Raw genomic sequence first — 111449 nt, 5'->3', positions numbered from 1 at the left:
AGTGTTTGTATAATACACAAGGAAAATATATAGACTTCACTTTCTTTTTTAAGGACACAGGTCTGATTCAAGCTGAAATGTTTGTAATGAAAAACTGACAGTTTGAAAAATTCTGTTTTGGCTGCTTCGATCTGTGCAGCTCCCATCAGCCACCGCAGGACAGATGGCTGAGCTATTTAAAACAAACTCTAACCTTTCCGAGGCAGCTCGTACTATTGGAAACCAGATGCACGCATTGAGAATCTTAATAGCGCCAGGGAGTGATAGTGAAAATCATCTGAAGAGCTGGAAAGGATTTTACTCTGAGCTGGCTGCCCAGGCTGACAGGACAAAAGCTGTAAATGTAAGTGATGGGAGATGACCGCCGGGCACCAAGTATTCCAGAAAGCACCAAAATTAGCACTTAAAACACCCATGTAGCCCTTCCTGTTAGAAAGGAGGAGCGTTGTCATGTTGTAAGGTGATTTTTAACAAGGACAGCAGTTTTTTTAAGGTCAGGCTTTTGGCGTGTGAGGGCTCTTGGCACATGGAGGGGTCGTGGTGTCCCTGTCCCTCGCTGTCCCCCTGCAGCTGTTGCAGGACATGCATCCACAGCGTTCTTGCTGCTGGGATTGGGCTTTGCTTCTTAAATTTTCACGTCTGGGGATAACCTGCTGAGCTGGAAAATGCAGTGTGGCCTGGAGAAAGGGTGTGTGTGTGCACCTGTGTGAGTGTTCCTTTCCAAAACCAGGGCTTGTAACAACAAATAAGGCAGGTCTGACTGACGCAGGGGGAAAGTGAGAGTTGCAGAACAGAGTGGAGCCCTTTTTTTTTTCACGTTCAAGTAGGAGACATAAAATCCTCCTCCTGATTAAATGTGTGTGGGTGTGGCTGGCTTCAATGAGGCCAGGATTTCTGCCAGGCTATGGAGGGTCTGCCCCACCTGGACCAGCTTGGAAAGACCCACACTGGACAGTACCCCTGGACTGAGGGTGATGCTGCTGGCTGCACAAGAAATCCTAAAATCCCATGAAAATCAACCCAAGTTTAATTACTCTTCTGCACAAGTAGTTTGTTGTTGCTGTGCTTATTCCAGAGGTGAGCAATTCCCTTGGACACCACTTTGACACTAACCTGTGTTAGCCAGTTCTGTTTTTCCAGTTCTCAGCTCTTGACTGAACAGGTATTTTTGAAGGGTGATTTCTCAAATACAAATAATGGCTCCAGTCTCAACCCAACCTTCTAGCCTTAATCTGGGAAAGGGGGAAAAAAAAGTACTTTTTTTTTTTTCAAATTCAAGAGGTTTTGAATTTTGAGTGGGTTTTTTCAGCCTCCGATCTGGATTTAATGAAATGAGTTGGAATTCTTCCTACACCTTCTCCCTAAGATTAGATTTAAGGATGAGGCTTTGCACCCACATGAAATAAATCTCTGCAAACAGGTGCTGTCAAGGTCTTCCACAGCTCTAAAGGGCTCTTGCCCCTTACGCATAAGTTTGTATGTGCCACTCTCAGAATGCTGAACATTGCTGTGGGGCCTGAAAAAGAAACAGCCGTGTTTCTGGCTGTCATTGTTTCCTTTTTAATCTGTCTCCTTGGTCCTTCTCTCTCAGGTTATTATCTCCTGGGCAGGCAGAGAGTAACACTGAGCTCTGGAGGGGACAGACGTGCCAAGAAGCTTCTGCCAGTGTAAAATGTGAGGAGCTGGACGATGGCTCTGGGGAATGCCTTGCTGGGATAGCTGGGCATTTGTTGTGAATTGCCCCAGAGGAGGGTCTGTAGCCGCCAGGTTTCCAAACCGTGAATCTTAGTGGCCATAAGGAAAAGCCATGAGCAATTACCCTCCAGTCTGAGTGAATGCAGCTTTTCCGTGCTGAGAGCTGGCTGGGGCTGGCTTGTGTCAGCTGAACTGTCTGGAGGAGGTGCAGCTCTGGGATGTGCGGGATTCCTGCCAGCATCCAGTGCCGTGGCCCAGCCCAGCCCACCTGGGGCTGGAGTAGGGTGTGTGCTGGCTGCAGAGACCTGATCCAGATCCTGACTTAATGACTTTGCCTTCTGTTCAGAGAGCAAGAAATGGATCATTTGTGAAAGTTCAGGGGTGACAGCTGCATCTTCTACTGGGTAGCTTCATTTCCCTAAAATCCTGTGTCAGAAGTGTGTGTGACACTCGTTGGGAATGAGCCCCAGTTACAGCAGGGCATCCCCTGCCCAGTGGTAGAGCAAAAAAGAGACTTTCAGCACCTGGATAGGTCCCATTTCTCCATGAGCTGTGGCAGTTTAGCGCAAATAGCGTTCCTGTGATAAGAATGCAGCAGGAATGTGGCATGGCTGTATTTCCTCACTTGTAGCCTTGCATATCAGATGGATTTTTTCTTGAGTAACTGCACATGAGCTCTCCTTGTCACACAAGAAGTGCATTGTGACCAGACAGAAAATCATCTATCCAAACTGTTTGGTTAGTGAGAACCTGCTGTGTCACGAACAGGGAGCGCTGACTGAATGGGTAGTTTTTCCTTGAAAAATTCTGTATCACTCTAAGAAGGGCCTACCAAAAGATGCTGGGTTTTGTATTACCACTGTTAGACCATGGCTCTTTAATTAATAGCCCTGACTGCTGAAGTGTTGGAAAAAGGCTGCTATTACAGTAAAGAGCATAATTAAAAGGTTGTTTTGGAAAAACAGGAACATCTACTTCTCCGTGCTGCCTTCCTGGGCAGCTCAGGCTCCTGTTGAGAATGAGCTGGCATCGTTTGAACCTCAGCATCAGGGAAACTGAGAATGATGGGTCAGCCCTGTGCTGTGCTTGGAGCTCTGGCCAGCACTGGCTGTAGTACGGCTTATTGTAGTTCTCATAAATCGTTCAAGGAATTTGCTAGAATGCTGCTTGCAGAGGATGGAAATGCCTTTTTTTTTTTTTTCCCCCTACAGAAGTGCTATAAGCACTAAGGCAGGGAGTAAATCCAGCTGCAGGGTGGTTTGCTGGGGGGCACTGGGTATAGCGGTAAATTAAAAAAAAAATAATAAAAGGGGAGGGAACGAAATGAAAGGGTAAAAGGGAGAGAAGAAAAAAGGGGGGGAAATGAGGAAAAAAGGAAAAGAGGGAATAGAAATAAATAATGGAAAAAAGACTAAAAAGAGGGGGAAACGAGGAAAAATAGGGGAAGGGAAAAAAGGGGAAAAGGAATAAAGAGGAAAAAAAGGGGGGGAGGAAGAGGAAAAGGGGGGGAGCATCACGGGGAGAGAGGGGAAAAAAAAGGTGGGGAAAAAAGGAAACAAACAAACAAACCAACCAGGAAGGAAAAAGCGTGGGAAGGGGCGAGAAAAAAAAGGGAAAGAAAGGCCCGCGGCCCCGGGGCCGGGGCGGGGCGGGGGGCGGGCGGAGGCGGCGGCCCCGCCCCGGCGGGCCCGGGGCGCGGAGCGGGCGCTGCCGGCGGGGAGCGCTGCCCGCGGCATGGCCCTGGCCCCGGCCCCGGCCCCGGCCCCAGCCCCGGCCCCGGCCGGGCCCTCGCCGGGGGCCACCTCGGCGGGGGACATGGAGCGCTACTACCGCCTGCTCCGCGCCGCCGCGCTGCTGGAGGCCGCCGCCGGTGAGTGCGGGCGGCCGGGCCGGCGGGGCTCGCAGGTGGCCGGGCGGGGGGACAGCGGCTTTCCCCGGACACCCCCGTGGGGGCAGCGGCACCGCTCCGTCCCCGGCGGGGCCGCACGGGTGTCCCCGCAGGTGCCCCATCCCTCGCCGCCCCATCCCTCCCCGGTGCCGAGCGCGGGCGGGCGCGTTATGGGCGCGTTATGGGCGCGTTATGCGCGCTCGGGACCCGCTGTCCGGGGAAGCCTCGGGAGGGTTCGCCGCACGCGGGTGGCTGAGGATTCGAGGTGCTGTTTTGTCATGTATTCAGTGGACGGCACGATGGGTGCGGAACGGCCCCGGTGTTGAGGAGAAGCCGCGTCCCCCGCGCCGCTGACATCCCCCGACATGTCACCGGAATGCGTGGCTCAAAGTGCGGGCTGAAGGCAGGAGGTGCTGCCGGTGACAGGGGCATGTTCGCCAGTGCAAGCCCTCTGCGCGGGTTCCCGTGGCCAGAAGTAAAGAACTCTTCTCTGGGAACTTGTGTCTCAGCCTGCTGGCAGTGACCGCCCGTTCCCAGCGCCTGAAGTAGGGAAGCAGATGTGTCTAAGGTGTGCGTCTCTCTAAGACACCTCGTCATTCCTCCCGTGTCCCCTGGTCCTCAAACACCTCTGAATGCCGGGTTGTGCCGGGAATGCAGCATTGTACTGATGTGGCTGTGGTTCTGTGGCTGCACACCCTGAATGTGAGAAGCAAATGCAATCTGATTCCTTATCTCAGGCCATAGCTCCCTCAGCGATGTTTCCTTTGATGGACAGTGATCTGCTCACAAGTTGCGTGGAGCCCGCACTTTTTCATTATTTTCCTGTTTTCCCGTGGGGAGTTACAGGAAATATAGTTACTGTATTTTTGCGGTGACGTCTTTCCTAAACCAGGAAGGCTGGTGGCACCTTGGGTGACTCCAGCCTCACTAGGGGATGCACACCTTGTCAGGAGTCAAAAGCAGGCTTGTCAGGAGTCAAAAGCAGGCAAAGGCATCGCTCCGTGTCTGTTTGCAGCTGGCAGAGCGCTTGGAGCTGTGCCAGGCACAAAAAAGACACAGTGACCCAAAAAAAGCCTCCTGTCTAAGTCCAGCTTTCTTGACCTCTTTGAAAAGCACAATTGGGGGTGCAGGAAGAATTTGTCGGGGGTAGGTCACAGGTGAGGGCTCTACCAATGTGTCACCTTCTTCCCAGGAGCTGCTTGTGTCCATGCCCTTCTGAGATGGTGCCAACAGCACCTTCTGCTCTGGCTGTCCTGCCCACCTGGCCCTGTTCGTTTCCCTGCACCCTGAAAATGGAGTAGATGAATGTAGGCAGGGGTGGTCATGGTCAATTAGCAGAGGATGCTGCTTGAATGGATGTGATTAAATCCTCCTTGTGCTGTTGTCGGCATGGAACACCCACGCTGCTGGAGCAGGAGCTGGGGACATGGGGATGGGGACACAGATGGTGAGCGTTTGCTGTGAGCCATGTAATAGGAACCAGGTGAAAGCAGGTACTGCGTTTCTTCTGAGCATGAGCCCTCTCTCCTAACCAGCTTTTGGCAGATGACCTTTGTGTAGTGGTCATACAGAGTCAAAATATCCCCACAATGGCACACTTGTGTGGTTGTAGCTGCAGGATCCAGACCCATGATTTGGCATCTATGTAGGTTCTTAAAATAAAGCATTGAAAAAGAGACAAAGTTGAGTAAGGTTCTCCAAATCACAAGATTAAAAATAAATCAGAAGCTTTTTTCCCTTATTGCTGATTTCTGAGCATTCAGCCTGATCTGGGACCATGTTTTAACCATTTCCCTACATGTAGCAGTACTGGAAACTTGCTGTTTTTTTCCAGTAGAAGGTGATCTGCCCATATCTGCCTTAGACTGAGATAAAAGCCTGTAAAAATCCCAAGCCTTTTATGGCCATTCTGATCTCTAAAATGGCTTGGGCTCCCTCAGAGCGTGGCAGAACCACAGCAGCCTCTGTGCTTCTATCAGCCCAGACCCTCTGGGTGGGCCACAGAGCAGTAGTAGTCTGGGAGCAGTCAGTAGTATGTGGGATGTGCTTTCTCTCCCTACATCACATTTGCTACAACCACAGTTTAATGGTTTATCATTCATGTACCAGGACAAAAGTGAAGTGACAGCAGGGCTGCGTGGGAGGGAACAACCAAAGTGTAAAACATGGTGGGGGAAAGAAAGAGTTTTCCCAAGTGCTCTCTTCACCACTGAGCTAGAGGATGCTTGGGGACACAGCTTCCCCCATGTGCATGGAGATGGGGAGTTCAGAGCTCGGACATTGCCCCTGGTTGTGCTGTCGTGGTTGGCGTTGGTTTTGGCAGGTGGGACTTGCAGGGAAATCCTGGAGCCACAAGCCAGGCGGGTGCCCTCAGCCTTGTCCTGTGGACAGCCACGTGTGGCTGTGACAGTGGTTGTTTTGGCATGTGCTGGGCACAGTGCAGGTCCTTCCTCAGCCTGCTCTGCTGCCACAGCCTCGCCCAACTCATCTGTCAGCTTCCCTAACACAAGGAAATTTAAGGCTATTGGAAAATCGGCGGGCAGAGGAGCTGGAGTGTGAGGAGTGGTGGTGGAAGTGACTGGGTGGGGCTGCCTTGTTTTCTGAATCCCTTTTTCCTCCCAGGCAACTCTGCACTTAGTTTTAGAGCAGAGATGAGTCAGGATCTCCTGGGGCAGAGCTGTTCCCTGGGACCCAGCACACAGCACAGTTATCCTGCTGCTCCGGGGATGTTTGTCCAAGGGCTGGGTGGTGAGACACCCAGCAATATCCTCCCCTCTCACTTTCTGTTCCACAGGCCTGCTGCAGGAACACGGTTTGCTGGATTTGGAAATGTGCTTTTGCTCAATGGGGAATGCCAGAATCGGGCATTTCCACTTCCAGTTTGGGAAAAATTGTGTTTGTTTTCCCTTGCTTTACAGCAGTTTCCAGGTGATGCTGCTGGGGGAACCTGGCTGCGTAGTTTAGTTTCCTGGCTATAACACCTGTGAAAGAAATTGTCCCAGTGACCTCAGTGAACTTCATTCCAGGTTCCCCAGGCAGTTAGTGGGGCCCAAGGATTTACTGCTGATATATCTCCCAAGAGTTACTTTGTGCACAAAGCTGGAATTCCTCTTTGAAAAAACAGTGTTTGCATGGTAGTGAATGATGATGGGAAAGTTACTGATGTCTGTATATTTTTATTGGGTTTTGGAAGTCTTTTGTGCTGAATGGGCTCTGGTTTAGGGGGTGATGGTTTGGGCTGGGAAAATGGATACTGGTGGCAGATGCTAAATGTGCCTTTTCCTGCACAGCTGGCAAATGTGCCCTGGTGCTGATGTGCAAACACCTGTACTGCTCTCTTTGGTAAGGGAAGAGTGGCTGAAACTGGAAAAAGAGGAAACCAAAAGTACATTGAAGCTGCTATATATTAGAAATGCAAGAAACTAGATTTTCTCAGCTCCCACACTGTGGTTCAATCCAAAAGAGTGGGTGTTGAGAATCTTTTATTACATTTCTTGCAATAGACGTGAATTCACGTATAGTGGAGCTGGCTTTTATGTTTCCCAATTTTTGCTTAGTTTGGTGTGATATGAGAATAGAGTTTTTCTGGTTGGGCATGAAAACATCAGAGCATAACAGGAGGTAACAAGTAAGCCTTGTCGCTGCTTAGTTTGCTTTTGCTTCACCTTTTCTTAGCAAAGCTTCCACAGTTTCCCAGTTGCTAAATATAAATTGGAAGAGATTTTCCCCCTGGCCCCAAAACTCTGTGGTCTCCAGCACACTGGGACACCCCGGATCTTTTAACCTCCCCTGAACATCCTCCTCCTCCTCGCTGGCTGTGTGACTCAGCCGCTTGCTCCTGCAGACCCTCCTGCTCACTCCAGCTCCCAGAATTGTACCGAAGGATGACATTTCCATGAACGTGGGATCCTTGGCTGGCTGCACCTTGTCCTGCTGGCAGCAATGGCCTGTGGTCAGCAGGAATGAGGTTTTGCTGGTTTGTGTGTTGGTGAGTGGCTGCAGTTGTGCCATACCAGTGCCCGAGGTGCTCCTGCTCAGCCACAGCCGGCGTTTCCCCACTGCAGTTGCTGGAGGGATGCCTGGCAGTGGGATGCTCCTGCCCTGGGGCTTGCAGCTTGGCTGTGGGGCCAGATCCCAGGTGGCTGCCTGGATGTGGTGGTGTCCCACCCCTCTGGCCACACTGTTGGAAGGTGGTGATTCGGATGGGGCTGGTCCCGTGAGGACGTTCCTCTGTGGGTCAGTCACGCTGCCTGGATGGCAGTCCTCAAACCTGAATTGCACAAAGTTAACATTTTCTATTTCTTATCTTCTTTTCCTTTCACAGCATGTTCTTTTGCCTTTTTCCTCTTATCCTCAGTGTATCTAAATCTAAGCCTCTTGAAAAGGTCATTCTAGTTTTTCAGAAGCTTTCCTTTTTTCTGCTGTATGGGTTTCTCAGCTGAGCACACCCCCAGGTGTGGGTGCTGGGGATGTGTGTCTGCACTGAAGCACTGACTGCACATAAGCCCCAGCAGGCCTCGGAGGAGAAGCACAGCCCCTGGGTCAGAAGAGAGGACCATCTGGTGCTGCATCCTGCTTCCTACGCTGTGTTGGAGCAGGTGCTTGGGGAGACGTAAAAGAAGGAGCTTGAAAATAGAGTGAGCCTTTCCTTAAGAATCTTCCCCAGTCTGAGAAAAGATAATTAAAGGCATCCTTGAACCTGGTGAGGTGACCAAGCCGTCACTCCTAGTGATGGACTAATCCTGGTGGGACTTTCATGCCATGTGCAGGACATGCAGGTCTTGCAGGAGCCCAGTCCCTTTGTTGGCATTGTGGGTGCTGCTGGCATCTGTCTTGCCTGGCTCCAAAGGGGGTGTTTGCTGCTGACCTGCCTCCATGTGAGGGCCACCCAGTCCTGGCTGCTCCTGGGATGGCCCCACTGCCACCTGTGGCCTGGGGACCAGGGTGTGCCGCCAGCACTGCACCAGCCTGTCCATCCACAGCTCTCACCATGTTCCAGGGGTGCAGCTCTGCTCGTGGCTCTGCCATCCCTTATTCCCTGTACTGTGCTGATACTCGTCCAAGGAGATGTTAGAGGTGGCAGTTCAGCCACCCTCTAGCAGTGGGTTTTGCAAGCCTCGGCCAGCTCAAGAATTTACCAGAGATTTGTGAGATTTATGTGCAGGTGGAGGTTTGCCATGAGGATATTGACAGAACTGGCCCAGGAGCCCCATCATCTTCCTCAGGATCAATACATCATATCTTCCAGAAAAATAGGCATGATAAACCTAATCTAGTTGCTAATCTTTCCCTCAAGATGAAAGCCTGGTTTTGACTGGCTGTAGATGGGCAGCAGGTGCCTGCAGGCTGAGCCCAGGGCTCGAGGACTGCAGATGCTCCCGTGAGCCCCCGGCTGCAGAGAGGTGCGAGCTGTCCCTGTGGGCTGTGGGGACAAAGGGTCTTGCAGCAGTCGCTGGTATTGAAGCTTTCTGCCATAAATATTTGAATGTGTCTTTTGTGTCACTCACTTGGCGTGGGGAATAGCTGCACCACCTGGAATTACCAACTGCTGGTTGTGCCAGGTGTTGGTGCAGCAGCAGCAGCACTTGTTGTTCGCACACTGGGATGGCTAAAGGAGAATTTGGTCTGCGTGGCTGCCCTGAGCAGCAGCAGTGCCTTGTCTTTGCTGCAGGTACAGCTGGTGCCAAGGGTCTGTGTGATGGTTGTGCAGGATGCACAAACGGCTGAAGGTGGTTTTGGTGCATACGAGGGTGTGTGCAGCTCAGCAGTGCTCTTGGAAGTGACTAATGATGACATATGGAGCTTCTGCAGCATACCTGAGGTCACGTTCAAATGCAGGACAGTCCCACAGCAGCTTATGCACTTTACACGACAAAGTCTCCATGTTTCTTTAGCAGCTGAACTTCTCAAGTATGGAGAGAAGGACACTGATGCAAGGTATGCTTTACTGCAGGGTATTTCTCACATGGGGAGAAGGTCCTCCCAGGTCAAAACCTGTGGTCAGGCTGTTTCCTCAGCTATAGAGGTGTAATTGCAGTGTCAGGTTATTAACCCCCATGTGCTCTGTGTGGGTGACTTTGGTGGAACAGAGTGGAAAAGTCTCTTATTATTAGCAGCCCCCTCTGCTCTTCTGCCCTATGAATCTTTGTAAGTGCTGGGGGGGGGACGTGCGAGCCCCTGTGAGCCAGCGCGCTGCAAACTCACTTGTAGGGAGAAATGATCCCTGAGCCTGAGGTCTCTGGGGAGGAAGCCACCAAGTCCTGTCTTTTGGACTTCATGGCTGATCCCAAGACCTTCCATTCTTTGTTGTGTCCCGAAACCAGTGCCGTGGTTTACCCAGCTGTCCAGGTTGGTCCAACACCACCCAACAGTTGGTTCAGCAGGGTGTTTAACACTCGCCCTTTGGTGCCAGCTCTCACACAGCCGTGCAGACATGGACACCTGCTTCAGCCTGGTGGGTGGGGGCTGCAGGGGTCTCTCCTGCTCCTGTCATCAAACATGCTCATGGCCCTTTGCTAACACCAAACCCTGCTGGCACTTGTGCCTGTTCTGTTTCCAGATGAGGACCTGAAGCCCCTGGAGACATGATTTGCTCTCAGCTACCAAAGAGTTCACTCTCAGATCCAGGAAGCAGCCTCAGGACCTTGGCTGTCCGTTCTCTGCTCAGACCAGGTCCTATAAATAACTTTTTGGTGAATAGAGCAGGCCTTGTTGAGGAGCACAATGTGGTGTTCTGTGCCACACGTTCTGCAGTGCACGTGACATGGGGTATCTCCATCAGCCTCGTGCCCCCTGGCCGGCTGCCAGCCCCTCCTGGCTCCAGTTCCTACAAATGCTGTGTAAACATCTGCTCTGCCTGTACCCAGCAGTATATCCTGTTCCTGGGCAGGACAGAGACACAGGAGCTGGGTCTGGTCACGTGGATATTAGGATCCTAGTCCAGGTGTAAGCTTGCTGGGGAAGCACACAGGTGGGTCAGGTCCCCTGGAAGGTACTGGTTGAAGCAGTGTGTGGGCAGTAAGGGCAGCTGCCTGGATGCCTCCATCCTCCTGCCCTCTCCTTCTCTGCAGCCAGGGACAGGCACTTTGTCACTTGGCACAGGCTTTGTGTAGACGATGGACAAGTGTGCTGTTTGCAGTAGGGCAGGTTGCAGACAGTGTAAAGTAGTATTTTTTTCCCCTATTAGCTCTCTCTGTCGTGCTTTCTGGACATAGTGTGTGGAGAGGGAGAGTGATGGGCTGCAGGGTCACTCGGCTAGGGTGTGTGGAGTGGGTATGGCAATCCGGGCTGGGCTGGGGACGGATTGCAGGTGGTGCATTGCTCTTTCTCCTCAGATGCAGGGCTGTATTTCTGTTCTTTGCCCCAGTGAATATTTAATTTTGCAAAGTGGAGTGGCATCAGCAGGAGAAGCTGGAAGGGCCACTCTCCACACTGTGCTGGGTTCATGGTAGGAGCGCTCTGCTCCAAGGGAGTTTGGTTCCCATTCCTGCACAAAGCAAAATGGGAATGACTTAATCCTTGCACCCGCCCCAGTTTGTTCTCCATGGGCTGTTTGGGGGGGCTTGCACTGACACTGGCCTCAGACAGGGGTGCCTGTGGCAGCTGGAGAAAGCCCAGCTCATTGAAAGTCCCTGAGCACCAGAGCTTCCTGCAAACACTGCTGGTGTGTGTAGGGCTGTGTTACGGGTGGTGTCAGCCCCAAAGGACCTGCTGGGGCAGGTGAGCCTTCTGTGCTGGGACAGTCCAAGACAGATGCTGGCTGGTTACCCCAGTTAGCCCAGAAAGTCACCAGGAGAGTGGAAATCAGTTGCAAATGTGCTGATTTGAAGGTTCCCTCAGTACCAAATAAATGCTGCTTTGCTGGGTGTCCAAAGGGACGAGCAGCTGAGAACAGGCAGATCATGGAGAAGCTCAGTATGATCCTTTACACTTTTCATTTGATTTACTTCAGTTTTGTTCCCTAGACTACAGCAGCAACCCCCACATGAAAAGCTGCTATTCTTCATTCACAGCAGAGCCGTCTCAAATGGATTTCCCAGCAGCAGACAGTATTTGGTCAGTGTGGTGAGCGTGAGGCGCTGTTACAGCAGCTTGGCAGATGTGTTACACAGCTGTGCCTGCACATGCTGCGGGCCTGCGAAGTTTGGTGAAGGAAAGAAAACAATAGTTGCTAAGAGCAAAGCACTTCAGAGTGTGAGTGTTACGAGAGGGATTTGGACTGGGACAGGAGCTGTCCCCTCTCTGGATGTCACTGCAGACCTCCCTGCATGCTCGCATCTCCTCAAAAGGGGTGCTCACTGACGATGGGCATCATTCTCACCACTGCAGTCTGTGCACTGGCCTCGAGGTACACTCCTCTGGAGGGGGCCCTGTGAGATGTTCTGGGCTGTGGAAACCAGGAGATGGGGACCGGACAGATTCGGCAGGGCTCCTTGCTGAGCCACACCGGCTTTCCTCAGTGGGGTACAGAGCTCTGAATTCCCCCTTTGTCTTTTCCCTGCTTGGCCTCACGCAGCCTCCAAAACTCTGTATCATGGCAACAATCTCCCCCCTACAGAGGATTCTCTGAATGTAATAACTGCAGCATTTTATGAATGCCCATTTTAGAACCTATATAAAAATGGCACTACACTGTTACGACAATTTACCATCCAGACACTGCTGTTTTAATAAGACCCTCAGACCTGAGGTCGTGCCAGCTCTGTGGGGACAGCAGTTTGTAAAATGCTCTGAGATGCTGTAGCGTGGGGAGTTCAGGCTTGATTTTATAACAGGTGATGATCACAAAGCCTCTTTTTGGCTTTGAAAGAAATGAGTGGACATTCTTGAAGCCTTGACTTCCTCCACCCTGTGCCAAGCGAGATGCAGGCTGGCTGTGCTGTCCATGGCCGGTGCTAGGCAGTACCCCGGGGTCTTTTCTGTACTGTCCCAAGAGTGTCCTTTAAATAACAAATCCCCAGTTTGCTAAAGAACATCAGCTGAAGCCTTGTTTGAGAGGCTGATGTCTTTGGTGCCTCACTGCCTTTCACTGCTCTTTCTCAGGGATTAATATCTGAGGACAAAGGTCCTGCTTCTGTACAGGATTTATTGCAGCATCCAAATGATGTGCCCCAGGCACAGCAACATGCTTCTGGATTTGATGCCAGCCTTTGATTTTCCCTAATATTTGCCCAGGAGGTTGAGTTCAGTGGCCAACACAGAGCGAGTGCCAGGGATGAGTTGGCTGAGGAGCAGCTCTAATCAGACCACAGTCAGGCTGTTGTTGTGCCCTGACCTTGCCAGAGGGCAGCCACTCTGCTCCTCTGTTGCTGCTGGGTTATCCTGCTCCCCAGAGGATGGGTACAAACTCCCCCTGCCTCCCTGCAGATTGTTAGGTGGTTCTCAGTGAGAAAATGTCCTGTGAAACTTTTAAATTTAGTGATTTAGTGATAACCACACAAAGGTTAGCCTCCTTTCTCCAGCCTGTTTCCTGATCAGCCTCAATTAGCTGGCACATCCCTCTCTTATTGGTGCAGAACCAAAGCAAAAGCTGCATTTACTGTCAACCTGGAGCTGTGTTTGCTGTTGCTGCTGAGCACCTGAGTCACTGGGGATGTTACAGCACATGGCAAGATGTGCCTGGCTTGGCTGGTGCTGCATTTTGGGGAAAGCCAGGGGTAGGCAGGGTGAGCTTTGGGGACAGGCTTTACCCTGCTTGTGGACACAGACAGGCTGCTGAGCAGCCCCACATTTGTGACAAATATGTGTGCACAGGACAGGCTTTTGTCTTGTATTTTCAATGACACACACGTTTAATATCATCTACTTCATGTGTTGGAGCTCATTAAGTTATTAAATGTGAATTTTATCAGTATGAAACCATTGACCTGGTGAAAAAAATCAACAAATAGAGAAGAAATCTCTTGCTGCTGCTTGTCCTCAAGTTGGGTGAAGCAGTTGAACGAGAGACAAATATTTGAAATATCTTTGCAAGATAAACTTCTTTCTCACCAAGACCAATTCTAGGGCCTGTTAAAATCAAGAATGTTTCTGTAGATGCCAGTGGGACTGAGGCTCGATCCTCAACAAACAAAAATCACATTTTTATCTACAAGAGGGAAAACTAGCAGTGTGTGCATAGAAGGGCAGAGAGCAGCCCGTGGCTGGTGGGGGCTGTGGGAGGATGAGTACCCCCCACCTCCTGCACATCTGGGCTGCTGTGCTGCAGCACTGTACAGGCCTGAAAAATCTTTAGATAAAGTAGAAGTGACCAGAAAGCTTTTGGAAAAAGGGAAATAGAATAAATATTGATTATGCTGAAGTGTGCTGAAGTATGCAGCTTGTCTGATTTAAAAGAGCCAGAAGATTATTCCCTAGGACCAGCTCTGCGAAATAATCAGTGTTTAAAATTTGATTATCAAAAAGCCCAAGGACTTTAATCTGTATAGATGTGCTTCAAAACATTTATTTGCAGGAACAAGGATGTTTAATTTTTAGTTGTCATTCCATTTATAGATAATCCAGAAAAATGTCTGCCAGCTTTAAGCTCCTCTTGTGTTTAGTCAGTCTGGTCTTTGTTTCCTTCTCCCAGGGAAAGGTAAAGTTGTGTGTGTTGTTCCGATGCGCTTCATTGCCACTGAAATGATCGTGGTGCTAAATACAGCATTAAAACAGCCTCTCCCATTATTTAATTAAGAAGAAATCTAATAACTGAACACAAGGACAACAGCCTCTCCAACGTCTATGGCCCCATGCCAGGTGAAAACATGATTTCAGAAGCTTATTTGTTCAAAATTAAAGACTGTAACAGTCTGAAAGCCCAACCTTGTTCCCAGTGCAGCAGCCTTGGATGCTGCTGCTCCTAGCAGAAACCTCAGCCCATTGCATTGCCGAGGTGGGAAGCACTGGGAGACTCTGTAAAACAGGGAGTAGAATGACCAACTCCAAAATATAAAAGTTTACATTGATATGGCCTGTTGAGGGAGGGCACTCAAGCTAAGGGGCAGTGTTCCCTTGGTACATTTAGTGGAATACATTTGTTGCTGACTTGTGGCTTTCACCCTGTTAGAGTCATTGGAAACATTAGAAATAACATCTCTAAGATCCATATATGCTTTGTTACAAAATTTCAGGCATAGTTTAGGGAAGCTGCACTTGGTTCAAATTCCACCTTTGGATTAACACTTTGATAAATATGTGTGCTTTGGATTGTGCTTCATTTTGATTGCTGCTTTTCCCTTTCTCCAGAAACTGCAATACCCATCTATGCAAAGGACATCAGTGATGATCTGATGAAAGAGTTTGCTTTTCTGTCTGGTGAGTACGAGAACTTCTTCAGGGCCTCTCTCTCACTCTGTGGCAATTAAATACTCCAGATAAACTTCCTTGCTATTTGTCAGAATGACACTCCACACAGGATATTACCCATCAGGTAGTATCCTGTGCCACTAGAAATGTTGTTAATAAAACATTGAGGCAGTTTGAAAGAGCAGATTAGGTTTCTGTCTCATGCCAAACTGTAAAATATTCTTACCTGCCGATGCTCAATGCATTAAGAGGCACTTTGCTTGTATTTTTGTAAGTTCCAGACCAGTGTGTTCATTTGCCCTTGTATTTCTGATTTCTTTTGCTGTCCTGTGTAAAGTACACTCAGTAAATAAAGGAAGTATCTGGTACTCAATACATTTGTTTTTAGAACCTGCACTTGTGTGTTGTGCTTGGACTCAGAGGCAGGATTTGGCTTTGTTTTGCTATTCTGGTGAAGTGAAAAACCTCTCTGCCAATGACAGCGTGTTCTGACCTGACTGGTGCACCTGGGCTTTGCTGCTGGCCCTCCTCACAAGCATGGCCAGGGAAGCATCCGTGTCTTTTTTCCAGGTGGAAGAGGAAAGGACAAGGCCTGGATTATCACCCTCCCCGACAACGCTCGCTTCAACGAGGTGCCTGAGGAGAATGTATCGAAAGTCTTAACGTACCTAACGTCAGTCCCAAGGTATGAGGCTCCCTTTTAGCTCTTGCCTGTGGTGGGCAGAGGTGTGGGTCCTGCCTGGGTTAGGCAGGGATCTTCAGGGTGATACAGTGTGTGGGGTGAGGGGCTTCTTCAGCAATCAGAGCACCACAGAGGGACGCACGCCCTTACAGGTCCAGGTGTGGTATTTAATGTGCCAGGAACTGCAGAGTAAGAAGTGGACATCATCCCTGTGACCTGTCAGCTGGAATGTATCACACATTTAGCTTATTAAGTTTCTGATTAACAACAGGCTTTCCCCAAGCTTTGGCATGTGTCACCACGTAAGTATGCCGTGCCACTGCAAAATAATATTTTGACGTGTACAAGTGGAGAGTCATTACTGTGGAAAAAGAGAAATGAAACCAGAGGAAGAGACTAATTACAGGAACAAAGAGTTTGGGGTCCCCGTGACAGGTGATGGCTCAGCAGTGAGCAGCAGCTCCCATTACCTGCCTGTGTGTCAGGGTTAAGCTGCTGACAGTCTGCCTGTGTCTCATACAGGGCTGTATGCTTAGATTAATGGCCCTCCTATTTCTTGCTGCTGAGCCTGGTGACTCAGTTACCTGGAATGCTTAATTTTCTTGAATAATGCCTGTTTTGGCAAATTTCTTCCTGCAGGGAGAGCAGGCTGACAGCAGCTAGATGGGAGCTTTCCATTAGCAGCTGCTTTGGAGGAAGTGTGGAGTGTTTGGGCACCTCTGTTCAAAAAAAAAAAGGAGCCTCTGGTTCCTCTGTCCCTTTTTGATGGACTCTGACGTTTCAAGGGCTCCTGGCCCACAGAGCACTGGCCCAGCAGGAACAGGACTATGCCAAGTTGGTGTTGGCCAGAGGGGTTTCTCTTTGGTCCTGTGCAGACAGCCCTGGTCTGTGCATCTGCACTTCCTGGCTCTGTCTGGTTTCTCCAAGGCTTCTTGTTCCATCTGACTGTAAACACCCTGGTATTAGCATGACAAGCAGTCTTGCTGTCCCTCTAATAGGTCAAGCTCAATCAAGGAACTAATGAGAGCTGCAAGCTTGCTGGTGATTCAAACATGTTCTGCATGTTTTTAGTAAAACCACTTTAATTGTCCTGCTCTGCTCCTCCTACCACCATAACAGCCTGCCCAATATCTGATCACCTTAAAAATGTGTGCTCCCTAACACTGTGGAGCTGAAAGGCCCAGGTGACCAGGCAGAGCATCACCTAGGTGAGGGTGGCAGGTCTGTGTCAGCTCTGGTGCCCCTGTGTCCTCATTCCTCCGCAGCATCACACTGTGGGATTAGAGCTCAGACTTTGGCCCAGAAAGTCCTTAAAAGAGGTAAATATTTACCTGCCAGAGGTATTTTATTTCCTCAAGTATCAGAGTTAGGTGTGGGAGCACCAACACCTCCTTGCCTGTGGATGTGCAGGGGCAAACCCCGTGCCTTTCCTGTGCAAAGGAACTGCCTGGTGTCCTACCCAGACCAGTCTGAGAAAACCTCATGGATGTCAGATTTGTAGTATTTGGGGAAGCTGAAAGGTTTGAAGTATTTGGGGAAGCTGAATTTCATGAGGCATTTTTCTCCTGGAAATAATTGTTAGATAAAGGAGATGGATGCTGAAAGCTACTCCTGAGTCCTCGAGGCAAGTGCATTGATAACAGAGCCAGGAGGAAGGTGAGTCCTGTAGGCAAGTTAATTTTTAGTATTCCTGGGAACTGTGCTGCAGGCAGGAGGCAGCTGCAGAAAGTGCTTGTGTGGATGAGCTGTAAAGGAAAATAAGTAGTAGGTCCCCACTTTCTATTCCATGCACATCCAACTCGAAATGCTGCCCTGCCTGCCTTCAGGCTGGCTGTGCTGAGCAGCACCTGCAATGGTGTGCTTGAAGCAGAGGCACAGGTGAGTGTGGCAGATCCTGGTATGTGCAGAAAAGAGACCCAAGGAGTGATAAAGCAGCACTTTATCCAGGCTTGGATTGAGGACTGTGACAGTGTGGTCTTTACAACAAATACAGATCTTTTCTGTAGCCCGAACGACTTTATCTCTTCCAAGTTAAGCCAGAATTCCAGTAGAAGCTTAAATGAAAAAATAAAAATCAATTGAAGTCAGTTATAATATCTGTAAGATTGTTATTACAAAAAACTGTCCTAATTAGTATTAAAGTAAAATTTGAAAACTAAAAAGATCCCTCTGTATATAGCACTGGTGTGGCATCACCTTGAGTACTGGGTGCTGTTTTGGGTGCCACGTTTAAAAAGGATGTGAAGGTCCTTCAGTGTGTCCAGAGGGCAGCAAGTCTGGTGGAAGGGCTTGAAGGAATGTCCTGTGAGGAGCAGCTCTGGGCTCTGGGCTTGTCTGGTGTGGAGAGAAGGCTGCGGGGGGATCCCATTGCTCTCTGCAGCTTCCTGAGGATGGCATGTGGAGAGGAAGGTGCTGAGCTCTTCTCCCTGGGATCCAGTGATAGGACGTGTGGGAATGGTTCAAAGCTGTGCCTGGGGAGGTTCAGGCTGGATATTAGGAAGCATTTATTTGCTGAGGGGGTGTCAAACACTGAAAGAGTTTCCCTGGAGATGTCATTGATTCCCCAAGCTGTCGGTGTTTAGGGGGCATTTGGACAATGCCCTTAACAACATCTAACTTTTGGTCAGCCTGAAATGGTCGGGCAGTTGGACAGATTTTCTCTGTAGGTCCCTTTCTACTGAAATATTCTCTTCTCTTCTCTTCTCTTCTCTTCTCTTCTCTTCTCTTCTCTTCTCTTCTCTTCACTAGCCAGCTTTTTGGTATTTAGACAAACTTTGCCTATTTCATTTAGACTGAGAGGTGAGGTACAAAGTGGTTTAGAGCTGTGACTGATAACACAGAGTAGTGGCACAGAGCAGGCTGCTGTTGGCTATAAATACCTCTGAATTTCAATATTGGGCAGGTCGTGACGGCGTGCTCTGATCCCACCAGCGGCAAGGAGTCTGTCAGGCCTGTGCTAAATCTCACAACTGCAGACTCCAGGATCTGATTTCAAGTCCTGCAAAACATCCCAGGTCTTTATTTTTAGTCTGGTGCATCCTGCAACACATACAAAGTTAAGGATAAGGGAAAAAAAAGTAATAAGAAACACCCAGAGAGAAATAATCCTTGCCCTGGTTATCTGTCTCCATCTTTCTGCTGCTGGATGCAAACAAACAGCCCTCAGAGCCTTGCGAGAAAGCATTGATTTAATTTTATTGTCAGTCTAAAAGGTACATCACAGGCCTGGAAATCTGATAAACCTGCAAGGCCTGGGTTGCAAATAGTCACAGACTTTCTCCACTGGCCCTAGAATAAATGACAAATTTCCCACAGTAGATGTCAAGGCTGTCAGACTGCTGGGAACTTTCTTCTTTGTTTCTGCAAGGGAACTGATAAACGTAAATTAGCATGCTCAGAGGCTGCTCTCTGAGTATAACCTTCTCCTGAGTTCATGGCTTGCTCTGACTTTTCTTAACTGGCAGTGCACTACAGTCTGGCTGCCTTTTCTAAATTACTTGGATTCTGGGGTTTTTCTTCAGGTTTTATTATGATTACAGCAGTTCTGTGTAAACACAATTTAGCTTTTTCAATTGCAGACTCTTGGGAAACACCATGAGAAGTTCGGGAATTATTTCTTATAGCTCAGAAACATACCTTCTAATTAGAGTGTGCTGAAAAACCAACGGGTTTTCTTTTTGCCTCAAACTGAAGGATCCTTTGGCCTGTTCCCACCCACCTGGGTCACATAGCTCATGGTGGGAGTGAGCAGAGCTAAGAGAAACCTGCAGAAGTGTCTCATGTTGCCTAAACTATTCTAAGCAAAAAAAGGTTTTGGCTGAAAAGTCACACTCACCATGCTCACAACCTCAGACTTTATTACATGTAGAAGTTCTGTGTATGACCCATATGTAAAATTTTATATTCCTTTCCTCTACTCTTTTCTTCTACACCTCAAAGCCACTGAATAAATTTAAATAAAACCTTTGCACTTTGGGTGTGATGTTGCAGATCCATAAGATCTGTCATAGGATAGCTTGGGACTTGGGTGCCTCTACATATCTGCAGTCAATTGTTGCTATGGTCAAAGGGAGTTTTATTTTTTATCCCTCCAAGCACCGCTGCTAATTCCTTTTAAATATATTTGTCAGAGTTGTAGCTGCCACAGACCAGAGCAGCAAGATGTGCACTCAATGAAAGCTCCTGCACTGGCTTCAAGTGTCGTCTTTTTTTTTTTCCTGTGATGAAGTTGCCAAGTGTTGTCTGCCGTGTGATACTTCTGAGTGATCCACCATGTGTTTGCCCTGCCAAACACAGGAATTAGCAGAGATGATGCTGGCAAGAGGCTGCTTGTACAAGGCTGTGCCTGGTGCAGACACCTGAGCCACCTCTGGGGAGCCAGCACGTGTACTGGCAGCCTCTCCCCAGCACGGAGGTGCCCGGGTAGGGTGGTGTGGGACAGGGCTATCCTGTTTCAGCATCCACAAAATAAATATTGCAAATATGACCTAAGTGTCCTGTAAATACACTCACGTTGGAGGACTCGGTTACAAGCTGGCCCAGCTGTAGCTGTGTGCACACATGATTGCAGTGTGTAGCTCAGGCTGCCTGGGAGGAGGGTGGCTGTCACAGCTGGAGCCTGGCCGGGCTGTTCCCAGCCAGCCTGGAAAGGAATGTTTGAATTACAGACAGGGCAGCCGGGCGTTAGGGCCCCTGCCAGACCTGCACCCCGGTCAGACTGGGCATTCCAAAGCAACTCAAAGGATTTGCTGTTAAAAGGGATGTCAGGAAGCCTGTGCTTGCCAAGTGAACCGGAGTGTTGGAAAACGCCTTGGAGCAATCGCTGATTCCCCAGCAGGACGTGCTGGGGAAGCCACCACAGCCTGTTTGAGCACCAGCTCCCCCTTTCCCTCTGCCAGGCTGGCATTGCTCTGCCCTGGCTTGGTGTCATCTCTGCTGTCTCCTGCCAAAACAAGCCAGGAGTCATCGCTTGGCTGCTGTAACCTGAGCTCAGCAGGAAGATCTGGGCAGTGAAGGCAGGGGGGTCTGGGGCATCAGCTGGGGGAGGCTGCTGGGCACCCTGGAGCTCCTGGGCAGGGCACAGCTCCTCTGGCCTCTGCAGGCCCCTTCTCAAGACCAGTTTGGGTTTCAAGAGCAATCAGGTCTCCAGCAATCGGCTGTCACCACCTTGCACACAAATCAGAGGTGGTGCTTAACCCTGGGCTACCACAATCACAGAATCACAGAAAGATTGGGGTGGGAAGGAGCTGTGGAGTTCACAGAATCAGGGAATGGCTTGGGTTGACAGGAGTCTTAGAGATCATCTAGTCCAACCCCCCAGCCAGAGCAGCTTCACCTGGAGCAGGTTGCGCTGGAATATCTGGAGATATTAAAAGCCCCAGGTGGCTTTTTAAAATACCCAGAGAAGGAGATTTCACAATCTCTCCTCGCAGCCTGTTCCAGTGTGCTGTCACCCTCAGGAGAAAGACATTTTTCCTCATATTCAGATGGAATCCCCTGTGTTTCAGTTTGTGCCTGTTGCCCCTTGTCCTGTTGCTAAGCACCACTGGAAAGAGTCTGGGTGCTCAGGAAAATTTTTTCAAAGGGAATTTCAGGATCAGTAAAAATACTGAAATGTGATTTGCATTCTGTGTTCTTGGGTTTGGGGTTTTTTGGGAACAGAGTCACATTTCCTCAATACCAGAATGTGTTTTGCATTCAGTGTTCTTGGGTTTGGGGTTTTTTTGTGAACAGAGTCACTTTTCTCAAAACATTATCTGGATATTGGTATTTTCTTATCTCACAGTCAACACGAGTCTGACACTAAATTTATCCTAATCCTGGATAGAAGATTGGACACATGGACATCAGTCAAAACGACTCTCCAAAAAATAGCAGTAAGTCCTCTTTAATGTTAATTGCATTTAATGTACTAAGTCACCATGCCCACTCTGTATCTCCTTCAGGAAGCACTGGGAACCAGGAGCAGTGATGCTCCTGCTTTCTCTCTAGGTAGTAGTTTGGTTTATGGCCCTGTAATTAATTTGAGTGCATAAATGGGCTGTTTGTGTACTAACTTGCTTGTTTGATCCATTTGCTGGGTTTTATACTCTTTTGCAGTGGTTCAAATGTGTTTTGTGCCATGTTCTGTGCTTTGGACGGGTGGAAAATTTGGCTTCATATATGTTCTTTCTAGACACTGGTTATTAGTGAGACCGTGTTTTACCTAATTGTTGGTGACTGAAAGTTTTAGGTTCTTTAAACAGGCTTCACAAGCCACAAGCATTTGTATGTGGGTATGGGTGGAAAAATCTATTTTAAAAGTGTATGTATGCATTCATGTGTTTTAAATGATCTAGCACACGTTTATGTGCTACACATCGTTAGCACGTATCTGATCTGAACATAGCTCACAAGTGAGGTTTTGCAATTCTGCATTGCATTGTCTTGGAATCAGCTTGGTTTTACAGTAGAGCATGCAGCTGTAGAAAAGTCATGTTTGGGGGTGCATGGGGAGGTAGGAGCTAACAGACAAATCGTTTCCCAACCACACCATGCCATGTGGGTAACTCAATGGAAATATTCTGAGTGTATTATTATTGTTTGTTTCTGCATATAATCATTGAATGGTTAAAGACATTGGTCCATCTGAGAAAGAATGAAGTCAAGGGTGTGTACTGAGACAGGAAACCTGGTTCTGATAAAGCTACGTCTTACAGTACTTTAAATTGTTAATACTGGTACAGCTGAACTTGGTGTTCAGTACCTGGCTTTGATGGCATTTTGCTGGTCAGCATCCCACAGGCAGAAGAGAGGGTTCCCTTTTTGCAGTGTGAATGAGGTACCACTAAGAGTATTTTTGGTTCTGATTTTTCTGAATGTCACAGACTGAACTAGCAAGTGTGGTTACCATACCACGGGAGAAGAAGCAGCATTTAGAAAGTAGTTCTTTAAAGTGATCATCAAAATTCAGTTCTGCTGCCAGCATTTGAACAGGTGCTAGTACCAAGAGTATCCCTTAAGGATAATGTACTTGGTTTGCATAGTCTGGAAGTTTCAAATGGGGAAAAATCCTGCCCTAATCTGTAGCTTCTACAGAAGTGTCATTCATTTTGTGCTTAATAAGAAAATGTAATGGTTTGAGTATACACCCTGTTTGTGTACCTGTATGTGCCATGTGTCCATGTGGGGAGGTGACTTTGCCTGCAGTATCAGGGCTGTCCATGCAAAGAATGGGGAGGTGCTCTGTGCAAAGAGGGATGAGAAGCAGGAAACCTGTGTCCACTAAATCTTAAGACTTGAGAATATTGCCTTAAAAACAGAGTCTGGTCCTAAAGGGCTGTCTCTGTGTCCAGAAGGTGTTAAGGACAAAAAATTAAATCTTGATTTCCTGTCAATCACACATCATAAGCTTTGATGCAATAAAAAAACCCCGTCTTTTTCTGATCTTTGTACAATTTTGGAATAAAGGAGTGCCATGAAGCTGAATTTAAAATACAGAGTGTGTCCTATTTTTTCCAGCATATGTATATGCAATTGCAGCTCTGCGGTTGTGCATCTGATCTTGAAAATTTTTCTATCACACTGTACAGATTTTTGTTTTAACTCTTTGTGTATGTCTCTAATTGCCTGGGCAAATCAGGCTAGCGCTGGCTTCGGGAAGCGATGCACTACTGCCGGGGTCCAGCCTCGGGTTTTGGCCGGAGCATCTTTCCTTACTTTGTCCCCGAAACACTAAACAGCCCGAAAAGGCACCTTGGAGATAACGGCAGGGGGGAAGGGTGAAAGCTCCGAGCTGAGAGCCCAATTCTCGCAGGAAGGAGCGTCTGCAGGATGATTTTTGGCATTCCACCTTAAAAGCAAAGCCGGCGCTGGGGAGGAGAGCGGGGCTGCCAGCCGGGAGCCGGGTGCCGGCAGGGCTGCCTGCCCGCCCGAGCCGCCGCCTGCCCGGCCCTGGCAGCGGGGCAGCCGGGGCAGCGCCCGCTGCCATCCGCAGCATCCCCAGCCCATCCCATCCCATCCCATCCCAGCCCATCCCAGCCCGGCCCGGCCCGGCCCGGCCCGGCCCAGCGCTGCCGGCGGCGATGGCGGAGGCGGGCCCGCGGCGGGGCGGGCGGGCCGCCCGGGATGCGGTAAGGCTCCGGGCCCGCCGTGCTGCGGCGTGCGGGGACGGGAGAGCGCCCGGAGCGGCGGCGGCGGCGGCGCGGGGGGTTGGCGGCATCCTCCGTGCGGGAGCAGCCGGGCACCGCCGGGCACCGCCGGGGACACCGGGCACCGCCGGGGACACCGGGCACCGCCGGGCACCGCCGGGCACCGCCGGGCACCGCCAGGGACCGCCGGGTACCGCTGCCCCGCAGTGCTGCTCCCGGCGCCTCCAACCGCAGGAACGGCTCTGTCATTGCGCCTGCAGGAAAGGAAAGGAAGGGAAAGCCGCTGGCAGGGAGGGGGCCCTGCACAGATCTGTGCCCCAGTGATGCTGACAGCATCTTTGGGGGGTTAATTATGCAGCCGGCTGAAATAAAGGTAGCAGAGCGCTTGGGAGTTTCATTCTGGTTCTGGGGGAAGTTAAAGGCTCAAATTAGCGGTGGCTGGCATTTTATTGCGTGACTTTTCCTTTAAGGGGCAGCAGAAAGTCATTAACTTAGCACCTGTATAAGGACTCCTGGCCGCAGTCTGCAGTGCTCAGAAACAAACTTACTGGCAGATACTACTTTTTTTTTTTCTTTTTTTTTTTTTTTTTTATTGATCACCAACCTCATGGATGCCCCGGTGAACTGCAGGAAAGAATATTCTCTGAAAACCGAGTTCCTAAAATTGGGGGTAAAAAAAATCACACTAAATGTGTCAGAATGAGATATTCAGTAAGGAGGCAGTAACTGTGATGCTTTCAGTGCTTGTCCTTGTACTTTATTAGCCCAGTTCATCTGTATTGATTAAATCAGGGCTCTCTGTGTGGTTATAGTTAAATGTGCATTTAAAAAGTTGCTGAACTGGCCTTAAGGTATCCATGTCTGTGACCTCGGAAGGGGAGGGACGTTGTGAGCACGGGCTGTGGTCGGTGAGACAGTTAACAGTAGTGAAATGTTGCCAAATGCCTGATTTAGTGGAATTGTGCTGGTAGCTTTCTGCCTTTCCTGGTGTGCTGCAGAGGGCAAAGGCTTTAGAGGGTTCTTCAGGTGTTTTGTTACATAACCTCAGGTTTATCAAGTGCACAAGATTCTTTTTAGTCTTAAAAATGATAAGATAAAGCATAAGGCAAGATTAAGGACCCTTTTGTCTTTGCTTTCGTTAATATATTGTGGGAGAGGTTTTTTTGCAGCAGTACCTTCAGTATCATTAGAGTTCAGTTTTTGGGAAGCTTATCTACACTTCAGCCCTGAGAAAAACTGAAATTGTAACAATGATTTAAAAAGATGCAGTCCCTACAGGAATGTTATGTTGAGGAATTATTGGTCTATGTAGGGTTTTTTCTAACATTTCATCCCTTCCCTTAAGTCTCTAAGAGGGCACAGGACATGGCTTGGTTGGTGTCTGTCTTTCTGCAAGCTTATTTCTTGGCTTGTTCATTTTTTTCCATGCTTGGAATATATTAGGGATCATTTGCAAAGCTGCATTTCTTGTTTTGTAGCTACTCATAAGTGCTGACCTTGATCCTATAAGATCAGCTGAAAAATCCCCAAATGCTTTCTAAACTGAATGAAAATCAAATCACCTGCCCTGGAAACTCAGCTATTTTGAGGTGAAATATCAAGGAGCACAAAGGGTGCAGTTGTGTGTATATGGCCATAAGGTTGTCCCCGTGGCAGAAGGGTGTGAGTGCTGTGGTCTCTTCTTGTGTGTTGTGTGGAACGTGTTGGAATCCTGAAACCAGGTGTGTCCAAGGGCCTCTCAGCTCTCAGACGGGCATTTCACACATTGTCACTGTGCAGTGAAGTCTTGGCAGGCAGCTCTGCTTGCCTCCTGGTTGCTGGTCCCTCTTCCTGGAGCTGTGGGTTTCCTGCCCAAGGGCTCATAAGAGAAGACATTCAAAGTCTACACGTGGGGGAATATGGTTTGGAGACCTAGACTCTTCCTCCAGGGAATTTGCTCTGCACTCAAAGGGTGCTTGTTAAAAAGGACTTGAAGGAGTAAGAGAGGCCAAAGCTCGAAATGCCAAACAGGGTTAAAGGGGACAGGGGATGAAGGGGAATAGTGATATCCGACCAAGGGAGGATGAATTTTTGGCTGGTTGTTCTCAAAGATATTCCTGATGCATTTTTCAGGAGAGAGTCAAGGTAGGAGCCTGAAGGTCACAGAGGAGGCATTGTGTGCTGCCCAGGTCCTGGAGCAGGAGCACAGCCCCCGGGGCCTGGAGCCAGCACCAGTGTCTCTGTTGTTTAATGGTTTGCTGTTGTTTCCAATGCCAAATCTTTGTCCCTGGCACTGCTCTTGTTGGCTTCCAAAGGGTATGAATTTGTCATTTCATTCACAATCTTTTTTTTTTCTGCTCCTACTTGAAATAACAGATCAATATATTGGATTTATGTAGCTTATATGATCCTAGAAGTCACTGTCCATTTCTAAGTGAAGTTGTGGGCAGTGGAAGACACAACCTGCCCCTTTCTACCCAAGAAAACAGAGCGAATGAGTGACAGTGCAGTTCACAGATGTCAGATCCCAAGTGTAAATCAGGCCTGTTTTAAACAACACTAATGCATGTTTGTGGGAGTGATCTTTGTTTTGAAGGCACAGATGAAGTGCCCTGCAGTGCAAAGTACGTAAACATGTTCATTACCCTCACCCTTGGTATAGATGTTATTGTCATGTTTCACAGGGGAGGATATTATAAGGAGGAATATATGGAGAAATGTAACCTGGCCTGGCAGGATCTGAGAGTAAATCATGTCCTAATTAACCCAAGTCTTTGCACCATGCGCTTATCCGTAATTTAATGATGCAACTCCTACTTTCTTAAAAATTCTTTTTCATTCTCAAACACCCTTTTCACAGATCTATTTAAAAATGCACCTGCCAACCATATGCTTGAGAAAAGGCTCCAGCAGTGTAGACAGGAAATTCCAAATTCTTGCCACGAATTAAATGTTGCCTGGTAATTACCAAGGACAAGACGAGTGTGCTTGATGCAGTTATGGGATGATTAGCAAGTTTGGCAATATATTTTGCTTCCTCAATCTGTCATTCCTCTCAGCGTTCCAGCCCTCTGTTCCCTGCTAAGTCGTAATTTCACTCCCCAAGTTATAATGATGAACAGTATATGTATTATTAAAGTTTATAATAAGTGTGCCTGCAAGGTGCATGGCTGAACTCCTGCCTGCTCCAAGGGGAAGTGGGGCTGGACAACCCCTCTGCAGTTACATCCCGCATCTCTAAACCACTCCCAGCGTCTCCCTCCTGTTTTAAAAATAAGAAAAGGCTGTCAGGAGCAATCAGAAAAAAACCCCTGAAATTGAATGATGCCCCCTCTTTTCAGTGCATTTGGAAGCTGTTGTTGGACCTGCCATGTGCCCAGGGTGGATGCTGTCTCTGTTTCCTTGCAGGCCTCCTTCCCGGGGAATCTGCACTTGGTGATGGTTCTGCGTCCCACGGGCTTTTTCCAGCGCACCTTCACTGACATTGGCTTTCGGTTCAGCCAGGAGGATTTTCTGCTCAAGTTACCGGTACGAGGGTGCAGAGCTGTTTGTGTGATCAGGGGCTGCCCGTGCACCTCGGCTCGGGGGTGACACTGTCCCACTCTGCTGCTGCCCCCAGGAGAAGCAGGACATGGATCCACTGGAGCACGTCCAGAGGACGCTCAGAGGGCTCAGCCCCTCTGCTCTGGAGACAGGCTGGGAGAGCTGGGGCTGCTCAGTCTGGAGAAGAGAGGGCTTCAGGGAGACCTCAGAGCCCTTCCAGTGTCTAAAGAGGCTCTAAGAGAGCTGGGGAGGGACTTGGGACAAGGGCCAGGTGGGACAGGACACAGGGAATGGCTTCCCACTAAAAATGGGTAGGTACAGATTGGATATTAGGAAGAAATTCTTTCCTGTGAGGGTGGGCAGGCCCTGGCACAGGGTGCCCAGAGCAGCTGTGGCTGCCCCTGGATCCCTGGAGTGTCCAGGGCCAGGTTGGACAGGGCTTGGAGCACCCTGGGATAATGGAAGGTGTCCCTGCCCATAGGAGAGGGGCTGGAAATTTCATGATCCATAAGGTGCCTTCCTACCCAAACCATTCTATGTGAAGAGTAGCCAGGAATTTGTCTGAAAAGTCAAAAGACGTCTAGGGGAGCTTTTGTTATGAATTTCACCCATATTCATCTAAGACTCCATACCAACATCATGCTGGTATTTGTTCCTAAAATAGCAACTGAAATGAGTTTATATTCTCAATTCAAAATTTCCAGACTTTTAAAACCACCTTGATTATAGGACATAATGAGAATAATTAAGAGAAGAAAAGTAAATTTATAGAATCTCAGGTTGATGCTATTACAAACATAGGAAACAAATTAATGCTTTCCTTTAGGAAATAGCATGATTTTCACAAACTTTACATTTTTCACTCTAAAATTGCTGTTCTTTGCACAATTTTGAACATTCTTGACATATCCCATGGCAGATCAAGACACACGAAAAATCATGAGTATATATTTATGTGAAATTGGTCCATGCTTCATAACCTATTAAAATGTATATGTTCTTTCCGGTTTATTGGTCATCCCTTACTTAAACCTGCATCACTTTGCTTTGAGCCCTGTTTGGCAGCATCTCACTGGGCTTTGCATTTAGGGAAGAAGGCATCTGGGAGGTGAGGGGTGGCTCAGGAATGGTCAGATACACCAGATAAAAGCTGCTTTAACCCATAAGTGTAAGAAGAAAGCCCTGCTCCAAAACAATATGTAGAGCAAAGTCAAGTTTTAGGTCCATAAAAGTTCTGTGTGCCTGGTGTGTGTCTGCTGGGTGGGAACGGTGATCCCCAGCTGACAGCAGTGCCCTGTGTGCAGGTGGTTATGCTGAGCTCGGTGAGCGACCTGCTGACGTACATCGATGAGCAGCAGCTGACCCCGGAGCTCGGGGGCACCCTGGAGTACTGCCACAGCGAGTGGGTCATCTTCAGGACGGTGAGTGCGGCTGGGCACGGGCTCTCGGCCGGCTGGGGCTCTCTGAGGAGGGTTTGCAGGCAGGCAGTGAGCAGTGGGTGGCTGAAAGTAGCCCCCAAAGCCACTGCACCTCCTGGATCAGATGTGCAAAGGAGCCAAGGGGCGTTAGGCTTTGATGGGTTTGCAGGGGAAGTGGATGATTGACTCCCTCAGGCTCCTTTTGAAACGGCTCCCGGAAGATGTGTCTTTATAAATCTTTATTAAAATTCCCTTAATGGGAGATACAAAATAGGCTTCTTTTTAATAATGGTCTCTTAATGTGATTAATATCAGAGCTGTGTTTGGGAACCAGAGCAGTGAGACTCCCTACTGCATACTGACCAAATGGAGAGAGTTCAGAAAATTTCCTTTTAGGTTTGTTTCTTTCCCTTTGCAAGAATTTTCCTTTAATGCTGCCAGGAATCAGGCATTTAATTCCCTGAGTTGTGCCTTGCCATATGTTTATATGCTTCCTGTACACTCTCAGTTTTCCCTGGGATGTTGTCTCCCAAATGAATGGCAGGTTGGATTGCCAGTGGGATGTTCTCTCTGTCTGCCGTGGACGTGGCACCCACCTCTCTCAGAGCAAGCTGGTGGGCTCCCCTTGCACACCTCAGCCCTGGCTCGTCGTGCACTCTTAATGAGCTGTAGGAATATCGTGAATCCCGAGCTAATGGCAATCACTGTGTCCCACCAGGCCATAGAGAGCTTTGCACTAACTGTGAAGGAAATTGCCCAGATGTTGCAGTGCTTTGGCACGGAGCTGGCAGAGACGGAGCTGCCGGAGGACATGTACTCGATCGAGCGCATCCTGGCCCTGCGCACCGAGAGGTACTGCCAGCTCAAGGTACGGCTCAGCAGAGCTCCGAGGTGTGCACAGCCTCGTGGGGCTTCTGGTGGTTCATGGCCTCTTTGTTTGGTGCCCACTCCTCCTTCCCTGCCATGCACGTGTACGCGTTGTCAGACAGCAGGACACAGCGTGCCTGTTTCTGTGCGTTCCCTGTGCGTTTGCCGCGCACTGAGCAGCTCTCCCTGCCTGAGCCAGCAAACTGCCTGAGCTGCCAGCTCCCTGCTGCCTGCAGCAGCCGCTGTCTGCAGCCTCTCCTCCCGTGGGCTTTGCACGTCTGGCTGCCAGGAGGGCCGTGGGAGGCTCTGTCACCTGTGTGTTCGTGATCCCCTCTGCCTCACCCCCTTGTCTGCAGAAAGCTGCATGCAAAGCTCAGCAGCAGGTCTGGAGGGGTGGTTTGTCCCCTGGTCCCTCTGCCTGGTGGATCTTCCCAGGGGGACTTAAGGGAACTGTGCTGGGGAGTATCCAAGGTGAAGATTTCTATATGAGCACACAGCACAGAGCATTCATGACGTGATCCCTGTCTTCATGTGAGCCTTCAGGTTTTGTCTTAAACAACACTTGTTTCTTGAATATTTAAATTTTTTTTCTACTCTTTGTGATTGTAATTAATATTGTTACAGGAGTCAACGGAAGCTTTGGTGCAGCCGGCTGCTGCTTTATCAGGCTGTTGTCTTTGGTGCTCCTGCATCTTTGAGGGAGCAGCACAGGCCTGGCCCCAAACCCTGACTTCAGAAGCAGTCACTGTGTTAATAGTTGTTCTGTGTGGCTGAAGAATGAGCTCCTTTGCTTTGTGACAGGTTTCATTTACCTAAGTCAAAGAATTGTATATCTATTTTAATTTATAATCATTTGTCATTGATGAGTTCCCAGAAAGCTGCCTCTAAGAAATACTGAGAATGTCATCCAAACTGTGCTGTGTGTAGGCATAAACGCGTGTGTGCATGTTTAGAAAGTATCATTATAGATACTGCCAGTGGGCCTCTATCTGTTCTTTGAAAATGAGGAGAGGGATATAAAATAGCAGCTACATCTATTGCAACATGACTCAGTGACTTCAGCTTCGTTCTCAGGACTGTGGCCACAGTGTAGGGGGCAAATATCAACTACACAGAGTAGTTCTGTGGATAAACCAGTCAGCAATGCCCACTTTTCTCTGTGGAGAAATAAAACACGTCACGTGCTTTCATTTGCGTAGAAAGCACAGCAGCACTCAGTACAAGCCATCTGTTGCTTTTAATTTCTCACCTATTAATTTCAAATATCAAAACCACTCATTGGCTTTTGACTGAAATGAGGTCTGTTGGCTTTTTTCTTTTGTTCCTCCTAAGACCATGAAACACAAAAGCAGATGAGAAACTGCACAGTTTGTGGTGACAGCAAGACATGGGATCCTTGTCTCTCTCATGACAACCCCAAGATTGGTACAGTTGACTCCTGAATTCAGATAATTAGTCAATCAGAATAATTTATGTAGCTGTGATGCTGAACAGAAACTGGCTGCAAGCACAATGAAAAAATGACAGAAATTAATTAAATAGAGTAACTAAGAAATTAACCCCATTGATATACTGAACAGAAAAAGTCAAGTTAACACCCGTTTGACAGGCGGGCTGCTTTGCTGTATGGATAATGAATGGCTTTGAATCAAAAGAGGAACATGGGTCTCTGGAGAGTGAGGTGTAAGAGGATGAAATAACAGCCACCCGCAGTCTAAAGGATGCTGCATAATTCCTCCTCCCTTCTGAGTCTCCTGCATGTGGCAGTATCAAAAGGAGATGGGGTTTTTGCCTTGTGGTTGTTCCTGCAGCCATGTCCTGCTCCTGGGCTGCTGTCCTGAAGCTGATGTTATGTTGAGGTTGCTGGGAGCTATCTGGGGCAGGCAGACATTTAAGCAAGTCTGGGCTTTCTGAATCTTCTCCCTGAGGAGGTTTTGGCATTGTTTCTCTTGCAATAATAACCTGGCCATCTGCCAGGATGGGCTCTCACTCCTCCAATACCTGGCTCTGCAGTGGAGCCATACACAGGTCATTCCTTCAGGGCCTCTTCCATCTCAGTTTATCAGCTACATGTGTTCCCTCCCTCCCTCCCTCTCTCCCTCCCTCCCTCCCTCCCTCTCTCCCTCCCTCCCTCTCTCCCTCCCTCTCTCCCTCCCTCTCTCCCTCCCTCTCATTTCTGCGTTTGGCCTCTTTTTCGTGAAAATAGTTGTCTAAATGCACCTGTTTGCTTTGGGGCTGAGCCCAGCCAGCACAAAGCACCTCAGCTGATGCTAATGAACCCACCAAGGGTTAAAATTTTCCCTAAGCAGAGGTTGTATTGGAGGTGTTGACTTTATATGTAGAGGTTGTAGTGAGTGGTGCTGTGTGGGCTCAGTCCTGGCTTTGTCCCCCCAGGAGATGCTCTTCTTACAGCCTCCTCTCCTGACCTTGATGGAGAAGCACAGCCTCAAGCTGTGGAAAATCTTGCTCGAAGACATGAACTTGTGGACAGATGTCTCATACCACCACCTGCTCATCAGGAGAGAGCTGGGGCCGTGCTGGCCTCCTGCCTCTTGAATCATTTTGTGGCCTGATGTTTTCATGTGTGCTAGTTTCCACCCAGTGACCAGTCCATGGCTCAGCCTCACGCAGCTCCAGGGCTAACTCCATGTTAAGAGGACTAAAACATCTGCTGGGAGTCCTTCGGTCTGTTGGATTTTGGTGCTTCTTTTCACACAGGGAAACTAAGGCAGGAGAAACACGAAATTACTTACCCTCACCTCACAATAAATAGCCTGAATCAGAAATGTTTTGTGTTGTACAGGAAGATATTACAGCAGTCACAAAAGAGGGAAACTTGCTTTTGAGCAGTTTTGAAGAGCCTGACTCTGGGGAGTGCAGTCAGGACCAGCAGCAGGAGAGGCCTGGGGACTGGGAGACTGTGAATCGGTGAGTGCACTATGTCCCTAATTTCCCTGATTTTTTAGTGGAAACACTCCAATTATTTAGGTGTAGATGTGTTATTTAGGTCACCTATCAAAGACAAAGATATACCAGAATTTTGCTGCAGTCCATCAAATTGCTGGGCAACTTGTCTCATGATTTTGACTTGCTCTGATTTTTATCCCCACTGTTATGATGGGGCTGTGGAGCAGATGCAGGGTTCTCCCATGCCAGGCTCCCAGGTTTTACCTGGATAAACGGAGATAGCAACAAATGCTTCACACAGGTGCTGTCACCTGCAGTGAGGGTTTCATTAAAACTCTCTCTGACTCATCTCAAGTCGTGTTGACTTCTTCTGAGACCTTGGGTCCAGAAGGCCTGTATAAGTGATCTCTAGCTCCTGTCCATCTCTGCTTGTCCTCTGTTTGCAAATTGTTCCAATCCTGTCCTTTGTCTGTGCCCAAGGTTACTTGGTCAGCTGCGTGAGATGGAGACTGCTTTTGATGGCTTCTGGGAAAAACACCAGTTAAAAATGGAACAATATTTACAACTCTGGAAGTTTGAGCAAAGTTTTCAAGAGGTAGGATCAGATACGCTTCCAATGGCAGAAGGGAGAGTTGGAGACCTAATGGAGAGAAGTTTTTATGCTTTTTATTTTGAGAGCATTTAATTTACGCTGCTGTTCCTTGACTGTGGCAGAGCTAGCTAGCCTGGGGAGAGCGCTGTGCTTCCTCATTCAGAGCTAATTGAGGTATCACTGCCCTGCAGCTGCGTGGATTTTGCTGATGGACACATCTTTGAATTTAGAAATTAGTTCTTGGACGCTAGTTGTATTATTGGATTTAGCAGTCTTAGCTCAAGTGTGATTAATTTTGGTCTCAGAATGATTTCCTGGCTGTGCTTTGTATCCTTTTGCAGCAGTCGTCTTCTTTGTGTCTAGGTCAAGAATGCCATTGAATTTTTAATGGGTCAGCAAGTGGAGCTGCCCGACACTGGTGACAGTGTCCCCCAAGTGAAACAGAGGCTCAAGGACTTGGATCATTTCGATGGTATGGCTCAGGTGAGATAATCTTACACAGAAAGAGCACTAATGAAACCCTAACAAGCCACATTCTGTATTTGTGGTAGGAGGTGCTTTGTGCAATTACCTGGTTCTGGTGTAATTTGTTGGTAAGTGCTGCACGAAAGGATCGATTTCATGTCTCTGCTCTGCGCAGCAACACTGTGATCACTCTGAAAGCCAGGGTATTTAATTATCATAGTTAAAATAAATTGCTGAGCCACCGTGAAAATCCGGAACAGATAAATGTCTGAACATGGAGGAGGCGTGGGATTTAATGAGCTGGAAGAAGAATTATTTATATTTTAAGTGCTTTAGCTGTGCTAATAGGCAGAAACTTGTTACCAGGCACATGGAGTTGCAAAAAAAAAATTGTATCCTGACGTGTCTGTTACTTGAACATAACATATGGGTGAAGACTAAGAGATGTAGGGGAAAGAAGAGTGAAGAGAGATGATTCACAGGAGCCCAACTGAAGATGTGACCTTTGCAAGGGGATGTGCTGGACACATGGGCCAGGGTCAGCAGAGAAATCCTGGGGGATCTGGACACAGAAGATAAGAATTCTAGAGAAAGGTCTGAGGCTGCCTGGCCATTTGGAAGAAATGTTATGGAGAGAGGGAGGAGGATCAAAAGGCCGGGCAGGCAGGGTGCAGCAGGAAAGACATCCCAGTGTGGAAAGCCAGCCCTGGAGAAACCATTAGGATTGCACTGACTGAGGTGTGCAGAAAAGATAGTGTGTTCTTGGCATGGCACCTTAACTACCCCAGTTGCCTTTGGTGCTTGGGAGCATAGTGGACCTAAACTGGACATCAGCCGCAGTTTATTCAGGGTGCAGCTCCTGGAGAGGGCAGTGATGCACTGCCAGCAGGCACTCACAGCATTGCTAGTTTGGTGAAATACTGTTTTCTTCTTCATCCTCTTTATGGATAGCAAAAGTTTTTCTTCCCAGATGGTGGGTACCATTTTATCCTGCATAAGGCACCCATTCTGGCTACTCCTAATGGTATGGTCATCTCCATGTGTGCCTGAACTCTGGTAAGATGAGAAAGTGCATGCTGGTATATGTGGATGTGTTGGCACTATTTCTGTAAGTGTGCAATGCATTCTCTCCCTCTCACTGAAGGATCTGATAGGGAAGGCTCAGGTGGTGATACTGCACGGACACCAGCTCGCAGCAAACCATCACTACGCCCTCAACCTGATCTGCCAGCAGTGCAACGAGCTGCGGCACCATTCCGACCTCCTGTCTGATGAGATTAAACGGAAGCAGATGCGCCTGCAGAAGACCTTGGACCTTCATACCCGCCTTCAGCAGGTAGAGTTCAGAGACACGTTGCTCTGAGGAGACAGTTATCTTCTCCATGGGGCTAGCCTCTCCACTTCTTAGCTAGAAGCATCTGAAATTTGCAGCTTTTCTTCAGCAGTTAATGGTAAGAAGGTGTTCCCCAGAGGCTGGAGGAGTCCCACACCCCTCACTTAGCTGAGGAAGTCAGCAAACAGGTATCTGCTGGTGCTGTGAGGTCAGCAGAAAAGATGTGGGCATCTCAAAGGGCAATTCAGAACACCAAATTCAGCTGCTGCTCTTGGTCATGCTTTCATGCTACATCCATGTATTAATTGACTTTGGAGGAGGTTTTCATGCCCAGTGTGACAGAGGTAATGCTTTCACACAAACTACAGCTCTTTTTTCTGAGTGATTTATTAAGAGTGAACATAGCTGAGTGTAAAATAAGGTGACAGATTGGTAGATAGGCACAGCTGCTGTATGCTAGCATGGAAGTGGAGTCATGTGGCTCACACGCTCTTTGATATCTTAATCAGCATCAAATACTCATTTAGGGAAATTCACGCTAATTAGGCCAGAAGGCACATGGCTGTAATAGGCTTGAGGCCAATTGAGAGGAACAGGGAAGTTTGACCCTGTTCCATTTCCCTGGTTTGGGGAACTGGGGAGCCCGTTTTTTCTCTGTGCACTCCACTTCAGCATTCTGCTGCTCTGTGGGGACAGACGGTTCCTTGGCAGCCTCTCAGCTGCAGGACAGGGGCTTCTCCTGGGCTCTTTGCAGTCCTGGTTGGTGCCCATGGTCTGTCCTGGGGCTGTGCTGGAGCACAGCATGGTCCTGCTCTCCATGTCTCCCTTCCTGTTCACAGCACTGGAGATTCTCTGTTGTTCTTGGCTGGAGCATCGTCTCACTCCTGTGCACACCACGGTGTGTGAGTGCCAATGAGCCCCAGTTCAGGTCTGCACTGAGCCTCAAGAAACCTGCCAGTCTCACTGTAAGCTCCATAGGGCCCACTTCAGCTTTCCCATCTGGAGAAATAAACATCTGCTTATCCCTTGGGTCAACTCTGCATTAGTACTTCTATGTCATGTACACCACTAATTTTAGCCAGGTACAGGTAGGAACAGCTTGGCTGGATATGTTGAGGACTGCAGTCACCTTACAGAAAAAATGTGGCCTTTCTACTTTCTGATCAAAACACAGTAAGTGCTGTTTAGCTCCATACAGATCCAATAAGTGATATTCCTCGTGAGAACCTCGTTGCAGTGGAGGTAGCACTGAGGGTCTCGTTGCCTGTGCTGTCCCCAGGCTCTGCAGTGCTGTGATGAAGGTGCCTACCTGCTCGCCAACCAGCAAATGGATAAGTGCCAGTCTAAAGAAGGCGCTCAGAAAGCACTCCAGGACATAGAAAGCTTTCTTGAAAGCTCTTCAGCCTACTTAAACTATGATCCCCAAGCCCTACACTATGATTTTGAATCAGTCTTAACATCTGAGTTGAAGGTAAGCAACACCTCCAGTTCCTTACTACCCAAGTGAAAAGCAAGGTTGGACCGTGTGGCAGTGCTGTCACCTTTGTAGTCCTCTGCTTTGGGTCAAAGTGCAAGTTAGTGGTGATGATGTGAGTCTTTGTTCACTCTCTGCAGTGCCAGATCCAGTCAGTGCAGGTCAAGCTGGAAAACGTTCGCAGCATGTTTGAGAACCGGCAGTCCTGCTTCAAGAAGCTGTTGGACAAACACGTGCGGCCCGTCCAGTTAGTAGCTCCTCGGCCAGAAAATCCACCGAGATCAAAATCACCCTTGTTCTCTCCTAAACATGGTAAAATATTGTGGAATTGTGGTATTTTCAGCTGATAATTTTGCTTTGAGGCAGGAAGAGTAAGGCTTAGGATGGTTCTGAGAAACTACCTAAATGTTGCTGGCAGATACAGTTATTGGATAGTGTTAATTATTTATCAGGTTATTTATTATCTTTCCAATTTTTGTGTGAATCTTCCCATACCTGTGTGAAGGATGAAGCTGGTTGCTTGTTATTTATTTCCACTTCATACTTAATGAAAAAAGAGCTGTAAGTAGTGCACACCTCCAGTTCTGCTTTCCTGGCATCCTGCTGGGCTGGAAACTGCTGAATTAATATTACAGGGTAAAAAAGGGAAAGGTTTATAAATTTATTATCTTGCCTATTCTCTGTGGCTGTCTTGAGCTGGAACTGACATAAAGTTAGACTGATGTTTGCAAAGGAGCTTGGAGAAATGAGGAGCTCAAATCTCATGAACAGAAATGAGCTGGATGCTTAACTCCTTTTGATTCCTTCAGGGTGTCCTCCTGAAATCCCAACTGTGGAATAATTAATGCCCATAAAGGTACAAATTCTCATTGAACTGAGGTCACTGAATGTTCTGCCCTAATTTTGGTAATGGGATGTGGCACCATGTTAGCTTTAAATGATAACATTAAAACTTTCATCCTTGGCAGCCCTGAGTGTATCAGGCAGAATTAAAAGAGATTTCAAAGTAGTGTCCATGTATTTTCAACCAGGGACTTGCTAAATTATGTCAGAATATTAAATTCAGCGATATGACTACATAAAAGCAATTAAACATTTGTGTTTTAACACTAGGTTTTTATGATGAATTAGCAAATATTGGTTATGGTGGGTTATAGCAGGTGTTACACAGCAGCAAAAGCAGCTTCAGTTCAGGGAATGAGAAATATAAGTAGCCGAGTGGTGGGGTGGGAATGAAGCTAGATGGAATGAGGGAAATGAAGCTACTCAAGATGCAGGCCAGTGCAGCAAATAAATCCCATATTTCCTCTTCCCAGGCTGATGCCATCCTCTCTAAAGCACATTACCTTCTGAAGCCCTTTCCTCAATCAGTAAAAAAGCTCTGAGTCTTTAAACTAGAGCATTTCTCATTTTACCTAGCACAGCTTTTCCAGCTTTCTAGAAAGAGGAAAGGGTTAAAGACAAATTATTGACTTAAAGAGCAGGGTAAATGTGTGGCCACTTCTGTGGGATGTCACGAGATCATCGTCACTCAGCTGGGCTTATTTCATGCTTTTCTGGGATGCAACTTTTTCTAGCAGAGGCACTCGGTCACTTGCAAAGCACAGGTATCCTCCATTAATCCCCTTCCTGAAAGCAATGATCAAGTGAGGGAAAGACAAAAGGTCCTCTTTGGATAGATCATGACAAGAGAGCTTTTTAATAAGGCCTGTTTGATACCAAACATCAAACCACTGCAGGCCTGCTGGTGTGATGTGCAGTGTCAAAGACACATGCTGAGCTCTGCTGGGAGTGCTTTGAGATGGATGGGTTTTATGGTGTGGATTGAAACCAAACCAACTCTGAGCACATCACTTTCGTCCTCTATTCTTTTCTTTCTTATATTTCTATGCCCCTTTCCCCCCCTTCTTTCTCTGTCTGAGGACAGATGCTTCCTCTTTTATCTTTGCCCTGGATTTGAAGCCTGTCTGAGAAATGTGGTTCTAATTTTTAAACCTTTTTTTTGGAGGAGCTGGGGAAAGAGCTCCCTGAGCCCTAAAGTGTAGTGAGATGTGCAGAAGTGGCACTGCAGGCTGTAGCAGAGCCAAGTGCTGGAGTAGAGTCACTCTTGCAACAGAAGCTGGTGCCCATCTCCCAGCCAGCTTCATATCCATGTTCCCTTCCTCCCCGTGGCAGTCTCTGAGCAGGACCACTGGCAAGTCCTCAGCTCTTTTGAGTCTTCCCATGTGTGATGGGTCATGCCCTATGCACACCTCTGCTCTGTGTCCAGCATCCAGAGCTCTCTGTTTATACCTGAAGGTCCAAGGCCTGGGTGTGATAAGGTGGAGCAGCTGGATCTCACAGCTGCCCCAGCTGAAGATGGGCTGACTGCTCTCCACACCACTTTGCCCTCAGAGCATCTCCATGGCCTTCTCTGGACTCTCTCCAGCATGTCCATGTTCTTATGAAGTATTTGAATGATGTCATATAACTCCTTGGAGAGACTGATGCTTTATTTTTAAGCTTCCAGTTTACCTCTGTGGCTTAATTACAACTTGTAATAGTTTACTGACAGTATCAATACATGTGTGCAAGATGGAGAGACAATTCATTACAGCTGAGCATCTTGCCCTGCATTCATAAAAGGACTTTAAAACAGTGTCCTAGTAGGGGATGTTCTTTTCTGTAGTTTATTTGCTTTTATTGTTTTTGCTGTTACCATATGCTCAGGCTGCAGAGACTTTTGTTAGGTTTTAATTACTGTGTTCCCTTAGTGGGCATTTTGTTTTTTCTAAATATTTTTACTTTATGGCCTTTATGCCTGTGTGACACACTATGTGGCATTAGGATTGTTTGGGATAAATACCCTTTATTTGGACAGTTTGCTATTAGTATTAGCTGACTAATTATTTAATCTTAAAGTGTGTCCCATTTTTCCTTCTGACTTATTAGTTTCTGTCAGAAGAATCTCCTTCACTATAGATGTACATTATGTAATTCTGCTTTTTTCTACCCAAGGTGTGGATTTTAATTCCAGTTTGAAATTTTCATTTGATCTCTCTCTCCCTGGGAAGAAAACTTCAAGAAAAACTCCAAGTTCTCGCAAGGTAAAAATTATTCATGAAATCTGAGTGAGTTTTATACACTGAAAAACTGAAACTGCTCTAAAGATTGATTGTACTTTGGATTTGATCTCTTTATTTCCTTTTCTTTTTTTCTTTAAAAAAAATCAAGCAAACCCAAACCCTCTTACATCCATATGCTTTAGTTGGATTAGTCCAGCACCTGAGCTCTATCTTGGACTGATTTTCCAATATCCAGATACCTATTTCCTGTGTGTTATTCCCTGAACTTATTTTTCACATAACAGAGGTGTGTATTAGAAAATATCCCTATCCACAGATATTACCCCTGTGGAAGCTGTTCTCTGACCTCTGCACTACTGGATTATATCACCAGTATTTTCCAATTTTATGTAGCAGAGTAATTTCTGGGAATACTTGGCTACCCATTACATGTTATTCCCTTGTAAGGTTTACTGCACAAGGGTTCTTATAATGAAACATATTTCATCCTTCCCCAAAGGGTTTCCTTGCTGGCCCCAGGGGCTGGGCTCCTCCTGCCCCTGCAGTGCCCTTCCTGCAGCTCCTTCCAGTGCATCCCATTTCTCTTCCAGATTGAAGTCATGCACGACTATCAGGAGAAGCGGAATTCCTTGCAGTATTTTATCTCAGACAGTGATGACAGCTTAGATATACTGAAAGGGTAAGCACTCACCCCATTTACAGCACCTAAAATGATGTTTATTTCTGGCCAATCCTTGCCCCATCCCTGTGTTCCTCCAGCCTGACCCAGCTGTCATCTCTTGTGCTTTTACCTCTTGGTTATTAATGAGATCACACAATGTTTTGGGCTCCTTGAACTGCACTGATCACCTGTGGGGCTTTTTACAGACATGCAAATAATATACTTCTATTTTTTTTTTTTTTATTTTAGCCATGTCATAAATGAGCTTATAGAAACAGAGAGAGTGTATGTGGAGGAACTCTTCACTGTTTTGACGGTGAGTGACTCCTCCAGGTTGCTCATTACTGTTCCCTGGTGACTTGTACAAAAGGGCACCTGCCACTCTGTCAGACCAAGCGAAGATGTGACAGGGCAGGTTTCCACCAGACTGTCAGATCCCAAGCTAGGCATAAATGCTCAAGTTTCTCCTTAAGTTTTCTTTGTTAGAAGCATCTGCAGGAACAGTTGGTGTCAGGATGAGCTTTTCATCTACAGTGGAGGAGAAGCCTTCTGTTTGTACACAAAAGCAGTGGTAATTAGTCTTAGCAGTGCCTGTAAAATACACAAAAAGCTGTTTCTTTTTACTGTTCCCTAATTCCCTTTACCTTTAGGAGACAAAAGAAAGAGGCTTGTGTTTTATCCTTGGGAGAATTCCATCTCAATACTGTGAAGTTCATGGCTGTGCGAAGCACATTACTTTAGAAAGCAGATTATGATTTCTCATACTGCCATTTTAGACACTTCTACTTTATTCCAAAATAACTCTTGCTGATGGCTAAAACAAGTTGGCTGTTAAATAGCTCTCCCCCTCACATTTCTCTCACCCAGGAGCAAGCAGGATATAAATCTGTTGGACTGCAGGTAGTTACACGTAATTTCCCTGCACTGATTGGGTTTTTGTTAAACCACACTGTCTGTGATGAAGCAGTTGGCAGGTACACAGATTTATTGCTGTGCACATCAAGTGTAGATAGAGAAAAATGGACAGATAGACTTCAGTTTTCTGAAAATAGTATTTCCTTTAAAGAGGAATGCCTACTTGTTGGCCTTAAATAAAAATGACTGATTTTCCAGATACTTATCATCTATTGCATCCTTAATCAACTACAGAATGCCTGCTTAGTATAAGGAATATTGATTCCAACCACAGTGAGTGTGAGAGATTAGTTTGGAAAGCCAAAGGAGATGTGCTGTACATATTGAACACGTTTTTGCTGCTCATGTAGGAAGGGCCTCAGTTCTGTGCAGTCCTTGGGGACCAGCTTGAGCTGTGGCTAATGGCAGTCTTGGGGGCCCCTTTGCCCTGATGGTCCTGAGCTCTGGCTGTGCCTTCTCCCTGCACTGCAGTTAGGAAATTTGCCCTATCTGGTGCAGCTGTGCAGTGATGGGATGTTACTTTGGGGAGCTTTACATTATTTCCTAGTTCCACCCAACAATTTGTATTTCAGTGTTCTCCATTCCAGCTCCTCCCCAATTTGGGAGCCTGTGATTTCAAGGGGCAAGTGGAGCCACAGAGCCCAGAATTCCTGAAGCATTGAGGAGAGCAAGACCCTGGTGCTCAGCATGTCTTGTACCCGAGCAAAAAGCCCATTGATTTTGGTATTTGATCCCAAGCTGTCTCTGGTTGGTAGCTCACTGCCTCCTGCAGTGGTTCTGGTGGGGCTGTGTGTAACTGCTCACTCTGCACACACACACTGCCACTCCTGAGTCCCGTGGGCACAGAGGAGATGTGATCGGTATTCCTGTGGGTCCTCTCCTGCAGCCAGGCTGATTTGCCTTTGGAGAATTGGGAGCATCTCTGCAGTGCTGCCGGCCCCACAGGGGCTGCCCCAAGCCATTCCCTCCTGGACCACAACCCCATGTGCCCAGGGACTGAAAGACAGGGATTTAGAGACCGAAAAACAGGGAATAAAAGGGATATTGCACTTAGAAACAAAGAGATTGTCTTGAAAGTCTGTTCATGTCCCCTTTTTATCTGCCTTTGAGGAGATGGCAGCTGAGTGATGAGCCCTTTTTGCATCTGGCAGGGCTACAGAGCAGAGATGGATAATCCAGCCATGCTCATCCTCCTGCCCCCCGTGCTGAGGAACAGGAAGGACGTCCTCTTCGGAAACATGCCCGAGATCTATGACTTCCACAACAAGTACGGTGTTGCTCTGTTCCCTTTTTATCAGACTGAGCCCTTGCAACGATGAAATACGCAAACCTTACCTTGCTCACTGCTGCGTTTTTGTCCCTTCTCCCATCTCTTGCAGAATTTTCCTGCACAGTTTGGAAAACTGCCTGGGAGCACCCGAGAGAGTGGGATGTTGTTTTCTAGACAGGGTGGGTGACTCATTTTCACGTATAAAGCAGACTCGAAGGCCAATGTTTCTCCTGGTTTGTCACACTCTGCAACACCTCAGTTATGTCGGTTGAGTGAGAAGCTCCTGACCCTCAGGACCAGCAGCCAGGCCAGCAGGGGCAGAGCCTGGCCAGCAGGGATGGGGCAGAGCAGCCATTGGGACCACACCGGGGCCTGCTGGGATCCCCAGCAGTGCTTTTTTCACCCAAACTCTGTCACTTTGAGATAGTAAAGTTGGCAGCAGAGATAAAAGCACGCACAGTTTGGGCATTGGCCTCATTTGCTGCCCAGCAGGATTGGGTCCCTGAGGGTGACTTGCCTTTCGGCTTCCCTTGCAGCGGGAGGATTTCCAGATGTATGAGAAGTACTGCCAGAACAAGCCCCGCTCCGAGTCCCTGTGGAGGCAGTGCTCCGAAAGCTCCTTCTTCCAGGTGAGCTGCCTCTTCTAGCCAGGCTGGCATCGCTGTGGGACACTCCCTTGTCCTAAACACCCTCCTCGACAGCCCACAATTCTCCTGCATTTTGTTTGGTGTCGTGTGAAAAGTGCGCACAAAAGACTCGCAGAAAGAGATGTTGGAGTTTCTTGTAGACCAGGAGCACAAGGCAGATCCACTCACTGTGTTATTTTGCATGTTGCTGTAATATTTCTTTAGTTGTAGGCACCATTCAATGCTTTGACATGAAATCTTGAGAGCCATCAAGCCCCACGGTCGTGCTGTTGGAATAGCTACTTATAGATGCTGCAAAACTTACTTAGCCTGAATTCTATGTTCCAGGAATGCCAAAGAAAATTAGAACACAAGCTCGGGCTGGATTCCTATTTGCTCAAACCAGTGCAGCGCCTGACAAAATACCAGTTACTTCTGAAGGTATCTCATGTTCTGCTTTGAAAGGGCATCAGCAGATAGATTAGACTTGTTTTCCAGTTTGCTTTATTTTTCAATTAAAGGTTACCTGTAAATCAGCAGGGAGCTTTGGATGACATATTGCTTATCTTGGCCCTCTGAAGCGACTTTCAGTGAAGATGAATGCTCACATACCTGAAAAGGGAACAATGCTTTTAACAAGCCATTTTTTAAGGAGAGAGAGACTGTTTGAATCCGTTCAGAGATGCAAAATTACAGAAGCACCTATAAGAAAACTGAGCCAGAGATAATCTTGAGAATCTGATGAATGAAATACGTTGTTGCATCTCTTCTCCTCAGGTGTTGATAGTGCCTGTAATCTTTAATGCCTTTATTCTTGTGTCCCCCATCTGAGGCAGGGCAGTGCTGTTATTCTCACTTTGTAAGGCAGGGTTAACACTTGGGTAGTAGCTTCTGACTTCACCCTCTAGACTCTTGAATGAGTATACATGCAGCTGTAAGTGGGCACAGGAGATTTGAAATAAACTGATTTTATCTCAGTGGTAAAATTCTGTCTTCCATTTACTGACTTGGAACAGAATTTATAAAATCCAGAGCCTTCTTGTGTCTGCCAGTCTGAAGACAATCATCTACTGCAAGCCCGTTTGAGGGCATGTGTGGCATACTGGCAGCTAATGAAGGACCTGAGCCTTATTTCCCATACCTTACCAAGCAGGAAAACAATGCAAAGGAATCAGATGAATGTGGTGCTGCTCTATACTGACACCATCCTTAGGGAAACACATTAAAAATAGGCCATCCTTCAGTGACCTGTTCCACACTCATACTGACTCTGCTTTAGAGGGAGTCTTTTTCCAGTGACATGAAAAACGAAACTCAGTGTAGGTCACTTCTGGCCATTGCAAACTTTGGGCAAGGTGGAAAAATCTGCTTTGTTCAAGTGCAAACACGTGCTCTCCTATTTCTATTTTCAGGAGCTGCTAAAGTACAGCACGAGCTGTGATGGAGTTCAGGAACTTCAGGAAGCTCTGGTTGCAATGTTGGATTTGCTGAAGTCAGTCAACGACTCTATGCATCAGATTTCAATAACAGGATATGATGTGAGTAGGTTTGAGCAATGAGAGCCCCTGCACAAGGCCGGGTGATGCACTGAGAATGGATGGTGTCCAGAATGTGCGAGCTGAGAACTATCCCAGAACAGCTACAAAGTGAATGGGATCAGGGAGCCCTCAGAGGTGACAGTCTTCCATCTGATTTCAGGGGTTTGGGACATACCCAGAGCTGCACAGTGCCCATACTTGCCACCTTGTGGTTTTCCAGAGTATTTTTCCAGTGTGCACCTTTGTGTTCTCATGGCTGACCTAACAGTTCACCATCTTCATAGCATTTCACATTCAGCATTTAACAAACTGCTCTCTGAGGCTGATTCTGAACCTCTCCCATTGGAGTGGTTGTCTTTGCTGTGCTTCAGGGAAGGGTGAGGCTTTCAAAGCTGCTGATCCCAGTTGTGGCCTCCTTGAGAATTCCGACTTCCAACACCTCAGTTCAGGCTCAAATCTCATCTGCCCTGCCTCACTGAAGTAGCCCAGAGCCCTGAGCTCTTCCATAGGAGCTGGATGGTTTTCCTTTCTTTTGAGTTCTTCCAGTTTCTGACTTTCTAGACTAGCTGCAGCCCTGCATGAGACCTCTCCTTCCCCCCTGGGACCAGGTCATCGCTCCCAAAAGATCCTCTGATCCTTCCAGGAAGACTTATTCTTAAGGGGACGTGCCTTGGAACAGAGCTGGCCCTGTGTCCAGTCACTGTTTGGAGAGTCCTCTTGCATCTTAATTGATGTCTTTTTCTTTCTTTTTTTATTTGTCATGCTCTCCTCAGGGTGACCTGAGCGAACTGGGGAAAGTATTGATGCAGGGATCTTTCAGTGTTTGGACAGGACACCGAAAAGGGCCAACAAAAATGAAGGATCTTGCCAGGTTCAAGCCCATGCAGAGGCACCTGTTTCTGTATGAGAAAGCCTTGGTCTTCTGCAAGAAGCGAGAGGAGCACGGAGATGGATATGACAAAACCTCATCTTACAGCTTTAAGCACTTTCTGAAAGTAAGGAGTTTTTGTTTTTATTTATGAAGGTTTGGGTGTTTTACACAGCTGTGTGTATTGCAGACCAGTGATCCTGCAGAGCCAAAGGGCATTTCTTCTGTGACCCAGTGGCTTGTTCTCTGCTGCTGAGGGCTGTGATGCCTCACAGGGATGTGCCATATCCACGGAGGGCTGTTGGTTGAATGAACTCTGAGGACCCCAGAGCTGAGGCAGCAGCCGGGAGATCCCATGGACCCGGAGCCATGGATGGGACTCTGCCAGGGAAATGGAGCTGTGCCAATTCCAGGGGTACAACTGTGCCTGGCCCCTGCTCTAGTCCGTGTTCCAGGAGTGGGTGAGGGCATGGAAGGGCGTTATGTGTCTTTTTCAGCCCACGTGGGAGATCGAGGAGGCTCCTCGTGCCCCAGGGAGGCCCCTAGGGCAGGCTCTGCCTGGCTGCTCCTGAGCCCTATTTCCCACCCTGCAGGAGGAGGCAGGGATAACTCTTCTTCCTCCCAATTGCCTTTATCCTTTGCAGGCTCCAACTGCAGCTAAAGGACAATTATCAGATGACAAGAGTAGCCTATGGCAAAATATGAGGGATGTAAACAACAGTTCCAACCCTATAAATGCTAACTATTGCCAGTAAAATTCCCCAAGCACTGCTCTAGAAGAGACCTTCTGGCATACTGCGTGTGATGAGCAGTTCTAATATCAGCATTTGTTCCTCAGTGCTCTGCCTTGTTTTTCTTGAAAAATAAAAACCCAGTAGGGGTATATATTAGATTGGAAAAAAAAGAGAATTGGAGGCAGAGCAGACCCTGCTGCAGGTCCCTGCTCTCAGTGGGGTCTGGGGAGGGAGATGCCATGAGCAGTCAGAAAACAAGGTAACAGTAGGTAAGTCTGTTCAGCTCTGGTGCACGTTACAAATGATGTAATAAAAGCAAATCTCAGGCCATATGTTTTGGTACCTAATGTTTTCCCCAAACAGCATCATTTTCTTTCTGGAGAGCTTGTTTTCCCTGCAGTACTTGTTTTACCATACATGCTTTTGAAAGAACTGAAGAGGTGGCAGGGGGAAATCCAGCTCAGAGGAGAAAATCCTGTGCTCAGGAGTCCAGGCAATGTGTCCATTTGCCTCGGGAGGGCTCATTCTCCAGCTGACCCACAGAGAGGTTGGAGTTAGGGAATCCATGGATGTGACAGGATTACATCTGCACACATATGTTTTGAGAATTGCTGTTCTGTGGGCAAAATCCTGTTTCTGGAGCTCAACATTTATTTGATTCATGATCAAATAAATTGAATCATTGATATTGCAAAAGACCTCTAAGATGATCGAGTCCAACTGTTAACCCAGTAGTGCCAAATCCTCTTCTTAACCGTGTCTCTTAAGTATCAGGAAATTATTTTTCTTTGCAGGAATGTTTTTTTTTGGGATTCAGGGTTGCAATGAGCTGTTGGGTAGAAGCTGTGTAACAGATCATCCGTGAAACAAACAAAAGAAACCCTCAGGATAATATTCTGCATGCTGTAAAATGTGCAGTGGTCAATACCTCTTCAGCTGAGAGTCAGAAACTTAGAGGATGCAGGTTGCTGCAGTGCCAGGTAAATCTTCCTGGTGCCACGTGGAAGCTGATGCAGATAAACACCATCCCAGAGCTTTGCACTAACCCAGCCTGGTCGGCACTGCAGTGATCCAACTGCTGACAGTAAATCCTGGGCAGGGGGAGGAAACAGAATTTTAAAATCCACTAACCTGAATGAACAGACCTTAAATCTGTCTCTTCCTGGTGCTTTTTCTTTGCATCATCATAGTAGATCATCTAAAATTTCTAATTTCTTGATGCCTGGGCAGTTTTGTAGGAGCCTCTGTAAATTGCCAAGGTAAAGAAGATGCACAGAACTGGGAATTGCAGCGACTGGGTGAGGCGCTCTCTAGGCTGCCCTTCCAACAGCTTTCATAAATTTTAAGTTTTTATAAAATCAGAATGGAGCCTCATTCGGCTTTCTAAGGCATCTTGACAGGACAAGGGGAAATGGCCTCAAGTTGCACCAGTGGGTTCAGGTTCGATATGAGGAGTGGTCAGGCACTGTCACAGCTGCCCAGGGCAGTGGGGGAGTCCCCATCCTTTGAGGGATTTAAAAGATGTGTGGATGTGGCACTTGGGGCCATGGGTTAGTGGTGGCCTTGGCAGTGCTGGGGGAATGGTTGGACTCGATGGTCGTAGAGGTCTTTCCCAGCCTAAATGCTTCTGTGATGTCAAGAGCAACTTGGTTGCTCCTCCCTGAGGCTGTTTGTCACTGAAAAGGAGCACCAACATTTGAAAAAGCTGGAACAGAGCATTTGTCCATGGGACCTCTTCTGTAAGTCATCAACGTCTTTCCGACCAAAAGCTCTGGGCACGCGCGTACGGCCAAGGAGGAACAGCAGTGCTGAACAGATGTCATTTCTAAGGTTTTGTTTGTTTATAATGGATTTGTCTAATGCAGTCTGTGTGAATAATTTATGATAGATGATACCTTTGTTATTACATCTGCTCCAAAACATGCAGGTGGGATACCTGAGCTATTTTTGACCATCCCTTAATTGCCAGCAAACTCTGCTTTGAGGGAGAGGATGGTTTATGTGATATCAGGTATTACAGCATTTTTCAGCTTCATGGCCTGTTCAGGAGGGAGGTCAGAGGTCTCCTGTTGTTGAAGTGTTTCTTGTCTCTAATCATGGTTTTAAGCTTGGTTCAGGTGGGTCACATTTGCAGATCCTGAAGGATTTGGGCCTTTGGTATTTTCATCCAGACTACCAAAAGTGGTTGGTGATAATGAGTAAAGCAGTATTCAGCTTCAAGCCTGGGTGCATCCTGAAAGCTCAGGCTTGGGGCAGCTCAGGCTGTGTATCCAAAAACTAACCCTGCTTTTGGAAACCTTAGAGTTTTTCCCATCACCACTACAGGAATGGTCAGGGGCCGAAGGGCATTGAACTCAAACCTCTAAAGGAGCTAAGGGCTTCCCAAATGGGTTTTAAAGGTCACTGAAAGAGGGAAACAAAGAATTTAGTGAGTAAATAAAGAATAATATGGCAGAAATAATGTATGTAGATAAATAACATGTCACATGTTTATAAATCTTCATATGCCAAATCTGAGAAATTCTGTGCTGAAAGAGGCAACTGCGATGATGCTTCAGTCAGTTCCACTCATTCCCAAATGAAAATTGCCTGAAGGTCCATTGATTGGTTTTGAAAAGCTTATCCAGAATGCAGCAAGCTGATAGAAACTCAGGAGGGATGAGACAGATAATGACTTTCGGTTGCTACTTGAATTAAAATTGATAAAACGTGTTAAATTCAGTGAAAACAAGTTTAACTTGCTGTCAAAAGTCTGGATTCCTGGGGAAGAGGGAGCTTTGTATTATGTTTAAATTTGTTGTTTGGATTTGCAGATGAATGCAGTTGGAATAACTGAGAATGTGAAAGGAGATCATCGGAAATTTGAGATCTGGTACAGTGGGAGAGAAGAAGTGTATGTGGTGCAGGTTTGTAGCTTCAGAAATCTGGGTATTTGCACACCCTCAGAGCAGTGAGAAGAAGATGTGTCTCATTGGTCTTTATGGTTGTAGTGATAGCTCTACAATTTCCACCGTGCCTTGCCTGGATGTAATGGGAATCATCAATTTGAAAAGATCAAGACTGTTTAAAATTTATTGGTAGCTTTGGGAAAAAAAGGGGATTTCAGTTAATTACAGCAGAGAAAAGTTAAGATTTTATTCCTACATTATAATGATGACTCCTAATTCAAAATTCAGACAATTTTCTCTTCTTCCAGGCCCAAACAGTAGATCTGAAGATGGCATGGTTGAATGAAATAAGAAAAATTTTGTTCAAGCAGCAAGAGCTTATAAAAGGTACATTTGGCCAATTTCTCTGCGGCTTTCATTCTGCAGCAGAAGCTTTCCTATTGCCACACTGCTGATCTTCAAGTCCACTAATTTTCACTGGAATTGATTTTTAGAAGCCTGGTAGCAAAATGCTGGAGTGAGGCCTTACATCACAGGGAAATAACATAACTTGGAGCAGTAAAAGCTGGGTGCTCATGTGAAAATGAATTACAGAAGTACATTTTTTTGGTTGTCATTACCTTGGGGATTATTTCACATTTGTTATCATAGGTTTAATTCAACGAGATACATAACAGACACCTGATTTTAAGCATATTTTGGTCCTCAGTAGCATGCTGGGTATTGGATTTGTGCTACATGCCACCTTGATCATAATTAAGTCTGTGCTTTGCAAGAGTCCATAGGTCTGTTTTTCTCTGAACAGAAATCAATAGGGTTGTACAAAAGGTCCAATTTTAAAAGTAATGCTTCAAGTGTGACAGTTGCTAATAAAAAACTGGATTTTAAGCTGTGTTTGCCCTCCCAGCAGTGGAGAAGCAGCAGCCTGGCTCGTGCTCGGAGCAGCTCCCGCTCTCCTCCCAGCTGAGTGATGGGTGAGTTCCAGGAGCTGGCCGGGGTCCCTGGGGTGCCCTCCCATCAGTGGGCACCCAGCTGCTGCTGGCTGGGTCCTGCTGGCTCTGTGCTGGCCCCGTTTCTGTCTCTGGGGAGGGGACAGGAGGGACGTGCTGCTGCTCATCACCCTTTGGTGGCAGTGGCTGGGGACAGGGTCTACGAGGGCCACCCTTGAGCCTGGCAGCTCAGCCTGAGCTGCAGCTGCTCTGCAGATGGAGACAGACCAAAGACAGGGCTCTAATTCAGGGGTAGAGACACTGCAGCAACTTCATTTCCCCTCCCAGAAAGGTTAGGAACCGGGCATTAAATCCTCAATCTTTATAGAAACATGCAGTAAGAGGTACCAGTATTAGTTTTGATGCTATTTTACAAAACCTCATGGAGTTTGCGTTCATTCGTGAAGTAAAACTAAGATTGATTTCTCTATTTTTTTAACGATTCAGGAAGCAGCAGAGAGCCTCCATCAGCTCCGAAGAGAACGACTCGGAGCGCACCAGCCCGGTGATGCTGGACAGCGGGCTCGTGTCCCCCCAGAACAAGCCCCACAGAAGTATGGCCCCTTCCCCTCCCTTCAGGGCATTTCTGTGCGTGCTGGGCTACCCCAGCCTGAGCCCCACACTGTCTTCCAGGCTGGCCAGGAATGTCCCAGTCCCTGGAGATCTGCGAGGGGCTGGAGGAGTGGTCAGGTCACCAGTACCTCTCCAACTGCTCGGACACTGAAGAGGAGGATGGGAACCAGCTGGTAGGTGGAGGTGCAATAGTGTCAGAGCTTGGGGGGCTGCCATGGTCAGTCATCTTGCCTTGCTTTCCTTGGGTAATGGATGTATCTTGTCCATGCCTCTCAGAATTTCTGTATCTCAGTTTGGGGAATGAGAAGATGTCTCAGCCACAGTTTCTTGAAGTAATTTTAATTAAGGTAGCTGATAGGGCTCTGTCACATTCCCTGCAGCAGTCAGGAATCACAGTTGTGTGATGTGAAATGCAGCTAAATAAGATAAGTTTTTCTTTCTTCCACAGTCTCCAGGAAAATACACAGCCCTTGCAGACTGCAAGAGGAGAGGATCAGAGGACCTGCTGGTGAAAAACGGGGATGAAATTCAGCTCTTGCATGAAGATGGTGAGGGACAGTGGTAGGTATTTTAGGATTTCTTTGCCTTATCTTTAAGAGCCTGCAAGGCAGTCCCTTGAAATGTGGCTTGCCCTGTGATACACTCACTGCATCTCCTGACTGAGCTTTAGACTATTCCAGAAAGCTGGAGAATTCATTCCCTTGCCAAGACAGGATGCCATCTGCACTGGCTTGGCCTGGGGAAACAAGTCAGGACTTCCCGTGCCATGGGTGTCTGGGTGAGCTGGGTTTTACCAACACCTTCACAGCCCCTCTTGCCATACTCTTCCCACCTCAGATGGTGCTTCCCTTTGCCCGTGCCAGCTCAGCTCCAGGCTTTGTTCCTCTGGGCTTATTAACAGCCATAGTGAGTAATTGCAAGGCATTTTCCTCCCTCAGACAGCTGTAGGAATGTCAACTGGGGGATGGCTGCAGACCCTGTTTCTCTTCTATGTAAAGCTCACAAGATAACCCCTCTCAGCTGGTTCTCTCCTGGTGGCTGGGAGCATCAGGCCTGCTGCCTCTTGAGCCATTGGTGTCCTTGTCTGGAAGGGCAGCGTGCCCCCTCCTAAGATTTACAGCAGTTTGGCTGAGGTTTCTGGCTCTTTCCTTTCCAGGATGATTCTGCCCAGCTCTCATCAGCCAGCGTGGGCTCTCAGCAGGAGGGAGCCCAGTGTGCCAATGCCTTGTTTGGGGTGTGGGAAGGGTGATGTTAGCAGGAACCTGGATCAGATTTGTGCAGGCACCAGCCTGTAAATGCACAGATGTCAATGCCCCGTGGAGGATTCCTGGCTGACAGCTACAGCCCTTGCACTTAAGGGAAATTAGAATAGGATAAAATAGAATATTTCAGTTGCAAGGGATCTGCAAGGATCATCTAGTCCCACTGCATTTTGAAAAATTCTATTTGTTGTTAGCAAAAGCAAGATGCAAAGCACCTCAGGTTTGCTGAAAGTTCACCTCTCCCTGGGGGCTTCAGCCCATGCCAGTCAAAGATTTCTCACTCCAAGCTTTATTGTTAGCACCAGTTTCACTGCATGAGTGAGACACGGGGTTGTCACTTATGAGCATGAGTATTTCCAGCTGCCTAAATCTTGGCTTGAATTTACTTACAGTATCCTGACTAAAATCATCCTACCAGTCTAAACAGTAGAGGAGTCAGGAAAATAATTGCCCTTGGCTCCATCAGAAGCCAGTTTTCCTCTGCTGGCATCTCTGGAGGTCTTGGGCAGGATGACTTGAGAGGGAGTCCTGTTCCTCTCCATTGTCTAGAGAGGTGCAGGCTTTTTAATTAGGTTCCTAAATTTAGGTGGGAGGAGTACTTTAAGTGCATGCTCAGGTCCTGTTAAAATGCTGCCCTGGTTTGAACAAACTGTTGCTTGCACCAACCACCAGCTGTGTAGAGTGTGCCCTCACCAAAGGGCTCCTGGGTGTTGGTTGGCTTCTGTTACTAATGCTGTTGTCATTCAAAGGTTGGTGAAAAACCTAAACAGAAGAAAAGAAGGCTGGATTCCTGTCCACAGTCTGCAGATTGTAGTCGGTGACTGCAGATTTCGGAATGCCAAAGTTGCAGGTATTTGATAGCACGCCTAGCAGAAATATTTCATATCTCAAATCAGGTCTTTTAAGCCATTTGCTTTACACTTGATGTACTAAATCTGGCTGCATATGCCTCTGCCGGAAAAATAGAAAAGCAAGCAGCTATTCCAAAAAGCCTGCAAAAGTAGTAAATTAAGCTTTTGTTTGTTTGTTTGTTTAACACATTAAGACATTTCTGAGACTTTAGGCACTAGTAAATTAAAACCAGGCATTTAAAAACATAGATTTCTTTGCAAGAGCACTGGGTAGAAGATCGGGGAGAAGAGACGGAGTCTGACCAGGGATTCCCGTGACTGTTTTGCCTCCTCACTGCAGTAGCTCAAACCCCGTGTGAACAGGAGGTACCTAAGCAAAATCTCCTCCTGCTGCAAAAGACATCGTGGCCTGACCCCAGCACTCTAAAGGCAATACTTCCTCCCTGCTGCCTCACTCCTGCCCTCACTGCTGCCTGCTGGTTAATCCATCCTTAGATAAAGTTTATAATAAACAGGTTACCAGGTTTCGGCCAAAGGCTTCGAGTCTCCAAACCCATATTTCTCATTTTCTAGCTGTAAATGTACATAGAAATAGATAGGGAAGCATAAGAGATGACACAAGAAAATGCCTTAAGAGCAGCCTGTTGCCCTTGCCATGTACACAGCATCACCTCCATGTGTTGCCTCATCACCATGCTATCCACTGGAAATGGGAGACCAGGGTTTGAGATGGAACAGCTCAGGAAACCCACATAGACTTAGTCCATTAAAAAAACCCAAAAAACTAGTTATGACTATATGAAGCAAATTTTGCAAGGAGATTTCTCTTTAAATACTTCTTTCTGTCAGAATCTATTATTCTGATGAACGTGAAGGAAGCCATCTGAAAGGCTTAAAATTCCAGTCAGCTCTTGCTGGTTTTTCAGTATATTTCAGTGACATCTGTCCTATACAGGAGGGTATTTTTTATCCCCTTTGTTGCAGGGCAGTCAAATTTCACAGGTTGAAGGTTTTCTGATTTTATGTAAGGGGTAGTTTGCTAACCAATGTTCAGAGTTTACTGGCGCCCTGTTTTCAAGGTGCAGTTATGGCTCCCTTGATCATCTCTCCATGTGTAGCTACCCCATCTCACCAGGTCCTATGCAGAAGGGTTTTCCAGCTGTGACTGCATCTCAAAAAAAGGGTGCTGGCAAACTTTGAACCCTGGTTTGCATTGTCAGTGGTCATATCCCCAAAAACCTAGAGACTGTCAGCTCCAGACTGGTTTACAAAGTTGCTGAGTACAAACTAAGGAGAATTTCATGAGGTGAAACCACAGAAAATGCCTCCTGTGAATCCCAGGTTCTCCAGTCATGTCCTGGGGTCTGAGAGCACTGAGGCTCTGTGTTCCCTGCTAAGGTAACTGTTCTCTTCTGCTGTTGCTGAGCGTGGCTGGAGTCTCGAGGCATGATTCTAGTTTTACATGCACTCCAGGAAATATTGGGGGAAATGATGTAGGATGTTTTCTTGCAATTTCGTACAGCTATTCCTAGAGGTTTACAGCGATGTGTCCTTAAGCCATAAGCAACTTGCACTCTGAAAATTGATTTTCATACAGTACTTTTGCATTCAGCAATTCCCTTTACTCTGTGGGCTGGTCGCTTCACACTGCAGGTGACACTGTACCACTGACTCCTTGGGAATGGTCTGGATCGGGCTCTTTCCTGCTTCTTCAGAAGATGGAGCTCTTGCTCCAGTATAGCAGAGGGAGACTTAGGCAGCCAAGTTCGTGGAGCAAAGTGGGGGCAGGAGGGAGCATCAGAACCCTCACAGATGATGAGCTGCTTGTGCTGAAATACTGGTTTGCCTGTTAGCATTAAGCTTGACTAACGTGGGGTCCCCAAGAGCTTAGAGAGTGTTGGAGTCACCTCAGTGCTGGGAGAGAGGCAGTTCTGGTATTCTGTGGGGGCAGTGCCTGTCTTACTGCTCAGCCCTGGATCCCCCTAATTAAACTTTATGTCCAGTCACAGTCATAGCAACATTCATACAAATCTGTGGGTTGGGATTTTTTTCAGGGCAAAGCCTTTAGCTGAATAGATTAAATGGTTCCCTTACCTTCACATTTCCTCTTAGATTTATACTGTGGCCCTAACAAAACCTCCCACCACAGGACAACTGATACCTGCATGCCTACAAGCTGTTCCTCTCCCGTCCTGCTAATTATTCCAGTGTTGAGCCAGTACAAATCATAATGAAGTTACTGGGAACTTTTTGCTGTCCATTTTAAGTTAGCAGAGCGGCACTTGGTAAATGCTTCACTCCCCAACCATTTCCAGCTTTGCAAATCCACGGTCCTCTTGTAAATCTTGGCCTGGATAGAAGCCATGAGGCTATCTGGGAGGAAGGTGGCTGGCTTGGAGATCATTTTGAAAATGAATTTTCCTTCTGGTGAGCCTCTAGCTATAAATTCTGAGATTAGTCTTTGCTGCTTTCTTCCAAATAGATTTATTCTCTCTGCTGTGCAAACCCATGGTGGATTTTTTTATGTGCATGATGAAAGAATAGTTTTGTATTGCAGGTGGTAACATGCAGAGCTCAAATGAAAAATATTTGGAGAGAACTGTGCTCAGAAAGAGCAATATTCAGAATGTAGCTACTGTTGAGGCTCAGCCATGGGTTGCTGGTTTCAGCTGCCTTGCAAGTGGTCAGGCATTGCCTGATCAACTGACTCAGCTTTTCCATGAATTCACACAGAGATGCAAGATTATCTCCTCATTCAGGGAAGGTGGGGGCTCCAGCATTACAATTCCAACTCCTCCTCTGCATTGGAGCAGGAGACAAAACATTTCTGCATGTCCCTTGGTGGCCAGTGTGCCAAAGATCACACTTTGCAGCACTGGCAGGTCTGTGTCGCTGAAGAAAAGGGCATCTCACCTCTCAGCTGCACTGCAGCACCCACAGCAAGGGCTTGGAACCAGATTTTCTCTGAAGTCTCTTCTTACCCAATCCATGCTGTGATTTAAGGTGGGCACAGGCTCCTGTCCTACATGCCAAATCCTCTCCTAGTTTGTTTTAACATCCCATTTGCCAAATTCTCTTTTCCAAGCCCTAAGGGGATCCCCTGTGTGTGCTCTTCATGCCATAAAGCCGAGCAAAGGTTTCCCCCCGCTGGTAGTGCCCGAAGGACCAAGCTTGCATGTCCATGCCCCTGCTGGACAGGGCACTGGGGATTGTCCCTCAGCCAGGGGAGCTCGAGGCAGCCCTTTTGTGGCTCCCATCTGCCTGATCAGGGTATTTACTGTCTGTGGCTTGAGCTTTTGCAGGCATGTTGGCTGAAATGTGCAAGCTTTGTCCAAGTTTGGTTAAAATGCCACTTGTGGTTTGCAGCTGCAGCACAGCAGTTTGCACTGCCCCTCACACACTTTAATGACTGCAGCCACAGGCTTTTGTGTCTATACAGGGTCCCTTAGAGGCAATGCTGATTTCTTTTTGGCCTTTGGAACATAAAGCAGGGTCTCCTCCTATGATCTGAGATGCCAGCCAGCTTCACTGAACAGCTATTTAGTAACGCCCTAGAAAACCACTTCAAGCCTGACAAAATAAGGAGCCTAGAGAAGGTATCAGCCGGCCTTGCTGTGATAATGAAGTGATAGATGATGGAAATGAGTCAAACCCTGCGGTCCTGCCTTAGTCAAGGCTCTCACTGAAGCCAGTGGGAGTTCAGCTTTTAGGGAGAAATGCAGGAGTGCATTTATTTTTTTTATGTTATACAAATGTTACATGATTATAGGGAACAATGTATTTCTTGGAATAAGATGCTTTAATATTAACATCATTCTCCATTACTTTATAGATGCTGCCCTGTGTAACACGAGAAAGTTTAGTTCCCCTTGAATTAAGGGTGAACTAGTAGCATCCTATTTTTGATGCTCTTTGGAAGCTTTCAACTAAGTGTTACAGAGAAATAGCACAATAGTTGGAGTTGTCCTGTACTATTCATCACATTCACAGACCTCCACAGCTTCATCTGCACTGAATGGGACTGGGGTCCTAAGCAGCTTCTCATGCTCATAAAGGAAGCCATTCTCTGCTCTTTGGTTTTTTTCGCCTGTGGAAAGTATGATATTTTATTAATTTTTCCTACTGTTTTTCCATGACATACATCATGTTTCATCAGAGAAGTACACTACAGTTTCCTGACACTTTGTTTAGATGCTTGAAATTTCCTCTACAGGTTGAAGTAGGTTTTGCCTACTTGTTAGCTGACAACTGTTGAAGTTGCAAACAAGAGTCGAGTTTTGGTAAACCAAAAGAAAAAAAAACCAAACCAAGAAGCTGTATGTCCCACTTAATTGATTTTAGGGGTGGATTTTTCTTAAATATCTGCTTCAGCTATGTGAATGTAATGTTCTGTAAGAGCATCATCTGGCTGACTCACATGTGAGGATGCAATAACACTAAAGATCCTCTTTTTGCACTTAGGGTCTGAGTCCAGCCCATTGCAATCAGCCTCCTTGATTTCAGTGGGGTTTGGATCAGGTCAAACTGACAACTCAGGGTTGTCGCCAATCACTTAGGGTCCCAAAGCGTCCCAAGGCTGAAACCTGTATCTAGCAAGTGTTGAAGTTTACATTAATGTATGTACTTTTGGAACACGTGCCATAAATCCAAGCTAAATGTCCACGTTTGCACTAAGGATGTTCTTGTGATAAGACTTTTTCAGCATCTTTAACAATAATGTATCTATTGAATTTTTGAGAAAGGAAGAAGAATGTTGAAGACTCATAATTTAATTTTGTGTTTCTTTGTCTAGTTTTGCTTTTGTAGAACATAGGTAGGTACAGGTGGTTTGAACTTTTAAGCAGATGTGTGCAAAGAGCACCTGAGTGTGTGGAGAGCAGGGCTAATAGTGTGCATGCAGTAGTGAATTTGCTCTGTCCCAGTCAAATGCAATGTTTATACCATGGACTAAAGGGGGACCTTTATGATCTGACTTTTATTTGTGAACCAGTCCTTAGACACAGTCCCAAGTTGAGTTAAACATACTGGGGTTTGTTTTGTGACCATTTTTGTGTGGAGGCACTGTTGAGCTACTCGATGGCTGTGGTTGGCTGGGGGTTCCCCATCACTCAGTGACATCTCTCCACTGTGGGTCTCCAGTATTGGGGGTGACCTTTGTGTACCCTCAGAAACGTGACCAGCTGAGTCTGAACTGAGCAACACCACAGACCTAGAACAATCCCGGTATCCTTCAGCCACTGGCAATCACAGTGCAGAGGTTTTAAGCCACTGAAGGTTTTTTTCATCCACTTTAAAATCAATCACAATGCACTAATTGGGTGGGAAAGTAGGAGTGTCTTAAGCTACTGTTGGGGCTGTTTATAGTGGTAACAATTCTTGTGGTAACAATACACATTTTGAGGTACAACTGTAAATATTTGTCTGAAACATAGCACACATTGCATATTAAATGATTTTAATCTTTTTTGTCTTCCATGGTTTTAAATCTAAGCTTTTATTAATTTATGAAGTTGATAAGTTCTGCAAATCTGAATGTACAGTCTGAGGTTTTTAACATTTGAAACTTTGCACACGACATGGTATGTTCCCCTGAGTATGCTGTTGAACTAGGCTCTTCATGTATATGTATAAATTACAGTAGAGAATTTTCTCTGACTGCAAGTTTAAATGAACTATATTGTATATGTACCTGTAAAAAATGTGTTAAATCTATATTTAAAGATTAAAAACTTGTTAAATAAATCCATCTGAGAATATGCAGTTCTGTTCAAAGACGCATCTGCTGTAATTCTAGATAAAAAACTCCTCACAGTGTTGGTTTTATTTCATTTGCTTGGAACAACTTAAAACCTTCTTAAAATCAAAATGCATATAAGGTAAGCAGTGGCAGATGATCCAGTTAGTTTCTTGCTGGATGCAGTGGCACTGAAACTGGGAGAGGCACCTTAGTGCTCATACTGACGTCTGAACGAGCAGCTGCTGAAACCCTGCCCTGGCTCAGGCTCTCCCCAGCCTGCCCCTCATCCATCCCAGCACGGCTCAGGGTGGCCCCAGCCCCAGCCTCCCTTTCCTTCCAGCACCGTGCAGCACTGCCAGGAGCCACCTCTGGGCTGAGGAGCACAGGCTGTGCTCACGGGTGGGCCCATAGGGGCCATGTGGGCATCAGCAGTGGTGGCCTTGGGGGCAGGGAGAACACCCCTGGCAGTGGGTTCTGCCCCTGGGGCCATGCTGGGGTCCCTGCAGGCTGGTGAAGCCTGCCCATGCCAGGCAGCCCAGTGCAGGTCCTGGAAGCCCCCATTTCCTTGTGCACCCCTGGAGGTTTCCATGGAAGGAGAGACAAGCTGAATGAGCCCTGGTCAGAGATAAACCTCCCTTCCTCTGGGATTATTCCCTTCCCTTGAAGTTGTGAACTCAAACACACCTGAATCAAGCAAAGGACCCCTGCCCAGCACTGCCTTTCCCTGGGATGCCACCTCCCTTCCCTTGCCTCTGTGTCAGTGCCAGCCTGGACACAGGGCCGGGGTCTCCTGGGGATGTGTCTGCCTCAGGGTGCCCCAGACTGTCTGCACTCAAGGGACATCCATGAGCTCGTTTGGGGAGGGCAACACATCACCTCCATCACTGCCAGCAGTGCCCATTGCTGCAGTCCCTAATTCAGCTGATTAACAGGGAGACCAGGACGGGTACGGAGCACTGAGCCGTTCTCTTTACAACCCTAACAAGGCCCAGCAGAAATCATTAGCTTAAAGCCTGCCACTACCTTTAGATGAGTTTTATACAGATTTTAGGTGATTTTTACAGTCAGTTTTATGCTGTCCCAAAGCAGGAGGAGCATTTTCTGCTGCCCATGATCTACCTCAGCCTGATTCATGTGAAAACATCTGTTTGGGAGCACTGTGGGTGCCCTGCTGAGGGCGTTCACCTCCCTCATGGGCTCCTGCTACTGGGATGCTGCTGAGGCACCAGTGCCTGCTGGGCTTCCCCTGCCCACACTGCTGTGTGCCAGCTGTAGGCAATGCTGGTGGCACACTGGCCTGGCACATGTGTGAGCCATTCCCCAGCTGATCCACCAACCTCTGCATTCGGGATCTGGGGACTTACACCACCACAGTAGTGCCAGTGCATTCAGAAATGGAGCCATGAGTCATTAAAAGGGCTTTTTATTTCCTTATTACCACATTTTCATTGCATTCTCTCAACTTTCTGCCTTCCAAGAGCAAAAGTTATTTCATTTAGAAATGTTTATTAAAATGCAATGATATCTCAATACCACAGAGCTTGCTGTGGTCCCTCTTCAGCTACCCAGTCCATCCTCCAGCACAGTGCAGCCTCCCCAGCACGGCATCGTGCTCCCCTGGGTTAGGTGAGCCTCGTGGTTTGCTTTATCCACTTCACATACTTTGAGACCCTGGTGTAGATGCCGTATTTGCCTGGCAGGGCACATTCCTCTCCCCAGCTGGTGATCCCCGTGAGGAACCAGGTGCCCTCGATCTCCGTGGTGTAGGGACCCCCGCTGTCCCCCTCGCAGGTGTCCCTGCCCCCGGACGGGAAGCCTGCACAGAACATGTTCTGCAGGATGGTGGTGGAGGTGCTCTTGAGGCAGGTGGTCCGGTCAACAAAGGGCACCCTGAGGACCTGCAGGGTGGTGGCCTTGCGGCCGCGGAAGAGCTGTTTGCCCCAGCCACTGACCGTGCCGATGCCTTGTTTCAGCAGAGTGTTGGTGAACTCGCGGCTGCCCAGGCAGATGGGGGTGACGTAGCTGTTGAAGGTGAGGGGCTGGTCCAGCTCCAGGAGGGCAATGTCGTTGTGGTACTCGTTGATGGTGGCGTTGTACGTGGGGTGGGGAAGCAGTCTCACCACCTTACGCCACTGCTCTGTGTGGTCATTGCTCTCCACATTGTGTTCACCTGCAGAGACAAATGTGACTCGGACTGGGTCCCTCCACAACAGGACCACTGACCATGCCCTGGTGGTGCCATCCCGATGTGATTCCAGCCCAGCCCAGTGGCTGCAAAGGGCTGAGCCCTCAGATTGCTCTGAGACTGTTCCTGGCCAGGCTGCTGGCTCCTTGTCACAGGGAGCTGCAGGTTCCCTCACATCTCAGGTCCCCGGCACAACCCAGGTTTGACACTGGGCACACATCATCCTATCAAGCGCCAAAGATGCAGATGCTTTTGCCAGAGTTAGCAGCAATGTGGCTGTTTTGGGGATTTAGCACCCTCACAGAGATGTAAGGGGATGTTGCCCTTGCAGCTACGGGGGCAAAACTCGCTGATGAAAAATCTTGGTTTAGAATAAATAATTTATTAGTGAGAAGAAAGCTTACCTCCGCTTTCTAAAACCACGGAGCCACGGGGCAGGATGGGGCGCAGGAGGGTACCAGCGGCATCCCTGATGCTCACAGGTGCCCCGAGCCCGTGCCGCCCGCCCGAGGCGCAGCTGCTCGCAGTCGCTGCCGGCAGCCGCAGGTGGCTGTGACTGAGCTGCCGGCAGCCTGCTACCTCCCCCCGCTTGTGTAACAGGCAGAGGGAAGGGAGAATGCTCCGTGCTCTCGGGTCGGTGGAGGGGCAGCACCTGGGGCCGCCCGCCCGCCGCCTGCGCTGAAGGCTGGGAAGCAGGATGGCTTTTCCCGGCCGCTTTCCCGCAGCCCGGGGTGCGTTCAGCCCCTGCTGCGGGGCTCCTGCTCGCTCCGCCGCGCTCCCCAGGACGCAGCATCGCCTCTGAGCAGCTCCTGCGGAGCCGGCCACAGGTGAGCGGGTCCTGCGGGCTCGGCGAGGGCTTTGGTTGGGCAGAGGGGGAATGTCAACTCCCTCCCGGGCTGTTTCTACAGTGTAAACGCAAGACAAACGTGGGGGAGACTTTCAGGTGGCTTTTCTTACGTTAGAGGTGCTTGCTACTGCTGGGGACCTGAAAATGTGATTCAGGGATGAAAGTGGAGAAGCAAAGAAGCGTAGGGGAGGGGAATGTTTCTTCCACACCCTGCTACAGATTTATTTTGCTTCTTAGGATGTTATATACAAAGCCAAATATTTAACGTGAATGGATGTGAAGGACTCAGATGTTGCCATGCAGGGAACATGGTGCAGACACAAATTCAATAGTCCTGGAGCCCTGCAAAATCATGTTTTGCTTTCCTGACTTGCTGTCTGGCCAAAATCCTGCCCTGGAAACCCAGTGGTGCTGCAGAGCAGTGTGAAAGGAGTGTGAAGGGACTCAGCTGATAACGTGTACTAAATGCAGGGAGTGTGTGATGTGCAGGAGAGAGCCTGAAAGGAGATGCAGTCTGCCTGCAGATGCAGCAAACACAAAACTTCTCATCAGGTGGAAATGTGCTTTTCTGGAGAGGCTGTTTTTGCACTTGGTATTTTGTACTTTTGCATATCAGTGGGTCCAAGGCTGAGCTTTGTGCTGGGCTTTCCAGCAAAACTGCTGGGAAGCAGCAAAAAATACTGTGTGCAAGCTGTGGGCCTCATCCTGCCAGCACCGGGCGGTGGTGCCCAGCCCCAAGGCACTCAGCCTCCAGGAGCCAGCCAGGCCCACTCAGGAGCTCAGCCTTATTAACACGATGCAGCTGGAGCGGTTTTGATGAGCTCATTTGTGCAGGTATAAATTTAGTGTGTCAAGACTTAGGTAAAATGTCATTTTTGTCACCAATACATAACATAGTGCTTAAAGAAAAAGCATCAATCTCCCACGCCTCCTCTCAATGCTGCTGGAGGCAATTACTGACCACATCACTGCTCCCCTCCTGTTCCTATCGGTGTAACCTATGTGAGATTCATACTGGGGAGACACAAATGGTTTGGGGAAGCTGATTCTGCCACAGCAGTGGAAGGTGTCACCACCAGTCTCATCAAGGCCCCATGCTGATTTATCAGCAGGATGCTGAGCAGGGGGTCTGGCACAGCTGGGTACCAGTCAGACAGAAACACCCTTTCTGAAGCAGATACAAATTTGATTTTTGGAGTAGCAGCATCACGTGTTGTGCAGCCCCTCCACAGAGCCCCATCTGACTCTCCAAGACCCTGCTGCACAAGCATACTTTCCCACATGCTAGCCCAGTTTCTCTGCCTTAACACATAAATTCTATTTACTGGCAAGAACTTAGGAGCAAAAGTAATCATCTTCCCTTTGCAAGGAGATGCAGGCTACTGCTGCCCCTCTTGAACCAGCAACGCAAATCCATTCTGAGAGTGGTGGGAAAACATAGTGTGAGCTCCAAGAAGAGCAGAGCTCCCTAGTGAGGCCTGAGTGGCCAGCAGAGATAAAAATCCATCACACCAGCTCATGAGGCAGCATTTTAACTGAACTCCACTGGGCTTTAAAGCTGCCTAGATGAGCCTCTGGCTCAGGTGAGGAGCCTGCCCGTGGCCAGGCTGAGCTGTGTTTACACTGCGGTCCAGCAGCTCTGTGGCTTTGGGACCAAGGCAGACCCAGCTCACTGCTCCTACCAGAGGTGGTGGCACCTGCAGGGACCAGACTGATGAAATGTTTTAACCTACAGCAGCCTGTGTCAGGCCCTACAGCCGCGTGCGTCCTGCTGCTGCCCATACCGCGGCCACGGTGTGCTGCGCCATGCATTGTCCAGCCGGTGCCAGCCCTGCCCCGTGCCCCTCCCCTCCTGCCCAGGGTGCTCACCTGCCACGGCACTGAGGTTGTGGGTGTACCCTGGCTTCAGGCAGTGCGCCGCTGTCACCACCCACTTCTCGTTGATGATGGACCCGCCGCAGAAGCCCAAGCCATGGCTGTTCACCAGCAAAACCTGTGGGAACAGGGAGAGCACACCCAGGGCTCTGTGTAAACCTGGACCAGTGGAAGGTGGCCCTGGTCACAGCAGGAGGTTGGAAGTAGATGATCTTTAAGGTCCCCTCCAACCCAAACTGTTGGATGATTCTATGATCTGCTGAAACTTATGGAGCCAAAAAATGAGTTGCATTGCTGCTTGCAAAACTCCCTTCCCTCAGCCTTCAGCTTACTTTTGGTACATTCATGGACTGCTGGGCAATCTGGTGCTGTAGCTCAACCCTTTGTGCCTCACCAGGTAAAGCTGCTGTGACTGCCTCCTGGTTTTTTTTTCCAGAGAAGAGCCCCATCCAGGCGAGTTTTGTTGCTGTGGCATTAAACTGCGTACAGAAGGAAGCTGTGCTCCTGTTAGGCTTCTCAGGAAGCCAATCTAACCTCAGGGACAGGCTTTGGGTATTTAAAAGTAAGATGATCCTGTACTCAGAACACGACTGCTGGGGTTACAGACTTGCAGAAGCAGCTGGTACCTGCCAGGGCACCTCTCCTTTCATGCTGTCTGACCCGCCGACCACCCGCGTGCCCGTCTTGAGCACGGGAGTGATCCTCGTGGTGGCAGCAGTGCTGGTTTCCGTGGTGTTGTCGAGCACCTCGTCATGGGCATTGTCAGGGTCGTCACCAGTGATGTTCCAGTGCTCGAAGGTGTTCATGGAGCGGGTGAGCTTCCTCTTGGCCTCAGGAGCCGTGATCCTCCCGCAGGGATAGGGCACTGGGAGAGAAAGAGCCACAGCTGTGACTGGCTGTGTCACACCGAGTGACAGTGACCAAAGGAGCCGGGCAGGAGGCAAATTCTGCCCCACCTCAGCACCGTCTGGGACCAGCACAGGGCTGTGGGCTGACCACATGTGCCCTGTGCACATGGGCCTGTGCCTTGGAGCCACAGTGAGGGTGATTTGTAAAAGTAGCAAAAGCATAGGTTGTTTCTGGGCTTTGGAAACGACACCTGAACAGCTTTAAAAGCGAAAAAGGCTTGTGTTGAGCGTGCGTGCCTGACGGGCCGGGACAGCTGTGCCTGCTCTTGGCCGGATGCTGTGCTGCATACCTGGGAATCCTGTGCTGGGCAGCCGGGCGCTTGGCCAGCATTGCTACAGCAATGACTCCAGAACAATAGCGAGCCAGCTGGGAGAGGGCAGGAAATGATGTCTGCCAATTGTACAGATAATCCTGCTTGGCACCAAGGTGAGGAACACATTAATAAACTCTTCCTAGAGTTGTATATTTTCTCTGCTAATGAAGATCTCATCTGTAGGCTCGTTTCAGACAAGCTCTTCCCATTCCTCTCCCACACAGTGTGTGCCGAATTCCTGCTGGTAGTGGCAGTCAAAATAGTAAATAGCACCAGGCATTGTCTTTCATCTGAAAAGCTTTCAGAAGCACCAAGCAAACAAACATTAGTGTAAAATCAGATGTGAGTGTGGCCTACTGAGACTTCATCCTTTATTTTTAAACAGTTCACTTTAGGAACAGGACTTAGATGAGTGTTGAGTGATGGAAAGTGGTGCCTGCAAGGTTAGCCTATGAAAGGAAGTTTTCAGAGCCAATAAAAACTGTGCTTTTGCAGGAAGGGCAATCACCCAACCTGAAAGATGATCTTCTTGCTAACTGAAAACCTTTCTGGTCCAGTGAAAGTGATACGGCATGTTGGGCAACACAGGCCTGAGCTCTTGATGATCTCTTTTAACAGGATTCCCAGCCTAGGATACTTCCTACACTGACTGCTGACAGCCAGCACATTCAGGATGTCAAGGTCAACCTTGCTGTAGCTGTCAGAGCTCACCTGTGCAGGTACCTGCATGCAAGCTTGGGTGTGCAAACCCGCTGCACTCAGGTGTTAGAAATGTGATAGCATCAAATGTTAAACTGACTTTAGATGACAAAATATTTATCTGCTCAGTGTCTTCTCTGCCAGATGTGCTTCTGAGATGTTCATGCCCAATTAATTTGCTATGTTGTGGTGGGTTGGGTCTGCACGTGTCAGTGTAATGATCTAGGAGCAGGGTAAAGCTGGGGAATATAACAAGAACCAGCTATTCTTTAGCCCTTTGTGAAGCTGCAGCCTCAAGCAATGCATTTTCCTTCCACCCCACTCAGTATAACAGCTAAGCCAGAGTCTGTTCTCACTGAGGGTCTCTGCAGATACAGTGTTGGGAGGACAGCACCACCACAAAGCTTCACTTGTACCCACCCAACTCAGATAAGACACTGGGTGATGGCCAGCCATGAAATGAACCATCAGAAGGATTCACAGTAAGCAAAATCTTTTGTTCTGAAAAGTACAGAGCATCCTCAGTGTAGAATCAGTAACTAACTAGTAGCTCCCACTGGAAGAACACGGGAGCTCTGGCTGGGTGCTGGTGCGGCTGAACAGGAACTTTCTGCCTTCGGAAAACTCCTGATCCATATTTAGAACTGTAAGATGGCTGCAGGTAGGAGAGGAGCCTGTGTGAGCAGCTATCTGAAACGAGCATTTGCCCTTGAACAAATTCCTGGACAACTACCCTCCCTCTCCACCCACCTAGGCTAAAAAAGGGATGTTTACATTGAATCCTTCCAGCCAGACCCCGCAGCTGCCCTCGGGAAAGTGCAGGGACCGGCTCTACATTTGCTAAGCAGGAAAACATGCAACAAGGTTTCCAACAGGATATTGCATGTCTATGAAATTCATGTCTCTAAATCCAGGACAAGGCCTTGAAAACTTTAACCCAAATCTCTTAAAAACAGTTTGAAAGTTAACCTGTAGGTTTGCAGGACTTTCCATCTTCATGAAGTTTATAGCCAGCAGCACAGGAACACACAACCTTCTGGGGGGGGTCATGACTGCAAAAGTGCTTGCAGCCTCCATTTTTAATAGCACAAGTGAAGTCTGAAAAAATTAAAATGAACTTGTGAGAGATCTTTTGAAACACAAGTGGTCAGAGATTTGTTGAGACTTGGGGTTTTGGGCTCAGTAACCCCGTGTTGGATCCAGACTATGGAAAACAGATGATTGTTTGCAAGGAGACGGGGAAGAAGGACAATCCCATCCCTGCTCACAGTGAGGGAGCAGCGGGCACTTTTTTGAGCAGGCAGGTTGAGGAGTTCATAGAGCCCCACAGAACCCTGGCACAGCCTCCTGCCTCCAACAATGGCATGCTGTCTGAAATTTGGCAGCCTGACCCTGAAGGACTCCTGCAAATATTTGGTCACAAGCCACGTGATTTCCCCACTGCTGGGCTACTTTCCCCACGCCGTGCTTATGGCAGCGGGGGAGAGCACCACACACCAGGGTGGAGCAAACCCTGCACCCAGGCAGGGCTTCGCACTGCGATTATTGCTGGGCTCTGAATTAAAACTTTAGGACAAGCCTTATGTTCTTCCTGACCTATGAATCAATCGTCACAGCCTGGCTTGGAAGACCCACTTCAGCAGGATGCGTGATGAAACAAGTCCCAGCCTGAGGCAGAGAGAGATGTCCGTGACTTGCACCTGTCTTTTCCCACCCCACCTCTCACTCCTCTGTGGTGGGAACACCTTGGAGGTGGGAAATCACAAATCTGCAGAGGCCCTTGCAATTCTCAGTGAGTTTTCAAATAACTTCACAGCAGATTAACTCCACTCCTACTTCCTCAAGGACACCTCCCTTCCTGTAGCCATTTTAATGCCATCATTTACTATTTTTACAGAGCTCTTCTTCATGCCTCACTTCCAGCTCTATTTTTGTTCCTGTCTCACTTCCCCAAGAAATTTGCAATGAGACTATTTAAATTCGATGCAACTTTGAAATGCTCTTTTTAACGTACGCTCCTCTCTTGCCAGAGCAGAAATACAACTAGAAAGAGAATCTTTTATTAGTGCAGTGAGTCTAGCACATTATGCGAGTTGCACAGCCCCTGATTATATTATAAATATAAGAGCTGAATATCCCTCTTGCTTAAATTATCAGCTGTATGGTTTTCATAAACTCCTAAACCCATCAGGAAAATATTTGTCTTTTATTTGCCTTCAGAATCAAGGTTTCTGCTGATAATTATAATTATTAATTAAGCAGAGTGCCACTGAGAGGAAGCTGGGATAATCCTGCCCTGCCCAGCACCTGCTGCCTGCCCTGGCATGAGAAAGGGAAAGGGGAGTGGGAGAATGGGGGTTCCATGGGGGTCTGTGGGAAACTCCTGCTCTCAGCAGGCGAGCAGGTTGTCCCTGAGTGAGCAGTCCCGGAAAGGCTTGTGCTGGGGACATAAAGGAAGGGCTCTGTGTCAACATTTGCCCTGGCAGTTACAGCTGAACAAAAGACCTTGAGCCTGAGTCTCCGTTGAACCCTCCACAAGAGCAGGTGCTTGGCAGAGGTGGAGCTGGGGCTGCACTGGGGGCTGGGAAAGACCAGAGATATCCACTGCAGTATCCTTCTGCAATCCCCAGTGCCAACAGGCTGAATTTACACTTTCCTGCAGTGCCTCACAGCAAAGCAAAATGTGTCTGAAACAGACCCCGACAGGGTGAGACTCTGACCCCATTTGATCCCATGGGGTTTCAAGCAGAGCAGCACAGCCACTGGAGGAGCCCCTGGTACATACCTATCTCACAGGTCTTGCCTTCATACCCAGCCGGGCACCAGCACACATAGGAATTTATCTGGTCCTTGCACGTGGCTCCATTTTTGCAGGGATTGGGGTTGCACTGGTCTCCATCTTGGAGAGAAGACAGGAGAGTTAACAAACACAAGCGTCCTCCACGGCTGGTGCCCACCACGTGCTGGAGCCTTGCTCTGTGCAAGCTGAACAAGAGACAGCACAGCCTCCTTCTTTATAACGGAGAATAAGTCAGATCCTGGCAGCCAAGTGTGCACCAGACAATGTCAGCGCTGGGGTGACAGCAGCAGCAGCAGTTACTGCAGTCCCAGATGTGTCCCCTGTGGGCTAATTCTGCTCATTTCAGCAGAACCCCTCTTCTGTCACCCTCATGCAACATCTCAACAGGACCTCAAGTCCTGGCCAAATTAGACAAGTTTAGAATGTTTGCTACTTCAAGAGTGCTGTAAGTGTCCTAACCTGGATTGTTTTAGCACTAAGGCTGCTCTGTGAAAGTTTGGGTCTGTCCACTGTGGTTTGGAGACCTCTCTGCATGTTAGGATTGACAGTCTTCATCATTGCTCTTTCTTTCTCAGTCCTGTACTGCTACTACCTGGTCTAAATTTTTCCTTATGTGCCAGGGCTTTTATTTGCATGGCTGCCTCCAGCTGAGGACCTTAAGCTTTAATGAAAATACTCACTAGTGCAAAACTGGTGATCTAACACTTTGGAAGGGTAAACCAGTGATGTTAAATGACAGGGGATGTCCTTTGAAATGCTTGAGCCAGGGCATGGAGACAGGGGAAGGTCTTGCTGCGTTTGTGTCCTGCCAGTAAGCGTGGCAGTTAATGGGGTTTTCAGGAATGGGCTGGAATGCAAACGGGAACAAAATGGTTTGGGCTCACCCGAGTCATGGTGTCGAGGTTTGCACGTAAGATGAGGGCTGCAGCTGTTGCTGCTGCCTGGTGAGGGCAGTTGGGCTTGGGTGCTGTGCGAGGGGTGAGCTCCTGTGGGCTGCACATGTTGGGAATGGCAGCTTGCACACTGAACAGTAAACCAGGCACTTCGGATGACAGAGGAATATATGGCATTCCTTATTTTCGATGAGCTAATTTGTTACAGTGGCAGGGAAACAAATGCAGTGTTGAGTTTCATCAGTTGTTTTTTCAGAGGACAGTCCTACAATGCAAATGTAATGCTTCTATTTTATAGTCTGGACTGAGTAATCGGAATTATTTCAGGCTTTTTAGTGAGATGTTCTGGGCACTTTGCCAATCTACGAAAGAGTTCATTTATTGAAATGTCCTTAAAATTAGTTACAGATGTTGTAGTGGGCATTGAAATCTTTTTGTTAAGGGACCAAGGAGTCGTTGGAGATGGAGACTGAAAGGAAGAAGTAGATGTGGAAAGAAAACAGTGAAGTTAAGGGTTTGGGAGCAATGGTGTGAATTGCAAACAGCTGTTTGCTATGATCATGTTGAGTCTCCACTTTAATATGGCATTTCTAGGGATTCACACTGTGCTTTTGCAAGGCTGTGCCTTATCTGGAGATCTCTGCTTGAGAACAGAGCATTTGCTGTTTGCTGAAGGGGTGTTAATTATTGCTGTGGTATTTTACTCTGTAACACAGCTGAAGCCCAGAGCGTGACCTGGGTTCAGTGAGATCCAGTAGTTTGCCTGAACTGGTTTTGTTCCATGAGGTTATTGAAATTCATTCAAAAAAACCCTGCTTGAACAAATAAAGCGCTAAGACTTTTGTTGTTGTTGTTGGCTTGCCATTTCTATACCAATGGGACAGGCCCAGGCTGGGTGGCTGCAGGATTTGGAGTGCAAGGCTCTGACTGGCTCTGTCATAACACACTTTCTGGATGTTGAAATACATTTGTTACAGTAACATCAGCTCTTTATGCACTGAGAGAGGAATATTAGACATTAGAACATGAAGAAAGCAGCTCTTACCAATGTATGTTTGCCAAAACTGCATCTGCAAAGGGAAAAAAAAAAAGTTTTCTTTGTTTTCTAATTTCTGGGTGCTGTCTGATGGAAGTAGTACTGGGATGGCTCCAAAGATGAAGGAAAGGACTTGCAGGGAAATCACCACCTCCATAATCCCAGTGGTGACTGATAAAGCTTCTAAAGCAGTTCCCCAGCCCAGGTGATGGAGCACAAATGAGAACCAACCATGCCAGATGCTGCCCTTGGCCCTGTAAGTTTTCTCCTTGCTGTTCCCTCCTCTGCCCCTTCTGTGCACACCTGAAGGGCCCATACAGGTGTGGGCTAGAGGGAACAAGGTGCTGCCATTTTGCAGCAGCAATACTCACCGTTTTCTCTTCGTTTTCAAACACTTCTCGGGCTTCTTCATAGCTGCACTTTTCTTCTATGCACTCCCTCTCGAGGTTCCCAGGAATAACCTCTTCCAGCCTGTTTGAGTTGGCTCTCCTTTGCCTCTGCAGAACCGAGCTTGCCTCTTTGTTCTCGATGAACACTGCAATTGGGGCAGAAACAGGGGCTGGGGAGACGCCTCTGCCATGGGTGCTGCAGCTGGGATGCGCTCTGCTCTCCCAGAGAGCCCTTTCCAGGTGTGCAACCCCTGTTGCCCCATGGCCAGGGACATTTCAGGAGGGTTATTGTGGACCTGAGGTTTCTTTATTTCCCAACTTAAGTGCAATCCAAAGGATCAAATCTGGAGAGCCAAATGTCAAAACAGTCAATAAGCAGAAATGACTGATGGCAAGAGGGTGATTGGGAGTGCTGAAGTTTGATGCTTAAAATACCCTAAAGCAGATGGTATGAGAATCTCCCATCACAGATGCACAGACTGGAATAAGCTGTTTGAGAGGGGAAAATAATAGGCTTTTTCATGCTGCTGCTTGGTGAGGTCTTGTTTGGACACAGAAATTGTCCTGCTCTAACTGCGTGTGCCCGTGCTGGCTGTGAAAGGCCATTTGCCTCCGCAGCAGCTGTGGCCCTTGGAAGCTAGGGGCCATTTACTCCTCTCCCTGCCCCTCATCCTTGCCCACGCCCCTGTGCCCCAGCATCTCCTGCTGCCAGGAGGGGTGACACGAGCCTTCCTCAGCCCCTGGGCCACGTCCTGGCAGCGGGGTGTTCGTATCCACCTCCAACAGCGGCCCCGCTCCCGGGCACGGCCACCGCCGAGAGCTGCTGGCCCTGCAGGGCCCGCAGGCCGGGTGGGGTGGCCACAGCCACAGCGGCCACCAGCCTTGCCGCGGTGGCCGCCTGGTGAGGGGCACCCTGAGGGTGCTCCCAGGGGTGTTCTCCGGCAGGGCCCCGCGTCCCAGCGGCAGGGCCAGCAGCAGCGGCGGTCCTGTGGCAGCCCCCGGCAGGGTTTGCTCCCGACCCAGCTCTCGGAGAGCCCGCCCCGTGGAACACATCATTCACCCGGGGCTCTCCCTGCTTTGCTGCCCCAGCCTCTCCTCGCTCTCCAGCATCCCGCAGCGCGCCCAGCATGTCCCTTTTTGTCACCAGATGGCACGGTAGAGCAGCTCTCGGAGCCGTGGTGGCCGCCCGGGACACGGACCCTCATCTGGGGGCTCTGTGCAGGACGGGGTCGGGCACGTGTTGGACTGGCCCCACTGAGGGCTGGGGACACCATGAGCTTGGCCAGGCAGGGAGACAGGAGACCGAGGGACACGCACCAGCCCCCCGTCCCTTCTCATGGCCCAGTCCTGCTCCCGATGCAGAGCAGAGCCCAGCCCTGCTGAGCCTGCAGATGAGTTGAGTGGAGCTCTCCTGGGCCCCAGGCAGGTTGGTCTGATTGACCCAGGCCACTTACAGTGCAAGGAGCCCCTTCACTGACAGGTGTCTCTGCAAGGGAACTAACAGCTTTGGCAGTGCTTCTAATCGCTGTGCAGCAAGCTTGCCCTCTGCCTTCCTCATGCTAGCACGGTTTTGGTTAAAATGGAGTGTGTTAAAATCCTGACCTTAGTTTGGCAGCAGACATTGATGAGTAAAGCACTTCTGATGAAGCCAGGCTCTTCCAGACACCGCATCCCCTGCAGGGTTGTGCTTTACATGTGAGACATGAACAAGCCCAGGTCACCCACCCTGACCTGCCCCCTTCTCCTTATGGCATGGGCTGCAGCCTCTGGCTTTACCCCAAGTTGGGCAGAAGAGGCTCCGGTGGGAATGACGGAGCAGCCCCGCTGTTTTTGTGCCCTCTCCATGTGCTGAGTGCCCAGGAAGGCGGCGCGGGGGCAGCTGCACAGGGCCCTGCGAGCAGCAAGGCAGCGAGACACGCTCCTGCAGCTCTTCCCGGTGGGAGTGCCAGGCACCTGCTGCAATTAACCCATTTAATGGAAAGAATTCATTTTAATGAATGCAGCTTTACCTCCCATCAGGTCCCTCTAGGCTCCAATGCTTACTGATCCCACACGCTGCTTTACAAGCAAAACTTGATTTGGACTGAAGGCTGCAGGCCCTGTGGGGTGACAGGAGTGGCACTCACCAGGCTGAAAACCATCCTCACACTGAGAATACACTCACACACCATTTACCAGCCTCTGAACCAGGATCTGAGAGAGTGAGACAGGTCTCTGGGCCAGGTGCTGGCAGGACACACCTGTCTTGTCCGCTGTATTTTATGGGGGGTGCACCTGGGTGGGTGGTGGCAACAGTATGAGGTTCTGCTCACTCTTCATTGCTAAGCAAATATTTTGGAAAGAGCCTTTTTTAAACTTGTTTCCAGCAATGATTTAATGAAAGAAGAAGGGGCAGCCTTGCAGCAAACAAGAACTCACACTGGATGTGAACCAGCCTCTGCTGGAGCTGTTGCTGCTACAGATAAATCAAGCAACAGCCTGCATTACTATGTGTGATTGCCCACATCCATCAACTGCTCTGTCTTGTCTACAGCTTTGGCTGCATCCTACAGTCTTTGTTAAAATCACGCTGGGTTTGGCTTTAAACAATCCTCGCAGTGGCAAATCCAATGAGTGTTTTATGGATGTGAGCACTTGTTTGTTCTCCAGGACAAAGTGATGGCACATGAAGAGGTGTGACTGTCACCCACCAGCAGTGCTCTCCCCTTTTGCCCTTCTGTGTGTGCCTTCTAAAATGGCTGAATCAAGCCCTGACAGCTTAAAGTTGCAAAAAATCTAAGAAAAAAATCCATTCTTAAAATTAATCCCTGTGACACATGCTGTATAAAATCAGCATTAAAGCTATTATTTCATTCCCCCGGAAAAGAACCAGAGCTTTAAAGAGGAGCTATAAAATGCAGCAATGCCTCTGAGCTGTTGTCTCTTACAAGACTGCACAAGCTGTCCCACTACCAAGTGACAAACTGTCCCTTTGCCGGTGTCTGTGACACCCTGTACCTAAAAGTGAAGGATTTGCTCGGTTTTAAATGAACTCACCTGTATTTTCATCACCAAAACAAACTCCCAGAAGACAAATGGAGAGTACGAGGGGGATATTTGCCATCTTCTTCCCACTGCCCAGACCTCTTGCTGACAGCTTGTTCGGGTGGCGGAGCTCAGTCAATAGTTCCAAAGTGCAAGTGCCTGTTTACTGACTCTGGGTAACCCTTTAATTTAAGGTCCCAGATGTTCCAGTTCTCAGCAAAGCCAGATGGATGTTCTGCTACCATCAGTGCCAGGGAAGCCCACAGTGTGTTCTGTGGCACCGGGGGGGCTCACAAGCTGGCAAATGCCATCCCAGGAGCCTGGGTCTGTGCCCTGCTGGATGTGCCGGTGTCTCCCGGGCTGGAGCACCAGTAATTGCTCTGGGGCTGCAGTAGCCCTTGGGTAGCTGTTAAAGGTTTTGCTCGAGCTTATGAACCATAAATTCTGTGCACTCAGTCCAGAAGATTAAGAACGTTCTTTTGTGAGGCAAAGGGCTCAGACATTTATGTTCATGGGTATTTGGGGTTACCTCTGTGTGCAACACAGACCCATCAGCTGCAGCTGAAGAGGAGATGCTGGATGTGAGTTGCAGCCTCGTGAGCTCCGTCTTGTCTAGGTGGAAAAAATCCTTTTTCTTCCTTTTCTTGAGCAAACAAAAGGTCCTGAAACCTATAATTCATCTTGTTTCTTCTTGCTCCATTTGAAATGATCTTTATTCATCACTGACAGTAGCTTTTGTCATCAAATTTCTGTGGTTGATAAATGAGTTAGGATGAGGTAATGTGCTGTTGATGTCAATTGAATGCAAAGTGAAGAAGGTAATGATCGCCTCTCATTTTCTGTGCATAAGGAAATGCAAATGTGAGAAAATAAATTGAGCTAAAATGCTGAAACAATACATCTCCTATCAATAAAAAGGAGTGTGGAGAATGGCCTGCCATAACAAAGGATAATTAGAATCTCATTACTGTAAATATTTTACTTTAGAACATAGGTAAGTCAAATTATTTTAGGTTTATGGTGCATATTTTACTTGTAATAGTTTTTGCAACATTATTGCCAATTAATCTTCACAGAGAATGCCAACATCATTAGAATAAACATGGCTATTAATACAAATAATTTCTATTGCTTACTACTATTGCTGTCAACTTCTGGGGCACTAATTTGAAAGCAAAGTGCTTCTTTTTATTTATTTTGCAAACAAATCCTGAGAATTGTGATCCCTACCATGGGCCCTTTGGAGATGAAAGCTTTGTAGTTTAGGTGGGTGACATCGATCAGATCTGGGTGTATTTTGACTTGGTGCTCTATGTTCCCAAAAGAAGGGTATTTAAAATAACACTTAAGTGGTGTTCCTTCCCATTAAATAGCCTTGCTGTAGCAATGAGCTGTTAGGAGATGTCTCTTCTGGTTTGATGTGGTTTGGGGTTTTTTTGGTTGAAATAACCCTTTTTTTGTTGGAACAGAAGCATCCCACACAAGTGCTTGCTGAGTCCCTGCTCGTGCCCAAGGCAGAGGGAGCTGGCAGGGCTGCAGGGCAGTGTGTTCCTGGCAGGGTCACCGCCTCTGACCTGGGGGCTGCCCCTCTTTCAGAGGAGCTCTCTGCTGCAAAGTGAAATGAAACCTGTGAGAAGTCAGAACAAGAAATCTATTTCCATTTTAATCTGATATATTTCTTTAAAAATGTGCTCTGGGTGCACTGATCAATAATGTTAAACGGCCTGATGGCTTGAGGATCTTGTTAAAGGATTGTTCATAATCTCCCTTGTCTCCAAACGCACTCTTTTAAGTGAAAAATCCTCACTCAAAACCTGAAGCAATTTGCCCTTGCCCTCTAGAGAGCTGTGGTAAGTAATCTTCCCTTAACCAAGAGCAAACAAGCTATCTCTGAAAAAACAAAACAAAACAGGGGAAATAATGCTTGTTCTTTATTGTTTTCTTATTCTTTATTTGATTACTTTGGAGTCCCTGTTTTTTTTTTTTTTCCTGCAGCTCTGATTGTGGGGAATTATGCAAATATAAGGGCAGTGCAGCCATGGAGTCCCTTGCAGTGCCGGTCGTTCTGTTGTAATGATTAACGTCCTGGAGAAAGTACCAGCACTGGTAAAAGTCCCACAAGCTCCAGAGATACTCAGGTGTGTTTGGCCATCAGTGACCTCTCCTGGGAGAGGATATGCCCTGAGCTTCCCAGGTTGGCTGCAGAAGCCCTTGTCCCCATGGGGGTGGATCTGGGCTGGTGGGATGACAGGCACGTGGAGATGCTGCTGCTGACTTCAGTTCTGTGCTGTGGGGGGGATTTAGGCCAAAGGAGGTGTCTGGGCTCAGTGATGTCAAATAGCAACGAGGATCAACTTTTCAGTGGTGGCAGCAGAGTCTGTACAGGAGCAGTGGTGTCTCTCCCATCTCTCAAAGCCTCTCCTCTCCTTATCAATCTCAGGGCTTTCAGTTTTGTGTTGGGCACTTTACCTCTGCTTTTATGCTTCAATAATTGTGCCAAGAAAAGGCTCCCTTGCTGAATTCCCTCTAGATACATCCATTCCAGTTAGCACTTAGCTCCATCCCTCCCATTTTATTCTGTTTTTAATTAGACTCCTGAACAGGAGCACAGAGCAAGCTCTGCTTTCATCTGGGAGGTCCTGTGGCTGTGAAATATTTACAGGAAGTAAATAACTGTCAGAAAGTAAATAAGTCCCTGACTCTACATAAGTGTAAAAGTGCTTTGAAATAGTCTCATTCAAATAAAAGCTCCTCACGTTGAGTGGCAGTAAGAAAACAGCAACACAGGCAAAAAATCCCCAATGTAGAAGATAAACACAATTACTAATTCATGGAGCAGCACGTTTCACAGTAGCAGCTTTAGTATCTTTCTTTGCAGTTTGATTTAAAATAGGCCAGATTAAAAGGAAATCTGGATTTGGTTTGGTCATCATCTTTTCAGAAAGCAGAGTGCAAGCACGGGTAGACACAGCGTGCTGCTGAAGCTGCACTAAATTTAGAATTCACCATCTCCACTTCAAACTCTGGATAAAGCAATGAAAGAAAGCTCCGCTCTTGCAGGTTTTGATAGGTCAGGTAGATCACCAGGCTCAAACATCAGTGTGCAGAGCAAGAACTAAATGAAATATAAGCTGAAAATCTGGCTTGCTGCTGTGTCTTGGCATGAGATGGCACAACCCCTGTCAGGCAAGGCATGTGTGTGAGATAGAGGCTTGTCCTGCCCCAGGCTTGGATCCAGCTGAGCTTGATTCCTTCTTCACTGACGGGGAGGATTCACTGTACGTTGCTCTGATACCTATTGTTGGAGGGAGGTGGCTCTCTCTTTCCTTTTCTCTTAACTAGAAAAGCAGCCTCAGTTGACAGATCACATTATGTGTCAAACTTTATTTTTGGATAGTTCAAACTGGGGTGAAACAATTCTGAACCAGCACATCCAAACTCACCTCAGCCAAAGCTCTTGCACCTAACACTGATCTTAAGGTAATAACCTTGTGCTCTTGTTCTGCCCATTTTGTAAGTCAGCATTTGTGGCTATTCCTTTGTTCATTTTCTTTGCCTTAATCATATTTCACCTGTAGTTTTTATCTTCTCCTTGTCTCAGGGCATTCTTGTGTCCTATTCACTTTTCCCACCTCCCTTTCTTCCTGCTCTTTATAGTTTGCCTTCTTGTTCTTTAGGAACAAAACTGTCCGTGGTATCAACACCAAAATCCAAGGGGAGGATATGCAGAGAAGAGAGAGGGACATTTCTAAGCTGTGCATCCCTAACTGACACCACCAACCAGCTCCCTGAGTCACAGGTACTTGAAGCAGTGGCACTCAAAGCTTGTTCTCTACTTAGTAAGTGTGGCCTTAGAACATCCCTTCAGCTGATTGACTTCAGAGGCAGCTAGAGATGCTGAGAGTCCTCCCCAGGACTCTTGGAGCTGCTGCAAGAGGCAGTGATAGTGGAAATTCAGAGAGAGGGACTGCACAGTCTCCACTGTCCTCTCACATCCACACATATGATGAATGAAACCACCGCTCTGGTTCCAGAGGAAGACACTGCAATTTTTCTCCTGAAATCTCAGGCCCATCAGAGGTGTATATGATGAATAGTTAAGAATGAATTGGTGGTTTTAGTGAATGTGACCTACTTGGGTTTTCTCTCCTGTTCCCTGACCCAGTGCCCTGGAGTGTTTTTCCTGCTCACAGTGTTCACTAATGGATGCTCCAACTTGCCAGTTCCCAGAGCCAGCAGAGCTCTGCTATGAAGATTAATTTGCAGCCACATTCACCAGGAGAGGCAGCCAAACTGCTCTGCACTGCTTAGGCACTGCTTCGAAAGATCAGCAAGGATGGCAGCTGGGTACCCAGGGTAGCTTCAGAGGGGTGATTTTCACTGGTGTTCAGGACAGGCACCTCCCTGATGGTGGAAGGAACCTGCTGATGTGAAGATCTGTCATGATGCTGGGAGCTCTGACAGCAAGAGGATGGAGGGAGGGATGGATGGACGGTTGGATGGATGGATGGATGGATGGATGGATGGATGGATGGATGGACGGACAGACAGACAGTAGGATGCAAGAGGGGCAGACGAGGGCTGGGACCTGAGGTGATTGCACAGAGCGTGGTGGTGCTCCATCAGATTTGCACTGGTTGAACCCTCAGTTGAAGCTGCTAATTTAAACTTTACTGCAGATGTCCTGAAAGTTTAGCATTTAAAAAGCAGCATTCCCACCCTGTCCTAGGAATATTCTCTGTTTTGGAAATTCAGACAAGGCCTCTGGTTGTTATGGACATCTGCACTAGGGCAAGGCCAGGAGACAAAACTGCTCTGTCAGCACAGGAATAAATAACCCCCAGGGCTGGAGGTGAGCAAAACTGACCCTCAGGTCTCTGTATTCTCTGCTCCAGGTTAAGACACTCCTGCCAGGTACATGTGAGGAATGGAGCTCAGTGCTAGTAAATACTTTTGACCTGTGCTCTGGCTGTGGGTAATTTACAACACACTTGAAAATCTCATCTGGGTTATGTCCAATTCACAGAAGTTTATTTCCAAGGTGGTTATTTATAGACTGCCTTCGTGACTCTTGGTTTTTTTGTGGAAATGTCTGAACATCAGCTCTCTCAGCAATCCCCATAAAATTAAAATTTTCAATTTTAACGGTGAATAAACAGTTTAAGGGAAATGAAATATTATCCAACAAATCCTTCCTTTCACTTAAAGCTCTGAGACTTTAAATATTTATTAGCAGTGTCTTGCTCTGCAGCGATGTTAAAAGGCTCAGCACCATTCTAAGGGGGGAAACAATCCATTTGATTAAAAATGAACAGAAAATGCCACTTCAGATTACAGTGTTTGGAAAAATGATTGGCACTTTTGTCTTCTCTGTAGTACAGCTAGAAATGGGTTTTGGGTTTGCTTCCTCCTTTAAACCTCCTTTGCCTTACAAATTGTTGTAGCTCTTTCTCATGGCTTGGCCCTGTACAGGCAGTGCTGGTATTTCTCTGGGCAGATCCACCAAATTGCTCCCCACATTGAGTTCTTCCTGTGCCTCATGCTCTTCATTTGTAGATGTGGGGCCTTTGGGGACTTGTTGTTCTATTTTGGGTACTGGTTTTCCCTTTAGCTATGTAGGAAGCAGCCTGCTGTAATCTCACAGGACAATAACTTTAGGTTTGGGAAATCTGAAGAAAGTTTTTCCCCCTGTGCAACGATCGAAATACCTGTACGTTTTCTTTCTTAAAAAAAAAAGCTTTAAAACCTTCAAAGAGTTCTCTACACAGTAGTGAACAGAAGAAAGATGTGATTATTGAATAGGATTTCAAATTGCACAGTGTCTCCCCTCCAAAACCTGCACATTCAGCCCATGAAGACACTCTCCCCTTGCCATGTGAAAGGTCCAGCTTCCTCCTCTCTGGTGCCAGCAGACACTAGATTCTGGTAACTGAGCCCTCTGCTAAAAGGGCTGCTGCAGTCAGGCTTCATGGAAAAGATAAGGTGGCAGCAAATTGTTGATGGCAGAACGAAGGAAAACAAATTATCATGCCTGAAATCAAATGAGTTTTAATTAATGCTTCTGATCTGTCTAGTGAAAGTTCTAAATGCCATTTGTGCCTTCATTTTTGCTCTAAACAGCAACAAACTCATCAGAGACAAACAAATTGCAATGTGTGCCACTAAAGCTAAAACATACCAGAAGTGAAGCAATTTGGAAATAATTTCATTGTGGGAAACCTTCTGTAGCCCTGAGGTTCATGCATCAGATGCCACCTCTGTGGGCTTTAAATACCACTTAGCCACGCAGAGCTGGGATTTGTACTTGCTCCCAGTCAGACACAATCTCAGGCGTCTGAGAACCCCTGCAGACACCCTCCCCACATCCCCAGTCCTGTCTCTCACAAGGACACCTCTCCCTGTGTGCTCCAGCGGGGAAAGATCTGGTTGTGGATTTCCTCTGCAGGCAGCTTCCTGCAAAACCACCACCACCATCCTGCCTGGGGATGGGGGAAGCTTTGTCTGTATCTGGAGAAGGAGTTTAAGCCATCCAGAAGGCAATTTATTCAGAGTTAAATCTGAGTAACACCTTTTCCCCAGCACAGGCTCTGTAGAAGCCTAAGCAAGATGAGCTGGTGCAGATCTTTATTCTTCATGTCCATTCAGTTTTTTCCTCTCATTTCCTCTTAATAGCTACAAAATACCTAACTACAGAAAAGAGCAAATTTACGTCTTGCCAGCATGTGCATAGCTTGCAGGTTGGAGACATTCTACAAGACTGAGGCAAGATCTTGTTGGGGCTTTTGTAATGGTTTGGCTTTTTAAAATCCAAATCTTGTGTCCTACAGGAGAAAGGGAACAGTGATTTAAGAGCAGAAGAGTATAAAGCAGTAATAAATAAACAGGGACTAGGATTTAAAAGCAAGTACCTTACCTGAGAAGAGTTTGGAAACTGCCCAGTAGCAGCAGGAATGGAGGATGGGTGAGGAAAAAGTGGTTAAAAAAAGTTTAAAAGCAAAACCTGCTAAAAGCAACTGGATGGGCCAGTAGGCAACCCAGGATTGGGGTGGAAGGGGACAGAGCTGTACCTTTGATCACAAACTGGAAGGTTTATCTGGGCAATTGCCCTGTGGTCATTAAGGGAAGAGCTTCTTGGGTGGAAAGACCCACTCCCAGTAGGAGCAGTGCTCCAAGTCCTTGAAGGCAACATGTGAAACAAAGCAAAAGTGGGAACGCAGTTCTTTGATGTGCCCAAGCCCCAGAGCACCTCAGTATTTTACTTTTGATCTTTTAGAGGAGCTGGCTGCACGTCCTTCAGGCCTTTGCTCCTCAGCTGTAGGAGTAAAAGCTCGGCAAGCTGAGCTGGTTGCTGATTCACCTCTAGGAGCAGAAACAGCATCAGAGTCTGATAAAAGATTTATTATTTTATTTTATTATTTTATTTATTATATTTATTTTATTCAGGGGTCTTCCTGAGCACTTTCTCACACACCTGAGATGTAAATGTTCTGTACAATCTGAATGACATGTTCAATGTCATTGCTGGTGAATTATTGCTAATGAGAGGAAACTTTGAACTGAAACAAGCCCTTCTGAAAAGGGGTCATTGTTTTTCCCATCCTGCAAATTTGATGCATCTTGATTCTGCTGATGCTTAGATGTGTGAATAATCTGTCAAGAGCCTCGAATGTTTCTCTCTTTTCCGTTACATAGAATATGGCAGATCTCTGTAATCTTCTATAGCCTCTGTGGTACATTTAACAGCAGAAAACAACCAGTGCCTTAAAATAAAAATGAATTTAGGTTTGCATTAGGATGCAGAGGAAAGGAGTTATTTTTGATGCTACTTTCTTTTTCTGCCTTTTTTTTTACCTGCTCCGAATAGAGATTCTTTTAAGTCTTTGGTGTTTATGCTTCAAGCTAATGCAAATAGAACAGTGACTAAACCTGCTGGGTTTTGAATGTATGCAGAGAATCACAAATTTTATGGATTGTTTATGTTATCTGAAAGAAATCTCAAAGAATTAGATTGAGTAGTGAATTATAGAAAGAAAAATTTCCTTCCTTCCTGCCCTTGTGGGTTAAGGGAAATGTAATCTATTTGAAGGAGCTCAGTGTAGTATTTTGAGGTGAATTTACAAGTTTAGCTGATGAAAACACTTGGGTTGATACAGCAGAATATATATATAGACTTCAGCAAGATATATAATTTTGTATCTCAGAGCCCTGCATATTAAGTAACTTGAGAGCACAAAAATGAATAAAGCGTGTTTTAGATGGATTTAAAATTGTCTAACTAATGATCCTCAAAATGATCATCGTCAGCTGCTGGCACAGTGGGTACTATCCAAAGCTCACCTTTTCTCCCTTTGCATGATGCATATCAGCTGACTGGAAATGGCAGGAGATTCCAGCCCACAAATCAGGACAGTGACATAGGGAGAGAGGGCAAAGGATGGCCACTGGGAAAAACTAGTGCACATGAGTTCACCTATAGCCAAAATGTTGGTGTGGCCTTTGATCACATATCCTTTGGAAAGGGAACATCGCCTCTGTGCAACAATTGCTGTGTGAAGAGTCTGTCTAGGCCAGCAGTTCACAAAGGTTTGGGGTTAATCAGGGTCCCCCCTAAGAACGTTTACAAAAATAATAGCAGTATTCATTAACATGCCTTGTTGTGAGAAACCTGAGCAATTTGCTCAGCTATTAAAATAACAGGTTTGTGTTAACCAAGGCGAGTCTGAACTCTCCACATTTGGAACAAAAGGTTGTAAGGGGAACCCTTTCAATATAGCAGATAAAGCTCTAATCACATCCTGGAAGTTGAAAAGAAGCTTCTTCACTCAAGAAATATGAGTGAACGGTCACTGGGACAGTAACAGAGGTTATGGTCAAGTACCATTGCTGCAGAATTCTAGATGCATTTAGCATTGATGTGGAATTAAAAAATGATGCATTGGGATGACCTGTGGCTCCTGCTGTGCACTTTAGGCTGGAGTTTCAAAGCAATTCTTTCATAGCAATTAGTTTGCTTCCCCGATGGTGAATGATGAGGGTTGAGGAGGGAGCACAGGGCAGCAGGTGATGCTCTGTGCTAAATGGGCTGCAGAGGCAGCACCAGAACCTCTCCTTGAGCTCCCCAGGGGAAGAGTCCCAAGAGCCCTCTGAATCAGTCCCACTAATCTGTCTGAACACCTGGGGTGTAACAGTCTGGGGGAAACTGTATGTCATGGAGCCAGAAACCCATCCTGCCCTGTGGGTCTCTGTGAAGGGCAATGAGCATCTTCAGCAATTTGCTGGATCAAAGCTTTAGATTTTTTCCTATATCCCATTGTCTTTGCACAGAGTGAAGAACCAAGCATGCTTTTAAAACAGGAACTCTATTTCTTATTCAACATTCAAGCCTAAAAACTGATGAAAACAGCAGCAATTAGAGCGGGTGAGAGTGAGTAAGGTGCCTCTTCCACTTCATTTAGTGAAGAAACTGATTTGTCTGCCCTAAGCGCTTGTCTTGCAGCTTGTGTGACTGCAGATGGCTGGCAGTTTGAAGGAAGTCTGTAGTTTAAAAGCAACTCTGAATCATCCTGCCTGCTTTTCCTGGCATGCCACCACCTCCCTGTGCTGCTCTGCAGAGGCCGGCGTTCACGGGTTTCTCTCCCTGCGGGCCAACACCAGCGAGCCGCGTGGCCAGGCTGATGGAGGGGCCTGCTGAGCCCGGGGACAGGTTCTGGTGCTGCCTCTGCAGCCCATCTAGCACAGAGCAGCCCCTGCTGCCCCGTGCTCCCTCCGCAGCCCTCATCGTTCACCATCCGGGACGCATCTCTCTTGCACTCGTTCCCCTCGAGATCAAAGCTGTGATGTGTGTAACTGTTGCAGGGGGGAAGCTGAATATTTCTTGGGAATAAGACAAACGTGAGGGCTCAGCTCTGGCTTGGTAGCTTGGAGTGATTCAAGTAGATTTCTCTGTGCAATATAAAGGGTGTTGGATTGTTACACTTCCATGCAGAGCCACAAAGCCCAGCCTTGAGGCCTCCACATGGGGCCCAAAATGCACCACCACCCCCAATACTGTAATGATGTCAATGATTTCAGTGATTCCAATGATATCTCAGGGTAGCAGGACTCATTAACAAGTGGTGAAGGCAGCGTGACTGCCGGTTTATCCCCTTGTGCTGGTTCCTCTTTCCCATCTCCATTCTCCTCTTTGCTGCTCAGTCAGCTTCCGCGGTTGGTGGCTGGCCTGGGGAGGAATGGACGGGAGCTCCCCGGGTGCCTCCTGCAGTGCTGTGCCATCAGCAGCCAGCTCTTCCCAGGGGCCTGGAGCTTCCATTTCCCTACAAGTTCTTCCAGGAATGACGTGACCTGGGTTCTTGAGCCGTCTCCCATTTTCCAGTTGGGTGCTGAGCGCCCTCCTGATTATGGTTTTCCTTCTCTCTGGAAATTTTTGCAATGCTGTGTAGGCTCATTGTAACTGTGAGGGAGAGGGATCTTGTGGAAAGGGACCTAAGGGAATCATCTAGACTGACCTCTTGCTCAGAGCAAGGTTAGCATTGAGTTTGGGAGTGGTTGGTGACTAGAGGTAGCTGAGAGTCTGCTGATGGAGGCCAGAACTCGAGGGGTTTCCTGTGCTGTCAAAGCATCACTCTGTTTGTTGGGCTTCACATTTCTCTACCCTGCTCTGTCTCCACTCTGCTAAGCCCCTGGGCACAGAAACACAGGCTTTTCCATGCCAAAAGTCACTGAAGGACACTATAGCCAGCTGGCTTTCCTCAGTGCTGATGGAAACTGTGAGAGGCATTAAGGTGGCTGCATCTCAGGATAAATAATCAGACCTAAAGACAGCCTGGATCAGAAAGGGGAGAATCATCCCCAGAATCGGGACCTGGGAAGGTTTTGGAGTGTCAGTTTCCCACAGTCTGGGAAGACTTTCAGGCTGTATTTTTAGACTGGTTCATTTTAGTTTAGGTATGAGTTAGTGTAGAAGAGGTTAAGCCACAATAGGAGATTGAAAGTCTAAACTGCCCAGAAGGATGCTGTATAAATTTGTCTCTCAGCTGTTATTATGCATTGAGGCTAAGTAATTGCCATACCTGCTTCCCAAGACATGTTTTGACCTCTTGTTTAATTATCTTTCCAAAAATTGTCCATTCCTTAAGGTTGCTGGGTTTTTTTCTGAACAAACTGCTGCCCATGTGCTTGAAAGAGATTATTTTACAGCAAAAGCATTTTCACAAACAGATTTAATGTTCACTTTTCTTCCTTTACCTGAGGGCTCTCTACCTATTTTTATTCCTTATGTTCCCTTATCATGCACTGGAACCTGAGGCCCTATTTCCTGAGCAGGATGCTGCCTGTCTGTCCCTCCCAGCCTGCCTGTAGGCAGTGGGCAAAGCAGAGCCTCATCTTGGGGGGCTGGTTTTGTTCACAGCACAGCCTAGCTGGGAATGAATCCAGAGACTGTGGCAGTGCCTGGCGCTGCTCTTGCTCCTTCAGAAGCAATCACATGTCTGACACAGCCACCAGGCTCCTGTTTTATTGACTCCTCGTGACAGGGTGAGCTCTGTGAGGGGCAGAGCACTGAGGTCTGCAGGTTTGCCCAAGTTCATTCTCCTGGGGCTGGTGGGACAACCACTCCTGCCATGTACAGGGTGAAGTCTGGCTTAGAGCCACAAACACCTCTCTGGGTTTGGATCTGCTGCTGTTTTGGAAAGAGGCTCAGGTGCTGGTAGCAGCTCTTTGCCTGTTGCCACTGCAGATTAAACAGATGTTTGACCCCAATACCAGTGTTAGCTATGCTGGGGAGAGCCACTCCTGCCTCAATCTACCCTCTGGACAAAAGCATTTGTGCATTAGCAGAAGCATTTTGGGTGGAGAACACAAGCTTCCCAGCGACCTATTCAGTAAATAACATGTGGAACATGAAATGAGCTAATGGTATTTTTATGTAGGAAAGAGACAGGCCAATCACTCATTCACACTCATTTTTACAGTCTGTTTTATTCTCTCTGATTCAAACCAGCCAGATTCCAGCACCTTTCTGTCCATTAGAGGAGCAGACTTCAAAACCCATCTGCTTGTCTCATACTTGCTCCATCAAACTCCTTCGGCAAATGCTTCTGTGCATCTCATTTGAACACCTCCGAATCTGGTTGTTCACCTTGGTACTTCCAGATGCAAAAATCATGTAGTGATGGCCACAGACTGAGCCTTTGGCTCCTCCAGCCAGCACAGAGAGGAGAATGAAATGCGAGGCTCAGCTAATGTCTGTCAGAAAAATGCATGGAAAGCCCTCTAAGACATCAGACTTGAATGGGCTGGTCCTGGTCCAAAACCAAGGTTGAGGAGGAGGAAAATTATTCTAGGGGTCAGCTACTACAGATCTTGGGAAAAACTCTCTCAGCAAAAATCTACAATTGCCTTCTTCCCAGAGGGATAAAAATATTAATCTGGAAGGGGAACACATCCCAGAGAACTCTGATTGCAGGTGGTGGAAATGGCTGGAGCCTTCTGCCATGTGCCTTTGGTCTCCACGCAGCTCTTCAGGTGTCCTAAGCTGAGGACTGCTCTGCCACTGTCACTGGTGGCTGTGTGAAGTGGGAATGCTGCTAGTTAGGCTCCTGAATCCCTTCTGGGATCAGACAGGCTCAGAGTGCATCCTGCATTCCTTTAGCTTTTCTTCACCCTTCTCCATTCCCTGTCCCAGAGAAATGGAAACATCAACGCTTTGAGCTATGAACCAGCTTACACCTGGTTGGGGAAAGGTTTGAAGCTGTAGATAAAGACTTGGAGTTGTGAATTTTATACCTTGGGAAAGGTGAATCCTTAAATTTTTTCCTAATTCTGTAAAAAGCCATGCCAAAGCTGCCTACCAAGGGCTGCTGTGGAAACAGGAAGAGCTGCTGCTGCTGCTGTCTGTGCAAGCCTCATCTTACTGGGAGACTCAAACTCACAGGCAAGGCTTCATAGAAGAGCATTATTAATGCCTTACCCTTCCAGGTAATCAGCTGGATTTGCAGTTCCACAGACTCATCAGGGCACAAACAAAATGCCTGCTCCAGAAAAAGCGCAGCACTGGGCTGTATCATCTCTAAAAGCTCAAGCTTTTAGTGAGTACAAGTGAGAAGCATCATCCCCTTCACAGGCGTGGGAAAGGAATTCGGGGTAGACTCACTGCCAAGCACCAGCATTCCTTCTTGGGCCCAGAGGCAGGATGGGGTCCAGGTATCCCGGGAGCACCAGGAGAATGAGCACAGACTGATTCTTTGGCATATGATTCATTGTACTAGTCAGATCATTTTAAAAATCAGGATCATACTTTGATAGGAAAATATTTATTAAAACATTGCCAAGTGCTTTCCCCACATGCCTGTTGCATCACACCTTGTGTCAGTCACTGCTTGCTGACCGCAGACCACTGTTTGCAAAGCTGCAGTGGAAGTTCTCCATACACGGATGATTAACATACATTTCTACATTATCCATAATATAACTTTCATCTCTTTAGCCTTTCAATTTTCACAGCTTTATTTTAAGGATAGAGAGTCTGTAGTGCAGGGACACTCTTGATTTGATGGGAGCTGATGAATAGGGTAAGATAAATACCATATAAATATTTCTTTGAAATAATGCAGTTGCTGGCAGAGTGAATCAGATGTCTGTGTCTCATGATGGTGCTGTCATTTTGTTAGACTTTTTAATTCAACATTGAATTCATGCTTTATGGCCAGCTATTCCTTTCCTACTTTGTAACTTGTCATTTACAGCATGTTCACTGTGCACCTAAAATATTTGCACATCTTCACAAATGCAGTTTGCAGAGAGAAATTTCAGCTGGCAGAACAGCACCAGCAAACTGGAAGTGCAGTGAAATCCCTCAGGTTCAGAGTGGGGTCAGTTTTGGTGGGTGGCAGTCAGGCAGCTTTTCTGGTGGATCATATGATAGTTATTTGGAGACTGGAGAGAAGAACCAGAGCTGAAATGATGAGTTGTGGATATTAAGTGCTTTTTGATTTCCTACGCAAACAGATGCACTTCAGAGCTCACAGTGGTCTGCAGACCACAGGGAGGACAAGAACCAGTTACAGCTCCTAAAGGCTCCTGGTTCACACTGCTTCATGAGGTCATTACAGTGTTTAATGAGTGGGTAGAGGGTTAACTTCTGGCACTTGACAATGAGAAGATCTGTGCACCCATCCAAAGTTGGAGATTCAAAGCTTTCAGACAAACTTAAATGAATGATAGCCTGACTCACCAGGATGAGTCAGGCTTGTTCTAGAAGGAGAACTCCTTTCTGCCTGTATTTTTTTGTGACTAGTTATCAGTAAAGTGTTTCTGGTGCTTTTCTCTGAAAACAGAATAGTAAAGCGGGACAAAGCAATGAAATTGCTCATGAAACTTGTGCAGGTGGGAAAAATCACCCAGATCCATTTCATATTCTTTGCAAACTGCTCTAGCTAGAAATGCAGTAATCTAGGAAGATGCAACTGCCTGTCTATTCTCTGGAGTCTCTTTGTACTTGTTCACTGCAGCAAAATCTCTTGAGGTAACTCTGCTTGTACTTTCTGTTGAGCTGTGAAATGCTGGAAGATGTATTTGCAAAGAGAGACTTTTGTAGGGCAATGTTCTCTCCAACGCAGCAGCTGCTTTCCCAGTCATCATTCTCTTTTGGTTTACCTGTTTTACCTATTTCTCTCAGCAGCATTTTCTGGGCAACATTTTGAAAATAGTCTTCAGCCTGATGGGTAAAATGAAATGGGATCTCTGCCTCCTCGCTGCTGTGGTCCTTTGGATTGCAGTTCCCATGTTGTCCCAGGCTCCAGGCAGATCTGCTGCAGTGCTGTGGTCAACCTCCTTCTGTGAGCCAGGGAGGGGCATTTGTCTGGAACAGCCTTGGAAACCTGAAAAATGGCACTGTCTAAACAAATGCTACTTTGATTATTGGAATGGGTCCAAAACCAATTGTAATAACAACATTTGGGATTTGGGTTGCAGCTGCCAGCCCCTAATTCTTCCCTGAGTGGCTTTTTGTGGATGACTTTATTTGTTGCCTGAGGAAGAGGGTGGGTGGGGTGGCAAACAGATGGAGAACTGCAACACAGAGATGAAAATCCTGAGCCCCCAAAACCTGGAACTCGAAACTAATAATACCACAGTGTTCAGAAAGATTAGTCTTTTGATCCTGTTGGCAAAACCTGCTGTTTCCCAGCTGGTCAGCCAGCTCTGGCATCCGCCAGTCACAATTGCAACTGAGAAAGGACTGGAGAGCTGCTTCTGTGCTCAAATCCTCATTGCCAGATGTACAATTATCGCTACTGAAGTAGCAAAAGAGTCTAGCTTGGAACACAGCAGGCTCCAAGCAGCTTGATTTCCTTTGGAAGCTGTTGCACTGCATTTTGTCTCTTACCTCTAATTCTTGACCATGGCTGACATCCCTCACCTCTTGACCTGTGCTGGCTGTGCTGTCCTGGAGCTGTGATTACTTCAAATGGCTAAAGTACATGAGACTATTTATAAGGTCATGTAAGATTTTGGCTAAGGAGGAAGGTGGAAGGGGCAAGTCTGCTTTCAGTGAGAAGATCTGTTTTTCCTCTCACAGATATATGGCTTCCCTTCTTGACTGCTCCTTAATTAACATGAAAATGGACTAAATATTTTAAGCAAATCAGAATTTCAAGAAGCAGTTACAGCAGTGTCTCATGTTTAAATGTACACAGCACTATGCACGTCATCATTGAATAATGAATTAATAAATATATCTGAAGGAATTTTTAGCCCAGAAAGCATACCCCATTTTAGCTTCCAGTCAATTGCCCTATTTACTGCAGGTTTTTTTAGCAACGCTATCAGTCCTGGAAGTAGCCTTGTCAATATTTTAGTTGCTTTGGTGCACAGAGCCATAGCATTCGGTTGAATTGTAATCCTTAAATTGGCAAGCAAACAGGTTTGCTCAGCTTGCCTGTTCCCTTTTTGGTAACAGAAACTTGGAAAACCTCCTATAGAGGGTAAGAATGAAGCTTCTTGTCTGACACAGCTGTGAGGTTCTGTTGTCCACAGTTAAACCTCTCTCTGATGCTGCTGATTTGAAGGGTACAGAGAGGCTTCACCAGCAGAAAAAAATCCTGTTGTAGGTTGATCTAAACCTTTCAGAGACAACAAGAGTTTAGCATTCAAATCACATATTTTCTGCTCTCCCTGGGAGAGAGTTCATCTCCTCCTCCCCATTTTTAAAGGTATTTATAGCCCTTGGACCCAAACCTGCTAAACTGTGAGGCTCCGTTGTGATTTGGATGACAAGATTTTGGACTCAGTTTGACCCTGCTGCGTGGATTGCATGGAGCAGGTGTCCTGTCCACCCTGCTCCTCCCGTCCCTGTGGTCAGACGGGGGCTGGAGGCAGGCGGTACCGCACGAGGGCCGCGCGTGGGCTGCAGCCTCTCCTGACCCCAGCACTGGCCCTGCCTCGCGTCCACCTGGGCTGAGGGAGGGACACCGGAGGTGCTGTGCTGGCATTGCAGTGGCAGGAGCCTGGCTGCCACTCGGGTGACGTGGTGCCCTGTCCCTAGCACCACCCAGGATGGTGTGCCGGCTCTCAGCATGACCAGTGACATCCCCCAAATAAGACGAGAACCGTGTCTGCCCCTGCAGATGCAATTGCCCGTGGCTGCAACTTCCACTCTGAGAGCTCCTGTCCTTACAGTGTCATGTTTGTGTTGTGATTCCTTGCTGTGCCTCCTGCTGCTGTGCAGGGACATGCTGGTGACAGGAAGAACCTGTGGACCTGTGGGAGAGGGAGCACTATCAGATACAGGGAGGAGCACCCACCATATAATGACAGTGATGATACACTAATGATTGACAAGGGCAGGAAGTAAATGGACTGGCAAATAGTTTTCCCTGGAGTCTCATTTTATAATAGCCATATCAAGTGCTACTTCTAATAGAGGAGGTAAAAAGATAAGATGCCTGGGGAACATGATTTTTTAAAAATTGAGTGCTGTTAAGCTGCATGTGAGACAGGATTTGTGTTTAGGCTGTGCACGATGGAGAGCAGTCAGCAGAGCTGGGCTGTGGATGGAAGTAGGGTATCAGGTCACACAATTCTGTAAGATGAAACCAACATTTGTTCAGGCCAGGATTCAACTTGGCTCCAAAGTATGTGCATTAAATCCCATTGACTTCAGTGGGACTATTCGTGTCCTTTTAAAGTTACACAAGGGCTTAAGTATTTTGCTATGTTGAAGCCTCCCATTGAGACTTAAATTCATTCTTCCATGTAACATAAAATATCCCAACGGCAATATTTACTTCTAGCTAGGAAAACCCAGAGAAAAGATGAATTACATTTCTCATTGAGGCACACTCAACATTCACATAAATAGCTTCTGTGAGGTGTTTTCTAGTTGAAATTACACATGCGCCATTTACCTGAACATATTCTGAGGTCTAAAATTTTATCTTTGTTTCTCTTCAATTTCTTTAACATAAAACCAATTAAATACAGTCTCTGAAGACTGATCGATCATTTAAGTTATATTGTGAATATTGATTAGCCTGCCAGCAGGACACTTCCATTTGAATGCCATTGGAAGGTAAGTGGGAGCCACGCTGGAGCACAGGAGGGAAAGAAGCAGTCGTGGAGGAAGGGATGTGCTTCTGAAGGCTTCATGAGGCAGGAGAGGACATAAGAAAGAACTGAACAAAATGTAGGAACTCAGGGCTACTGCATGAGAACTAATAGGATAAACCCTTCTCCTTTGGGGGAAAAAATGGCACAAAGAAAGCAGTGAAAACACAAAGCTTATTAAGGCTCTGTGTCAACAACACCAAGCAAGGTTGTTCTTACAGACCTCAGCTGTGCCATGGGTAGGAAGACTTGAAAGTCCCCCAGCCTGAGGATGCTCAGGAGAGCAGGTAGGGCAGGTGCTGTTGCTGCTTCCCAAGGCTCCTGCCACCCCACAGGACACAGGTGAGCTGATGTGTGCAGAGAGGGATGGAAAAGCAGCTGTGGAAAAATGCTCTCTCCATCCCTGGGATCCTCTGGGGAGCTTGGTCACAAATGGGTTATGTAATGCTCCTGTAACACTGAGAAGGACCACACTGACCTGTTCAGTGAACTGGCCCTGCTGAGGACAGTTTCATTTATGCCACTCTAAGTTGTATTTATTATGTGCTACTGCCAGGCACAACCTGCTTGTAGGATGTGAATTAGGATGAGCTCATGGTCTCTAGGAGCATCTCTGTGAGTAGATGCTTTAGCAGCAGGTCTGGCAGTGCAGAGCTGTGATTAATGTGAAGCCTTGGTGTAACTTGCACTGTGTTACTCGGTGGCTCTCACATTCACACAGCTGATGTAGTGCAGTGAGTCTGTGGTCTGACTTGGAGCCAGCTGGAGAACCTGAACATAAATCTTGAGCTAAACCTCCCTCTGCTTCTGAGGGTGGGAGTGATGCAGCTCATGTGCACTCTTCTCAGGCTGCTCTTCTGCTCCCTCTTTTGATAAAAGGTGCATCTTCCTGTGGCTAAGCTGATAGTCACTGAATAATCTCTTCATCAGATCTATCCTGTGCAGCTGAATAATTTGTTACAAACAGTTTCTAAAACCTGGTAGGAGCTTTGTGAATACTGCATGGCAAAGGAGCTGTCAGCCTGCCTGTCTGCTGCAAGCAGGAGGCAAACACACAGCAAACCCCTTCAGAGCTGACTTTAAGGGCAAAACCTTGACTGCAAACCCGAGAGTTGTGATTTCAGGTTATAACACGCCTGGTTCTGTGACAGAGCTACCCAGCACAGCAGGGGTGGCATTTGCCAGACGTCATTACTGGAAGCTAACTCAAATATCTCCAGCTCTGGCAGGCGTTTGAAATTCACACTCAGCAACGGCAGCAGTTTTGCTGGAATGGATTCTCTGGTCTCTTGCCCCTTCCGCTGTCAGTCCTGGTTGTGCAAGTGATTCGACCGGCAGCAATTCCATGCCGGAGTGTTTCATCCTCGTGCTGTGCAGGAACAGCTGGTGGGACCAGGTGGAGTACAGAGGCATGATCAGGCCCAAGGAGCTTCTGTGGAAATTTCAGCCAAGAACTCTTTTTTCCTTTTTTTTTTTTTTTTAATGGCCAAGATATAAATCCTAGAAAATGGCAGGTGATAATGAAAATGCTGACTCAACCGTAGCTGCAGTCACAGTGGCCCTGCTCTGTCTCTGTGTGGAGAGAACAGAGAGTTGTCAGCAGATGACTACATTTTTCAATTTTAGGAGCAATTCTCTTGATGTGTTAACCTTATTTACACTTACTTCAGTACACTCATGTCTTTCTGCTGAATGTCAAGGGCAGCTCAAGAATTAAAGGGAATTAGCAATTTCTTCCCATGTCCTCTGCTGTGATTGCTGGAATTGCTTTGGCTTTGAAGCAGGGAATGGTGTTGAACAGCAGTGTGTTGGTGACTGTTCTCATCTTGTGTGTGCAGACAAGTCCCTTCAAGCCCACAGAGTCACAGATCTGTGTATTTAAATTTAGGACACAATATTATGTTTAATTCAATGCATTGGTTAATAGGCCACCATGGTCTCCACTGGTATCTTGGGGTGTCAGTACAGATGGGTGTAGGGTGGATGGGCTGTAGGAACTGGACATGCAGCAGTGGGACCACATCGACTTCCTAGGGTCACTGAAGTTTTCGAGTATTGTTCAAAGTCTTTCAGAGCTGCTGCTGTCCAAGTGCCTTCCAAGCCAAGTGTAGTTTTCATGTGTCCTTATTAAAGACAGTGGGGAAGAAGCTTAGGATCAGAGAGGAGGAGGATTAGAAAGAGAAAGGAAAAATTAAACGGTACCAACAAATTCATACCGATAATAATATGAGCTGTAACAACCAGCTCCAAATGGCCGATTTCCTTTTGGCCATTTTTGCGTAGGAGTTTAAGTATAGATTTGGGTGGCTAAATATAGACAGTCTGAGATACCTATTATGTGAAATCTCAGTTTGAAATTATTCAACATGTTCCTATTATGTATGAATAATCAGTGTTTTATCGCGCTGTGAGACTGTCTGAACAAAAATCCTTTTAGAAGCTACTTCTTGCTGTTAGTTGGATAACTCAGGAGAGATTTCCTTTATGAACAGCAGCCTTTGGAAACTCTTCAGAAGATGAACATCTTTGCAGACTCTAATCAGAAAAGAGAGCTGACCAGGATGTGAGATACACGTGCCCTCTACCTCCCACAACTTTTGCTTTTGGGAAAGTTGGACTAGAAACTGTTCCTGTAAGAGCTAAAACTTGGTTGTTAGAAGCCTTGTACAGGTTTTTGGAGGGAAATACCATGTCTGATTCTTCATCCTGAGCCTGCCCATCAAGATCTCATTTACCCAGATAACATGAGCAGCTTGTTGTGCAGCATTCACTGTGCAGTCATATCATGCTTGAGATTAAACCCCAGCTGATGAATGAACCCTTCACTTCTGTGAGTAATTGCTAACCATTAAAGCCTTAAACTGGCAACAGTCCTGCAGCACAGTCAGGGAAATGGTGAAAAGCTGTAATTGCAACCTGTGCTTGTTTGAAATAATTCGTCTTATTGTGCCACATATAGATTGACTGGTACACCACTGTATACTAATATAGAGTATCAGTGCCTGTCCATCCCAGCAGGAACCTTGCGAGCTGCAATCCATTGAAAAGGGTCTTTGAACTCTATAAATATCCCAGCATTGCCCCCTGTTTCTAAATCAGAGCAATGGAAGCTAAATATATGCTGACTCTAGTTGTGACAGATCCTGAAAGCGATTCTTACTCATTTTGATTCTTGCCCAGAATATCTTTCTTGCAGTCCTACTTCTGAACCGTTGAAGAAAACAACACTGACAACTCGCCCTCCAGCCCCACGCTGCAGAGAGGAAAGGCTCTGCACAGCTGATTGCAGAGTGAAACACAGTATTGGGCATTTCCCTCCTTTCTGTACAAAATCCAGACTCCCATTAAGTATCAGGGCCAGGATCTTTATCTGCTTTCCCCTGGCACTGCTGCATTGATGCCATCAGCACTCTTTGGTTTAACTGGCAAGAGGATCCAGTCTCATGGCTTCATTAGCCCAGAGGATGCTTTGGGCTTCTCTGGGCAGCACAGTGCTGTCAGCAGCTGCTCCATCCGTGCCTCCCACAGCACGAATTCCCAGCTCAAAAGGTGGGAAAATGAAAAACTGAGGCAGGTGTCAGAGAACAGGGACGTTTCTGAGGAAGGTGTGCTGAGATGTGGGGAGTGCCTGGTGCTCAGGCAGATGGACCTTCCCTACAGGAGGGATCGTGCAGGAGGAACCAGGAACAGGGCTCCTCCCGATCCCTCTGGAGGCAGGACACCAAGAAGCAGAGGATTCCTGAGAACAAAGAAACATCTAGGATTTTGTTTGTTGTACATGCTGTGTACAACCTCCCAGGGAATACAGATGCATTCACACTTTAAGGTTAAAATCCAGACCAGTGGAGAAATGGAGGTGTTATTCCTGCTGTGGAAACGGGGAAGATTACAAGGGGAAAAGCATAGCCAGAGACAGGAGGAAATTCAATTTGGTCCTTCTGCGGTACTGACATCCCAAAGGCAGTTCCTCCTCTGTTTTCAGGCATTTTGGAAGCCCTGTAATATCCCAAAGCCACAGAGATTGCAAGTTTACACCTGTGGGTTTTTGCATCTCCAGCTCAGGAAATGGAGGCAAGAACAGATGGGAGCTATCAGCCAGCTCAGAAGTGATGTGCCTCAGGAGGTGCTTTATTTGTGGAGTTGTTGAGATCAAACAATCACAGAGGATCCTCGGTACCTTCTAGAGAGGAGAATTTGGTTCCTGTGGCCCAGTTCTGCCTTCTTTCAAACATTTGCTTTAAGCTTGGGGGAGGACAAGAGGGCAGCAGGGACATCCAAGCTCCCACTCTCCCACGAGAAGCCTGGGCTGATGGAAGGCATCCCTCATGTGTAACGTTAATATTAGAAGGAAGGGACAAGGCACCCTTCTCCTTCTTACAGAATGAAACAGAACGGGATTGATGTTGAGCTTTCAAAAGTGCACGAGAAATGTTAATGTCAGATGCCCAAAATATTGTTAAACACGAGCGATTTGCAAATTAAAATATTACAAGCCTGCTATTTTTAGCACAGTGGAACCTTTAGTCATTCTACATTTAGATGGCTTATCAGAATTAAATAAATAACAGCAATGGTTACTGCTCAAATTAGGTCTGTCTCGGTTTCCATGGCATCCAATCTGTTATCTCCAATACTCTTGCCAGGATTTGTACTGGGACTCTGGGACAGCAACATTTCTTATAAGGCTTATAAGGAATTATCCTGTAGCAATTTCAGCTATATGGTTTCTATGAAACCCTGGAATAAATGGATTTATTTAAGATGAGTTGAAGGGGGTTTTTTCTGGTTTTTTTTGTAGCTGTTTTCTATTTTTAGCACTGCTGCCTGCTTTCCCATGGTGATGCTTTAACCCTTGTGGGGACGTGCCAGTGTGCTGTCTGGGGAACCTGTGTGGTGTCTGTGCCTGTTGCACTCTCCTGTGAGAGCAGAAGCAGACTTGGATGCTTTGATGCCAGCAGCAGAGTGTATTTGGAAACCAGGACTCAGGAAAATGTGATAACATGAATCTTTGCTTCTACCTTTTTGGTACCTCATGGTCCTTTGAAGGCAGCTACACAGAAGAGTTTCCACTCATTCTGAGACACCAAGCGTAGTCATCCTCACAGGAAACACGGCAGCGCTTTGTCTGAGCCCAAGAACTTTTGTCTGAGGCCAAGACAAAAAAATATTGCCTGTGTCAAGTTTCTGGGTGCAAGGTAGAGGTAGATGGGTGGAATGCAGAGACTTGTGTTATGTGGCATGCCAGGCTGGATGAGTTATTGTTTCCCTCTGACCCAAGACACTGTGCAACTGTGCATTAAAAAGACAGCTATAATCCAGCTCACAAGAAGGACATGGTGTGCACAGCAAGCTCTGTTGCTGCAGAGAGCAGGGAAATACATTCGTGCTGTTACAGCTGTGTATTTCCCCATAGCTCCTCAATTAATATTACCTTTTATGGGTTCATTTTTTACTTCCTTGGCCATTAGAGTTTTCAAGTGAGGGTTTCATTAATCTTTTGTTTTCTAATGTTACCTCGGATATAGATCCTGTTCTCTTTTCCCCTCTGGTAAGCACTAATTTACTTTGAGTTTATTTGCATCCTGTTGTGAAGAAATTCTGGGTCCATGGCATTTTAAAAATCAATGGCTCACTGGGTTTCTAATTTCCAGGTAATATTCCTAAACAAAATGTACTGTTACATGGCATGGAGATTTATGGCAAATATTAAGTAGCTCTAAACAACACTTCTAATATTTTTATAGGAGTGAATGACGTTGCAGGGGATATGCACTTTTACAGAGCTGCTTTGAGGGGATCTCAGGATAGTGAGGGCCACAGTGAATATTTTGGTGTTTGATGTTTACTTATTTGTATCTCAGTCTTGCATGAGCGATACTAACACTGCCCTGCAGACCTGCAGCTGGCAGAAATTGGCATCCTTTCCTCAGACATCAGTGGAGCTGTGCTGATTTATACGAGCTTAGGGTGCACCTCTGGAGCACACAACATTTCTACCATGCCTCACATGGAATTTGATTTACTCTGAATCATGATTGAAATATAGCAGCGTGTTTAAAGTAGGCAAGAAATGATAAAGTACTTACTATTTATAGAGTCACAGCTACTTTTCAGAGCCAGCTGAGCAATCCCCAAGTACAACCACAATACAAAGACTTTAATATTTTAGTGCTCTGTCACCCGGTGGTCACTATAAATTTGCTGTGGCTGGGCATGCAGCCCCAGCACAAACCTTTTTGAAAAACCCTTACCTAGGCAGCTGCATTAATGCCGAGGCTGGTTATTCATGTTTGCACACACCCTCTCTCGACTCTGTAAGAAAACTGACAAGGGCCGAGCTGAACCTGTGAAATGCCCAGGGCACCAGGCAGTGGGGGTGAGACCATGATTATGGACCCAGCAGACACTGGAGCACCCTGCTTAAGATTTTTGCATGGAAAAAGGGGGTTAATGGCTAACATTAGTGGTGCACGAGTCATTGTAGTAGTTATTTCAAGATTCCTGCTACTGAAGCCAGCTTCTCCTGTCTGTACTCTAGCCAGCATTTCTTCTATTCCTGGGCTCCATATTTTAGTGCAATAATTTGCTTTTTCAGCTGTATTTTCTTGCTAAGGTGTATTTTTACAATAGAATGCCCTTGAAAGGCTACAACTTGTCTGATTACAGAGGTGGCTTCAACATGGAGTCCTGGTGCTGGGATCCAGGAGGTGGGAAGCTTAAGGCTACCTAAGGTGCATAGCAGTGGCTGTTATGGGTGTAGTCAAACTCAACAAGGCAAGTTGTTAGCTCAAATTCATTGGAAAAGCTGCCAAGGAAGGGAAAACTAAGGCAGTTGTGGCATCTCTGTATCTGCTCTCCCAACTCACTCTGATCAGTGCAGTTTTCAGATGCTCCCGTGGCTGCCCTGAGCTGGTGCTCTGAGGAGTGAGAGAAATAACATTTTCCTGCAGCTGACATACATGGGAAAATTTTTCCATAGCTTCTCCAGATAAGGATGATGTCCAGTCTGTTCCTACCCTCTCTGTGCTACTTATTAAATCTTCTTGAAGCTCCTCTTGTCATGTCCTCAGGGATGCAACTTGTCGAGAGGAAAATAACGTGGAAATTGTATAGCATTTACTGTGGCTTTGGATTCCTCTAAGCTGAAAATAAACACTGGGAAAGCCACTTCTGAAGAGGAGGTGGATGCTCTTGAAAAGGCTCACCCAAGGGAATGGGCTTGTGCCATGCAGCCCTTAGGAGAGTGATGACTGCACACATTGCTGCTGGGTTTTCTTGGGTCTGAACTTCCTATCTGCTACTTTCAGTTGATGCTCCTTAGTCCTTGCACTGAGAGATGGTGATTAAATGTCATGGAACCACCAAATAAAATGACAGCCCCTGCCCACAAGCATTCCCATCTAACCTGTGGGCCAAGTGTACCTGAAATAAACAGGTGGTGGGAAAAAGGGTTTGGAAACCGTGACCTCGGTGTGGTGCTGCAGAGGCTTTTAGTGAGGAAGGACTGTTCCCACCCTGGTGGATTTCTCTGCTGTGCCTTTTCACTCTCCTGTTCTGAACACATCCCTTTTCCTTTGCTGGGAGCAAACTCCCACTTGTGAATACTTTTGCTGTTGCAAATATCGATATTGCTGCAGCATTTGGCCCTTCCCAGTTAATGTGCTGAACACTGGCAGAGTGATGTGTGGGTTACATAAACCACCAGTGTGTTTGTGTCTTGGAAGTAAAGGTGTTAACTCTTTCTGACTTAATTCATTCAGGTTGAGGGGCACCAAGGGATTGAACCTGAAATACAGCAAATCAATAATATAAACTCTTTGAGCTTTGTGAGCTAAGAATAAACACCAACCACAGATCGAGTCAAATGAACCTGTGTGGAGACACAGGGGAAATGTAGCAGCAGTGTTCTGTTATTGCAGGTCAATAAAGGCTGGATAATGTTTGGCTTTCATTACTGATTAAAAAGATTTCCTTGCAAATGTTATGAGATTAAGACTGAGCTTTCTGTATGTGCTGAAAGGGTAATGTTTAGAAATGATCATCCCGTGCTGTCCCCACGGAACTGGTGCTGCAGACGTTGCTGCCCTGGCTGCAGCTGGAGCGGGTCCCCCTGCCTGAGTCATGGCTGAGGTGGGATCCTTCCCTGGTGATGGCTTCCAGCCTGTGGCAGCCTGATGAGCGCAGGTGAGAGGAGGCCCCGGGCCAGTGATGCTCTGACTCAGTGGGATGCAGGACCCCGTGGGCTTTGGGGGGACATGGTGCATTATACCCTTACAGCAGTTACGGCTGAGGAGGCAATTTCATTACATATGACTATTTTTAGGTGCTTATAACTCAAAAACATTACCCTCTTGGCGGGAATTTATCACACTTGTTCTCAGCTCAAAGCTGATATATAAGACTTGGCGGGGCTCCAGATAGCTGAAGAACAGCTGCCTGGGATGTTTCCCAACTGTGGTTTTCAACAATTAAGAAGTTTGTTTTCACACAGTTTGGAGGACGTTTTCCTGTAAGATCTTACCTCAATAACATGCCATGTGTGGTCTTTGCAGCCTCATGACTCTGGTCCTAAAACAGGTTCATTCAGAGATCTCAAAGGCATTTGTTCTCCTTGAGGAACCAATGGGAGATATATAGGATCTACCAGCATTTAGTCTACATAAATCTAATCTATAGCTCTATAAAATCAGGAACTGCACACAGTGAAATAAGAATTGCTTGCTTTTATTGCCACAACTGTACAGCAAAAGGAAGGTGTCACAGACTGACAGAGGATGTGCTGGGCAGCAGAGCTGCGGATGCTCTGGTGCCAAAATTGGCACCAGACTGCTCTGAGTCTTGCCTTTTTGGTTCCCCTTTCCACACCACTGTGTGGCAGGTCTACCAACACACCTTCAGTGTTGTTCTGCTTGGCTAGAGCTTTTTTTCCAGTGTTATGACAAGCAAGCGTCCATCACCTTCAGTGCCATGCCTGATTTACAGCATTTTCCCACATTTCTGTGACATGGATATGTCACAGAAGAGCTTCTAGGTGGCTGGATGGTAGAGGTGCAGGGTCTGTCAAGCTGAGCCAAATGAAAAATTAGTTTATTTTAAGATAAAATTCTCCTCTGGATTGAGTTTACCAGATCTCAGAGAAAGAGAGATATTTCTTAGAACTCAACAGTAACACTGCCAGACAGAAATTTGCCTTTTTTTGGAAACTGCCTAGACTCAGAAATTTGTATCCTTCTCTGCAGAGAGGTAGACAGCTGAGGCATTTAACAGCTGAATATTTTCTTTAAACATAATGCTTAAAGCTTGTCTACATTTCCTTGGATGTTCTGAAGCAACACCTGCAGCCTGGGAAATATCTTCTCGGAGGCAGAGCAGCTAAGGCTCTGAGAACAGTGCTGGGATGTTATAAAGCTGTTTCAGTTCAGCTCTCTCGAGGTGTTTCACCCCCTGTGCCAGTGAGATACTGACCCACTGCCCAGCTGTGATAAGACAGGGGCACAGCCAAAGGCCCTGGGTGGGTTTGTGATGGGAAAAGCAGAAGAGAAAACCCCTCAAACGCTTCTCTGTGCCATTCCTAGAAATACTGCTGAAGGAAAGGATGCTAAAGGGGTTTGTTCTGGCATGAACTGGGCTTGCAAAGTACGTTTGATGTTCCCCAGACACAGAAATGTGTGCACGGCAAGGGTGCAGGCAGGTCTGTCCGGGGACAGGGAGAGGACGATGATGATGGGCAGCCTTGGGAGGAAGCACAGCTGGACCCCGCAGCTGGGAGGGGAGGGCGGCAGAGCAGGGAGCCGGGCAGCCCCTCCTCGTTCAGTGATGGCTTGCCTTGTTGTCAGCTGAGTGCAGCTGGTGGGAGGGCCCTGAACGTCCTGTGCTGAGCCCCTGGGCAGGGAACAGGGCACACGGGGAGTGCGAAGGACGGGAGAGAGCCAATGCCTGCGGGAGGGCGTGGGGAGATGCTGCAGGGCAAACCCACAGCTCAGGCTAAGGGAGGATGCTGCTCTCAGACTGACTGGCTGGGCTAACTCCAGCTTGTGAGGATGGAGCAAATGGTCCACGAGGGGCACATGCAGCATCCTGGAATAGAGATTCCTGTTCCTGGGATCTGGCAGCCTTTCAGAGCAAAGAGCAGGAGAAGGGGCAGATCTTTCCTCTTTCCCAGCACTGCTGGTGGAGGCTGCACAGCGAGGGGATGGAAGGACAGCACCCTGCTCATCTTGCACCCCTGGAGCACCAAGGGAGGAGAGCGTCCTTCCTTCCCACCAACAGCTCATGGCACAGGCTTGCTTTGTCAGATGTTTTCCGGCTGGAGAGCGGAGTCTTAACTTAATAAAGTCCCTCAGAAGATACAAAAAATTCTCATCACTGCAGCCAGCGGCAGAGTGGCAGTAACAGGCCACAACAGGCTATCTGGAGTCCCAGGAGAGCAGCTAGCTCTTCCTTTTAAAGCCCCACCATGAAATATATCCGAGTGCTTCCTCAGAAATAAATATCCTGGGTTACAGTAAAAGGTCTTGCCAGTCTGGCTGACGTTTGGGAGTCTGCAGAAGTTTGATGGTGCAGCCCACACACTGGCTTTCACTGCAAGAAGGTTTTTTTTGCAGAATTTTTTTTCTGTTATGTGAGAAATGTAGCCCATTAATCAATTTCCTGGCACATAAAACTGCAGTTGGCTGGACAGGAGCAAGAGGCAGAGCGCTGTGAAAACTTCTCCAAAGTGCCTTCTCTGTCTTGAACCACAGAGCTGTAAAACCTTCTCCTGCGAGGGCTAGAAGCTATATGGCCATATTTGTTTGTTTTCAATTGTTCTGGACTCAGGATCCAGTTCAAGCAGTTGTCTCTGGGTATTAGGATATGGCAATTTCCCATGTGATCTCTCTTTCCCTACCGTTTTTTTATTATTATTTTATTTTTAATTCTCTACTAAACTGATACTGTTTATGGTTTTGTTCCAAATGGATGAAAATTTCAATTACATCTGGTATAAGCCAAAGCAGAACGGAATGTTTCTGGTGGGGTTCTTTGCTACTGAATTTTCTGGGACCAAACCAACATATTTCTTGCTTTTAATCCCGACCTGTCTTCCTTTGGCCGTTTTGATTTCCCCACCTCCTGAGAATAAAACTTGAGGAAAAGATTTGTGTGGCTCCGTGCAGCAGGAACCAGCACACTCACAGCACTACGGGGGAAAAAGAGAGACAACCCAAACCACAAATCTCCCTCTTTCTATTTTTAATGTCTCTTGGCAGATTGTCTGATTTTCATTATCTTCATTCTTTTTCTTCCCCCCTTCTTCCCCAGAAGACACCATTTGGGCCATTAGCAATCTCAGTGTTTTCTGTGCAGTTCTGCTAGATATTTTTGTCAGTCTCAAATCAAAACGGTGCCAGATGGAAGCCCCATGCTCTTCATAGATGATCATTTCCAGCATTCTTCTGTGAGGTTGTATAACATATGTCCACAAGAAATTAAAAATGCTGTTTCCTTGTATGAATTGTGCACACTCAAGGACACCGAGAAGGTTAAGAAAATAACTGAGCCAGGACTGTTCTGTACTTTTAAAACAGATTAATTTCCTAAAGTGAGGTTATATTAACATTTAGATTGGTTGTTGATTTGTTGTGGATTGTCTTACTGCTAAAAACACCTGCATCTAGCAAAGTAGTCACGAAACCCATCAGCAAAAAGAAGTTTTAAATTGTAATTTTTACTATCAGGAAGGTGCTGTTTTTCTGTTTTGCGGGGGGGGGGGGGGGGGGGGGTGTTGGCTTTGTTTTTGTTTTTTTCCCTCCAAACATGCTCAGCATTAGTTTAGGGCTATTCCCTCTGAGGCCCACGGGAGCTGAGCACTGACTCCTCCTGTGCCGGAGGGATTTCCATCCTTGGGGCAGGACTTTTGGACGCAGCCTCTGTGGCGCTGTCACAACGAGCCTGAGGTTTCTGACGCTGATATTTGGATGCTCAGCTCTCATTAAATGAGCAGGAACAAACATCCCAAGCCCTGTAGTGGCTCTGAGGAGGTCTGCTGGGGCCAGCTGCCCCGGGAGGCTGCTGTCCTTGCTGCCCGTGCTCTCCTGCTCCGCTCCCAGCCTCCGTCTCTGCCAGCTTGTCTCCTTTCATTTACATCTACACAGCGGGTCAGCTCTGTTATTTAAGTACAATCCCTTTGCATCTGTTTGTATGGGGTTCGTGCAAAGGGCTACATATGTTCGTGAGGGCTATAAAAAGACCTTTAATATTTAAGGTACTGAAAGAAATTTGCAGGGGCTGCAAATAGCTGCACTAAACACTAATAAAAATGGCCAAGCATCCCCCTTCTTTTAAAGTGATCATCTTACAAACCTGAGTAGACTAACTAGCCTGTGATCCTGCATGCACAGAAAGCATTTAGCTTTGTTTACTGTGGGCATTTGGCAGAAGGATTCAGATCTTGTTCAAAACCAACGTCTTTGTGCTAATATAAGTAAATTTTTTCCACTCTGCTTTTGGGGCAGGCAAGAGGAGCACACAGCATCAATCACTGTGGGCTACCTGATGGGTGGGAGGTTTTTCAGGAGAGCTAATTAGGTTGCTTGCAAACATTCTATGCAAATTTTAAGTCTGCTTTCCTAAGGAAAAAAGTCTTGTTGCGAACCTGCTGTCCTTTGCTGTTGAACAATTTGGTCAGCTCCAAAAAAATTGGTGAAAACAGCAGAGGTTGCAAAATGCTGGCTGGCTGCAGGTGCCACAACACCCACTAGCTGGGCAGAAAGCAGAGATTCCCACAGACGAGGTGGTGGTGGGAGCTCAAGCCATCCTAGACAGCAAAGCACAGAGTGATCCCCTCTGCCTTGGACCAGCCACCTCTGTGGGGTGCTCCCCTGAGATGTGGGGAGGGGCAACGCCAAATCCATGAACCAGACAGGGACATGAAGCTGAGGGGTTTGGAGCTGGGTGATCCTCTGGCAATACAGCTGTCCCTGTCCTTCCCTGGGTACATCCCTCTGGTGTGACAGTGAATCCTCCCGGTGTGCTTTGTCCATCCTGATCCTCCACTGCTTGTTGGCATCATCCTCACCCATTTTCAGACACAATGCATGCTGCCACTTGGGAAAGCATCAGCGTGTTTGGGAGGAGGGAATTGTTTGGCTGGGATGGCTATTTTGCAGATGTGGTTTAATTTAACACCCCTGTACTTTCCTGGGCTGTTTGCTGGGTCTGGAGCTGTCAAGTGCTAGGTCAGGAGTTTTGGGGCTGTCAAATATCATGGCAAAGGAATTGCAAGACAACAACAGCTAACTGACTTTTCACTGGATATTCAGAAACTACTCTGAGAAGTTGGAAGACTGGGGGGCCCTCTGTGGATTCTCTGAAAATTAGCTTATTACTTGACTGTTAAGCGTATTGTATATGCCAAGTAATTAATTTTTACAGCAAACTTGTCTATGACTTGGGCAAAGGAGCAATTAATTCTCTGGAAAGAGATCCATTATCATAATTGCTAATGGATCCAAAACTCCCTTGGACACAGATGGACAGAAAAACCCTCTTTCATCTCCACAACGAGGGTACCTGGAAGTCGGGTCCAGCCTGCATGGCAGGTAGTTAGCCCATTAAAATCCCTAATATAGAGCTAATTGTGGCTGCTGAGCTCCAGCATATCAGATGGAGGAGAGACCAGGCAGCTCCTTCCTCCTCTCCCCCTGCTAGCACAGGAGCACCACCCCATCACCTTTCCCTCCCTCTCTGCATGTTCTTCCCCTCATGGGTACAACTGGGATTTTCCCACTGGCAGCAGGAATCAGTGGATGTAAAGCTATGGACATCTCAAACCAGAGGGATTTTCACACCCCCAGTGCTGAGCAGACCCAGGTGTCCTGTGCTGAGAGAGGAGCGTGGTGCCTGCCACAAACCCCTGCCAATTTGTACAGAAGGTGGGTTTGTCTCTCTGCAGCCCAACAGAGCGGGGCTGATCAAAGGAAACACAGCTGTGCATGGGACAGAGTAAGGCTTTTACTCCTTTTTCTATTTGCTGCATCATTCTGCAACAGATCTTGTATCTTCAGCTTGATTTGTGGTTGAAAGGACGTTTGGGACCTCACAGAATGGTAATTAATATTTCATCCAATCCAACCCTCGAAGAGCAGCTAACAAAGAGCACTCAGGGCTGTGCAGCTGCCAAAGGCTGCGTGTTTCCCTGGGCCAGGGGACCTCTGTGCCCCACGGGCATGAGCCTCCCCAGCCTCCAGCAGCATCCTCGGGGCCCTGGCCCTGCTGCCCAGCAGACACAGGTCTGCATTTGCAACTGGCTAATGTACAACTGTTGGAAGATGGGAAGGGATGAAGGGAACAGAGCAAGAGGCTTTTAGGAGAGTCGATCCACCGCTGTTTAATCTGCAGTGACAAAGGCATCCCTAATAGAACATGGGGAGGATGCTGAGATGGGCCAGACCTCGGGCCTGAATGCTTGTGACATCTGGGAACACAGACCATGCTCTTCTGACCTCTTCAGCATCTCTTGAGCTCCTGCATGGTCCTTCTAGAGCATCTTCTTGCTCCAGAGATGGAATTTTGCTAAAACTGAAAGCCTTATATGGTTCAGACCTAGCACGGGTCCAGCCCTGCTTGTTCTAGTGTCTAGTTAAGGGTGTAAGAGGAAAGAGAGAAGAGACAAATGGGGAATTTGTAAAATACCAAATTTTTTGGATAGAGCTTTGTTTTCTGTGTATTTATACAAGTCTGCAGCCTAGAATGAAGACATCTAGTTTGGGTGAAGAGCTGGGAAAGCACTCAGTAAGCACTATTAACCACCACCATGGAGCCCTCCTGTAAGTCAGAAGGATTGCAGCAGTATGGTAGCTGGTGGGAGATGAAGCTGGGACTCTGCTCCTCCCCAGGCTGGGAGCTCCAGGAGCAGCTGTGCAAACACTGTGAGCTTTGGACCCGTGTGATGAACGAGACACAATGGGAGCAGCTTTCCAGAAGCTGACATTCAGCATCAGAGGCCATTGTGGAATCAAAAATAAATCCCAGCCTGGCGAGGGCATTTCTGGCCTCGCCTTTGCTAGGCACAGAGCAAGCCTGAATCCCAGGCAGCAGAACAGCTATTGACATTCCAGATGTAATTGCACCTCCTTCCAGAAATCCCAGCACAGGGATGAACTGGCCCAGAAACACTCCCAGGGAGGCTGGGCAGCCAGCAAAATACTGATTGAACCACGTGATGGAATATGAAGAATTACACTCACTAATTTGGCACAGCAGCGGAGGCTTAGTGGGCAGGAGGGCTTCATCCTCATCCAGTTTTCTGGGATGGGCTCAGCACATCCAGTGAGGCAGGAGAATTAACATGATCTTTCATGACTGTACAACCAAGCAGAAATATATTGACAGCATTTGCAATAATGATAGTTCTGAGGGAAGGAATAGGCACCAGCTTCTCTGTGGGTAACGACTCCATGGGCAGAGCTTTCAGTTCCTGGAGCTGTGCTGCACAGACCACATGAAATGAGTTTTGGCTCTTTCTGGAGTGTGGGAAGCACCTTGCCTGTGTAAGTGTGAACCGACCTTCAGACAGAGGAGAGCATTATTGGCCACAAGAAGCTACTTCAGAACTGCTGGATAACAAAGAAAAAGCCATAAAATATTTTCTTGGTTTGGCAATGCTCTGTGTTACTTTCCGGGTAGCTCCAGGAAAAGACAAGGTTGCTCAAAACTTCTTGTACTTGGCCATACGACTTTTCAGCAATTTCCAGCCTTAATTTCTTGCTGGTGGGTGGTGGTCCAATGTCCTTGATGGTCATTCTGAATTCCCAGTACAGTCAAAACAGTTAATCAGGAGGGCAAATATTTCTTCTAGAAGTAATCTGTTTTCTAGGGGATCAAAGCTACCCAGATAGTGCAATGGCGTTTTTAATCTCTGACTAAGTCAGGAAAGGGAAAAACCTGAAATTGTGTACTGGGCATAGCCCTGGAGATGAAGGAGTAGGTGCTTCACTCGTGGAAGAGAATACAACAGTACTTCATTACCGGAGGTGTGAGGAAATGAATCACAAGTCGTTAGTGAAGAGCTCTCAGTTCATCCCTCCTTCAGGGAGAAGTAGCTCTTCCAGGTATTCTTAATGGAAATTGTTCTTAGTGCTTCACTGTCAGGAAGAGAGATTGAATTGTTTCTCGGGAAGCATTATCTTGCCACACTAGATGTCAGTAAATACAGGTGTATCTAACTTTTTGCTCAAGGAAGGGAGTTTTCAGTTGATTCAATTCCCTCTTTTCAAGTTATTGCCTGCTGCTGTTTCCCTTAATTTTCTTTCAATGAAAAAAACAAATATGACACTACGTTGTACTGATTAACACAGTAAAAAGGTTCTTAAACAGCTTATTGTCAAATTCATTTAAATACAGAGGGATTAAGTCACGTGGATTGCTGATCCCAATCCCTTTGCAGGTTTGGCACTTGGCAGGGCTGGCTCACTCTTAGAACAGAGCATCAGTCCCTGCACATCACTGATGGCTTGGGCTTTGTGCTGTACAGGGACTGCTTTGGCTGCTAACGGGTGCACTGACCACTCAAGGCTTTCGTGTCTAGCCTGGTGCCGGGGCAGTGGGAGCCCACAGGGGCCAGCACAGCCGTGGAGGCGGCTGCAGAGCAGAGCCTGTGCAGGGTGATTTGGTCCTTATGGAGCAGAACCAGGGCCCCGAGCTGGCAGCTGCTGGTCACAGCGCCAGGCCCAGGGGACAGCAGGGGGGCAGGCAGGGTGCTGGCCGTGCTGTGATGGGGAGGGAGGTCCTTGTGAAGCCGAGTGTGAGCAGGGCTCTGGCAGCTCCGAGCGTGCCTGCCCTGGCAGGATGGGGCTGTCGCTTGCCAAGAGCAGCACCCAGCCTGTGCCTTACACAACAATCTGTCTGCTCCAGCTTTTGTCACGAGAAGCCAACAGAAGTCACTTGCCTGTGAGCATCTGTTTGCAGGAAGGCCAGCGGGTGTAGCTCTGAAACAAGGATGGTTCCAGGACCGTGTGTTTCACTTGCAGTATGTTATAGCTGAATGCTTCCCAGGAAAACTTTGATCCCATACAAAGCAACTTTCTGCTTAGGCCAAATGTGACAATGACATCAAGCTTCCCTCCCCTTTGACTGTTTCCCCCAGTGACTAACACGTTGTCAATGCCAGTATTTGTTTTGATTTGCAGTGGGTCTTCAGTAATTGATATCCATGAGTTTTTCTGCACCAAGAGTGCAAGGATTTTACTCCAGCACTACACTCAGGGAGGAGCAGTTTCCCAGCAGAAAAAATCTGTTTCTCTTTTTTATACCACACTCAAATGCATGCATCCATGTTGGTGTCCTAAGGTCAATAATCACAGAAATATTGGTCTGGAAGAGACCTTATCAGCCTGGACACTGGGAGGATGTGCCATGGCCATCACCAACCCTTCTGTGCCCTCTCCTGGTCTCCTCCTCTCCCTCCCAGCTCGTTACTGATGGGCTGAGAAGCTGGAGGGAAGGCCATGTGGGAATACAAGGGCATCATGCATGAGATGGGTGCTCAGGAGCCCTCCTCTGCCTCCAGCTGCCTTCTTGCTGAGGGGTCACTGCATCACTGCTCCTCAGTGAGGGTGACAGCTGAGGCCATTCAGAACATGGCACGGAATCTGCCTCACTAATTATAACATTATCTGCTGTTGTACTATGGTGGTGACTTCAGCTCTACATGCAAATGTACTGTGGATGTTCTGGAATACCAAGTACCACAAATAAGTAGAACTTTTGAAAGAAATTTGGAGATGTTTTAGATTCCTCAAGCTGTTTCTGGCAGAGCACTTCCTGGGACTGGTAACGAAATCAGTCATTTTATAACACTCTCCCAGTTTAATGCAGACAGTCTCATGGTGGCAGCTTTTAAAGGCTGTTTGTCTCATTAAAGTTCAGTTAACTCATTTCTGAAATTAGAAACTTTTGTGATTAATGACTTGTGGTCGTTTGCTTTAAAGAAGATGCTTGCTAATCAGATCTGCTTTATTTCCCTAAATCTCTTCTGAGAGTTGTATTATTGCCTTAGTTGTGACACAGTCACAGTGATGCTTGGTACTTCAAGAAAAATCATTGGTAGTGATGTAATTCGTGCCTACAAAAACTGTGTCTGAGGAGCAATTGAAAACTACATGGCTGTAATAACAAAACACGAGGAGGATGATTTTTGGTGAATTTTCCAGCTTTAGCACAGTTCTCATTCATTTTAATGGAGGTGTGCCAGGCTAAAAGGCTTAAGATGAAGTCTACAAAAAATAGGTGACATTCAACTGGACTTGCTTTCTTTAACCTTTGTGAGTGCCTCCGAGCTGAGATGTAAATAACGTGGGTGCTAACCTTTCCATGGTACACACACTCACAACTGGAATTCTGAGTCAGAAATAGCAGTTCTGCAAACCATCACTTCCAGAGGCACATGAGTGAGGATGACAGCGCTGGGGGTGTTATCTCTGAAAGGGCACCCGGGCTGCAGCTCCCTGCGTGTTCACAGTGTGCATGCTGGAGTGTGGATGCAGGGCTCAGATTGTGGTGACATCTCTGCTCCTCCCCAGTTCAAGGAGAGTGTGTAAAGGATTAATCCTGGGCTTTACAACGTCTCACACCAGCTGAGAGTGCTGGCACTGACAATGTCCCCGGATGGCCTGTGCTCTGTGGTTTTCAGCTTTTCTTTCCAGTTGAATTCAAAAGCCTTCATGCTGTGCCTGGGTGCTGTGGTGGTTTGGGGAGTGTGTGAGAGCAGGTGTCCGTGCAGGATGACCGTGGCCGCAGCCCTGGGCCATCCCCACGGCCAGCGTGTGGCCCGAGGAGCGCTCCCAGCTCCCTCTGAAGCCCTGAGCCAGCTGAAGCTCTGGGGTCCCACCTTGGGGCCAAAACCCCCCAAATCCATCTGTTGGGCATGCTCATCACTCAACCCTCAGAAGTAAGCAGCCAAGTCTTGTTTACCAAATATATTTGCCTCTAGTGGGAGGCAGTGGTTCCTTCATTAAAAAAGTAAAAGTCAAAATAGAAGACAAAATCCTGTCAGAGCCTGGTTCTCTAAGGTTAGTATTTTTCAAGACAAAAATGTTTTGTTTCCCTTCCACTCCTTTTGTATCCTTCCCCCCACCAGTTATGTATTTCCTTGTTTGTTGTGATTCCCTACTTTGAAACTGGTCTTGTCAGGCTACTCCTCTCTCTATATTATAGTGGGATTTTTATGCAAGACTTAATTCTGTTATCTTTAAAATTACAGACGTGGCCCATGCTTTCATACTCCACACCTCTCCTCTCCCTTTGGAAAGGAATCCTACAAGCATACTAAAGCAAGAAGTGTTTGTAGAGTGACTCCACGAGTATAAATAGCTTGCAAGCAAGAGCAGCACCTGCCATCTTTGATGTGTCTCACACTTCCCACAAATCACTCGTGCACGCCGGGTTTGATCACAGCTATTGTTTGTGCTAAGCTGCCTCCTACTCCTATAATCCTCCTATTTAAATGGATGGGATATTTTGCATACAGGAAAGAGTGTGGGGTCATAAACTGCAGCCGAGTATTTTGTGGACAGGACCTGGTGCGGGTGTGCGTGTTCTGCCAAGGGCAGAGGAATGGAAATGGTGACAAGCACCACCCTTTAAATGGAAAGGATATGGCTCTTCCAAAAGTGCTCTGTGTCACATTGACTCTTACTGCTTCTTTTAAGGAGTTGCTGATGCTTTCCAAATATAGGAGCTCCGGGCTTGTGTGAAAGCTGGATTGACAGGATCTGTGGCTTTTGGTGAGCTGCTGAGAGTGTCTGACAGCATGCAGGGGAGCCACGGCCAGTGACAGCAGCAGCCCAAGAAGCCGTGATGGATCAGGGTGTCCCAAGGACAGTGCCTGCAGCATAGGATTGCCCACAGCCTCTCAAAGGGTCTGTTTCAGAGGTCTGCTGCAGGGAAAGTGCTGTAAAAGAGGGATACACAGTGGTGAGAAGCATCAGGGCAAGGCTGTCCGTGCAAACCCTTACAAACAGGACTCTGTGAAACTTTCCTTGGAGCAGCTCCCCTGCACTCAGGGGATGACTTGAAGAGCAAAGCACAGAGCAAGCAGTAGAGTAACTGTGGTAAGCAGCTGTATTTAAGAACTGTGTGTGTCCGGAATATCCTGATTGCTCATCCCAAATAGCTAGTTTATATATTTCCCCCTTTTTTTCTCTTGAAGAGAATCCCAGCACTTCTACCAATTGCATTAGTTGTACTGAATAAGCTCAGTAAGATCTCCCAGACTGGGGACTTCCTGTGGAATTCTATTTCCTTTGTGGAGATGATGTTAGTTTTTCTCTCGTTGAGCTAATGACACCTAGCAGAGGGGAGTTATGCTTTTCAGTTCAGTTGTTTTTCTCTCTTAAATAAATTCAGCTCTTTCTGAGAGTTCCTTCTATAACCTCAGGTTTATGGCCATGTATTTTCTCTTTCAAAAAAAAAGAAAAAAGAAGTGGCAACAGTTCTTCAAGACTGGATAGAACTCCAAACAGCTTTGGTCTGGCCTCTTGACATTTTCTAGAGATGTTTGCTTTATTGGGCTGTAATGGTATTTTTTGTCTGTTTCTTTTTAGAATATACCAGCTACTTCTTTTGTGTATATTTTAATCTCCTTCAGTCTTACGAAGCCAATAG

At 47.3% G+C, this 111449-nt stretch overlaps 2 protein-coding genes across 6 annotated transcripts; one reads left to right on the top strand and one right to left on the bottom strand.

The window, feature by feature from the left end:
* Nucleotides 1-14264: 14264 nt before the first annotated feature.
* On the top strand, nucleotides 14265-58180 carry MCF2 (MCF.2 cell line derived transforming sequence). 5 transcript variants are annotated; one of them, XM_069014998.1, is made up of 30 exons: nucleotides 14265-14320; nucleotides 14810-14878; nucleotides 15440-15554; nucleotides 21337-21427; nucleotides 27068-27187; nucleotides 28507-28623; nucleotides 29339-29488; nucleotides 32291-32415; nucleotides 32875-32989; nucleotides 33350-33469; nucleotides 34596-34787; nucleotides 36064-36255; nucleotides 36399-36570; nucleotides 39256-39344; nucleotides 39914-40002; nucleotides 40234-40300; nucleotides 42051-42166; nucleotides 42279-42348; nucleotides 42706-42798; nucleotides 43144-43236; nucleotides 44208-44333; nucleotides 45107-45328; nucleotides 48749-48841; nucleotides 49132-49210; nucleotides 49734-49797; nucleotides 50260-50366; nucleotides 50446-50558; nucleotides 50834-50946; nucleotides 52397-52497; nucleotides 56331-58180. In XM_069014998.1, exons 1-30 carry the CDS (start codon nucleotides 14314-14316, stop codon nucleotides 56369-56371), a joined length of 3261 nt encoding a protein of 1086 aa, XP_068871099.1. In that variant the 5' UTR covers nucleotides 14265-14313; the 3' UTR covers nucleotides 56372-58180. The 5 variants fall into 5 exon arrangements, with proteins under 5 accessions (XP_068871099.1, XP_068871098.1, XP_068871097.1 ...); XM_069014997.1 differs by having other exon boundaries at nucleotides 49731-49797; XM_069014996.1 differs by having other exon boundaries at nucleotides 52748-56389.
* A 1462-nt stretch (nucleotides 58181-59642) lies between these two features.
* Nucleotides 59643-73342, bottom strand: F9 (coagulation factor IX). Its single transcript, XM_069014993.1, has 8 exons — nucleotides 73218-73342; nucleotides 70164-70327; nucleotides 69802-69826; nucleotides 67849-67962; nucleotides 66033-66161; nucleotides 63769-64007; nucleotides 63137-63260; nucleotides 59643-60405 (listed from the first exon to the last, which is right to left on the bottom strand). Exons 1-8 carry the CDS (start codon nucleotides 73282-73284, stop codon nucleotides 59858-59860), a joined length of 1410 nt encoding a protein of 469 aa, XP_068871094.1. The 5' UTR covers nucleotides 73285-73342; the 3' UTR covers nucleotides 59643-59857.
* Nucleotides 73343-111449: the final 38107 nt, after the last annotated feature.

This window comes from Aphelocoma coerulescens, chromosome 4A (genome assembly GCF_041296385.1).
Source record: "Aphelocoma coerulescens isolate FSJ_1873_10779 chromosome 4A, UR_Acoe_1.0, whole genome shotgun sequence".
Lineage (NCBI taxonomy): Eukaryota > Metazoa > Chordata > Aves > Passeriformes > Corvidae > Aphelocoma > Aphelocoma coerulescens.
Note: the sequence above shows the minus strand (reverse complement) of the source record. Positions and strands in the feature narration are given on the sequence as shown.

What these genes read in the sequence shown, in the direction of transcription:
- MCF2 (XM_069014995.1), top strand. An exon ending in ATCTATGACTTCCACAACAA is followed by an intron (nt 42,167 to 42,278) that starts GTACGGTGTTGC and finishes CATCTCTTGCAG; the next exon opens with AATTTTCCTGCACAGTTTGG. An exon ending in GATGTTGTTTTCTAGACAGG is followed by an intron (nt 42,349 to 42,705) that starts GTGGGTGACTCA and finishes CTTCCCTTGCAG; the next exon opens with CGGGAGGATTTCCAGATGTA.
- F9 (XM_069014993.1), bottom strand. Translation starts at nt 73,284, where the DNA reads ATGGCAAATATCCCCCTCGTACTCTCCATTTGTCTTCTGGGAGTTTGT. An exon ending in TTTTGGTGATGAAAATACAG is followed by an intron (nt 70,328 to 73,217) that starts GTGAGTTCATTT and finishes CCCCAATTGCAG; the next exon opens with TGTTCATCGAGAACAAAGAG. An exon ending in AAGGAGAGGTGCCCTGGCAG is followed by an intron (nt 63,261 to 63,768) that starts GTACCAGCTGCT and finishes CTGTTCCCACAG; the next exon opens with GTTTTGCTGGTGAACAGCCA.